The 117947-nt window shown below is 42.8% G+C and overlaps 4 protein-coding genes across 7 annotated transcripts; 2 read left to right on the plus strand and 2 right to left on the minus strand.

Annotated features, from left to right (window-relative positions):
• The first annotated feature begins 9943 nt into the window (after window positions 1-9943).
• LOC125426289 (olfactory receptor 10V1) lies at window positions 9944-10891 on the plus strand. Its single transcript, XM_048484548.1, has one exon. The coding sequence runs from the start codon at window positions 9944-9946 to the stop codon at window positions 10889-10891; it is 948 nt and encodes a 315-aa protein (XP_048340505.1).
• Window positions 10892-21611: 10720 nt separating this feature from the next.
• On the plus strand, window positions 21612-87396 carry STX3 (syntaxin 3). 4 transcript variants are annotated; one of them, XM_048485246.1, is made up of 12 exons: window positions 21616-21898; window positions 58891-58971; window positions 59914-60013; window positions 62362-62436; window positions 64753-64820; window positions 66734-66842; window positions 75051-75124; window positions 75439-75573; window positions 77555-77665; window positions 77775-77885; window positions 86578-86690; window positions 87142-87396. In XM_048485246.1, the coding sequence occupies exons 1-11, from the start codon at window positions 21869-21871 to the stop codon at window positions 86653-86655; spliced, it is 972 nt and encodes a 323-aa protein (XP_048341203.1). In that variant the 5' UTR covers window positions 21616-21868; the 3' UTR covers window positions 86656-86690; window positions 87142-87396. The 4 variants fall into 4 exon arrangements, 3 of the variants coding, with proteins under 3 accessions (XP_048341204.1, XP_048341203.1, XP_048341205.1); XR_007243556.1 differs by lacking the exons at window positions 77775-77885; window positions 87142-87396 and adding an exon at window positions 82490-83674 and having other exon boundaries at window positions 21612-21898; window positions 86578-86677; XM_048485247.1 differs by lacking the exons at window positions 77775-77885; window positions 86578-86690; window positions 87142-87396 and adding exons at window positions 79671-79785; window positions 82490-83674 and having other exon boundaries at window positions 21612-21898.
• Window positions 87397-88451: 1055 nt separating this feature from the next.
• On the minus strand, window positions 88452-93248 carry MRPL16 (mitochondrial ribosomal protein L16). Its single transcript, XM_048485249.1, has 4 exons — window positions 93038-93248; window positions 91628-91693; window positions 89705-89853; window positions 88452-89541 (listed from the first exon to the last, which is right to left on the minus strand). Exons 1-4 carry the CDS (start codon window positions 93090-93092, stop codon window positions 89056-89058), a joined length of 756 nt encoding a protein of 251 aa, XP_048341206.1. The 5' UTR covers window positions 93093-93248; the 3' UTR covers window positions 88452-89055.
• Window positions 93249-96106: 2858 nt separating this feature from the next.
• Window positions 96107-112239, minus strand: CBLIF (cobalamin binding intrinsic factor). Its single transcript, XM_048484549.1, has 9 exons — window positions 112131-112239; window positions 109568-109753; window positions 107564-107707; window positions 105801-105956; window positions 101944-102122; window positions 100190-100361; window positions 97870-98014; window positions 97327-97445; window positions 96107-96392 (listed from the first exon to the last, which is right to left on the minus strand). Exons 1-9 carry the CDS (start codon window positions 112237-112239, stop codon window positions 96331-96333), a joined length of 1272 nt encoding a protein of 423 aa, XP_048340506.1. The 3' UTR covers window positions 96107-96330.
• Window positions 112240-117947: the final 5708 nt, after the last annotated feature.

Here is a 117947-nt window from a genome sequence, read left to right on the forward strand (position 1 = left end):
TCTGGAATCCCATAAAGTACTTAATTCCAACACATCACCCACCAAACAGAGTTTGCAGTGGCATCAATTTGCATAGGTAAATCAGAACAATTAAGATTTATTTGTGGCAGTGAACAAAAAAATAGGTTATGATCCTGAGAGTTTCATTTTAAATACCAAACAACCACCCTGTAAAGAAGAAACGCACATTGTGCAAGATCTTGCAAATTACAATAGGCACAATGAACTCCTCTTTAAGACAAGTAATGGACATGAAATTTAGAAGTAGGAAGCAGAGATGGACTTCCTTTCCAATCCACCATTTACTCCTCATCCTTTTCACTAAATCCTTCAGTAAGACAGGCAGTAAAAGAACATGCACACAGCACATGAAGATCAAAAGGCTTCATTCCCCTCCCACTTCCTCATGTCAACCTGTGGGACCAGGTGACACTATCAGGGACAGAGCTAGGAGGAAAGTGTCCAGTGTACTAGTGTGTCCTCCGCCCCTACCACGACCCCGTAGCGCCCCGTACCGCCCACCCCGTGCCGCCCTCACCACACCCCTGCAGGGCGCGCATCCGGTGCATCACGCGCACCCCATCCCCTTGGAGCTACGCCTCTGGACACTAGACATGATATCTCTTTGGGCAACCTCTTTGACATCACACTAGCATGTCCCTTCAAAAACTGTGTAGCTCCCATGACATGGAATTATGTGCAATTACATGCTTGTATTCAAGCTGCAAAATTCTGGGTTTTGGGCACCATTCCAGGGATAACCATCTACGAATGTGCCAGGACATTTCATGGTCAGAAAACAATCAGAATTCCTATGAGATGATTGCAGCATTTTCTGGATTCTCACCTCCTCCGAAACTGAAAGGAAGATGAACGTTTCCTGCTCTCTCCATGCTACCCCCTCTTGAATGATTCATCTTTTGCACAGATGAATCCATATGAACAATGCTACCTTACTGCAATCAACACACAATACTGCACACTTGCCAGACTTCAACCCACAAAGAAATTTTTTGCCTCCCTGAGACATATATCTGAGATTCTCTTAGTAACAAGTCACTTACTGACCAACCCTGTTACCCGAAGTGGTGGGAGTGAGGAATTAGCGAGAGCAGTTTAACAATATTTATTAAGGGGTAGTTAAAGTACAGAAGCACACAATAACCAAAGCAGCAGAACACACACAGTTGATCTGGAATAGGTGAGGGAATTGGGGAGTAAGAGTTATAGTCACCTGATCTTGGAGCAGAATGGTCTGATGAACAGAACTGAGTGACGTGCTCTTACCTCTGGAAGAACAACATGTTGTGGAGCAATATCATAGACAGAGAGGTGTCCAGAGATATCAAACACTGACTACTGGGCAAGGAAGCTTCTTATAGGGAACAAGGGACCCTCAGGGTTATGGAGAGTGACCATTGATTTCCCAGGACGAAGAGAAGTCCTTCCTTTTTGAGGAAAGACAAGAGACAGACATCAACCTTAATTGTTGAATCGTTGATCTAATGGATTGAGGCATCGCTTGATGTTCCAACTTGGGAGTGCCTCCAAGGGGGAAGTTAGATGATGAAATTACAGTTGTAGAACAATGACAATGCAAATGAGGTGGTTGTTAAAGGTATTAGTTAGAAGAAGAAATACTAGATTGGGTTAACACTGGGCAGGCAAGAACATTAACACAACCATTGTCTTCACAGGGGTGTATAGTCCAGGACTGGAGATGAAATGTTTTCCAGATCAGGGGCATTGTGTTCACTTAATCCTGTCAGGAAGGGTGTGAAAGAGGCATTATGCAAGGCTGATTTTGAGGGGGACAAGTGCAGACATAGTTCTTTTTCCTTTTGGGTATACTTAGTCAATGCAAAGAATGGGCTCACCATTTTGGCACTGAATTGCTGGGCACCCCAAAGGTTGTCTGAGATGGGCAGAGACACCACTGTTCCCCAAATAGGGCTCCCTTAGCCCTTAGCCCACCATGGACTATGACCAAATAGGGCTCCCTTAGCCCACCATAGGTCAGTCTGGCAACAATCCCAGCTCATAATTCATGGACCACACGGATGGCTGAAAGTCAGGTTGTTTGCTACATGAATATTTGCTTAGCAACTACTATAAAACCAGTCACTGCAAGCACGGAGCATCCACCACCCAGTGAGCTACTTTTCACCTCTTGTTTTTGACAGCTGTAAGCATTTGAATGCTGCCATTATAGCTTTGAATTGCTATATTGATCAATTGCAACAATGCACAACTTAGAATGTTTTTTTTAAAGGGCAGGGGGAAAGTAGCATGGTTTGAAATGAACAGAGTGCCTCAGACATGGTTAATGATTTTGTGTGTGTGTGTATGTGTGTGAAGTTACAAAATGAACACAAACAGGTGTGCGGCGTGAAACTAATTAACTGTTTGTATAATAGAGACACATTGGTTAGAGCTGACATAAGAACTAAAATGATAACGCCACCAATAGTGTCTGATCACTTCAATTGTGGCAGATGCTCTGTCTGTCCTCTTTCCCTGAATACCAACTTGATAATAGACTCCTATTCAGGTTTTAAGTGGACATTAAAAGAATTCACTAATTGTAACACTACTAACTGTGTCTACCTTATTAGATGCCCATGTAATATGGTGTACATTGGTAAAACGACACGTGCTATCAAATTGAGGATCTCTGAGCATAAATCAAATATCAAACATAACAGAGAAGAAGCCCCCTTGGTAACACATTTCAGGGAACATGGACACACAGAAAATGATATGAGATTTCTGGTTCTTAAAAAATACAAACAAATCCCATTTGTTGATTTAAACAAATTTATTTTACAGGAAGAAAATAAATTCATTTTCAAATTCCAAAGCAACATATTTGGCTTAAATAAAGATCTTGATTTTTCCTGTCACCTTAACTGAATGTAAGCAGAGCACTTCACACCTGTGATTGATTAGAAAGAACATATAATTACTGTCACTAGGCAGTTGCACACAGACAACACATGGATAGCTAAAGGCTGAGGTCTAAGACATCTTGTCTAATGTAAGTTCATAGAGCAAAGCATATGTATATATATTGTTGATGCCATGTAATGTGTAATTATGAAAAGTGTCATTATTAAGAATAATGTTATATGATATGTTATTATTTTTAGATTACAGCCGGTTGGCTTAATTAATTTATAATAAACTAGCATGTTCCTGAAGAAGATGGATGATTGAAAACGCAAATACGCGATTGCGTTTGAATTGAACTATTGAACTATTCATATCATCATTAATTGAGGCTTGCATTGCCACAGCGGAGCAGCTTGTAAACAGTGAAGCTTGAATCTCGCAGCAGCTGAGCAGCACTCGAACTCTTTGGCAAGATTTTGCTGGCACCGCATTTTGTTATGGACTTTTGCGGTTTGCTTTCTTTTGCTTTTGTTTTTGATACAAAGCCCTGAATAAGGAATCTAACTTCTTATGAACTATACCTCTTTACATTTAGGATTTGTGATGCATTGTACATTACTATGTAAAATTATACCAAAAGTTTAAGAACTTATGTCAATAAGATACATTTGAGTTTTTGAAACAATAGTAGACTATTCAATTAATTATTACTGTTGATGTTTTCACTACCAGCCAGCCGGTGTGCTGCGCTTTTTCCTGGGTTAATTATGTGTGTGAAGTGCCATCAAGTTGCTTCCAACTTATGGCAACCCCAAAGGAAAAGCCTCAGGGAGCTCCATACACAGAACTCCCACTACTCATCTCATTTGGTTCAACTAGTACTAGAATACAGGGCCAAACTACACATTATGCAGATGATACCAAATTATGTAGGGTGGTGAGAACCGCAAAGGATTGCGAAATGCTCCAAGCGGACCTTGATAAATTAGGTGAGTGGGCTAAGAAATGGCAAATGCAGTTCAATGCAGCAAAATGTAAAGTGATGCACATAGGGGCAAAAAAATCCAAACTTCACATACACGCTACAAGGGTCAGTGCTATCAGTCGCAGACCAGGAAAGGGATTTGGGCATCTTGGTTGATAGTTCCATGGGAATGTCAACTCAATGCATGGCAGCTGTGAAAAAGGCAAACTCTATGCTGGGGATAATTAGGGAAGGAATTGAGAATAAAACTGCAAAGATTGTCATGCCCATATATAAAGCAGTGGTGCGACCGCACTTGGAGTACTGTGTTCAGTTCTGGTCACCACATCTCAAAAAGGATATCGAAGAGATAGAAAAAGTGCAGAGAAGGGCAATGAGGATGATTGAGGGACTGGAGCACCTTCCTTATGAGGAGAGGCTGCAGCATTTGGGACTCTTTAGTTTAGAGAGGAGACGGCTGAGGGGGGGATATGATTGAAGTCTGTAAAATTATGCATGGGATAGAAAATGTTGACAGAGAGAAATTTTTCTCTCTTTCTCACAATACTAGAACCAGGGGGCATACATTGAAAATGCTGGGGGGAAGAATTAGGACTAATAAAAGGAAACACTTCTTCACGCAACGTGTGATTGGTGTTTGGAATAAGCTGCCACAGGAGGTGGTGATGGCTACTAACCTGGATAGCATTAAAAGGGGTTTGGATAGATTTATGGAGGAGAAGTCGATTTATGGCTACTAATCTTGCAAATGCCTTAACAGTCCAGGTGCTCGGGAGCAACAGCCGCAGAAGGCCATTACTTTCACATCCTGCACATGAGCTCCCAAAGGCACCTGGTGGGCCACTGCAAGTAGCAGAGAGCTGGACTAGATGGACTCTGGTCTGATCCAGCTGGCTTGTTCTTATGTTCTTATGTTCTTATGACTGTAGAGATCTGCAACTGGAACTCTTCATGTATAATTTGTTCTCAAATAGCAGCCATAGGGAAGGGAGAGTGATGCAGGGTTTCCTGTTCTGGACTGGGAAATACCTGGAGATTTGGGGACTGAAACCTAAGGACGAGATTTGGGAGGGGAGGGACTTCAATCAGGTATAATGACATAGATTTCGACTTCCAAAGTGGCAATGTTTCTCTGGAATTGGTGTGGGTTCACCCTGACATCAGAGGCGTTCCTCCCATGGGGCAAAGTGGGCAGTTGCCCAGGGCACTCCCTTGTGGGGGGTGCGAAAAACTGCAAGTTCATTTGTGAGATTTTTTGTATTTTCAGTGTTTTTCTGTTTTTGACCTGCAGAGGGTGCAGTTTTTAGGCTAGCAGCACCACAATTTCACAGATGTTTTGGGAGATTCTCCAGATGCTATCACCCAGGTTTGGTGAGGTTTGGTTCAGGGAGTCCAAAGTTATGGACTCCCAAAGTGGGTGCCCCATCCCCCATTGTTTCCAATGGAAGCTAATAGGAGATGGGGCTACACCTTTGAGGGTCGATAACTTTGGACCCCCTGAACCTAACTTACCCAAGCCTGGGTGGTATCATCAGGAGAGTCTCTTACTGATATCACCCAGGTTTTGTGAAGTTTGGTCCAGGGGGTCCAAAACTACGGACTCCCAAAGGGGGTGCCTCATCACCCATTGTTTCCAATAGGAACTAACAGAAGATGGGGGCTACACCTTTGAGGGTCCATAATGTTGGACCCCCTGAACCAAACTTACCCAAGCATGGGTGGTATCATTAGTAGAGTCTCCTAAAGATACCCTGAAAGTTTGGTGCTGCTAGCATAACAATTGCACCCCTGACAGCAGGCACCCCCCCAAATTCCCCAGATTCTCCTTTTAAATCCTCCCCTTTGGCATGAATTTAAAGGGAGGCCCCCAGTTTAAACATTGAAAGTGATGCTAGAGGAGGAGGAGTTGGGATTTATATCCCCCCCTTTCTCTCCTGTAGAAGGCTCAAAGGGGCTTACAATCTCCTTTCCCTTCCCCCCTCACAACAAACACCCTGTGAGGTGGGTGGGGCTGAGAGAGCTCCGAAAAGCTGTGACTTGCCCAAGGTCACCCACCTGGCGTGTGTGGGAGTGCACAGGCTAATCTGAATTCCCCAGATAAGCCTTCACAGCTCAAGCAGTAGAGCGGGGAATCAAACCCGGTTCCTCCAAATTAGAATGCACCTGCTCTTAACTACTACACCACTGCTGCTCCTATATATAACACCATAAAATGTTTTCATAGCAGTTATAAAACATTTTGAAAGCATTTTGAAAATGTTTTTTTAAAAAAATATTTCTGCTGTGTGGCATGGCCTGTCGCTGTGTTCAGATTTGTCAGTTGGGGCATGTTCTATAATGTGATGGTGACTTTGAAATGACCTGGTGTAAAAAATCATTGCTTGGTCACAGTGGGGGAGGGCGGCTGCCCATGGGGGTGGCGCCAAACTCCAGTTTGCCTAGATACGCTACTGGATGTAGCTACAAGAGGGCGAGGGGGTGCACGTTGCACCGGGCACGTGCCTGGGGGGCATCAAACTCAGGTTTTGCTCAGGGGTCCAGTTTGCCTAGTTACGCCACTGCCTGACATGGGTGCCCACCTGCTGGCACAAGTGGCAAATGCACAGTTGGAGGGGTCAAATATCCAGGCAGCTGGGTGCCATGTGACTCTGTGGCACCTGACCATGGAAATGGCCACCATTACCAAGGCCCACTAGCACAGGAAAACACACTGAAGTGGCTGAGGGTGGTCTGGGGGCATTTAATTTCCCCAATTACTTCTTTAATGGGCCCTCTTCTTTTATTCTGCAACATGCTTGACATGCCTGTTTACATGGAAGTTTCCACTTCCATCCCTTCACATTTCTCCCAGAGATGAGGTCGCTGATTTTCTGGACTTTTCTGATTCTGTACCTGCTCAGCATCTCTGGAAATGCTGCTGTTGTGATCATTGTTTTCATTGCACACTCAATTCATTCCCCAAAAGTATTTTTTCTTTACAAGCCTGGCAGTTTTGGAGACTACCCATTCCTGTGTCATTGCCCCACTAACTCTGGCTAACCTTGCAAGAAAGGTCTCCATATCATTGGCTGGATGTGGTACTCACATGTTCTTCTTTATATTTCTGGGAGGTGCTGACTGCTTCCTGCTGGCCATCATGGCCTATGACTGATACGTGGCAATTTGCCACCCACTATGTTACACTAGCATAATGAACTGGAGTGTGTGTGTGAGTCTTGTTGCAGGAACATCTTAGACACTCTTTGTCACGTGTTACATGAGCAGACAACCAAAAAGAGACCACATTTCTGTCATTGCTCTCTTATAGGTGCATTCCATGAATGGATGTGGCATAGTCCATGAGTATGATTTGTACAACATTGCTAGCTCATATTCCCGCTGCAGGAGCTAGTGCAGTGTAGAGGTTAAGAATGGCAGACTAGTAACTAGGGGGCCTCGTTTTGAATCCCTACTCATGCCATGGAGGCTTGCTATGTGACCTTGGGCCAGTCATACTCAGCCTAACCTAACCAACAGGGATGTTGTGACGATAAAATGAAAGCGACGAGAACAATGTAAACTACTTTGGTTTCCCTTCAGAGGAGAAAGATGGAGTACATATAAAATGAATGAATGAATGATTTTTCTACTTTTGGAATGGAAAGGGGGAGTGTAGGATCTGACCTAATGATCACAAATATAGAAGAAACAACTATTTGACCAGCCTGGGTGGATCTGAAAATATATATGATAGAAGGTAATTTTAAAAATATAAACCTGAGGACAACTTAATAGCTACCAAGACTTAACTAATAAATTCCCCTTCATTTCTAAAATTATACCTTATTTTTCCTGTTGCTACATTTCTGTGCCAGAAGAAGACATACTTATTGAATATCTGTCCAGTTATGATGATGGCCTTGGGGAGTCTTTCTTCTATGCATGCTCAATGTGTATGAGCAACTAAATTTTTGATACCTTTCTAGCTGAGGCATTGAGATTAGCTCACCCCCTAAGGACCTTGCAAGATATGTAAATACTTCAGAGCCAGAGCTTTTAAGAGCTGAGGCAACAAGATTGCTGACATTATTTTTGACAACTGCTAAGAAGGATTTAGACAGTCAACATGGTGTAGTGGTTAAGGTGTCTGACTAGGGAAACCCAGGTTCAAATCCCCTCTGCCATGGAAACTTGCTGGGTGACCTTGGACCAGTCACACACTCTCAGCCTTGACACTGGCAAGTATTTAGATGGGAGACCTCCAAGGAATCCATGATGCAGAAGCAGGCAGTGGCAAACCACCTCTGAATGTCTCACCTTGAAAACCTTATACCATAAGTTGGCTGAGACTCGACAAGCAAAAGAAGGATTACCTCAGCTTTATTTAAGTAAAAATACTCTACAACTGGCCCTAACAAATAATGTTAGTTGTGTGGTAGATCTCTGAACATGAATCAGAATTTTGATGTTGGTATAAGAGCCTTGACAAGGTATTGGCCATTGTCAGTGAAAATGCTATAATTGAGAATGAAGTTGACAAACTTGAAAAATTTTCAGGATGAATGCGTGGGTTAATGATGGTTTGGTAGGAGGTGATATTAAATAGGGATGCTGAACAGGAAAAGCAATTTTATATTTCTATGTAAATTCTCAGGTGCCCATCTTAGGACTAAATCTTTGTATAATGAGAGGTATGAACATACATTTAATTAATTTTTGTTACCTGATTTGTAGAATATATATTATATATTCATAGACTATACTCGTAGAAGGCTGTCTTCAAGCAGCAGCTGGATGAACACTTGTCAGAGATGCTCTGGGCTGATCCTGCATTTAGCAGGCATTGGTTTAGATGTTCTGCAATAACATGTCTATGTTCATGCTGTTGTTGTATTACTTTCATTGCTTCCAGCTTCAGAGAGGAACAACAGTGAAATTATGGAAAATTATCTGTATGTCATTATAAGGAAAAGCAAACGGGCTCTGCTTCCCTTCAAACTATTAAGTATATAGTGAATGTATGGTAAGTTCTATCCATTTCCATTTTGCTATTCTAACAATGACTTAACAACAGTGTTAATTAATCCAATAAAATTAGTCTCAATGAAATCCCCTTGAAAACAATGCAATGGAATTGCTTGAAATTATCTATGGATAGGATGATGAAAGGTGACAAAACCTTCCTTTCATAAATATTGGCAACCCTTCTTTGATGGTATAAATAAAAATAATGGAGTAAGTATTAATGTTCATAACTGGTGAGCATTTTTATAAGCAAATGAGAATGTTTACATTAAAAGTATATCAGATTGGCGTGTGTGTGTGTGTGTGTGTGTGTGTGTGTGTGTGTGTGTGTGTGTGTGTGTGTGTGTGTGTATAGGATAGATGCAAGTTTTATAAACATAAGTCTACTGTAGGAATGCTGTGTCTTTAATGTTTGGATTTTAAAATTTAATAAAAATGAAAAAGAAAGAAAATACATTGTTTCCAATCCTTAGTTGACAAATAACTTCATTGTACTGTGCTTATGTAACAACTATTTAACATTTATTTCATATGAACAGGGAACTAGATACTGTTCAGAATACAGAAGTGACTCATTTTACAAACCGATGCAAACAATTTTTGTAGAAGTAAGATGCACTGATTTTAAGGGAGATTTTCTTCCAAGCAAATCTGGAGTCAAAAAGGTGAACTGGAGAAAGCTGTAGGAAGAAAATAGGGTTCAAAAAAGGAATTAGTACTGTTAAAAAACTTAAACTGGTACCAGAAAATGATGACAGAGTGGTCCAGGAAAGATTTAGCACAAGCAACCCATGTAGAAATGATTAACTGACATTTGTGCTTCATCTGAGAAGCCTGAACTGAAATGTCTATGTTATGGCTGTGCTGTGCAATTTCATATTCATTAGAAAGAGAAACACCATCTTAGGAGAGCAAGAAGATTCATCTGCAAGAAGATTCTGCAGCAGCAACTCACCCTGGCTGGCTGGTCCGGAAAGTGAACATCTTGAGAGTAGCATTGGCTGTATAATTGGTCTTTTCTCTCTCTTTTTATCCTGTGCCAGATCATATGTTCCAGTTTACATGGCATTGGAGCATGGAAACCAAACTGGAATGGCACAGTTTCACTTCCATCCTTTCTCAACTCTGCCAGAGATGCAGCTGCTGATTTTCTGGACTTTCCTGGTTTTGTTTCTGCTCAGCCTCCTTGGGAACTCTACGGTTGTGTTCATTGTCCATACTGAACGGTCCCTCCATACTCCCATGTATTTCTTCTTAGCTAATTTAGCAGTTCTGGAGATTGCTTACTCTTTTGTCATTGCACCACTCACGCTGGTCAACCTGGCATCTGTGAGAAAAGCCTCCATCTCTTTGGCTGGATGTGGCACACAGATGTTCTTCTTTATCTTTTTGGGAGGTGCTGACTGTATCCTGTTGTCTGTTATGGCATATGACCGATATGTGGCAATCTGTTACCCACTGCGCTACACTGTCATTATGAACTGGTCAGTTTGTGTGAGTCTTGTAGCTGGAACACTGACAATGAGCGTCTTATTTGGTATTCAGCTCTCTGTCTTGATATTGCAACTTCCATTCTGTGGCAACAATGAGATCAATCATTTTTTCTGTGATTTTCCTGCTGTCTTGAAGCTAGCATGTAGTGATACTCATGCTCATCAGGTTACCCTCTTCATTATTAGTGCTGTAATACTGACCATCCCTTTCCTCTTAATCTGCATATCCTATGCCTTCATCGCAATGGCCATCTTGCACATCCGCTCTACTGCAGGCCGGAAACGAGCCTTTTCTACTTGCTCTTCCCACTTAATGGTTGTCCTTTTACAATACAGCTGTGGCAGTTTAATATACTTACGCCCCAGCTCTAGCTATTCACCAGAGGAAGGTCGGGTGGTTTCTGTGGTCTACACTTTTATTACTCCTGTATTGAACCCCCTGATCTATAGCATGAGAAACAAGGAGTTAAAAAATGCACTGAAAAGAACCTTGAGAAAAAAATTGATGTCCCAGTGATAGCCTTGAACACACCGAACAACACCAGGGCCACCTTATCCATTAGGCACTTTAGCCAAGGGCCAATGAAAATAGAATTAATGAAAAAATTACAGGAATTGGGGAAAAAACCAAAAAATCAAAATAAAGATATTTTGTATTTCTATCCACAAAAAAATTCAACTTCTGCTTTTTAACAGTTATGCACATATGGGGGTCCATAGAGTTTGCCAGGACAGTTTTTGAAACGATACTAATTCATATTGTTTCTGCTGTCTCACAAACTCAGAACTATTTGAAAATATTACATCTTCATTTTTATTAGAGCACTATATATCACTGGAGAGATATGAATTAGTAAGCTTTACTCTGTGAAAAGTTTTCTACAGAGAAATTTTGGGTTCAGGGAAAGACAGCGATCCCCTACAATATCCTCGCTGTAAAGAGATAGCTGCTGCTGAGAGAAATGAAAGAGAGACATGGCAGCCAGAACTACACCTCAGTTCTCATTTCATCTCACACATTCTGCCTGCAAAACACTAGAGAAACAGAGCAAAGCCATCTGATATTGTTAGGACCGCTAAACTTTGAGTATCCTAGACTGGCTGGTGAGTGGCAACTGGATGTGAGCTGCATGGTGTACATTTTCCAATCTAATTCCCTCCTTCTGCAGCAGTAAAAACATGTGAGTAAATCAGTTTGTTCTCCCTCCTGTTTTTCTCCTCTTCCTTAACTGTTGCCCCCAAACATTCTGTAGCAGCTAGATGTCAGTGAGGATGCTCATTTGACCATTTTGTGACCCCCTCCACTTCTTCTAAATGTTTTATGCATACCCAAGCATGCAGAAAGCTGAGCCATGCAGGCGGATCACCTTGTTTTGCTGCAAGGGACCATTACATCTGCTATTTGAAAGACAGATTTTTATGCTATTTCTACATCCCTCCTGGAAGTAAGGGCAGCTTTAATGCTAAAGTGATCAGCAGTGAAACAGTTAGCCTCCCAAACAGTTAAAATGACATCTCTACCACAAAGTTACACAGTATTTGTCAGCCAGCAATGGAATGTTGAGCTTCAGGATTCCAAGTTCTGGGAAAGGAGTGCTATTTGGTATAAGGATTCTCTCTCTGAATACAATCTTCTAGTTCTTTCAGAGATTCTTTATGGATTTCTTAAAGGCAAAGTAGATGTTCCCAACATACATAAACTGGAAATAATCTTTTTCACAGAATTCTAATCACCACAGACTTATCTTCAAAGAGACAACTATCCAAAAGTACGATGATTTATGGAACATATAAGAGCATAATTTCAAGAACAGAAAACAAAGACATGATTACTATTTTAAATAACCAGTGCTTAAGTAATTGAACCTTTGGACTAGTAACTCTCAGTCTGATCTATTTATCTAGTTTTGTATGCTTCCCTTCCCTGTAAGGGCTTGGGGCAGCTCCCAATACTCACAAACAATTTCATTTCAACATATTGGACTGGATTGGAATTTTAATTTGTATAGGTTTAGGGCTCAGGGAGCATGAACAACATCAAGCAATAATACATAACAATAATACATAGCAATTACAATGCATCAAAACAGTATACACAGCAATAAACTTGTCATAGCAACAACAATAATATACAATCTCAGTAACTCTTAACAGTATCCAATATCATGTTATCAATTACACATCAATTTAACAACCATCATTACACAATATCAATTAATAGGTTCAGACATCATTACATAATAACACAACATAATAACATTCATAATATGGAATATCAAAAACCAGAACAGCATAGCATCTATAAGATAACATAATGATACATTCCCTAACAATCCATCTATAATATAATCACATAGTAGTTGCATTCCCATAATAGAGCATAATATTAAAATCTCAGTTATTTAAAATCAATTAAAAAACCCATTTCAATTTCAGTTTTAGTTTCCATATCTCCACAGATGGCAAAATATCTCCAACATCACTGAGGGAGTAGACTGAATGAAACAATGGGAAGAGGAAAAAGGGAAAAAAAGGAAAGGAATAACTGGGTGTGGGGAAGGAAAGGGAAGGAAAACAAGGGAAAGGAAGGGAGGTGAAAAGGAATAACCATAGCTGCCTCAACCATACGCCTGGTCGAACCGCTCTGCCTTGCAACTCCTGTGAAACTGTACTGTATCCCGCAGGGCCCTGGTTTCATTTGACAGAGTGTTCCACCAGGTTGGAGCCAAGGCCAAAAAGCCCCTGGCTGTGGTTGAGGCTAGCCAGATCTTTTTAGGGTCAGGGACCTCCAGCAAATTTCCAGTCCCTGAATGTAAAGATCTTTGGGGAACATACCAGCAGATACAGTCCCACAGGTATTCTGGTCCCAGAACATTTAGGGCTTTAAAGGCGAACAGCAAATCCTTTAACTCCACCCAGAGCCAGTGCAGTTGGCAGAGCTCTGGTTAAATATGCTCCCACCACAAGGTCCCCGTTAGGATCCTTGCTGCTGCTTTCTGGATCAATTTCTGGAGCAACCCCAAGGATAGCCCTGCATAGAGCAAATTGCAATAGTCTAATTTGCAGATGACTGTTGCATGGACCACTTGATCAGCTTGAGATAGGTCAGGGGACAGCTGCTTTGCCTGGTGCAGATGAAAAAAATGCCACACAGATTGCATGTGCTACTTGTCCCTCCATCATAAGAGAGGCATCAAGGAGTATGCCTAGGCTCTTTACAGCTGATGCCACATTTAGTTGCATGCTGTAAGGAGCTGCAGTTGGCATTCTCCACCTCTTCCTCCCTGACCCAGTCACATGACCTCCGTCTTCACTGGATTTACTTTCAGATGGCTCTCTTTCATCTGCTCCACCATTGCTCCCAAACAGTTGGCCAGAACATCAGGAGTAGTATCTGGAAGACCATCCATCAGCAGATACAACTGGGTGTCATCTGCAAATTGATGGCAACTCTGTCCAAACCTCTGGATCAACCCAGCAAGAGAGAACATATGGATGTTAAATAATATTTGTGAGAGAATCATCCCTTGTAGGACCCCCTTACAGCAACTCATGGAAGGCGGAAGTTCTTTCACCAATTGCTACCCTTTGCCCCTGAACATGGAGGAATGGGTGCAGCCACTGTGAGGATGATCTGCAAACGCCAATGAGGGCAAGGTAGTTGGTCAAGATGTTATAATTGACCAAGTTGAACATCACCATCAGATTTAATGATGACAACAGCATCAACACACCTCAATCTATCTAGATGTCTCTGGAGGTCACCCATGTGGGCAGTCCACCTTATGGCCAGTGCAGAAGCCAGATTGGAAAGGATCCAGGGCTGATGTATCATCCAGAAAGACCTGGAGCTGTTCAGTAACCGCTCTCTCAATTACCTTGCTCAGGAAAGGAAGATTTGACACTGGGTGGCAATTGGATGGCTCAAGAGGATTCAAAGATCACTTTTTAAAGAATGGTTTCACCATAGTCTTGTTGAACCCCTTGGGAAAATCCCTGAACATAAGGACAGATTGATAATATTCTCCAAGGAGACCCACATCACATCCCTGCTGGCTTTTACCAACCAAGATGAACATGGGTCCAAGAGGAGTGTGGTAAGCTTCACAATGCTAAGGATTCTGTCCACATCATCCCAGAAGAGCTGGCTGAAAGGGTCCAACATGGGACCAGAATAGAAATGGAAATGCCCTGGGGGAGTGATAAGATCTTATCCGCAAAAAAACCTCACAAAATAGTCACAGTTAAGAGCTGAATCATTATTGCTTTGGGACCTCACTGATAAGGTCATCAACTGTTGCATTATCCTAAATAATTGGGCTGGATGCATGCTTGTGGATGCAATATTGGCTGCAAAATATTCCCCTTTTGTCGCTTTTACTGCCATCTCATAGGCTTTCATAAATGTCCCATAATATGTTCTTACTGCTTCATCATGTGTTTCCCACCACATTAGCTTTAGTCATCTTAGTTCCCAATTTTCCCTCATTAGCCCCTTGGTCTACTATGGGGCCAATTTGGGAACGTAATGCAAATGGTGCCGTAATATGATTTCATCAATGGCTTTGGAAAGCTGGACATCCCGGTCCTCTATCAGTTCATCCAATAAGTCACTGGAAGGGATCAGGTCCCACAAAGCATTCTAGAATCCCATTGGATTCAGGAGTCTTCACAGGCTAGCATAAATTAGCTTGTCACCCATATGAGGTGGGAGCAACATACTTAGATGGGCCTTCAAGGCACAGTGGTTTGACCATAGCACTTGAATTTTAGCAGTTAAACACAGAGGTATATTGCGGGGGGATGGTGCCTGGGAGCAATATTTGGTCCAGGCGCCCCCTGCCCCCAAACCACCTGGCCCTGCACCCCCATGCCTGGCCCCTCATGTGCATTCCGTGCTTGATGGAGGTGGCCCCCAGCCTGGCAGCTTCTGCCGGACTACCCACCTATATTGGAGGTCGGCCTTTGATAGAGGTAGGAGGGGGATGGCAGCCTGCAGCAGGCCCACTGGGTGCCTCTCGAGGGGCTCTTTGGTGGGCCTGCAGCAAGCTGCTGCCCCTCCACCTCTATCGGAGGCCGGCAGCCTGCTGCGAGCCCGCCAAAATGCCCCTCAAGTTGAGGAGTGCCTGGCAGGCCCGCAGCAGGCTTCAGTGTATGGGGGGGGGGGATTTTGCACCCCTCCCCACATGACCTGCTGGGCAGTGCCCAGCGACAGGGGCACTCAACCCCACATCAAAAATTAAACCCAGTGTGTGGACTGCATTATGCATGGAACCTGAAACAAACCGGGAGAGTCCCAGTGCTGCCATGGATGACACAGGGGGTGATTTCTCACTGAAAATTAAAAGTAGATTAATCCAAATTTCAAAATGAGCCACAACTTTTCATTGTGGATTCAACATCCTCACTGCACCATTTTTCCAGGGAAGACTTGTAGGCCTGCACTGGATTCCAGAAATGCAGCAATCCTCACTGCCGTGCGATCGACTTGGCAGATCTTGGCGGGTCTCTCCTGATTGGCTGTTGTGCTGTGTTGGGGTGAGAACTTTTCTTCACTTCATCACGTAAGCCGGTGAAGATGTGAGACCATGAGCAAGGCACTCCCCTCTGAGTTTAAACGTTTATACGTTATACCGAGCATTCCCTTGCTCTTGTTCTCTTGTCAGAGAGGTTAAAAGTTAGACTGAAACAGAAGAAGCCAAGTAAAACAAAGCCAAATGAAACAAAACCAAAAAGAAATAACTGCACGCGAATCGTGCATGGGCCGCCACGCTCTGATTGGCTGGCAGCATTTGTGTCATTGTGAACGGCAGGAAATTGAACTACATCAGGCCCCCGAACCTCCTCACCGATGTGGATTGGTAATGTGTTTTGCCAAAAAGTTGCACAAGCAACCAGGTACTGGGGAAACATGGGATAAGGGAGAGGGGGAGCGACAGAGACAGGATTGATCTGTGTTCCGTGGTTCGGCACTGGGGAGATCGCAAGGAAACCTGGATATTTTGGGTGACTATCCCAGGATTAATTGCCAGTGGGAAATCGCCCTAGGTCTGGAGGTGGTGTCATCTGCATGAGCATTGAAGTCTCCCACACCACCAGTAGCTTAGGAAACTCCATGACTCAGCCTGCCACCATCTCCAGCAGCTTCGACAGAGTATTTTTATTTATTTAATTTATTTATTCGATTTAATAGACCGCTCTATCCCCGAAGGGCTCAGAGCAGTGCATTGGGTGGACTGCTGGTGCATTGGGTAAATTGCTTCGAGGGTACAATGCATGGAGTTGTTGAAGAACTGAGCTCTTTGGAGAATGGGTGAAATAAACAGGTAATGGAGATGGCCAGTTGCTGACCTGTGGATAGGGGTCTCAAAGCAAAATTACCTGATTCCTCATCATTTATGGTAAATAGATTAGCCACTTATGAGAAAAGGTTTTTATCTTGATATTACATTTTCCTCTGGGATCCCTAAAGACCTTTGTAATGCCGCAACTATACCATAGTCAGTGACTGTATAACTAAAACTCATGGGACTGCTAGATAGCACCAGCTTTATTATAGCCACTTGCAGATATCCTGAGAACCAAACTTGTGCATATAGTATCCCTGAGAATGCCCTAGGGATGCCACTACTTTACAAATGCTGGAAGGTGCGGGGTCCCCTGATCAGTACTGTGGCACAGGTGGAGGAAAGGTTCCGGTCTCCAGGTGGAGAGCAGAATCACAGTGGTATGCTCTTCCCACAACCTTTGTGTCATCTTTGGAATGTTTGAAAAATACAACTCAGGGCCCAGAACAGAGTGGCCCCTGATAACATGAAAACTGGCTGATTCATATCACTGCTGATACTATAGCTAGAAGATGTAAGGAACCTGACAAAATGCCTCACAACCTTAAATTTGCATCTGAAAAATTGGGGAACAACTTGCTCAGCTTGTACAAAATAATAATTAGCATGGAAATTGCTGCTTGAGGCAACATGCAAAATAGTCTGGAGGAGGATGGAATAGGAATTGCTAAACCTTGCTTTGAATGTACACATGAAAGTAAGCTTGTCTTTGACAAGATGTAGTCAGAAAATGTATGGACAATACAGTTGCAAGGAGATGATGGATGGGAACTTTTGACCTGCCACTGAAAACAAAGTAAATGTTTTTCTTTTACAATAGACCGTTTGGCCAATGGGAACTCAACCCAGGAATTGTAAAGTGCAGAGAGAGATATCATTCTAAGAAAACTAGACCTGTTTGTACACTTTCCAAGTGCAGCAGGAGTAAACCTAAGCATGACCAGGAATGCCACCTTTCTCCTTGCCATACCCAGGAATACCAAGAACGACCAGGGTCACTACTCAGATTAATCCAATCATATGAAAATGAACAACATGGAATGGAAAATGCCTGGATTAAGAAAAGGAAGAGGCACTTTGATATGCAGCCTGGACTCTGAACAAGAGGCTTCTGTTACAGCAGAATATGAAGAAATGGAATGGTTTCCAATTGGCAAAGGTGTTAGAAGAAGGATTTGGATTTATACCCTTGCCTTTCTCTCCTGTAAGGAGACTCAAGGCATCTTACAAACTCCTTTCCCTTCCTCTCCCAACAGATAACTTGTGAGGTAGGTTACGCTGAGAGAGTTCTGAAAGAACTGTGACTGTCTCAAAGTCAGGCATAATGTGTAGGAGCAAGGAAACAAATCCAGTTCAGCAGATAAGAGTCCGCCACTCATATGGAGGAGTGGGGAGGAGAAGAACATGTGTGCAAGTGAAGGTGTGAAAGGAGGAAGGAAGTTCTTGAGAATAGCAGTCTTCACACCAAAGAGATAGCATCTGAGCAGTAAGGAAAGGATGCCCAATGTTTTGACCCCTCTATCTCTCTGACTATCCAGTTAAGTCCCCCTTTGACATTTGAGGTTAAGAGAAAGAGCAAAGTCCTTCACTGCCAACAGGCACATTAAGGTGATCAAGACTCCCATTATTTGTCTCCTTAACCCTCCCCTCTTGATACCACTTGCAATTCTGGCATCCTCCTTGACATCCCCGAGAAGGCCAGACATTCTCTCTATTGATGAAGTGACCATTTAGACACCCCGAGCCTCAACTGGTTTCTTTAATTCCCATGGGCAAGGCAGTATGGTATGCTTGTATGCTTTTATAATAATTGCTGTTGCTAATGCTGTTGAAAGGGATAAACTGGCTAGATTAATAAGCCAGCCTGTTATGTCTTGTTCTCATTAGAATCCTGAAAAGAATCTGTGTCATTGTAAACTACTCTGCAGAACTGAGCACATTGTAAAACCTTTACTCAGTCCCAGCATTCAAATGACAGTTGCTAACACTGGGCAGCATGCAACTCAAAGAAAGAAAGTTAAAGGTGGCAGGGGCAGAGAACAAAAAACTGGGGGAGGTTATCAGGAGATTTGGAGTGAGGTGCCACCAGTAACCTGATGACACTCAGCTCTGTTTCTCCATTCCATCTGAATCAGGAGAGGTGGTCGACATTCTTGACAAGTGCTTAGAAGCAGTAATGGACTGGATTAATAAAATGGGGTACTGTGTGTTAGTGGGTCTTGGGTTCTGAAATGGGGAGGCATCCTGTTCTTGATGAGGCAATATTGCCCTGGAAGGGAAAGGTGCAATATCTGGGGGTACTCCTGGATTCCAATATGACCCTTGAAGCTCAGATAGAGGCAGTGGCCAGGAGTACCTATTCACAACCCCAGCTGGTTCAGCAGCTATGGCCCCTTCTGGACAGAAATGATGTGGCTACAGTAACCCATGTTCTGGTAACTTCCAGATTGGACTACTGTAATGCGCTTTATGTGGGACTGCCCTTGAAGATCGTTTGGAAGCTGCAGCTAGTACAGAATGCAGCAGCAAGACAACTAGTGGGTACTACTGGCCAGGTGCATATCACACCTCTCTTAGAAGAACTGAACTGGCTTCCAATCCACTACCGAACCCAATTCAATTGTTATCTCTGATTTATAAAGCCCTAAACAACTTGCCCCCCAAATATCTAAATAAATGTTTTCTCCCATATCAATCTGCCCAAGCCCTTCAGCATATGAAGCCCTTCTAGTGGTAAAAAAGGTGGAGACTTGAGTAGGACTTTTTCAGTGATGGTCCCAAGATTGTGGAACTATCTTCCCACTGAGGTGTATCAAGCATCTTCTCTATATGTATTTAGAAAATTGGTAAAGACACACCTATTTACCCTGGCCTTTGGCTGAAGATATGGTTACCCAGCTTGGTATAGTGGTTAAGAGCAAGTGACTCTAATCTGCTGTGGAGGCTTATCTGGTGAACCAGATTAGCTTGTGCACTCCAACACATGCCAGCTGGGTGACCTTGGACTAGTCACAGTTCTTTGGAGCTCTCTCAGCCCCACCCACCTCACAGGGTGTTTGTTGTGGGGGTAGGGAGGGAAAGGAGATTGTAAGCCCCTTTGAGCCTCCTTACAGGAGAGAAAGGGGGGATATAAATCCAAACTCTTCTTCTTCCCCCATTGGAAATTTCAGGATTTTCATAGGTTTTTAGGAATTTTGATAAGCTTGTAGGAATTTTAATAGACTTGTAAACAGGTTTTATTGTGCACAATTTTGAATTGTTTTAAGGTGATTTTTTATTTTGTATGATGCAATCCACCTTGAAACCGTCAGGTATAGGGCAAGATATAAATGTATATAAATAAAATCTACCCTCCTATTATTAGTTCTGGTAAGGAAAAAGAGAGGAAGACATTTTACTTAATAAAGCAAAAGCCAGCCAAGTGAGATATGAAGGAAGCATTCTTGCACAAGTTCATCGAATAATTGTTTCAAAAAGTGGGAGTAGATTGAATCTATTTTTAAACAAAAGTTCTTGAGAAGGAAGTCTTATGAAATCTTCTTGAATAAAATTGTGGCCCAACTTTCAACATATCAGAATGGGAACTGACAAAGTGGTTCCTTGCGCAGAGGTGCAAACTCCAGAGAAACGTTAGTAACTTCCTACAGTTAAGCTTCATATGTCCAGGATGACAGGTGAATTGATCTAAGGACAAAATTACATGTGATACTGGAGTCTGTAATTGGAGCAGATTATAAAGGGAATGAAATGTGAATCTGGGATGTTCTTCTTTGGAAACTGTGTGTGGGGCTTAACTCTTCACAACTTCTTCAATCAAAAATCCTGCTGTACCCACTACTTTAAGCTTAGCCAAGGAAAAAGACAGGCATAATATAAATACCTGTTTTTTTTTCTCTAAGGGAAAGCAAAGCAACAATGGGAGATATTTCTGATGAGGGGAAATATACACATAAGGAACAGCTAAGTCCCTTTCCAGTCTCTCAAGAGAACATTAATATTATTTGATTTATTACTTTTTCTTTTAGCAGGAATTTGTTGCTTTAGTGGTTACAAGATAGACAGAAATCCAACTGGTCCAGCTTTTCACAGCATGGACAAGCATAACCTATTGAGTGTATATTTTTCATATTAAACATACTGGAATGCATTATATTCTTCCAGAAGAAAGCAGCTCTCCTTGGACAAGATGACTCCAAGTTGTTAAGTCCACAAAAATAATAAATGTTATGATTTGTATTTAGAAAATATTTCGTATAATAAGAAAACAGCAAAGAAATATCCAAACTAACTAACATTTGATGCGGGTTAGTTCTCTTTCCCGTTCATTCATTGTCCCATGTGCCTGGAACTCTCTCCCACTGATGTCAGCAAGGGATAACGGGGGAACTTGCCCCCTCCCAACCCTACATCAACTGCTGTGGATCAAATGATGATCTCTCCCATCCCGAACGTTTCCTGCGAACTCCCCCTAGCTAATCTCTGAGCGGAAACAAAATTATTGTAGCTGCTTTCTAGCACGCCTAATTGTAGTTTGCCAGTTGCTCCTCCAACTGTTGTAAAAAAATGTTTGATCGTATGCTCTTCGGGGCATACTACTTTGTTCTGGAACAGATGTATTAAAATACGTGTTATTACCATAAATAACAATCACCTTCAGCTAAAGGTCCTTTTCTTCATGGTCTCCCGGTTCCCAAACATCCACTGTTCACATTTTCCCTTACAGCTCACGAGGGTTCTCTGTAGGCGCTCTGACCTACAACAACCTGGGTCTTGGCCAGGCGATACCTCTTTAAGAGAACTCTCCGCTCAGGTAAAGTAGGAGGTGCCTGCCATGTCCCCGCCCTCTCTCCCTCTATGTCACTGTGGATTAGCAGCTGGGGGCAGCTCAGCGCCAGAGGATCAGGCGCGGATAGATTTAGCTTTACGAGGGGAGGGGAGGGATATGTGTGTGCAGCTTTTTCCTCCTGTTCTGATGAAACTCAAACGCTCCTCCTAGCGAGCGCGAAGAGGAGGAGGAGGAGGAGGAATCTTCCTCTTTTGCTCCGCTTTAGGACTCCACTTCCTGGAGGAGCCCTCCCTTTGGGGAGTTTCTCCTGGGATCCCTGGTCCTCTGCAGACAGTGAGAGAAATAGCAACACCTGTCCAAAATGAAGGACCGGCTAGAGCAGCTGAAAGCGGTGAGTGCTGCTGACCCCATTCATCTGCCGTCTAGGGTGGGGTCCCCACAGCCTGCTCTCTGGGCGGTGAAGAAATAGGATGGAGTACTTTAAGGCTGTAATTTTCTGAACGTTTTTACTTGTAACTGTTTGGGACTTTCTTCTGCTTAAATGTGCTTGAAGACAGGGCTTCAGGAGTGCTTCCTTTGGGAATTATTAGTGGCATTGAGAGAAAGGAAAGGGAGGGGTCCCATCATTCAGTGATGGTCTGCTACTTCCTCATCCAGGCTTAATCTCTTTTCTCAATAAGGAAGGTGGGGTGGACATTTTGCACACGGTAGAGGTTGGAATTATTAAACTAGACATGAAGTAAAAAGAGTGAAAGATGGGGGCAGTGGGAGAACTGTATTCTAGCTGGTTTTGAAATGTCTCTGCATCAAGGGCTGGAGAAATGTAGACAGAACTGCATTCTCTAATGGCTGTAAAGAGGGTGAGTCTGAGAGTTCTTCCAAACCTCACATGGTAGCACATTTATGTTTGTGAAAATATGCACACCTGGGAGCCAATTTTAGCTGCATATCAAATGGAGTGGTAAGTGTACATTTAAATTGTGTTCACACTGAGGCATATATTGAAACAGCACAGATCTGGCTTGGAAGCAGAGGAAAAAGGAAGTGGGCTTGGGAGGAAGCTTGAAGAGGTTTAAAGTGAGGGGTGGCTTTTAGGGGATGTTCTTGGAAGAAGCGAGTTTGTCCCTTCCTGTTTTCACCTGCTTCCCACTAAATATTTTATGAAGATCAGTGGGTTGGTAACTTCCTCCTTCTGGTTTCTTTCCTACTACTAGTGACACTCCTCTCTTTCTCCACCCCTGTGCTCAGGTTCTCACTAAAACATATGCCCCAGGATAGAGTTGTGTAAAATGTCTTTGAACGAGTTTGGTTAATTTATGTCTTAAGCATTGCTGTATTTCATATAGACCTCTGGTTTAATACTTGTTATTTTACTTCTGTGTGTGCCTTGTAATTGTAGGTGGGTCATATGGTACCTGCAGATAACACTTGTTTCAAAGTTCTGTTTCTTATTTCAGGCTCTTGAGTCACTGGTAAGAATAATGTATATCCTTCCTCTCAGAACATGAAAGTTTCTGTGATCAAGCACTTCAATACTGCAAAATTTCTTACTTTTCAAATATAATCTGACAGACTAGTGTACCATACACAAGCCTTGCTTGTAAGTCATGTTTGCCCACAGTTCTTTCAACGAATATTATTTCTGTAGAGTTGTTTGTTTTTCTGGTGAGACATGGACTGTTTTTCTCAGGTTTTGTAGCCAGAAAGTGCTGTTAATTCAACATGTGTCAAACAAAGTAAAACGTCTAGCTACGTTTCTCTACTGCAACCTCCTGAAGTAATTTTGCACATCTCAGTCTTTTCATCTGACTATCTCTTCCACATAAATAGACATGTTGTCTTTATGCTCACTTAAATAGCGAAGTTAGTACTATTTAATCTACTTTATGTCACAATGAGTCCCACTCTGGATCAGTTGCTACTAGTCTATTGCTTAATGATAAGGAAGGAGACTGTGGAAACTGAGGGTGGCTTGTGCCACCATGATCATAGTTTTCACTGGTCTCCTTTTTTTCTTGCAAATCAGATATAACACATGGGTTAGCCAAAGTAAAAAATGGCAAAAAACAGGAAGTGTCCTAAAGCCACAGAAATGAATTAATTTACCAGGGACAAAGTGTTAAAAGTGTATCTGGAGACATTGCCTCAAATGTCTACAAGGCTAGCTGTGGCAACATGGTAGTGTTGGGAATACTCAAAACCCCCTCCAGATTCAGGGACTTTTAAAAATGCTAATGCTGAAATAGATTATTGGGTTATGTGTTGTCTGAGTGAAGGGGGTGGTATGCCCTCGAGTGGGAGAGAAAAACAGAGATAGGATGTATCTGTCTTAAATTACATATAATAATAATATGAAGAGTTGGATTTATATCCCACCTTTCTCTCCTAAAGGAGACTCAAAGGGGCTTACAAACTCCTTTCCCTTCCCCCCTCACAACAAACACCCTGTGAGGTAAGTGGTGCTGAGGGAGCTCAGAAGAACTGTGACTAGCCCAAGGTCACCCAGCTGGCATGTGTTGGAGTGTACAGGCTAAACTGAATTCTCCAGATAAGCCTCCATGCCTCAGGCGGCAGAGCAGAGAATCAAACCCGGTTCCTGCAGATTAGAGTACACCTGCTCTGAACCACTATGCCACTGCTGCTCCTAGTGTAGAGGCAAGGAAAATGTGGTGTTGGTAGAGGGCTTTTCAGCACCAACATTGGTACAGTTAACATTATATGGGATTCTTCTGGCCATTTTATGTTGTTTGCAGCAGAAAAAAATAGGGAAAGATGGCTGGCGAACCAGTGACTTAGGGTCAGAAAGCTGTCGAGCCTGCTCTCTTGTTGTAACTTTCTTGATAAGAGCTCAATATTATCTTATATCTGGCTTTATTTTCCCAATTCAACTGATATGAATTGAACACCAGTGTCAAACATATGAGGTCAGACTCCAGGTTTCCCAGGCATATCTTGCTCCCCAGCCCTTGACACCTCTGTGGTGGAACGCTTTCACATCCTGTTGATTTAAAGGAAATGGACCACATTAAAATTCAACCAGAGTTCTATTCTGTATGATTCTGAAACCTTATGCCAGACTGCAGCAGGGTGGATAGGAGAAGCTGTGCTCTAACAAACAGAACAGTGCTGTGTAAAGTTTCACGTACATGCTCCCTTTTTGAAACATTCTAGAGAGCTGGCTGCGTTAAAACAGTTGCAGCAAAAACCAGCTGTGCTCCACTGGCAATTTAAAGATTAACATATTTATTATGACTCAACATTGAAAGAACTATAGTTTCACTTTGTCAGATGTATGAGATGTTGACCCTGAATACAAATATACACACACATTGTAAAATGTGGAGGTCAGAAGACCATGAAAGGTAGGAGGTACAGAAAGCCTGTGACATTGCTGTGCAAAGTTCAGTATGAGCACAGTTACCTTTTGTAGGAGTAATCTGTGGTAGCTAAGACTGGAAGACTAGTATCCTATCTTGCTGCTTTTTGGAATGCTGACATTTTTATATCTAATTTTTGCCCATTTATTTTCTAGCAAAAGCTTGTTACAGTTTACACACCGGATAAATGTTTTTGGCAGGTGAATCCATATGAGTGCCTCTAGTGCCCTTCTGCTGTCTGTGTGGGGTAAAGAAAGTCAATTTTTATAGAAAGAATAAACAGAACATGTAGTCGTGCCGCGAGGTCAGCGTAAGAACGAGACGAGACGCGGTGATTTCATCTGGTGGAGAGCGCCAGCAACGGGAGCGCGGGTTTCCGTGTTCCTAGCGACTCTCCCGTATGCTGGCTCCTGGCACCTTTTATTATGATTCTAGCGGGGGCGTGTAGAAGGGCGGAACGGGGGGAATTCCGGGAGAGCGGGAGGCGGGGGATTGAGAGATCATCATGTGATGCATGATCTCACCTGGCTGCTACGTGCGGAGAGGAGCGTCGGCGTCTGGGCCTAATCCTCACCTGGGGGCAAGGCCATTGTCCCTTTGTCCGGGACACCCGGTGGTTGTGAGCCAGGTAGTTCATGACCTGTGACTCATCGGGGGATGAGGGGTGGGGGAGCGGTGCGACCAGAAGGCCGCAGGAGCGCCGGTGTGCCGGCGCTCTACTTACGGTGCTGCTGGGTCAGCAGTGCATCCCTACAAGAACACAAGTCAATTATCAGACATAAATATTCAGAAAATGGACTGTAGTCACAAAAGGCTTATATTGGTCTTTTAAGGTGCTGATATTCTGTTTTGTCTCCCTATGTGTAAAATATCTGTATCTCCGTCTATGTCTCGCGGTTTGTTTTCCCCCCACCCCCCAGATGTGCGGACAGGTCTCGGTTGGCCACTGGTCAGGCCACTCGGCTGCTCTGATGACGGTCACATCAGCGCCGGTGTCCACCAGGCCCTTGAACAGACATCCCTCCACAGTGAGCTCCAGATACGGGTGGGAGCTTCCGATGGGTGTTTCCACCGCCGCAATGGTAGTATTGGATGCGCCCTGATGGCTGCCGGGGCTCGTGGCCTTTATTGCGTCGGCAGCGGGCAGCGCATGGGGCAGGAGGATCAGCTGCGCGCAGCTGGTCCCGCTGGGCAACTCCTGCGGGATGTTTGTCCAGACTTGGAGATGGATGGGTCCCTGGTGCGTGGAGTCAATGACTCCGGGGATGATGAACAATCCCTGCTCAGCGGCGGAGGCCTTTGGCAGCACCAGCCCAATGGTCCCGATAGGGATGGGGTCGCCATATTGGGTTGGGGCGACGAGGACCTCGTGGGGGAATTTAAAGGAGATGGGCTGGAGTGCACATGGCCCGAGATGCCACGAGAGGGGGGTGGTTTGGGTGTGGGTCTTGGTGTTTGAGCCTGCTCTAGTACTCTTCCCCTTGGTCCTGGGCTGGGGAGATGCCCGGGCGTGAGTTTCCCGACGGGCAGTCGCTTCTCCAGTGGAAGCCTTTCTGGCACAGGGGGCATCGGGTTTTTGGCGGCCTCGGGGGCCTTCGCCTCTTGGGGGAGGACCCTCCTCCATCGGGGTTGTAGGCCCCCCTGCCGGGCTGCCTACACTCCCTTCGGAAGTGTCCTGACCTGCCGCAATTAAAGCAATCACCTTGGGGCTGTCCCTGGCGGGTGGAGAGTCCTGCGGCAAGGAGGCTAGCTTGGTGGGGCGGAGGATCCGATGTCCTGGCAAGCCTTAAGCATGTCGGCCAGTTCAGGATCTTTGCCTAGAGCCGTGATTGCCCTCTGACACTCAGTGGAAGCGTTCTCTTTGGCGAGGCGCATGAGGAGCTTCGTTTTGGCCTCCTAAGCTATCTACCTGCCTCTTAAAGCGCTTCCTGGAGCCTGTTCACAAAAGTGATATGGCTCTTGGGGTTTCTGTCGGATGGTGGAGAAACTTTGGGTTGGCTGGCCAGCATTAGGAACCTTGATGAGCCTTGTAGGCGCATTCAGAAGGCGACCGTAAGGGTGGCCTCTGGCAGGACTAATCTGATCGTTAGGGTTGGCGAAGGCATCGAAGCACGTAAAGCTGCTTGGCGGTGTAGGCGCCGCCCGAGGTAACTCCCCTAGCGATACACTGCTGGCGAACTTCGCTTTCCCAGATCACAAATTGTGCAGGGCTCAAAAGCATGCGAAGGTGGTCTTCCAGTCATCGGAACCATTAGGTGATTCCTTGCGACTGCTTCTAGCATGCCTCTCACATAGGGGCTGGTGACTCCTACGTCCCACGCATGCGCCTTGCGAATTTCGGTGAGGATATTATAGCTCAGCGGGTGGTACTTTCGACAACCAGCCGAACAATACCATCCTCCCCTCCGGTATCCATTGAAGTGAGCGGGGCATAAAGCGAGAATATCGGTATCGTCTTCCGTCCAGGGTTTCCTTTTCGCGCAGAGTCGTGGTTAATACGGCTCTCGCGAGGGTTTCGAAACCTGCGCCATTACGTGGCGCCGGCGGAGTGCTATGGCTTCAGAAAATGAAGGCGGAGCAAGGGGTGGGGCTGACGAGCCACGGGAGAATTTGAAGGAGGCAGGGGAGCATTGGGGGCAGAAGGAGGGACTGGCGTCCAATTTAGAGGATAGAGAAAATTCCGGGGGTGAAATTGAAGTTGGAAAGATCAAAGGAGGGCGGCCTACAGCAAGGGAGCCATAGGTCTGCAGGCTGATGGCGACATAACATTGTCTCCACGTCAGTAGCAAGCGACACCGGCGCGCGAGGCTCTGTCGCGAAGAGTGCGCCCGATGTTTTCCCAATCCTTAAGATTCAATGTCCCCCCCCTCCGGGTACCATGGACATTGAGCTTCAATCTCCTCGACCAATTTGCGCCCAGCTCCCCTCTCTTCACGGGGACCCTGCAGCGTTCGCTAGCAGCTTTTAGCTCATTAGCGTGCTTGTCATAAGCCCTGCTTTTGCAAGCTCCCATACTCACGGTGTTCCGTCCGGACGAGAGAGTGTCCCTAGGACTTCGAGTCCCTGGATGCGCCGATCCAGCGGACGGGCGATACGAAATGGTAGTCCCTGGATCGCCCGATCCAGCGGACCGGTACAGCGGCCCTTTCAAGCGACGGTGAGCAGGGTGGAGGTTCGAGATTCCCGGGTTTCGGCACCAGCTTGTAGAGTGCGTGCAGCGAGGTCAGCGTAAGAGCGAGGCGAGGCTAGCGTGATTTCATCTGGTGGAGGCGCCAGCAGCGGAGGCCTTGGGTTTCCGTGTTCCTAGCGACTCTCCCGTATGCTGGCTCCTGGCACCTTTATTATGATTCTAAGCGAAGCGTGTAGAAGGGCGGAGCGGGGGGAATTCGGAGAGGCGGAGAGGCGGGGGATTGAGAGATCATCATGTGATGCATGATCTCACCTGGCTGCCTACGTCGCGGAGGAGAGGAGCGTCGGCGTCTGGGCCTAATCCTCACCTGGGGGCAAGGCCATTGTCCCTTTGTCCGGGACACCCGGTGGTTGTGAGCCAGGTAGTTCATGACCTGTGACTCATCGGGGGATGAGGGGTGGGGGAGCGGTGCGACCAGAAGGCCGCAGGAGCGCCGGTGTGCCGGCGCTCTACTTACGGTGCTGCTGGGTCAGCAGTGCATCCCTACAAGAACACAAGTCAATTATCAGACATAAATATTCAGAAAATGGACTGTAGTCACAAAAGGCTTATATTGGTCTTTTAAGGTGCTGATATTCTGTTTTGTCTCCCTATGTGTAAAATATCTGTATTGGGAATAATTTGGACATGTATTCTCAGATAATAAAACCTTTTTTTAAAATCTTAGTGCAAGAAATTCTGTGCCCAGGAATGTTAAATGGTAAAAGCTTGCAAGTGCTATCTCACTAAGCATAACTTATTCTATTTCTGGTAGTTATGGGGAGGGTGAGTGAGCTATGTGGTGCCCTGAGCACTGGGAATCCAACTGAGACTCTCTCAGGGCATTGGAAAACCTTGCTAGGCATACCCTGTGCATACCTCAATGCCTGTCTGCTGCCACAGGAATAGGCCCTTTTAAGTATGGATTGATTATCTCCAGAGATTGTGCCCCCCACCCCACTCCCCAAGCTACAGATTGGGAAATCACAACATTGTGCATCAGGGAAGACAAGGATTATGGAGATAGCTATTTTCACCCATGGGTGCTCCTTGCTGCAGCTCTTAAAGAAATAATGATGGGCATTACAGTCTTTTGTTTCATTTTTTTTGGGGGGGGGACCCAAATGAGAGCCAGAATGGTATAGTGGTTAAGAGGAGCAGTCTCTAATCTGGAGGACTGGGTTTGATTCCTCACTCCTCCACACATGAAGTCTGCTTGGTGGCCTTGGGCTAATCACAGTACTGTCTTAAACCCACCAACCTCACAAGGTGTCTGTTGTGGGGAAGGGAAAGAAAGGCAGTTATAAGCTGCTTTCAGACTTTTAAAGGCAGTAGCACAGTACAAAAACTCTCTTCATCTACTACTACAAGTCAGGTGGAGAAAGGTACCTTCTCTAAGGTGAAGTTAATTTAAAGCCGCCCTCTTCTGTGCATCACAAAAGAGATTCTGCAGGGACCAAAAATACTTTTCAGAAAAACTATGTGCCCAGTAAGGAAAATTCTGAGGTAGAAAATCCAACTTGGCCATTGATAATGTTATGTCTTCTTGGAAACAACAACAAATTGCTCCAGGATGATATGTCTGACGTTGAGAATTGTAACAAGAATGGTATCAAGCCTGTGTTCTTTATCTCTTTCCCATTGTAGACGTATATATTGCATATCCAGAAGGCTTTCCACAATGAATACCATCTTTTTAAGTAGGTCTTCAATTCTATAGATGGAGACAAAAGTGGGGGGTTATTAGGCTGTTTAGACAAAATCAGATTTCATTTATATGGTCCAGTGGAAATTCCTTGGCTTGTGTAATCAAAGTAATACAATGCTTCACAGCCAGTATTGTATCTTGACATGTTTAACTTTTCTCAATGTCTGACTCCTGTTAATGGCAGGAAAATTTGGTATATGTTAATAATAGGAGACCAAGCGCAAGTGGAGATTGGCTCAGGTCATCCTAGTTTGGCTCCCTAGCTTCACCATGCTGGTCTTCTCTCTCCTTGAACGATGTTATGTGACTATGCTGTATTTTGCAGCAGTACTGTGATCTGAAATGCGAGTTACCTTTTTATTTATTTTTTTGCTTTGTTCAAAGAAAGGAGGCTTGCTTTGTATGAGTCTTGGCTTGGAAAAGGCCTGAACAGTTAATGTGGCCTGCCCTGATCTCTGGAAATGACCACTCTACTCATAAAAATGTGTGAGCAATTGGATTGGTTTCTTTGTCCATACTGAAAAATCTCTGGGGGCAGGGCAAAGGGAAGGAAGGAGCGACAGGGGTTTAGTCAGGATTATAAAGCCATCAGCTCTGGGAAGAGGAGATAAAACGCTTGGGAGAGAGAAGGGGATTAATTTTATTTTTATTCCTCTGTAGACTCAAGTCCCAAACAGACAGAAAAAGTGGGAGGGTATGCAAGCTGGCGAGTTCTTAAAGGGAAGTATGAAAGGGGGGAGCCATATGGAGAGCAGTTCCCGGACACACTTCCTGAAGGAAAATCTCTCACTAAGAGGTGATTGGCTTGTAGGGAGCGGGTAAGGACTCCAGCCATTTCCTGTTTTGGATATAGGTCCTTTTAAGTCTGAACGCCACTGCTGTGGAAACAGATGCCAGTTAACTGTATAGATGCCACATACAAACGCCAACAGCACTGCCTTCATTACTTTCAGCAGTAAAGCTCAGCAGCAGCTTTCCAACTTCTGTTTATATAGACCAGGCTTATTTTGAAGATCTTGCCTGAAAACTGTGATTGTCCCCATTTCCCTGGATTTCTAGTTTATGACTTTTCAGAGCTTTCAGGTAATCAACTCAATGGCCAAAATAACGACAAGGGAAATTTTTATAAGGTTACCATCTAAACATAGCAGGATTATCTTCCTCAGCTTCAAGCCTAGGTGATGGTCTCTAGTTGAAACAAAGATATTCTATTTGGGATTCCCTTCAAATGTTATCTGCTTCTGAAATCTTTTTCCAATTGAAAAAAACAACGGCTTTTACATCAAGAGTTTCAGATCCTACAGGACAAAGCTAGAAGCAACTGTTCTCCCCTCCATTATAACATTAATTTCAAAATTAATCAAATGGCAGACTACTTGATCCAGCTTTCCAATCCTAACCAGAGGTGGGTAATTACTAGACCACGTTGTAACTCTTTCCCCTCTACAATTTTACGACGGAAGTTCACCAAGATTGCTCAACAAGATCGAGAATGTCCTCTCTGTGTTTCTGAGGTTCAGTCTATGGAACACATTCTGCTTTATTGTCCTAAATACGAGGGGCCCAGGACCAATCTTTTTTCTTTGTTTTTTGTAAGGTTTAACGATTACACAGTAGTTGGGAAGATTTTATTTTTGTTAAATAATGCTTTCCCTTCAATTGCAACTTCTGTAGCTAAATTTCTTCTTGATATATTGGAATAATCTACTTTGTATTGGTTTTCTGGTACAGCAGAAATTGATTTGATTTTTAACGCTCTGGGATTGTTTTTGTTTCTTTTCTTCCTTTTTTCATGTTAATGTCTAATAAAGGTTTGATGATGATGACATAGCAGGATTATCCTCCCAATGAAGAATCTATGTCCTTTCTTTCTTTTCTTTTTAAAAACTCACTACCTTTAAAGATATCTATGTCAACACTGGGTTCTAAAACCCAGAGCCTCAAAATACTGAAATCCAACTGGGAGTTTGAGCAAAATATGATTTATTGTCATGCATGTGTTTTGCCTTCTGGCTTTTGAAGAAAGCACTTCGGCACTGTTTCATCTCCCCTCTCCCCCCCCAACCCCCCTGCCATCCAGGAGGGCTATGTTTTTGCAGAATTAAATCATCTGCAATTCAAACGTTTGATGCTGGAAACACAAGCAGCAATCATGTGTGTCATGCCAAGAGTTGAGTTATTCAGATGTGACTGGGCCCCATATGAGAGCTCTTCTCTCATAGCAAACAGAATGAATCCATATGGCTGGTTGTGCCTTGCTGTAGTCACAGTCAATTTATACATGTGGAGGCAGGGAATATCATTCTGCATCCCATATGGTCATGACTGTGCTTCTGTGCTGACCCTCTAGTTGTACGCCTCAGTTTTAATAATGGATGAACCCACTAGTTTTTAGTCAGTTCTGGAAAAGACTATGCAAAATTCTGAGTGAAATAATATAAAAGTGTACAGCACTGTTGACTTTGTTGGATCAACTGGAAAAATCATTAGGGAAAATAGACATGGCTATGTTTTGAGAAATATAGCAGCAGCAAGCCTACTAACCCTAAAACATTAGAAGCAAACTAATGTGCCACCTATTGAAAAGTAGTGTAGAAAGTGCTGGCTAGCTATTATTTTTGATAAAATAGCAGTCAGAGGGAAACCCCTTCCACAGGTTCTTTTTGTTCACAAGTAGTGCTTGTTAAGATGATATTGTAACAGATCCAAACTGAAAGAGACGGCTCAGAGCTACAGCTGAAAATTGTTAGGAATGTTTATTACTCTGTTATGAAGGTATAATAACTGTTATGGTTAAGGAGTGAACATTTACCAGGTTTCTTCTTAGAGTTAGATGTAGATACTTATGATATTTATAGAAACATTTGATCATTCATTGTGTGATATTTGTAAATGTTGATATTTGTAATAAAATTTATTTTAAAATGTTGTTCCATCTGGTCTCCCATTTGCTGTGGAACTCTTCCACTTACACACTCTTTAATGCACCAAAAATAATTTTTGTCATCCAAGGGAGGATTTTATAGCAGAATGAAGAACTAAAGATATCCCTTTACTTTGAAATACATTTTTTTACTTCGTTTGCACCCAACTTTCTCCCCAATGAAGACCTAAAGTGCCTTTCATTTTTTCTGTGCATTTTATCCACAGAACAACCCTGTGTGGTAGGTTAGGCTGAGAATATAAGGCTGGCCCAAGGTTACCCCACAAACTCCCATGGCCTAGTGGGGGTTCAAACCTATGCTCCCAAATCCTAGCCTAACACTCTAGTCATTATACCATACAGGCTGTAATATCCCAAATTATTTCTTTGCGCAAGCTTTATATTCCATTATCTGTCTTCTAAAGAAAATTGGATTACCTAATCAAGGTGCAGTGTTGTTGCTATGAATAGCCACACACTTTAAAAAAACCATACAGATCTGAAAGCTTGCAACATTTTAACACAGCTTAGTGAAATATTTTAGATTATTTATCTTCTGATTTCATGATTCCAGTGTAGGAGGCTGAGACAGATGCGTCTGGTGAAACAGACTAAAGATGGTATAGAAATAGAGGGGAAGGAAATGGAACAGAAGGTGATCTTGGTGGAGCACAAAATTCTTCATGAGATAAAAGCACATATCCCAAAGTAGTTGGAGGCAGGGATATCCAGCCAGACAGTGAAAGTAAAGATCAGAGGAACTGTATGAACCCATCAGGAGAAAAGCTACCAGGCTAGGTAGGGCAGGTTGGAACAGTTCACTGGCATTATATAACAGCAGAGAACATACCAAGGCCACCACATCTACTTAAAAATCTGTTATGGTATAGAGGTTAAGAGAAGTGGATTCTAATTTGGAGGCCTAGATTTGATTCCCAACTCCTTCATCTGTGTGATGGACTCATATCTGGTGAACTGGATTTGTTTTCCTGTTCCTACATATAAAGTCTGCTGGGTGATCCTTGGTTACTCACAGTTCTTTGGAACTCTCTCAGCCCCACCTACCTCACAAGGTGTCTGTTGTACAAAGAGGAAGGAAAAGGAGTTTGTAAGCTGCCTTGAATGTCCTTACAGGAAAGAAAGGTGGCATATACACTCAAACTCCTCCTCACCATCACATTAGAATCAAATAGGCAGAATTTCAAAAGGCTATCAACTCCATGGGTTTAAAAGTTATGCACTGTCACATAAACATTACAGTAAAAAACAGCAACCCCCTATCTCTGTTGTACTGGCGGTGGCTGGAGATTACAACTGATTTCCAGGCTTCAGAGATCAGCTTTCCTGGAGAAAATGGCTGATTTGGAAGGTGGACTCAATGGCATTATAACCAACTGAGGTCCTTCCCTCTCTCTCCCCCCCCCCCCCGCCATTCCTCTCTCCCTGGGCTCCACCCTCAAAATCCCCAGGAATTCCCCAACCAAGAGTTGACAACCTTATAATTTCTCAGAGGAAAAAGGCTGATTTTTTTCAGCATATTTAAATTTTTGTTGAGTTTTTGTTTTGCTAGATCAGTTGATTTAACTGCATAAAGCTTTCCTGTGATTAATGAACACATTTAAAGTTATGAAATTATTTTTACTATATGTATTTTTTATATGCGGATGTTAAGATTTCATAGAAGATGCATTTTCTCTTATGTAGGAAGGAATAATTAAAATGTTACATTCTAAGCTTTTTAAAATTGGAAACTACCTTAATTAATATCAATTTAAGTTTATCAGGAGTACACAATTAATTAACATTTTTTATTCTTCAAGCTGTTATAACAGCAAAGGGTGAAACTGCAGATTGGCCGTAGTTCCCAGATTGATTTCCCTGGCAGTGTTTCTTTTAACAGAATGCATCTGTCGGGGAAGTGATTTAAAGGTGGTGGTAGGCATGAAGGTGAGCTTTCATGCTGGTGCGAAGATAATACCCATATTTGGGTGTGGATTAGGTGGTATTTAGTAAATATGGTGGTAAAGGTACCTTGGTCAGCTGGGAGGCTGAGTCAACCTTGAGCTGGCTACCTGAAACGGACTTCCATCAGGATTGAATACTCAGGTTACGAGCAGAGCTTTGACTATAGTACTGCAGCTTATGACTCTGAACCACAGGACTTTTTTGAATAAGATATGAATGGCCATGGCCCAGGTGAGATTGTTGCCATGGGCCCTAGAAGGCAGTTCTACCTCCTCAGTTGTAATATGAGCAACTACATTTATATTTAGTCAGAACATGTTTTATCTTTCCCTTCCTCCAAGTCTCTCAGGCCCAATGAACACCATACTTCCCTCCTCCACTGTATCCTCACACCAAGAATGTGAGAGCTGTTAGATTAAGGGCAATATTGACCTGGGAAAAGAATAGGAATTTGAGCTTGTTTCTTCTAGGTCCTAACCCAGCATTCTAACCACTGTGCTGCACTACATTGGCAAAGACATTCTTTGCATTGAAGTATTCCTGATCATATAATATTGTTTTTTTAATAAAATGGGGAGTGAGGCTAAATTGATACACATAATTATTTTTATGTGCAAGGTTTTCTTTTGAGTTTTCGTTGGAAGCTAGAACAAACTAATTATTTCAGAAGAATTTAGAGTTTGAAAGGGAATAAGTGGTTGTGGTATGGGTTGGACCTCTGCTTTTTCTATGGTCAGTAATGTGTATGTGTTAATTGCGGTCAAGTAACTTCCAACTTATTACAACTCTAAGAATTAATGTTCTCCAAAACATCCTTCTGTAACAGCCTTGCTCAGATTTTGGAAACTGAGGCCATGGCTTCCTTGACTGAGTCACTACATCTCATGTTGGGTCTTCCTCTTTTTCTGGTGCCTTCAACTTTTCCTAGCATTATCATCTGTTCTTGCCTTTTAATAATGTGACCAATGTACTACAGTCTCAGCTTGGTCAGTTTAGCTTCTAGGGAGAGATCAGGTTTGATTTGATCTGGAACCCACTGGTTTGTTTTTTAAGCGCTGTTTTCCAGCACTATGTTTCAAATTAATCTACTTTCTTCCTTCTAGCTTTTTTCATTGTCTAGCTTTCACACCTATGTGTAGTAATCGGGAATACTATGGCATGAATTATCTTGATCTAAGTAACCAGTGATGCATCCTTACGCTTATGCAGTGGCGTACCTGCCAGAGGGACATGTGGGGTCACATGTGCCCAGGCGCCACCAATTTAATAATGTGGGGGATGCAGAATCACCCCCCACGCCTGCACTGACTTCCTGGCTGCGCTGACTTCCTGGCTGGGACTGTTGTCGGCCCTGTGCTGCGACCATCTGTACTGCCCCTGCGGCTCTCTGGCAACTCTTTGCCAGCCTCCTGGGACTTATCAGAGGCTTTGTGACTCAAAGTTCCTGCTGGCAGGGGTGAAAGGCTCCTTCATCTCCTGACTGCCACCCTTCTCCCCAAAAGTAGGACCACCCTGGGACACCCTGCCAGCCCCAAGTCCAGCACCACAGGGCATGTGGAGCCCGGTGGCAACATGGGGGCAGTGGCGCTGGGCTTGGGGCTGGCGGGCAATGGGGTTGTCCTGGGGTGGCAGTGGTGCCCACCTGTGGGAAAATGAAGCCCCACGCCACATCTCCCAGTGCTTCCCTTCACCGTGAAGAAAAGCATTGGGGTGGGGGGAGGCAGAAAACTCAGGTTTTGCCCCAGGCTCCATTTTTCCTTAGTATGCCTCTGCACTTATGTATCTTTTCTAGCACCTTCATGGCTGCCTTCCCCAGTCTCAATTTCCTTCTGATTTCTTGATTGCAGCTACCTTTGGGTTGATGATTGAGCCAAGGAACAGAAAATCTTGAACATTTTCAATTTATTCTTCATTAACCCTAAAGTTGTGTAATTTCTGAATAGTCATTACTTTTGTCTTGATGTTCAGCTATAGTTCTGGTTTGGCACTTTTGGATTTAATCTTCAGCAACAGCTGTTTCAAGTTTTCATTGTTTTCGGCCAGTAATGTGGTATTATCTGCATATATCAGACTGTTAATGTTCCTTCCACCAATTTTTACTCCATCTTCATCTATCGTAAATCTAATCTTGTTTTTTTTATGATATGCTCTGCATACAGATTGAACAGATTGGGAGAAAAAAGTATGTCCTTGTCTGACTTTTTTTGCAGATTGGAAACCATTCTGTTTCTCCATATTCTTTCTTAACAATAGCCTCTTGTCCGGAGTACAAATTGCACATCAAAACAATCAGATGTTGTAGTAGTACAACTGTTTCTTTTAAAATGAACCATAACTTTTAATGATTTACACAGTCAAAAGCTTTGCTGCAATTTATGAAGCTCATGCACATTCTCTCATATGCTCAAGTTGCCAATGTAAATTTGCAACGTGCTGTCTAGTGCCTCTTCCTTTTCTGAATCCTGCTTGGATAGCTGGCATTTTTCATTCAAGATATGTAATCGTCTTTGTTGTAAGATGTTGAGCATTGCTTTACTTGCAAGAGAAATTGATGTGATGGTCCAATAGTTGCTGCAGACGTTGACATCTCCTTTTCTTAAATTGGAATGTAGATTGATCATTTCCCATCTGTGGGCCATTATTTAGCTTTCTACATTTCTTGGCATATTCTTGTCAAGATTTTGATCAACTCCATTTCTGTAGCTTGGAAGTTTGATATCCCATCTACTCCTGGTAGTTTGTTCCTCTCAGTTGCTTTGATTGCAGCTTTTCTCTACTTTCTTCTTCAAAAGATTGTTCTGCAAGGGAATCGGCCTTCCTTCCATCTCTTCTGTATAGCTCTTCAGTGTACTGTTCCTGTCTTTCCTGTTCAGTTAATGTATTTTGATGTTGATCTTTCAGTATGTTCTCTTTCTTTAATAGTTCTTTAATAGTTCTCTTTCTCACAATACTAGAACCAGGGGGCATTCATTGAAAATGCTGGGGAGAAGAATTAGGACTAATAAAAGGAAACACTTGCATGCTGTGTGGTTTCCGGGCTGTATGGCCGTGTTCTAGCAGCATTCTCTCCTGATGTTTCGCCTGCATCTGTGGCTGGCATCTTCAGAGGAAGATGCCAGCCATTCCTCTGAAGATGCCAGCCACAGATGCAGGCGAAACGTCAGGAGAGAATGCTGCTAGAACACGGCCATACAGCCCGGAAACCACACAGCACCCAAGTGATTCCGGCCGTGAAAGCCTTCGACAAAAGGAAACACTTCTTCACGCAACGTGTGATTGGTGTTTGGAATATGCTGCCACAGGAGGTGGTGATGGCCACTAACCTGGATGGCTTTAAAAGGGGCTTGGAAAGAATTATGGAGGAGAAGTCCATCTATGGCTACCAATCTTGATCCTCCTTGATCTGAGATTGCAAATGCCTTAGCAGATCAGGTGCTCAGGAGCAGCAGAAGGCCATTGCTTTCACGTCCTGCATGTGAGCTCCCAAAGGCACCTGGTGGGCCACTGCGAGTAGCAGAGTGCTGGACTAGATGGACTCCGGTCTGATCCAGCAGGCTTGTTCTTATGTTCTTATGTATGACTAACTATTCTTTAAATTTCCCTTTTATTTCTTGGATCTTGTGAAACAGATCTCTTATCCTTCATTTTTTATTGTTCTATTTATTTTCACTTGCGATTTTAATAGTTCTCTTTGTATGTACAAGTCACGTGAACATTTAGACTTCTGATTTTTTCTGTTACATTTCACTTTCACTTCTTATCTCTCTAGCCATTTTAAGAGTTTTACCAGCCACCCATTGAGGTTCTTAATTTATCTTGGCTACACAAATAGTCTTCGTGTGCTCCTTTTTGAGAATATCTCTGATTAGAACCCCTAATTCTTCCAGTTCCTATTCACTTGAACTTAATAATTCAAATCTCTTTTTTGCATGGTCTTCAAACTCTTCAGAAATGTTTTTTAGATTGTATTTTGGCACTCTATTTTGGTGTGGTTCTTTAGCTTTATTCTAATTTTTAATATTAACAATTCATGGTCTGTACCGTAGTAAGCTCCTGGTCTTGTTTTAGTAGAGATGATAGATAGCCAGTGCTACTACATGTAATAAATGGTACAGCTGATGATACACTTGCCCTTTAGGAGGCATTGCATAGTGTTCCTGACTGCTGTTTTCAGCTATGAGTGTAGAGGTTGGATGATTAGTGGTTTCCATGTCCTGGAGCCAGGGAGAATAGTGAGACAGCACAACTTGTGGGATGAACTCAGGTGATATTTCAAATGGCTTTTTTTCTTCCTGAACAAAAACAGTAATTAAGAGCAGTGCAAATATGAGTAGGTTTGCCAACAAGCTTGAAGAAAAATGTCCTGTCTCTTTAATAATGAAATAGGCAGTTGGTACTAATTACAACATGTAGTTGAATAACTTTCTGGGGAGCTTTCTTACACACTGAATGATACACTTTCAATCCACCGCATTGAGTAATTGTTTGCAAGTGGATTTTGCCAATCCACAAAGTAGAACCCAGTTTCAAAGTATGCTATTCAGCATGTGTGAAAGGGCAAGCCTCTATTAAAGAGGCCAGGACATTTTTTTCCAGGCTGTTGGCAACCTAACCATGAAGAAGATGACTACAGGTGATTGTCTATGATCTACAAATTGCTTTCTATGTACCAAGTATGGTGTAATTATTTTCTGTCCAATTACTTGCCCTAGGCTTCACAGTGTGGTCCAGGGATTTAAAATTTTGTGCCAATTATGCATCCTCGTCTTATTCTGCCCTTTCTCAGCAGTAAATTCACCTCCTTTTGATGAGGGGCAAGTAGCACGTATTATGCACTGCTATTGTCCCCACCTTTTCAGCTTTATGTGGCTGGGTGCAGGAATGGTTGTATTCAAATCACATTCTCCTGCCCCAGGTTTGTGCTGTTGCCATGACATACTGCCTGTGGATATTTCCACACCTACAAAATTTCCATCGGAAATTAGCATGGGTAAGTTGTAGTGCACCTGTGCAGATCAGTGTCCTGTGGCACACTTTCTTTCCTCCCTCAAACAGCCTCTTGCACTCTTTACCTGAATCCTACTTGGTGTGGAAGGGGCAACCCAAAACTTATTAAACATATTTCAAAGGGATGTAACATTGATATGTTAATGTTACTGCAAGTGGGAAACAGTAGTATGGATGAAAAAGGCAGTAAAAACCAGATGCCACAATAATGGGCCTTTTTCTGCTAGGCAACTGCATTGATGACAAATAAGCATAGGGAAACCCAGCAAGGATTTGAGCCATTCCCCCTACAGGACTGGCAATGCCCTCCAATCCTGTGGGGATGGCAAAAAACTCCCAATCAAAGTAGATTTCACAAAAATAAGTATTCATATAGCATTTTTGTAGTGATCCAGTAATGGTCACTAGTTGAAGAGGGGTTTCAAGTTGTGATTGGTGGGATTTCCCCTTTCAAGTTGGTTCAGGCATGGCTGGCAACGAGCTCTCCAGGCTGGCAGAAGCCAGCATGGATCCCCGGATCCCCAGATCCCCAGACAATCTGAGGTCTTATAGTTGCAGTTCATAGATATTTGGGACATTTTTCATGTTATTTGGAATATTTTACACAAGGATGTATTACAAAATAACAAAAAAATAAAATCCACCAGAACTCACTCGGTCAGACAGCAGAACAAAAATGGAGGTTAGAGGGGATGAAGAGAGGGCTGGCAGGAAAAGGGGGGGGGGGAGCAAGTGTAGGATGACATGTTATGGGTGGAGAAAAGGAAGAGAGGGTAGGGAGGGAAACCCGAAGGAGGCATTGCGCATAGATTTATTTCACCTTCCCTGCAAAGTAAAAAAAGAATAGGTCAGATTTTCCCCACACCTGGAAACCACATTAAACAAGCATGGTCACTTCAGACTGGTTGTGTAAGGGAGAATCTAACCCAAATCATATAACAAAACTGCTGCACAATTAAAAATCTGATCTGAAGCAAAAGGATTCTTGAAGTGGTGAGCACACCGGTGTGTTATGGGCCTTGGTATTTCACTTGAAATGTTCTTAGCTCATTTCATACTTTGTGATGTGTATGTGTGTATGGTTTGAAAGTACCTTGTATACAACTGCTTGGCCTCTTCTGCCAAAGTATCAGCTCTCTATCAAAACTTTGTCTAAGAGGATAAGATCTATATTTATTTGTTTGGCTTATGAATCCTCATCAGATGACCAATGTTCATTTTGTTTGCAGTGTTTCCTTGAGTGATGACTAATTGACCTTTTACACACAAGTGGTAGAAATGGTTGCATGCTGTCAAATTCATCAACTTTAAAAAAAATTCCACATTTTTTTTCCTCTCGTTGGTTTTGGAAACATTTTCCCATGGTTTTTCCTCCAATGAGTTCTCAATAACTTTTACTGTGATTTTAAATCTATTTCCAAGCCAGGTTTCCTTCAGCATGCAAGCTTCTTCAAACTTTATCTCTCTCTGCCCTACCAAATACCCTCCCCTTGCTCATGCCCACAGTTTTGCTTGTCTCCTCTCCCCTCCCACCATCCATTTCTCCACCTAATTTTTAAAAAACTTTTGATGCTGAGATTAGCAATACAATGCTGAAATTAATGGATGCAAGAAAGCTAGAATAATCCTCCCTGTTGCTGTGGCAAAAGGACAGGGGTTTATGGAGAGTTACTGGTCTTTCCCGGGGATAGTAGCATGCATATCAGTGCATATCAATTTCATGTGTAAAACCAAAAAGCCTAAGACATTATAGGAATGTGAAGCGGAACCAGCGAAATACGTTGTAAATTCCTATATACTTCCCATTAACAGATCAGTTCACCTGAAAAAAAGGTCTGCTTTGGAAGATGGACTCTGTGGCATTATAATCCTCCCCAAACCCCGCCCTACTCAGGTTTCACCCCCAAATATCCAGGAATTTCCCAACTTGGAACTGGCAACCCTAATTATAACTGATCCCCAGACTAAAGATATCACCTCCCCTGAGGAAAATGACAGCTTCAAAAGGCAGGTTCTGTTGTTAATTCAGTCCCCTTAAGCAAGAGGCCTCTTGTTTTGTTTTTTATCAGATTCTTATCCCGTGGGTATACAACTGTTAGTAGGAAGATACAGACTCAAAAATTTACTGGTAAAAATTAAATGATTAATTGGAAGGCATTACTGAATAATATACTACCAAAGCAAATTGAATCAGATGCACCATACAGAAATACATGAAAAAGGCATGGATACAAACCCCATCAGATATGTGATAGAAGAATACATGAAGATAGCATGGATATAAAACCATCAGTAAGATGCAAATGGTTACAGGAAACAATATAAGTAGATAAACATGCCGTGCTGAAATATGACTGTATGGAATGGAATGGGATTTTTAATTTGTATACCGCCCTCCCCCGAAGGGCTCAGAACGGTGAACAACATCAAACAATAATACATAACAGTAATACATAGCAAATACAATGCATCAAAACAGTATACACAGCAATAAACTCGTCGTAACAACAGCAGTATGAAGTAAAATTGCAAGTCAGTTCAAAGCCAGTAAGAGGACACAGTGGATAGCTCTAGGTTGGGAAATATCTGGAGATTTGGGTGGTGGCTCCTGAGGAGGGTGGCACTTGGAAAGGGATGTCAGCAGGTTATAATGCCATTGAGTCATCTCTCCTAAGTGGCCATTTTTTCCAAGGGGACTGATCTTGGTCATCTGGAGATCAGTTGTAACAGCAAGAGATCTCCAGGTGGCACCTGAAGGTTGGCACCCTTTATATTGGAGAAACAGCCTTATAAATATATTTGAAACAAAAGGCTGCAAACCAGAGGTGTAGCTGGGCCAAACTGTACCCAGTGTGAAGTCCACATTTTCTGCCCCCCATGCCCCCCCGTCCCCCTTCCCCCTTCCCATACTTACTTTAGTTCCTTTTTCAGAACTTTTTCAGGCTTCAAAAGGCCTTGTTCTCAGTAAAAAAAAGAAAGGCCTGATGGGAACTATACTTCCCAGGAGACCTTGTGAGCCCCAAGGTCTCCTGGGAACTGTAGTTACTCAGGCCGTTTTTACTGAGAACAAAGGCGCTAACCTGAGAACTAATGTAAGTATCAAAAAAGGGTGAGGGGCATCTTGAGAGCCTTGGGGGAAGAGGGAGGGGCCTGGGGCAATTTTGCACCCCCAGGCGTGCGCCTGGTGCATTATGCACTCCCCTTTCCCCTTGTGGCTTCGCCACTGCTGCAAACATGAGAGCAAACAATGTATATGAGGCAATCTTAATCCCAATGTTGAGTTATTAATTGCTACATTACCACCCTCTTTCTTCTAGTTTTAGCTCAGTTTCTTAGCAAACAAGCTAATGCAGTTTCATAGCTACCTATCCAAGGATCCGGGAAGGGTGAAGAGGCAGGGCTATCACAGACATGTGAGCATCTCAAATCTTAAGCTTCTAGGAAGGAGGAGGAGGGGAGGGCAGGATCATGTTAGGCCTCTGGAGTCCCAAGACATCTTCAAAGCATGAAGACCTTAAACCAGGTGTGTCAAACATGTGGCCTGGAGACTGAATGTGACCCTTTTAGATGGCTTATCCAGCCTGTGAGCCAGCTCTTGATTGGGCTGGAGAGCTCACTGCAGTCTCTCTAGTCCAGGCAACCCCCACCCCCTGCTCCCAGTCTGGGCTGGAGATCCTGCTGGGGGATTGCCAGGCCAGGTGCTTATTCACTCCCAATCTGGCTTGGTGAGTGTGACAGATTACAGTCAATATGGTTAATTTAAAAAGGTTAAGTTCAGTCAGAACAGGAGCATAAAGAATTAACCGGAGCTCCACCTGATTGGCCAGCTGAGATGCAGTAGCCAGGAGCCACTGAGAGGGTGTGGTTGCCTGACAGAAGCAGATTGAGTCTGTCAGAGAACAGATTGAGCCTGTCGCACAAAAGAGTCAGACACAGATCGTGTCTGTCCACAGATCCAGTCAGTAAAGAGATCTTGTCTAGAGGCAGAGAGAGCCAGAGACACAGAGAGAATGGCAGTCAGCCAGAGTTCTCTAAGATATCTCAGAGACTGAGAGGGACAGATCCTTATTTTTCACCAGAGGCTAGGTGGCCAGGTGTTGGTGAAAGATAAGAGGGAAACTTATTTTACGGGGACACTTCTAAGACCACACAAAGGGCTTGACTACAGTCTCAGTAGGAGACTGCACCTAGATATTGGGACCGGAGAGTTCCTGAGCATGTGTTAGCTTAACTGGTAGAGTTAAGTTAGGGTTTAGAGAAACCCCAGAGTTTGCCCTGTCTCAGGCCAGTGTGAAACCCTGAGGAGTAAAGGGTGTGTGTTTTAGGAAAGTGTTCAGGACCATGTAGAAAAGGTTTACCCTGAAAGACTTAACAGCATGTATGAAGTTATAACTTAAAACTGAAACAGCCATTTATGTGAAACAGCATTCTCTTTGTAACATCTACTGGTAAGTAATATCTGCCTGAAGAACAAAAAATGCTAAAAACCTCTCTGTACCATCAAATTGAGAAGAAAAACCCTGTAAATAAATTCTAGTTGTTTTACTGTTGAAAAGCCTCTCAGAGTTTTCCCTCAAAAAAAAAGGTGGCAGCATATGTTTCCTGACAGGATTTTGCCTAAAGAGCTTGTGTGTGCATGAGTGGGCTATCAGCAGCTATCAGCTGGGCACTCAACACTCCCTCCTGCTAGGCCTCTGTCTCTGTGAGGGAGTGGAGTAAGTTGCAGTGAGCTACCCCCCTCCAGTGCCAATCTGGATTGGTGAGTCTGCAGTGGGCTCACCAACTGAGGCAGTCATCACTCCCCAGTCCTGATCTGGCTTGGTGAGCCTGATCACTCCCCACCCCAGGGCATGACCCAACCATGTCACATTTTTGTTGTATCTGGCCCTCATAACAAGTGAGTTTGACACACTTACCTTAAACAGAAAGGCTATTTCTGGCCTGAAAGAAAAGCTGCTGCACGAAACCTGCCTCCTGGACTTTTTAAAATGTCTCTTAGGTGTGGGTGGCCAGTATTGTGTAGTGGTTGCGTGGCAGACTCTAATCTTGAGAGCCAGGATTGATTTCCCACTCCTCCACATTTCCCACTCCCACTCCTCCACTCTGCTGGGTGATCTTGGGCCAGTTACAGTTCTCTCAGAACTCTCTCAGCTTCACCTACCTCACAAAGTGCCTGTTGTGGGGAAGGGAAGTGATTGACTGTAAGTCACTTTGAGACACCTTCAGTAGAGAAAAGCGGGGTATAAAAAGCAACTCTTTTCCTTCCCCCTGCCCTCCCCTTCCCCTTGCTTTTCTTTGTCTTGCCTCTGGGATGCTGGTTTCTGGGACCATGCCAAAATACTACTAGCTTAGCAGCAATCTGTGATGGTGATCTGTAGAGACATTTCCCTCTGTAGCATCTGCACTCTTGCTCTAACATGCAGTATGCTTAGGAAACTACAATGCAACACAAGCAATGTAGATTTTTAAAAATCTCACCCTAAAATCGGCTATGAGAAATGAAACAATAGATGCATAAAGAATCAATATGTTTTAATTGCCTTTTGTTTTTCAGTAACAAAATATAAGACTTTAATTAAATGTCCTTCTCCCATATGAGCCTTCCCACCCCCACTGGGAGCATCAGCTTGGAGTCACCCCCTGCCTTGGGGGCCATCATGGGTTAGTGAAGCCAGAAAGATGGTGAACAGAAGCAAGACATTTGTGTGCCAGCTACTACACTGTTGGATGGTAGTTTACATCTGCAGCCCCTTGTGTTTAGACAGTGGCCAAAACATTTTTTATTTCAAGAGGCACTGGTTGACTTGCAGTTTTAATCCCACTGCAATTTTTTTTCCTGTTTGTTGGATTGACTTCTAATGCATTGCAGTTTTTGACTCTGTGGCCCAGGCTAGTTTTATCTCCTCAGATCTCATAAGGTAAGCAGGGTTGGTCCTGTCAGTACTTGGATGGGAGACCACCGAGGAATACCAGGGTTGCTATGCAGAGGAAGGCAATGGCAAACTTTTGCTGTTAGATTTTTGTCTTGAAAAATCCACTGGGTTACCATAATTTGGCTGTGACTTGATGGCACTTTACGCACATGCATACACATATGCATGGATAATTAGCTGCCTTGCCTCCAAAAGTGCAAGTTTTTATTTTGAACTGCTGCGCAGCATTGTCGTGCAATCATCTCTCTTCCAGGTATCCCCCACACACTGCTTCCTCCCACAACCTACTTTTATGTGATATTTCCTGAAAAATCATGCTTGACACAAGTTTATTGTGTGAAAGTGCAGATTTTTGACTTTCTCTGTCTACATCAATGCCATTTTTCTTACCTATCACCAGAGGCATAGCTGGGCCAAACTGCCCCCGGTGCACATTCTATATTTTCTGCCCCCATGTCCCCCCCGCAGCGCCCCCATGGCGCTCCCCCTTCCCCCCTTCCCACAATTACCTTAGTTCCTTTCCTGATGGGAACTATACTTCCCAGGAGACCTTATGAGCCCCAAGGTCTCCTGGGAACTGTAGTTCCTCAGTCCGTTTTTACTGCGAACAGGCCGTTTGCAGCTTGAAAAAATTCAAGAAAAAGGAAAGGAACTAAGGTAAGTGTGGGAAGGGGGGTGGGGGTGCTGCGGAGGGTGGGGAAAAGGGGGAGGGGCCTGGGTGATTTTCTGTACCCCATGCATGCACCTGGTGCACAGTGCACCCCCCATTCCCTTGTAGCTCCGCCACTGCCTATCCTTTTATGGCAGAAATTCTGTCCCCTCCTGCTACTGGTAGGCTTTCAAAAAACTGGCATATGCGATGGCAATATAGCTACTACTGATATTTAAAAAGCAGTTCAGCAGTAGGGGAGAGAAATGGTGGAAGGGACAAAAGAAAACAACTTATACTGTGTGGTTGCTCAAATGCCTCTGCATTTGCAGTAGCAATGGGTGGACCACAGGTAATTTTCCCCATGTTCAAGCGTAGTTTTTTAATTGGTAAAGGGATGATGAGGTTGGTAGGAAGAGTATTAAGTGTCCAGAAGTCCCTCAGTTAGTTACACATGGTTTCCTCTCAAAACAGTAACTTTACTTTCTCTGCAAGTAGAGTTAAAGATTTAAACAAGGCGTTGCTTTTGAAAGGTTGCTCTGTGAGTTACTTTGCTGAGTGAACAAGGAGGAAAGTTCATCCCCCACCTTGATGTTTATTCAGTGACCCAAACCTACAACTGAATCTGAGTAGGAAGAATTTCTATTGAGCGTCTGTGACATTAGTAACCAGCTATTGATACAGTTGCTTAACAAACTGTTAAGGCAAAGATCTGGGGTACTGTATTAAATCCCTTCAAGATTGCTTAGTGACTGGTTAGCAGAGTCAAGTTGAATCTGACATGGGGAAAAAAACAATTAAACTTGGTTTTCAGTTGTTCTAGACATAGTGCTCAACCTTAACGAGGTTCATTGTCCTGTGGTGTTTTCATACTCCCTGTCTGACATTTTTAATGAACAGCAGCATATATTCTAATAGAATTGTAGTCATTTTTACAGCAGTAATGTTGAGCTGGAATCTAAAATGAAACTGACAAGGTTACTTTTTTTCCCCTGATGCCTTTGCTGATCTATTTCTGTACTGCCTAAAGGAAATACGTAGTGTATTTTCTTGCAGCTGGTGTGGTGCTAGGCAGTGCAGTTCCCAATACTTTTTTTTTAAATGACTGACCTTGACATCTATTTGACCTGTGCAAATTAATCAGCTAAATTGTTGAATCAAAATAATCATGTATTTATGTATCCCCGAAGCCAACAAAGGGCAGGAAATTTTCTATAATACTAGTCATTCACAACTTCCTCCTCCATTTTATCTTCAAAACTCTATGAAGTAGGCTAGTTTGAGAAAGAGAATGCCTTCCAATTTTTTATTATATCCTTCAGTTGGCCAACACAAACCCTTCTGTGAAGCCGGAAGACTTGAAGCTGCCTTGTACAGAGTCAAACCACTGTTCCACTGAGGTGCTAGATAGTGTCTTTTCAGCAGTAATCTTTCACAGTATTTGTTACCTGATCCTTTTATTAGGAGATTCCAAAGGTTAAACCTGGAACCTTCTTCATGCAAAGGGAATGTTCTACTGTTGAGTCCCAGTGCTTCTCTTAAAAATCAACTGAAGTTCCTTTAAGTTGATGTATTGTCGAAGGCTTTCACAATTGAGATCAACTGACTGTTGATTTCCACACAGCTTGGAAAACCCACAACAGCTAATTCCTTCAAGTTTTTGTTTTTCCCCATATGAGCTATGATCTTAAACATGCCCATGTGTTTGTAACTGTTCTATGATTCTCCATACCTCCCAAGCCAGTGGCCATTTGCTAACAAAATATACCAGGCATCTCCTCAAAAGATCATGAAAGCAACTACATTTTCTGGAACTTATTTATTTATTATACTTGTATGCCAGCCTTTCCCCTGCAAGCTCAGGGTAACTTCCATTATAGAAGATACAATAAATATAGTAAATACAGTAATTATACGCAACTGTTACCCAGGATGGAGACACAGTATCTCATATAGTGGGGAATATTAGCTTAGATAGACTGCTTATTAATTTTGTAAGAGGCTGGGTAAGGAATCTTTAATACTAGCGTATACGAAGACCATCTCTCAAAAGAAAATCCACAGAGAGGAATGTAATGCAAATTTGACAGTCTTTATTGTAGGGATAAAGGGTTTACAATCACTTGGTTCAATGCAGCAAACATGCACACACAGAGTTCCTAAGATATAGATAGGTTGGAATAGAGAGGGGTATAGGATATATGGGTAATATGACCTAATCGCGACATGAAGAAGATCCAGGGTTCAGAGCTGAATGGCCAGTGTTTGGTTCCAGGGGGCAACGCATTGGACACTCCGACAAAGACAGAAAGGTGTCGATAGCACTGAGCAATTGGTCTTTTGGAGGGTAGGATATTTAAAGGGTGAAGGACTATCTCTGTGGGTGGAAGGACTACCTTTGGGGGATGTTAAGACAACTTCTGGGAGGTGTCTGGATGGATTGTTTGAGAAACAACAGAGTGTATTATAAGTTAGTTACAGAAGGGAGTATCTGGGTTAAGATAATCAGGGGAGGCAATGACATCAGGAGTCTTCTTGTGACTGGAAATGAGTATCCATTCAGCAGGGCTACTGTATCATGTTGAGGACACATTCTTCCTTGGTTGTGCTGCTGAAAATGTGCTGATATTGCAAACAAGCTGAGAGCATGAGAACCGGAAAACAGTTCCTGGAAGTTTCTTGTAGGTAGACCTGGCTATTGCCAGAGAATGGGCCCCCCACCTCTGCAATGCCAGCATTACCCTTTAGGCTGGCAGGGGTACCTGAGAATAAGCACTCCCCCCTCCTGCTATGCCAGGGCGGTATGGTAACAAAACTATAATCATAGTGAATTTAAAAGCAATAGTTTCAAAACTAAAATGGTGATGGGGAGGGGAACAAAGAAGGAGGAGGCCAACGTTGATAGAAATAATTGATTTTACTGTTGCTGCCTCAACCATAAGCATTACATCCTGCAGAGCCCAGGTCTCATCAGACAGAGCACTCCACCAGACTGGGGTCAGGGCAAGAAACACCCTAGCCCTAATTGAGGTCAGGCAGATCTCTTTTGGCCATGGATCACCAGTAGGTCTCTCTCTTTGGGGAGGTAGGCCCATAAATATGATGGTCCTAGACCATTTAAAACTTTAAAGGGTTAGGGTTAGGGTACCAATTGCCTTGCCTGGTGAAGCTGATAAAAGGCTAGGCAAGCAACCCATGTGACCAGAGCCTGTAGAGTTAGAGAGCCATTAAGTATAATCCCCAGACTCTTGACAGTCAGCACAGGTGTCAGTTGCACAGTGTCAAGAGTTGGTAATTGGCCATCCCCGTTCACCCTTTGCCAGCCCAGCCACAAAACAGCTGTCTTTGATTGATTTAATTCTTGCCCACTCTCTTTTAGCCATCCCATCATGGCCTCTAGTCAGCTGGTCAAAACATCTGGGGTGCAGTCCAGTCAGCCATCCACCAGCAGATAGAGCTGTCATCAGTATATTGATATCATCCCAGTCCAGATCTCCATATCAACCTGCAAGAGGATGCATAAAGATGTCAGACGGTATCAGAGAGAGAATCACCCCTTGTGGGATAGCACACATTAACTAATGGCACATCGAGATTCTCTCTTCAATAGCTACCCTCTGTCTCCAACCCTGGAAAAATGAGCACAGCTACGGCAAGACTGTCTCACAAATCCCTGCATCCATGAAACAGTGGGTCAAGATGTCATGATTGAAGAAGTCAAACACTGCTGACAGGACAAGTAACCCCAGCAATACTAACCCGTCCTGGACTAAGTGTCTACAGAGGTCATCCATGAGGGAGACCAAAGCTGTCTCTGTCCCGTGACCAGTGTGGAAACTAGACTGGAGAACTGATGCATCCTCCAAGAAAGCTTAGAGTTGCTCCACTGCCACTCTCGCAGCTACCTTACCCAGGAAAGAACAGTGAGACAATAACTGTTGGAGGGATGGTTTCTTTAAGAGCAGTCAGGGACAAATTGATAATATTACCTAACAGGGGTCTACACCTTCGCTAACCAGGATGAAGAAGAAGAAGAAGAGTTTGGATTTATATCCCCCCTTTCTCTCCTGTAGGAGACTCAAAGGGGCTTACAATCTCCTTGCCCTTGTTCCCTCACAACAAACACCCTGTGAGGTGGGTGGGGCTGAGAGAGCTCTGAAAAGCTGTGACTAGCCCAAGGTCACCCAGCTGGCATGTGTGGGAGTGCACAGGCTAATCTGAATTCCCCAGATAAGCCTCCACAGCTCAAGCGGCAGAGCTGGGAATCAAACCTGGTTTCTCCAGATCAGAGTGCACCTGCTCTTAGCCACTGCTGCTGATCAAGGATGAGCATTGATCCAAGAAACGTGTGGTAGGTTTTACAGCTTTCAGGATTCTGTCAGCATTGTCTCGGGAGAGTTGGTTGAATTAGTCCAATATAGGACCCAAAGACAACCAAGGGGCATCTTGTTCACTCACTTCGTTCAAACTGGCAAGGAGGTCCTGGTGGAATGATGGGATTTTAATTGCAAAAGAACTCACAAATGCCTCACAGCTAAAGGCCAACTTTCTAACAGAGATTTCTAGCAGCTAATGGCCAAACTTCCTCTCCTAGTACAGGACTGGGTACATTGGGTCATTTAATATTTCCAGTCTTGGTATTTCCATAGAAAAACTGATGTCTATTTTTTTAAAAATAGACATAATAGATCTGTGTGTACTTGTTTTTCTGCATTTATTCTTTTGCAATTGAGGCTTTGAAATCACTAAGATTTTTTGTTGGAATTTGGGAGTGGAATAGAAAAAGGGGGTCTGGGTTAGATGGGTTTACATGAGGACTGAATAAGTCTGTTTAAGATGCCTACTTCTGGCACTGCAAGTATATTTCATTCTTAACATGTACTGGCACAATCTTCCACTAGAGTCAAATTTGCAGAAAGTTGCTCAGTCCTGATATATTATCCTTGTGGTTTTAAGAGAATTAGCCCAAACTGCAAAGAAAAAGGTATCCTGCCCAGGACTTTGCATCAGAATGTGGCCCAGTAGTCTGTTTTCAGTGCAAGAGATGCCCTGTGATATTTGAAGAAAAGTACTTCTACTTATTCAAACACCCTTCTTTCCTCCTGAAGCAACTGCAAGCTTGTCCCCAATCCAAATATAATTGCTAAACTTATGCTGGTACTTTAGTAGCCAATAGTTTCACTTCTAGGAAGGAATATAGAATTGTTAGAATTAATGAACAGGGGCTGGGAAATCATTGTTCTTGGTTAAAAGTAGTGGACGTAGAGAAATACAATTTGGCTCAAAGTTCATTTTTGGGCTACCTTGTATACTAGCCAGTTGACAGGAATGAAGATAATCGGGCTGATAGACTGTTTATTGAGCTGGAACAAAAACAAACAACCTTATTGGGCTAACTGTTCTCTTTTTTTTAAAGCAGGGCCACTGTGTTTCAGAAAGCCTTCTTTTTGTTGAACCCACCTTCTCTTGCTTTCCCTGCAGTCCTCTGTCTGCTTGTCATCTTTCCTGAGCCTCTCAAGATGTGCTGGACTAAAGGACAGAGGGTTCTGCAGAGTACACTGTGCGGGTGTAATGCAATTAAACAAGGATGTCAGCCATCTGGCCTGGTTTTTGTTAGGCCAAGGAATAAATCGTGTGTGAAGAGGGAGGCAGAGACGGTGTGCTCTTCCTCCTTTGAACCTGTATACAATGTTGGTCTCTGCAAGTGTGGAGAAATACTTTTACCCTTTTTAATTTATAGGGAGTTGAATTAAGGGGAAATCATGGCAGGGAGGTGTGTGTAAGAATACAGAGAATTCTTCTGGATATGCAGATGGGAATATAGCTTTGTATTGATATCAAGGGGGAGGAATGTGCAGTAATAGTGTACACAAAGATATATTGTTGCAATGGATAGAAAGTTTGCCAGGGGAGTAATTGCAGGAATAATTTAAATGAAAAATGATGAAAGGGGGCATGGATTTATGTGTGTGCAGGTTGGACCGTACATGGATGTGGGAGAGCAGGCAGACCTTCTCCCTTCTGTAGCCCGCTGTCTGTTAATACCTCTTGCTATGTGTGTTCTGGACTAGATGTGAGATCATCTCTGCTCTTATGAACACAGAAAGCTCAGTGACCTTTCAGCTGATGTGACCTCTCACCTCCATATTGTGAGAGTGAGGAATACCTCGGTGGCTGAGTCAAGAAATTGTGCCAGAAACTTAGAATTTAAGATGGTTTTGCTGACTGCACCATCTCACTTAAAAACAACAACCACTTTTACACAATTACAGAAGAAGTGGGGCCAGAGCCAGCAGAGCCTGAGGTAGGGCACCAATTGATAGATTTGCCAGCCTCCAGGTGGATCCTGGAGATCTCCCAGAATTACAACTAATCTCCAGATGACAGAAATCTGTTCCCCTGGAAAAAAAATTGGCTGCCCTGGAGGGTGGACTGTATGGCATTATGTCCCGCTGAGGTGCCTCCCCTCTTTAAACCCTGCTCTCTTTAGGCTTCATCCCTAAATCTCCAAGAATTTCCCAACCCATAATTTGCAACCCTAGCCACTGAGGTTGCTTCTAATGAATCCCATTGCTTTTGCCCCCTGTCTGCATGCCTGCCCTGTGCACCTTTCTTCCCTCAACCCACCTGTTTATGAGTCCTCCTGCTGTCCACTGGGGGGGGGAGGTCATGTGGCTGGGTAGCAGACATTGTGGGAGGGCTCATGAATGAGCAGGTCGTGGACATATGCACAGGTAGGTGTTGGGCAGGAAGAAGTTGTAAGTGGGGAGACCCCTCAAGTATACTCTGTCCAGGGCCTCAAACACCTGGAACCAACCCTAAGAAAGGGAAACCCAAATTTTGTTTGTTCCTTCCCTGTTTGAGCGATTATATATACAGTGAGATCCTGGCACTTCAGTCCCCATGCTTTGTTTTCCTCTTCTAATTTCCTGCTGAGCATTATCTCAATGATTCTTTTGAGCCAATGACAGTTGCAAATAACCCCCTGAGAAACATCACCACCATCAACATTCTTCTAACTTCCCTCAAAAGTCTCACTGACTTGTTGCTTGAGCCATACTCCTGAATTTTATTTCAGAATTGTTCCTTACCTAGGAGGGAAATTTGATGGTAACTTCAATTGGAGAGCCAGTGTGGTGTAGTGATTAAAGCAGCAGACACTAATCTGGAGAACTAGGTTTGTTTTCCCACTCCTACAAATGCAGCCTGCTGGGTGACCTTGGGCTAGTCATAGCTCTCTTCAAACACTTTCAGCCTCACCTGCCTCACAAGGTGTCTGTTGTGGGGAGGAGAAGAAAAGGTGATTGTAAGCCACTTTGAGATTCCTTAAAAGTAGAAAAAAGTATGGTATAAAAACTAACTCTCCTTCTTTAAATCTTGAATTAACAAGTGGTTGCAGAAGAGAGGTTGGGTGAAAAAAATATTTTAATTCTAGGTCACAAAAATGTTTTCTGCAGCTGGATTAAACTTTCTTCACTAACAGTTATGCCAGAGTGTGAAGTCTAGACTCTTAAACTGAGTCAGCAGAATCCCATCAAATGTGGATGGCACATGTCTGTCAAGATCTCCGCCTTCCCAACCATTATTACCTCTATCTTGTTTGGATTCAGTTTCAACTTGTACACTTCTATAACTGTTTATCCACAGCAGTCAGAAAATGACCTGGAACCTTCACCATATCATCAGGTGATTTGGGTAGAGAAATATAGAGCTAGATATCATCAGCATATTGATAACGCATGTCATAACTGTTCGCTTCTAATCAGTTACTTTTGGCATATTCCCCACTTGCACCCTAATTGTTATTATATTGAGTTGGATTTAGCAATCTGGCAGTGGATGGTGCTGGGGAATGGGGATCTTTTGCCCCATTCTCTTTCCCTTGTACCCCCACCAATCCCATACAACCCTAGACAAGTTGTTCTTGAGGTTGGAGGATCTGCATGGGCATGTGTGAGGGGTAGGGTTGTCTGCTCTGAGTGGAGAAATATCTGGAGAGTTTGGAGTAGATCCTAGAGAGAGGAGGGAGGGACCTCACTAAGGTATAATGCCATGAAGTCCATCCCCCCAAACAGCCATTTTCTCCAGGGAAACTGATCTCTGTTTTCTGGAGATCAGTTGTAAAAGCAGGAGATCTTTAACCACTACCTGGAGGTTGGCAGCCTTACTGAAGGGGCTGCTCTGAGGAAGGGGAAGGGGGCAAAAATGTCTGTCCTCATGTCAGTCAAACTGTTCTTGCGAAAGAGGAAGGAGTGGTGATTTCCTCCATGCAGTCTCCCAGCTCTGGGAATCAACTTTCCTTGGGCTGGTTGGTGTAGGGAAAAGAGGCAAAGATCAGATTGCCTGATTGAGTCAAATATTTCATTCAGTATTGTATCATGTTGGGCACTTAACCTTGAAGAACTTTGCTTCCAGTTCCTTTATATGTACTTGGCAAGAGCTATATTGTTGAGATCCATCTGTTATGAACACTGTAACTATGTTTAAAATAAAGGGACATGCAATCTTTCTTAAGCAAAATAATTGTTTTCAGCAGTATAACAAAAGGAGGTATCTCCTTTGTATGTCTCTGTTCTTCCCACACTTGAAAAGTCTTAACTTGAAATATTATTTCCCAGTCACCTGTGCCTAATAGTATTAGTAAGTTGTTTGTTGACTCCAGGTCAGCCTCTCCTTTGTAAACCTTTCTACCTAAGGCAGGATGAGTTTTCTTAGGGTGCAGTTTGTTTAATTTATATTGTTCAGCTAGCAGTGATTAATGAAGTGCTACTTTAAGACCAGGCACTGAGTTCTGGAGTCAGCATTGTAAAGATGTGGAATTATCTGGACTACAAGAAGACCAAAGCAAGCAGAAAACAAGAGAAAAATTCACTTTGGATGGGAGTAAGAGGCTACAGACAACCCTCCTCTCATTTACCTGCAAGGATATATTGACTAAAGGACTGCCAGTTCTGTTTGTCGGAGTAGGAGAGTGACGATATGTGGATGGATGGACCTGCTTTCCTACTGCTGTATCATTGCATGAACTACCACTTAACTTTATTCTTGTTTATTTTGTTGGAAAAATAATTTCATGTGAAGTGCTGTAAACTTTCCACATCTCTCCTTTCTGATTATTGCAGTTGCGTACTTTTCTCTTATGTTTGTTTACAGAAGTAATTTATCTTTGTTTTGAGTTGTTTAGGGTAAGTCTAGGGTTGCCACCACTGACTTAGGAAATTCCTGAAGATTTTGGGTGAAGTGCCTTGGAAGGATAGAGTTTGAGCAAGCAAGGGAACTTATGAGGGTCTAAAGCTCTGAAGCTGCCATTTCCTCCAGGGGAACTTACTGTATAAGCCAGTGTTGGCGAACCTTTTTGAGACCGAGTGCCCAAATTGCAACCCCAAACCCACTTATTTATCGCAAAGTGCCAACACAGCAATTTAACCTGAATACTGAGGTTTTAGTTTAGAAAAAACAGTTGGCTCCAAGGCGTGCGTTACTCGGGTGTAAGCTTGGTGGTAGTCGATGGCTTTGCTTTGAAGCAACTGTGCAACTCTTCCAACGGGTGAATCACAACCCTAGGAGGGTTTACTCAGCAGCGAGCCCCATTGCCAGCAACCGAGCTTACTCCCAGGTAAAGGATTGTGCTTTTGTTCTTCACATGAAAATCAGTGGGGTTTAACAGCGCTTAACAGGGTTATCTACACTGCCTCCCCAAAACTAGGTCTTAGGTTTAATGCAAATAATCAAGCCCAGTGGCCCAGGCCAGCCTAGATGTGTGTGTGTGGGGGGGAGGGGGTGACTCTGTTTACCCGTGCCCACAGAGAGCGCTCTGAGTGCCACCTCTGGCACCCGTGCCATAGGTTCGCCACCACTGGTATAAGCTGTAGAGAGGTCAGATATAGTTCCAGGAGACACCTAGGCCCCTCTTAGAGGTTGATAATTTATGGGTAGCCAATGAATAACCAGGCCTGTAATATATTGGTGGCTAGAAGATGGGATTATTGTGTCCCTGTTAATGAAATGGTTGTCAGGCACCCTGATTTCTTTTCTTCCCTACCTCTTCATTTATTTGCAATGTGTATAAGCTACAGAGATCAAAGTGTGTGTGTGGAGGGGACTAAATGAGTCTATGGGTCTGATTTAGCCCACTGGAAGATTCTGTATTTCTACTGACTGCTGCTAGGAAGAAAAGTTTAAATCTGCGTCTGTCTCATTAAAGTGTATAATCTTTGAACCTTGCTCCACCAAAGCAACGTTTCTTTAGCCTGTCAAAAGGCTGTTCCACTGGTTCGTTTTATTTGCTTCCTGCTCAGCGATGATAGTTCCTTGCAGAGATTGCTGTGACCTTAGTTCTCCATTGACTACTGGGTTTGGTTCTGCAAACAGGTGTTTAGGTGATGATGGGAGGAAAACTCAGCAAGCCACTACTTCAACATTTATTAGTACAAAGCCAAAATATTCTGTTGCAAAGCAGACAGAGACTTAAAGTAACATGTGGAAAGGAGAGCTTTTTCCATGCACGTTTACCACAGTTTTTCCCTGGGGTCAAAGCTTGTGTCTTGGAAACCTTTTCTGTGAAATCATTCCACACACCTTCTTCTTCACCCCACATCATTTTGAAGTTTTTCTCCCCTTATTTTTCAGTTGCATTTATTCCACACACTATTCCACACAATATGCTGAAAACATATTATTCCTGATGATGGTGGTTATGCAGAAGAACAACCCTCCCCCTTTTTTCTTTTGTGCAGGCATTCTAGTGTTACTGCACAGTTACATTTTGACCCAACAATAAAAAGGTCTCAACTTTCATTTCTACTACTGAGAACTCCCAACCCAAAATGGAAGCCAAAACATCTCCTGCAGCAGGCACCATTACCTGAAGGAACAGTAACACACATTCACACACAACCACATTTACTGACCAAATTTGATCTGCAGTAATTCACAATTGTTAGTGCAGCAGTCCCCAATTACATGCAGCAATTACTCCTAGTACTCTTTTCCGTTGCCCCAATGTCTCAGCATTCTGTCACTGATCCAATTGATTCCCGTTTCTTTGTATCGCTGCCTGAATGTTAACATCACAATTTCTGTGTGAAATTAACAAAGCTGATCCAATGACCCTGTTTCTTTGTATCTCTCTCTCAATGTTACCTAGTTCAATGCGATACAGAGATAAGAAATCCTTTTGAAAATACATGAGACGGGGGAGTGAAAATGGCTGAAAGGGAGGTTGGGCAACTACATAGGGCAATGGATAAGGGCCAGCAGTTTGGTGGGATGGAGAAATAAAGACTTTCAACCTGATTGCATGCTTAAGGAAAGTTGGCTCTGAAACGGATTTTTTTTAAAATCGCAGTTGAAGTCCTCAGGAAAACAATGGAGGGAAAATGTTTCCAGAACCAAACTGAAGGGAAAACAGTGTGGCATTCAAAATTTTTAAAAAGTAGCATCTGGAAGCAATACTTGTTTTGGAAAAGGCTGAGGACTCCCTGGAGGATTTAATGGAAAGACAGGGATAGAATAGAAATGAGCATCACGGAGGCGCCTTCCCCCCTTCTCCTTAGTCTCCAACATCTGCTCAGCTTGTTGGCTGTGGGCTTTGCTAGTGTGAGCTTCAGGGTCATCTTCAAGAACTTTCTTCAGCCTTCCAGCTCGTGCTGAGGCTGGGACCAGCTTCATTTATTCTATCAAATAGTAATTTGGCTGGCCACTCACAAACAAGGTTGGGATCTCCTCATATAAATTAACTGGCTGTTTTGTGGTTTCAGGGCAGCGTGGCTGTGGTCTGGTAGTTTTAGCTACTAACTTTTCACCCACATCTACGGCTATCAGAAGCATGTCACAGTAAGATGTGTTTGCCTCCATGGCACAGTGTGCAGGCAGAACATTAGAAGCTAAAACTACCAGACCACAGCCACACAGTCTAGAAAAACCACAACAGACAGTTGATGCCTGTAATGAAAAACCACAACAGACAGTTGATGCCCGTCATTAAATTAGCTAACATTTCCATGAATGCAAGCCTTCCATCTATAGACTGTGACTTCCCCTCTGTCCCCTTCTACTGCAGCCTAAAATACCCTCAAGGTTGCTGCAGAAGGGCAGAAGCAGAAGTCTTTGTGTCTGCTGAAATGTTAACAAATGTGTGGTCAAAGTTACAGATCTACTGGCACAGAAAGCTGGCTAAGTATCATGCATTAAACTTCCACCAAATTGGTGGCTGGCTGGATCTAGCATGCCTGCACAGCGTTCAGTGGTATAAAGAGAGTCCCCTGAGCAAACACCAAGTCATTGCTGACCTGTAGGATGACTGCACATCACAGTGTTTACTGGGCAGACTATGCTTTATGGGCTGGTTTACCACTGCCTTCCCCAGTCATCTACAGTTCACCCCCAGCAAGCTGGGTACTCATTTTACCAACTTCAAAAGGATCGATGCAGTGCTGCAGCTTACCACTCTGTGCCACAGGGTTCCTTTCAGTGGCTTACCAGGTATTATATTCTTAGTGAAGGTAAGGTACCTCAAGACTTCTGAATCCGTTCCTCAGGAATTTAATGTTTCCTTCACTGAATAGGTAGGACAAAGGAGAATGAATCCTAAGGCAAGATAACATACACATGATTCTTTTCCTTCAACTAATGTCACATTGTTCCTTTACAGAAACAGAACCAGGATGATACTGATGATGATTTGGAAATTGCCATCGATAACACAGCTTTTATGGATGAGTTCTTTGCAGAGGTGAGGCAAAACGGGGTGGGAGGAGGGGTGAAAGAATAGCCTTCAAGTAAAAGTGAACTGCAAGAGATGCAGAAGCCTGGATTCAGCTGCTGTCTCACTGTGGGCAACTCCGGCTGTCAAATGAGAAACCAATGCATTCATCTTTCACTATATTAATTATGGTTATTTGGATATTATGGTGAGGTTAGCATGTGCTGAGAGCTGTTATGTTTCAGTAGGCAGGGCTAGGAGCTCATGTTCTGCTTTAAAGACTGAACAGTCAACTGTGAGTATCCATCCAAAACCCTGGGAATCTTTTGTTTAGTGCCTTTTGTTTCCCTGTGGTTGAAAGATCTATATTCCATTTATTTACACTGGTGTGCCGCTAATGCTTGATCTCTAAACAAAGCCAGGGATTTGGTTCTGCTGCACAGAGGTCACCTCAGTGCGTATATCAAGAGATAATGTATAAGAAGTGATCAGCTAGTGACATTTTTGGCAACATTTTACAGAATACTAGTCAGAGAATTCATTAAATGACTTCAGCTTCATTTATGTAGAAAAGCATTCTTAGCAGTGGCACGGCTGGAGTTGGGAATAAATGAAAGAGATGGACATTTGAACACCTTTGTCTGGGGGTGGGGCATCTACTGTTGGAGTTGAAGAATCTTTCCCGGCTGTAATACATGCCACGGATACCATGCATTGTGCTATCCAGTCTGTCTTTCTGTCAGTTGTTTTTCTGTTTGGGGGAAAATGGTGACATGGTGTCTTCTCTAGAACATATGCTATTTATGTGAGATGCCTTTCATCCAGAGTAATGCCATTATTGTTTTCTAACCTGAGGGCATGTGTTGGCTTAATTTTTTTAATGAGACAACAGCTTCAATCTGACTTAGGGTGGAGGGGGGGGCAGCTCTTGCCCCAATGTGTTCATCCTGTCACCTTTCCATCTTTTTATAGATTGAAGAAACACGGCAAAATATTGATAAAATTTCTGAGAATGTAGAAGAAGCAAAAAGACTGTACAGCATTATCCTGTCTGCCCCAATCCCTGAACAAAGTGAGTAAGACACAGGATCCTTTGTTTATTGGCAGTCTCCACTTTAATTGGGGGTATTAGCTGCAAAGTCAGAGCAAGAAGGGGAAACTAGGTTTGATAACTTATGTATACCAAGGTAATCCTGGGTGAAAACTCTCAAATGAACAGACAAATGGTGTTTTATTAATAATTATCAATGCAACTTTATCTTTATTGTGATTTAAGGTCAGCTTGAGCCAGAAATATGTGGCTTGAAGCCAGATATGAATAATAATGATTGAAAACAAGGAATATTTTTAGGCAATGAACACGCACACACAAAGCATACAAGGGTTGACAAAGAAGTAAAAAGGTGGAAATTGGATAGAGTTTCAACGATGGGTGATAATGATCAGTCTTGAAGGGATGTGTAGTGAAAGCAGCACTGAAGAGGAAAATGACAGTGTTTCCAAGAGCTAAAAGCATGCACACAAATGGGGGTGCACACATGGATCCAACACGCACACACTATGAATGGCAAATGGGGTGGGCATTCAATAAATCTGATAAGGAAAAGACCCCGGAAAATACCTGATCAATACATTCTAGGTTTTTATTCCTGAAAAAAAAAAACAGCAATAAAAGGGAGCCAAATAAGCATTTTTCAAGCTGCTTTGACTTGCCACCTTATTTTTTTTTAAAAAAAAAAACCCTCCACCCTCCCGCACCTGCCGCTGGCAGTTGAATAGTGGATCTGATCCCAGCATGCTGTTCGACTCTGGGCTTGACCTGGCAAGGTCCAGCTTTATACTGCTGGCTCCATGTGGCCTTTGGGACTGAGCCTGCAGTTAAATGCTGGGCACCACCTAGTGCCTCCAAGACCCATGTGGAGTTTGGAGGCAGATTTATTTTCCAAGTTTGGGTTTAATAACCCAAATATTTTTAGAAAAAAAAAATCAATATCAGCGGGGGGGGGGGGGGGGCCAAAAATTCTGGGTATATCAAATTCTAACCTGAAAAATACCAATATTTTCCCCTTGTCCCTAATGGCAAAGAATCAAATATTTATTACCCAAAATGGACTTGAGGCAGCATGAGTTAAGCTGGCAGGAAAGCCAGAGGACAACACATTTATTAATTTTCTGGGGTTCCAACAATGAGACAAGAAAGGCTTGATGAGTCTTCAGGGCTCAAGAGGGTGCCTGGACTAATTTCGTGATTATTGGGTTGGATGCGGATAGGATAATCAGTGGTCTGTCTGGAGGGCTGATTAAATAACCATAGGTTGGCCCAGTGAAGATTGGCTATTCCCATTGTCTAGCCAAGCACATCTTTAGGCCAGGGGAAAAGTTCAGCTGCCAACTGCCTTCCTACCTAGGCTTGACACACAACAGGGGTCTGCAACCTGCGGCTCTCCAGATGTTCATGGACTACCAATCCCAATTGGCCATGCTTTCAGGGGCTGACGGGATTTGTAGTCCATGAACATCTGGAGAGCCGCAGGTTGCAGACCCCTGACACACAAGATGGATCCCAAAATTCTCCGACAGGCATCCATTTTGTATGGAGCAGTGTCTTGCTCTTATGCCAGTATTTGATCTATGTTGCCGGACCCTTCTCCCATTAAGGAGTGCCATAAAGGCACATAGTGGGAGAAGGGTCTGGCAACATAAACCTTAGCAGCCATGTTTATGGTCTTTCCACTTTTCTTTGGACCTGGACCTAGCTGTATCAAGCCTCTCTCTAAAGCAGTGGTGGTGAACCTATGGCATGGAGTTCTGGCAGGGGCTGATGGGAATTGTAGTTAATGAACATCTGGAGTGCCATAGGTTCACTATCACGGCTCTAAAGCAACAGATTAATCATCTCTCCCTCCTTGTTCCCTTGCCCCCGGGCTCCAGAGTTAGGGGGGTGGAGACATGAGAGGCTGATACTGGGACAAGAGAGTAGTAGGATTTGTGAAGAGGCTGGGACCCTGAGGTCTGCCCCCTGCCAGAGATATAGTGGTTTCAGTATCAGACTAGGACTGGGGAGATCCAAGTTCAAACTTGTTCATGGAGCTCACCAGATAACCTTGGGCCAGCCACATGCTGCCAGTTTAAACTACTACACAGGGTTATGAAGGAGGGGAGGGCCTTATATGCTTCCTGGGGGAATGAGTGGGGTAACATGGAATGAATGAATAGACTTCTCCTGCCCTCTCATATCTTCCGGACCACCTGGAAGATGCCAGCTTAAGGATGATTACAGCTGTTCTCATAATAAGTGTGTGTGTGTGTGTGTGTGTGTGTGTGTGTGTGTGTGTGTGTGTGTGTGTGTGTGTGTGTGTGTGTGTGTGTGTGTGTGTGTGTGTGTGTGTGTGTGTGTGTGTGTGTGTGTGTTTTCTGCAGAGACAAAGGATGACCTGGACCAGCTCACAGCAGAAATCAAGAAAATGGCTAACAGTGTCCGAAACAAACTTAAAAGTAAGTAACTTGTCTTACTTTGTTGTGTTCCTCAGCTCTTTGTTGTATGCCTCAGCTCTTATTTAGGGTAGCCCCTTTCTTTGCACCTGAGATATGATTGCTGCATGCACACCAATGTATCCTGTAGCAAACACACAAAGCTGGATAACATCATTAGTTTTTTAAACACCTGCAGATGCAACTTGGGGAGCTTTGTCAGTTTTCAGTGTACAGGAAAAGATGTTCAAAGATGTAGATAGTATCAACTGTATTTTGCATTTGCTGCAAAATCAATCAGAATAACCCTGGAATACTCCTGGGGATGTGTGTTGGTCGTATAAAGGGTGGAGCTGTCCTTACTGCCAGCTCCTCTTCCTTAGAAATTGTATTCCAGCACTTTTGTGTGAGTTCAGCTTTCCTACTTACCTGCTTGCTGCTGCTTAAAGGTTGACACATCTCCAGTCATGAAAGAAGTTGGCCTGATGTCCAGTGTCTATACTCCTCAGTGGCAACAATGAGATTGTGGCAAGTCTCCTTGGCAAAGCATTTTTGTTTCATTTCTCTCGAAGTGATCTCGTTCTGGAGCGTGTACTGCTGATATTCTTGTGGAACCCCCTCTTCTTATCTAGTATGCTTGGTTTATCCTTTATTTTGCACTTTGGATTATGTTGATTTATTGTAAAGGTAAAGATGAAGTACCGAGTCATTACTGACTCATGGGGTGACATCATGTTTACTAGACAGACTATATTTATGGGGTGGTTTATTGCGTTATGTTTACTGGACAGACTATGTTTATTAGCCAGACATCATGTTTACTAGACAATGTTTACAGGGTGGTTTATTGCATTAGATTTTAATTAGTCCTGTTTTGCAAACTGTTTTATGGATTCTTTCTAATTGAAAAGCCAGGCAATGATATTTAAAATACCAGCTTTGTATTTTTCTTTAGGAATTTTCCAAAGATTTGTTCCCTCAGTTAGCCTGTGCCTTGTACCCTATTGTTCATTTCCAGCAGTGGGAGGGTTATTTATTTACTTTATTTATACTCTGCCTTTCTCATTGAGAGTTGAGGTGGATTACACAGTGTAAAACAGTGCAATTAAGTAGCGTGAGACATTTTATAAGAAATGCAATAGGACTAAGATTACAAAATCAGATGAGAATAGTATCCCACATGAAGACTAAGCACAGGGGACTCTCCCCTCCAATGAAAGAAATGCTTTTTCTGGTCCAAAGACCCCTGCTTTATAGGGATTAGTAACTTCATAACTTGCTGTAGGAAAAATAGTGGAATACAGGTCTCGGGACTACATGGACTCTGCAGGACACCAGGCAAATACTAGTAATTCTAAATTTTCAATTGATTTAGCTCCCCCTATTACACTTTTCTGGAAAACTCCTGGGTAGAGCCTTTTCAGAGACTTCTCTTTCCCCACCTCTTAAAAGCTAATAATCACCTGGAATTTTCTTTTCTCTGCTAGTTTGTAGGTTAGGTTCGGATGGGCTTTTAACAGCACTTGACAAGTGGTATATCATGCTTTGGCAAGTGTATTTAATCCTGCAATCTCTTAACTTGCAATCCTGTTAAAAGTTCCTACACACTATTGGGCTCTTAGCAATTCTGGAGTATTCATATTTAGAAGATGAATGTGAGTGGTCTTTTGAGTGCCATGGATGGTGTCTTTACATGCAGATCAGTAAAATTCTAAATGTATTCATTATTCAAACAGAATTGTAGCATCCACTGATATACCTGCAGTCTGTAACATTAAATCCAGCTCCCTGCATTTATCTATGGGACCATCTTTCTTGGTACCTGCCCCAAAGGTCACTGCATTTAGCAAGTGGAAATCTTCTGGAGATCCCTGGCCCTAAAGAGATCCTGCTAGTCTAAACCAGAGCCAAGGACTTTTCAGTCCTGGCTCTAGCCTGGTGGAACATTCTGTTGAGTGTGAATCAGGCCCTGTGGGATATAGTACAGTTCTGTAGGGTCTGAAAGGCCCTGTAGGGTCTGTTCCACTAGGCATACAGTTGAGGCATCTAGGCCTTCCCCTCTTCCCTTCCCTTCCCTTATCTTCCCTCCATTTCTCTCATTTCCTTTTCCCTTCCACCTCCCATTGATGGGGTTAAGGAACTGAGTGCCTTCTATGGAGAGGTAATTATCATAGTAAGTTTTAAATGCTATTGTTTTTAATTATTATGAGTTTTTAATTGTGAAGTTGGATTGTAAGTTCATGCAGCTTAAGTTTGGATATTTTGGAAATGTTGGAAACTGCTCTGAGCCTGTGTGGGGAAGAGTGGTATACAAACCTAATAAACCATAAACTATTGTAGGCATGGAGCGAAACATTGAGCAAGATGAAATCCGGTCATCGGCTGACCTGCGAATACGGAAATCCCAGGTAAGCAGAATAACAGCTACATACAGGAACTGGAACAAGTTCATGCACCCCAAAATAATTATTCAGGGGATTGTGCCCTCCATTAGGACATATGCTGGTTCCTGGTCCAAAGGGCAATTCTTGAGGCTCTAAAGTGGTGACAAATGTACATGCAGACGCTGGGCTAAAGGGAGAAGTAGATATTCCAGATGTTAGCATGTGACCATACTCTTTTCCATGGAAAGATTAAAGTGCAGTCAATTGTGGTGCAGTAGTAGAGATAGTAGTGTGCTTTCACAGTAGAAAATAGTCCCAAATGACTATGAGCATTATAATTCATTTTTAAGAGCAGTCTTTATAAAAACCATTATTCTGTGCAGTCTTAAACATGGCACTTTGCTAAAAGAGCATTTAGTAGTCTTAAACATGGCACTTTGCTAAAAGAGCATCAAGGGGGTGAGAAGGAACTAGGCTGAGTGTGAAATAAGCGGCTTACATTTTGCCACTGCAGAGAGTGAGAGATAAGAGATGAACTTCCACAGGTGTGGTCTTGTACCTTGACTGATGGGAGGGGTGGTTGGAAACCGGGACAGGTGGGGAAAGTCTTGTCAGGGGGGAAATTAAAGCTGCTAAATTGGTGAAGAGTCTCAAAACATTGTTGGCTTTGTGATGATAAATCACCTTGGGGAGACTGGCTTGGAGTGCAGGCAGGGGGAGGTAGGACGGGTGAACGTGCAGGTCAGGGGAACTTTTTTCAAGGCACCTTTTCTGCCTGGGCAAGGAAGGGCTACAGCAGCTGTTTAAAGTAAGGTGACCAGATTTTTACTATTGAAAAGTGGGGCGCGCGCATGTGTGCGCACGCACCCGCAGGAGCACGCTGCCTTTTGCGGCGGCGCTCCCTGGTCAGGAAACAGGGAAGCCCCCCAGAAGGCACTGCGGCAGTGCGGGAGGCACTCCCTCCTGCGCTGCCGCACTGCCTTCTGGGGCGCTTCCCTGTTTCCTGACGGGGAGTGCCGCCGCAAAAGGCAGTGTGCTCCTGCGGCCGCGTGCACGCTGCCGCAGGAGCACATTGCCTAATCGGGACAATTTCAAAGCCTGGCTGGACGCGGGACACATCGTGCAAAAGCGTGAGTGTCCCGCGAAAATCGGGACGGCTGGTCACCTTAGTTTAAAGGTCTGGTCTGGTGGCTGGCTGGCTGAAGAATTGGGGGAAAAGAATGTGTATAAATTTGGGTGTGTCTATGTGAGAAGGGATTTTTTCCCCGTTTTGAAGGAGGCAAGTAAAAATACATTGTTTTCACCCCCTTCCTTTACCATTGCTTGTAATGGTTGAGTCTGTGTGTCAGAGTACCCACAAGGGGAAGGAAGGGAGGAGCCATATTCTCTACAAGCAGCAGCCATTCTGAGAAGCAATCTCGCTGCCTACTGAGCCCAATGTAAAGGGGAGTGCTATTGCCACAGCTGTACCAGCCACCATGCTGGGATTGCAGTGCTGCTCACCTGCTGAAAGTGTTCAAATGGAGTGGGGCGGGGGGGCAGTGGCGAACTAGGGAGGCACTAGGATCCAAGTGGAGCATTCTGCAACAAAGATGGTCCAGCATGTGGCAGATGAATATATAATTCTACCTTAATCTTTTCATGGAAAAGAATATAGTGTAGCTTTTAGCTTTTAGCGGTTGCTGCGCGATCTTTCCTCCCTACAATGGCGTTTTTACTGGCCCCACACGGGTTTAAATGGGCCATACAGAAGCGGCCTACATGTAGTAACAGGTCCACCCTAAAACGTCTGCATTTTCCAAAGAATCAGCTACCTTTTAAAAGTACAGTTATTGCAAGATGAAGTCACTGAATATTATTATATTTTCTATGGTACAAATCAAACTGTTAGAATGAAATTTTACGGGCTCTTACGACATTGTTTCTTCTGTTACCAGCATTCAGTTCTTTCTCGAAAATTTGTTGATGTGATGACGAAGTACAATGAAGCTCAGGTCGATTTCCGAGAACGGAGCAAAGGCAGGATCCAGAGGCAACTTGAGATTAGTACGTATATTGCATTTGCTGGTTAGCCTTTGGCCTCACTTATGCTAAAGCTGCAGAAGTTCATTACTTCCCCTTCTTTTCTCCTGGTAGATACATTACATGTTCTCTGGAGCTCCTTATATGCCATTTGGTATGTCATTCCACTTCTTTTTTGTATAATACTTTTTACTTTTCTCACATACAAAAACACACAAACACATACATAGACATCAACAACAATAACAAAAATCAAGTTAACTCATAACAAAATACAACCCATTGTACGCCCTTCAGTGACTTCCAGCTGTCTCATCTTTGATTGAAAGTTAACTCTAAATTCATGCATATAATTTAAAAAATTAAATCAAATATTTTTTGTTTTGCTAATATTCTAATACACTCTGCTGTTTTCTTTTAGATTTCCAATCCTGCTATTGTTTCTCTGTTTGAATAGGTTCTCAGAAGGTATTCCGTAAAAGGTTTCCAATTTTCTAAAAAAGATGTCCATATTATTGTCCCTTAATAACAATGTCAGTTTTGCCATTCTAAATGTTCTGTGATTTTCAAAAGCCAGTCCTCCTTTGTTGGTATTTTATTGTCCCTCCATTTTTGTGTATATAGAGTCCTAGCTGCAGTAGCCATATACATAAAGAGCTGTCTGTATTGATTTGGAATATTGTCTGCCTTGAGTCCCAACAAAAAAGCCTCAGGTTTTTTTCACAATTGTTGTCTTCAGAATCTTTTGTATTCCTTTTAATATCATGTCCCAAAACCATTTAACTTCTTTACACATCCACCACACATGAAAGAAAGTGCTCTTGATGTTGGCATTTCTAGCATCTGTTAAGCCTAAGGTGACCAGATTTTTCTCCTGTAACTCGGGGCGCGCACTCGCGTGGCCACAGAAGCACACTGCCTTTTGCGGCGCTCCCCGGTCAGGAAACAGGGAAGCGCCCCAGAAGGCAGCGCGGCAGCGCAGGAGGCGCACGCGACCACAGGAGCGCACTGCCTTTTGCGGCGCTCCCAGGGAGCGCCACAAAAGACAGTGCGCTCCTGCGGCCGCGTGCGCCTCCTGCACTGCCGCACTGCCTTCTGGGGCGCTTCCCTGTTTCCCACCCTGTGACAGGGCGGGAAACCGGGGAGCGCCGCAAAAGGCAATGCGCTCCTGCGGCCGCGTGCGCGCTGCCGCACTGCCTTCTGGGGCGCTTCCCTGTTTCCCGCCGAAACAGGGAAGCGTGAAGGCATCGCCGGCAGCGCAGGAGGCTTATCTGTGACGCAGGAGCGCATTGCCTAATTGGGACAATTAAAAAACCCCACGGGACGCGGGACACATTGCGGAAAAGTGTGAGTGTCCCGCCAAAAGCGGGACAGCTGGTCACCTTAGTTAAGCCATATATTTATATATCTTTCAAATACCATCTATACATCATTTTATAATAATTTTTCTTCAAATTATAATGAACTTTAAATCTTCCACAGTTTCTTCCACTGTTCTGCCAACATTTCTAGCCCATTTAATCATTACTGACTTAACCACCTCATTTTCAGTATTCCATTTCAGTAACATCTTATATATTTTATTAATCAATTTATCATCATTTGCACATAAATTATTCTCAAAGTCTGTCATTTGTGTGGTAAAACACATTTTTAAAATCAGTTTTAAATGTTTCTAGAAGCTCATAGCAAAGGAACCAGCTTTTAATTTAAAAGTAATTCAAAGCTTTAAGTTCACACTTGTCATCTTGGAAATTTAGCAATTCTTACATATTTACTTCTTTTCTAGTCAAAGCTTCAACAGGGGACAGCCATAAAGTAGTTACACTTGCTATTAACCTTTTATATTTCAACCACATCCAAAGAAAACTCCTTCTAACAGTGATTAGAAAAATCTCATGCATTTTCACCTGATCATACCACAAATATCCATGCCATCCAAATAACCTACCGTTCTTCAATGTGACCCATTCCCTTATCCATACTGACTTCAAAATACAATTTAAATTTGGCAACAAGAAACCATTTGCATCCTGAATATTTTTATATTTTTTTTTAATTTCTTGCCTTGCCAAATAAAGTTACTTACAAATATTTGCCATTGTTTAAACATAATGTGGAGTTAAGCATTGGTACAGCTTGAAACAAAAATACAGTTCTTAGCAATACATTCATTTTTATCACTGATATTCTCCTCAGAAAATATAAGTTCATTCTATTCCATCTCAACAAATACTTTTTCACATCATTCTATATAACATATTTATTTTGATATTACATACAATTCTTGTTGATCAGCCACACTCCCAAATATTTTTTCCTGTCATAAAAACAGATACCTGAGTTAATCTCATTTGTGACATTTGATCCATATTTTTAGTTAGTATTTTGGCTTTAGTTTTGTTCAGTTTAAACCCCGCCAGAACTCCAAACTCTTATTTTACTTAACAGTCTTTCTACATTTTGAATTGGCTCTTCCATTATAATCACCACATCATTCGCAAAAGCCCTCAATCTGTATGATTGTTTACCTAATTTCAGGCCCTTTATCTGGTCATCACTTTTTATATTTCTATTGCGTATTTCTAAAGTCAGTATGAAAAGCAGTGGTGAGAGAGGGTATCCTTGTCTAGTTCTCTTTTGTATCTCAGAAATTTCAGACAGTTCACCATTTACAATTATTTTGGCATACTGTTTAGTATAGATTGCCTTCACACCTTTAAAAAAGTTACTCCCAGAACCCCTTTTTTCCCAATGCGTTTATCATAAATGCCCACGAAATGTTGCCAAATGCCTTCTCCGCATCCAAAAAGATCAAGGCTGCTGGTTTGTCACTTTGTTTCTCATAATACTCCATCACATCTGAAATTGTTTTGACATTGTCCCTTAGTTGCCTTTTTTTTGGCAAGAAGCCACTCTTATCTTCATGTATAAGAGTTCTTAAGACATCTTTTAACCTTCTTGCCAAAATAGCTGCAAACAACTTGTAGTCATTATTCAGAAGTGAAATTGATCCATGGTTCTTAACTTCTGTTAAGTCTTGTTCTTGTTTCTGATCAAAGTTACATTAGCCTCTCTCCATGTATCTGGTAACTTCCCTTTTTGTAAAATCCCATTCATTGTTGCCAGGGGTGGTTCTGCAAACACTTCATAGTAGGATGCTGGTAATTCATCTGGCCCCAGAGTTTTATTCAACTTTACTTGCTTTATAGCATCTACTAATTCCATTGTTGAAATTAGGCTATTCATTATATGTTTTTGTGTTTGAGACAGTTGTGGCAAATTTTGTTTATTTAAATATTCTTCAATGTCATTCTCTCCTGACATATTGCTTTCAAACAATTTTGAGTAGTATTTTAAAAAAGCATTCCTAATAATTTTCTCACCTCACACAACGTTACCTTTCCATTGTATTTTTGTAATACACCTGATTTCTTTGGACTTTCTTAATTTTGCTGCTAATATTTTCCCTGGTTTGTTAGCTCATTCAAAAGTCTTTTGTTTAGCCACATTCAAGTTGGATTCCATGACTTTTAATATCAACATTGATACTTGAAAATGTTAATACTGTGCACAGTTTCTTTTTTATTAGGATATTTCTAAAGTTCCTGTTCATTTTCACTATCAAGTCCAATCCATTTGGTATTTTTGGCTGTGCCAGTTTTTTATTTAGTGCATTCTTTGTATTAAAACCCCCCTCATAAAAGCTTTCCGGGCATCCCACACTACATTTAAATCTGTTCCTTTATTCAAATTTAGTTCAAAAAATTCCTGTAGTTTCCGTTTTCCCCTTTTAACAATCTCTACTTTTTTTCTGTAACACTTCATTTCGCCTCCATCTAAATACAGACCTTTTTCTTTTCCATGTGAATATTACTGCATTGTGTTCTGAAATGGTATATTTAGCCCTACCAGATTTGTAGTGCAAATCATATCAATTCTTGAATGAGATTTGTATATTTCAGAATAAAAAGTATATTCCTTGGCATTACCATTTTTAATCCTCCATAAATCTTGCAAGTTTAAGTTCTCCACCAAATCAAAAAAGCTTTTAGAGAGTTTATCTTCCGTAGTTCAGGTAACACTTTCAGATTTCCTGTCTAACTGCACCAATCCATTAAAATCTCCCATTAATATAGTGTTTTCACAGGTAAGTTCTAATAGTCTTTGTTGTACCCTTTTGTAAAATTGTAGGGATCCCTCCCCCTTCCCATATGGCACATACAGGCCTCGTAGAATTGTTTGAAGTCCTGCAATTGCACATCCACCAACAGCAACTTGCCTATATCTTCTTTAAGTATCAATTTTGTTTCAAACTGGGTTTTTATATAAAAAACAACTTATCTCTTTTTCTTAATATCAGCAGAAATAACTTCTTGGCCCCAAAATTTATTGATCAGATATTTCCTGTATTTTTAAAATATATATATATATATGTCTCTTGTAGGCATATTATATCCATTTGTGGGGGGGAGGGTGTTTCAAGACATTCGTCTTTTAGATGTTTATTGTCTGATATAGACTAGAGACCGCAGTGGGTGCTCACAAGCTGGCTGCTCTCAGAGCAGCTATAGAGATGGTTTAATTACTTAATGAGCAAGTCTCCACCTTAAAGACTTCACTGCAGAACCTAACTCCTGAGCCATCACCATCCCATTGCTCTGGCATCAAGACAACATTTCTTGTATTTCCAAAGGCTATTTTTTCAGCCTTAGGAACTGAAGAGTGATATATTATCATGATGGGCTTTCAAAAGAGGGTTTTTCTTTTTTAATAAAAGAAATAAAAAAGGATATTGCAGTGCTTGAGAAGGTGCAGAAAACACCAACACAAATGATCAGGGTTTGAGAGCAACTTCCCTATGAGGAGCAGTTAAAACTTTTAGGGCTATTTAATTTAGCAAAAAGGTAGGTATGGGGAGAAATGATGGAAGTCGATAAAATTATGCATGGTGTAGAGAAAGTGGACAGGGAGAAGCTTTTCTCCCTCTTAATACTAGAAGATGGATCATCTGCTGAAGCTGAAGGGTGAGAGATTCAAAAAAGACAAATAATAGAACTGTAGAACTCCCTGCCCCAGAATATGGTGATGGCTGCTAACTTGTTCATCTATCCATGGTTACTAGTCAAAATGAATACAGTCATGGTGTATACCTATTCTCCCCAGTGATCAGAGAGCATGCCTATTATATTAATCTCATGAAAGCAAGCCTGGGAGAGCCACGCTTGTTTCATTAAAACCTGGGTTCTTTTCTCCAATAACTCCAACCAGCTGAGGTCTCAACGATTTTTATTGAAAAACAGAAAACAAAGAAATAAAACTTAGATGCAGTTAAGGGATTGCTTAGGTGGTCATATCCCTTTTGGTTCTTTGTCCCCATTCCGGGAACCCATGGCCCAGAGATCCTTCTCTGACCACGTCTCAAGATGGAATTCCAAAAACCTTTGTTTTCCCTTTCCCAGGAAAACTCTGTTCAGGCCACGAGGTAACTTAGGGCTTTGAAGTTTCATCCTAGCACCTCTGCATAGTTTCCTGTCCTCCTCCAGGAGATCAAAAGGCAAAGATGCTTTTCACAGTCATATTATTGATTTTGCTAGATTTTACAGTACTATTCCATCACACGCCCCCCCTTTTGGAGAGGAAATCTGTAGTCCTAATGGCTACATATTTCATCTATCCATTAGAAAAAAGATTACATGTGTTACTTTCACATCAGTCATCTCTAACTAATACCAGAGATCTGCTAGCTTCACAATTCCCTTTCATACGCATAACATAGTCCCTTATGATAGCATAACAATACAGAATGAAGAAAATCATGTTAATACAAAACACAATTTCAGACTAATACTATACTTTCAGACTAATAAGCAATGCAATATCCTTGAGCATTGAACTACAAGACTCATGCTCACTTTCAACTACATAGTCCTGATACCTTCTTCTCTGGAGAAAACACAATGAGTATCTCTCCCTTTGGAATTTCTCTTCCTGGTTACTGCATGATGCAACATCATTGTGTAGGACATCACTTCAATCGGCAAATTCCTTCCCATATCAATGTAATGTGAAATCAGAGTCCCAGTGTAACCTGGCTTGCTGCAGAACTCTGCCTTTTCCTTCAGCCAGCATTTCTGCATTACTAGAGCCTGCTGCTCTGGTTGTGATACCCTTAGCACTTTGGAGATCAAACCAAACATTATCATCCTGACAGTTTGCATTCCAAAGGATTTCCGCTCCATCCCCCTTAGCTTGAAGGAGGAATGCCCTAGCTATGCTATAGCAGTTACAGGATCTGCCTGCGTCAATATAGACTGCTTTGACTGATCGAGTGTAATTACAGTTGTATCACCTTGTGGAAAATCCACCTTCTCACACAACTTTTTCATCATCCACCCCCCTTCACAAATCAACATTTTTTCTTGGGGCCTAGTGGAAACACTCATTTTGTGCATTTCTACCTTTCTCATGGAGTCCAAAACATGGAATTTTTTCCCATTAAACTGATTAAAACTTACATGTAATTCCAACAGCATCAATTAATCTTACACCAGCTTCAAAGATGAAGTATGTTCATCTATCCACTTCTCATGCATCATCCGAAAGGTTTCCTGTTCCTGGGGGATTGATCTCCTTCCCCACCAACCTTCTGGTGCTGGATGACCGCTATGGAGCCTCATTCAGGATGACTTCCAAGCCGTTTCCAAAGGCGTCTTCTGTTCCCCTCCCGACGAATTGCTCCTCTCCCCAACTTTCTGAAAGGATGCTGGTATTAGTTTCGAAGAGGATTTCGCTATGCCAGGCTATCTCCGGCTTGCATCCCTGAATGGAACAGTCTCCCACCTGGATGCTTTTGTTCCCTCTCTTGAGACTTTGTTTCCCCCTCCAGCTTCAGAATTTTTGGGAAGTTGTTTTTCTCTGCTGTAATGCTGTCAAAAGATTCCAAATAGCCTGTAAGATGCAGCATAAAGCTTCTTAAGAGCTCCTGCCATCCCGGCAGAAAGCCCTCTGGTAAGCCCGGCTCAAAGACCTGAGCCCTGGCCCCTTGACTTCTCCCTGCGGATCCTGGCACATCTTCTCCCAAAGCACTCATGCCATCAGCATCAAGACTCTCCTGGATTTACCATCCGACCTGCCGCGCAGCCTTCTCTTCCCAAAATTCTCACACTGGAATCCGCTGAAAGCAAGCCTGCATAAAATCCCGCGAAGGTGTTTACCCTGGGTATTGTGGAGACCACAAAAGCTGCCACCATATCGTTGAAAGCAAGCCTGCTGCAAAATCCCGCGAAGGTGTTTACTTACTCTAGTGTCCCGGAAGAGTCCCAAAATGCTGCCACCATATCGCCGAAAGCAAGCCTGGGAGAGCCGCAGCTTGTTTCATTAAAACCTGGGTTCTTTTTTCTCCAATAACTCCAACCAGCTGAGGTCTCGATTTTATTGAAAAACAGAAAACAAAGAAATAAAACTTAGATGCAGTTAAGGGATTGCTTAGGTGGTCATATCCCTTTTGGTTCTTTGTCCCCATTCCGGGAACCCATGGCCCAGAGATCCTTCTCTGACCACGTCTCAAGATGGAATTCCAAAAACCTTTGTTTTCCCTTTCCCAGGAAAACTCTGTTCAGGCCACGAGGTAACTTAGGGCTTTGAAGTTTCATCCTAGCACCTCTGCATAGTTTCCTGTCCTCCCTCCAGGAGATCAAAAGGCAAAGATGCTTTTCACAGTCATGTGTGATTTTGCTAGTTTTACAGTACTATTCCATCACAATTAAGTATTGTGGAACACAGGCAGGATACTGCTGCTGCCATCATCTTGCTTGTGGGCTTCCTGGAGGCACCTGGTTGGCTACTGTGTGAACAAACTGCTAGATTTGATGAGCCTTGGTCTTTTCCAGTATGGCTTTTCTTATGTTCTTATGTCCTTATACACTACTTTTGCTGTCCATACAGCAATCAATGTTAGTTAGGCCACTATAATTTTCAGGTGCACCCATTTCTGTGCAGAAATGGTACATTTGTGAAGTGTATAGAACCCTGGTTTATAGACTGGAACCTTGCTGGTCTCATGGCCTAAGTAAACCATGCCAAGGTATATACTGTTAACTAATGAACACCATTGCCCCATCCTAGCCTGGCATATTTCACAGCTCATCTTGAGTGTTTTCCCCCCCTGATCATTATATCTGATGCTCCTATTCTTTTCTTATTCCACCCCCACCCCCACCCTGGATACAGCTGGAAAGAATACGACAGATGAGGAGCTGGAGGAAATGTTGGAGAGTGGAAATCCTGCAATATTCACATCTGGGGTGAGTGCCAGTGAACAGTGCTGTTTGGTAATTTGGGGGGAGAAGAGGCTAGATGATTCCAACTTCAAAGCACTTTTCTATGGCTTACAAGAGGCTTCCTTCTAAGGACGCCAAGTTTCATTGGTTGGAGATACATAAATAACCAAAAAATGAGCACAATTTGGATAGGAGGCAAGAATAGAATGGTGCATATAGGTAAAGGAGCTGGAATGGAGCATGTGACAATTACAGTGCTGAAGGTTTCCCAGTGTCCACTTGGAAAAGGATGGTTTTGATCACTTGTTTACAAATAACAATCTTTTGCTTTCTTCTAGATCATGGATTCCCAGATTTCAAAGCAGGCACTGAGTGAGATTGAAGGGCGGCATAAGGACATTGTGCGGCTTGAAAGTAGTATCAAAGAGCTTCATGACATGTTTGTGGACATTGCCATGCTTGTGGAAAACCAGGTAATGGAGTTATTCAGAGAAGACAGATGGGCAGGAATGTGTAAGCAGCGGGGGGAAGTTGAACAAAAAGCAAAAGTGACAATCCAAAGAATCCAGTGGGCTATTAAGTTTAAATGATGGAAGGCAGTGCTGATTACTTGAAAGGGTGATGCACAAGTGGAGACTGTTTGAACCTGCAACATCCATTCATAGGTTGGAGGACAATACGTATACTTAAGTATTTTCTACTCTGTCAACAAGGTTTAAGACCATAGATTCTCATTCTCTGCACTATGTATTTGACTTCTAGTCTGAGTTCCCATGACTTGCCTAGGCAGGTATTTGAACATAATCGTATTCATCATCCTTTCTGTCCTACTACAGTAGCTGTCTAAACTATGCACTGAGGAGCAGGGGACTAGTGTAGATAGGCCAGGATCAATGATTCTATAACTAGAATCTAGATTTGTGACTCCTGTATATTCTGCTTCTGCTAGCCATAGAAGGGAATGCACTTTTTTGGCTCTTAAGCTATTAGATACTTTGACTTCTGAGATTTTGCACAGGCCTACTTTCAAGATTATTTTCACAGCCATAAGGGCTATAAACTTGATTACTTGCTAAGAAAAATGGGAGTTGGGATTCCTGGAATTTGAAATTCTGCATTTGACATGAAATAGAACCTCTGAATGATGCAGTAGTAGAACAGGCACACTCCTGGGTACAAATGTTGTATCTAAGAATAAATAATGTAAGGATGGCATGTGGTCCTGCAGAGTTCTTACTGAATATTTGCAGTTCCCCCAGGGAAATCCCTTTTCTAGTTGTTTTCTGCTGATGTCCCACCATTTTGTGAGAACATCTTTAGCTAAGGAAGAGATAGGAAAATGCCTGTAGGTCTCCTTTTCTTGAATTCAGACCGCTCTGTGGCGGAGTTGAGATCTGTTTCTCTATCCAGGATGCAGTCAGTTAATCATGCTGCACAGTTCACCTGTATCTGAGACTCCCTACAATTATGAATTCAGCTGGCCTTTTCCTGCGTTCTTACAATCCGATGAAATCCAGGGAGACCTTTGAGGTTGGAAAGGAGAGAACCATGTGCATGCATATGTGCATATAGTTGAAATACAGAGGTGCAGAGGAATAAGAGCATGCAATGGAGTGTAGAAAGAAAAAATTGCAGACTAATGGAGAATGAGTGAAAGATGAAACAAAACTGCTCTTCTACAGTCAACGCTGGGATATGGCTCTTCTAAAATAAAGAATACAAGAATGTTTCTTAGTAGTTTGAACACTGTTTCCATGGTCCAAGGGATGCTTTAGTAACTGACTGAACCTGGATAACTGCAGGCTAGATGATCTGCTTTGATTTGCCAAACAAAATTTTGTTGTTGACTAGTTTGAGGGTAAGTCAGTAACCTGTGAGGTTTTTGATTGAACCTGATCTCTTGGGCTGCAGAACCCATGCTGCTTGCCCTGTTCTTAACTGATCACCCTTTCCTTATGTTACAACCAGTTGTGGGTCAGAAACACTCTGCTTAGTTGTACTTAGGCTTCAGTTCCATACTCTAAGGCCTGGTTTCTTGTTTTCTGCTTACAATGCAATGCCGAGGAGATGGCGTTCAAGTCACATCATGGTGAGTGTTTGTTTCTAGAACTTGAAAAGGGTGTGTGTGGGAAGGAAGCATGGGTGAATTAGTTCTGGAGCAACTCTGGAGACAAAATACCTGAGGAAAAGGAGCCTTTAAAAGGGGGGTGGCAGTTGTGAATTAACTCCAAAGAGATGGCATAGAATTCTCCTAAATAAATAGTGTGGCTTGCTTGAAGATAAGGCAGATTTCCAAGATGGAAAGGAGGGGAAGAACCTCTGGATATCAGTAAAATTATGAGAAGGGAACTACAGAGATTCCCCCGCCAAGGAAGAGTCAAAAGTCCAAGTCAAAAAGTATTTTCTAAAATGTTCATTTTCTTTCTTCTTGTTTTTTCCCTCCTACTTTCACAGGGAGAAATTGTAGATAATATAGAACTTAACATGATGCACACCATAGATCATGTAGAAAAAGCTCGTGAAGAGACCAAAAAGGCCTTGAAATATCAGAGTAAGGCACGCAAGGTGAGCCTCTCCCATGGACTACCATCTTTGCACTATCAGCCACCTTGCTGCCTTAAACTTTCTGCTTCTGCCTCTTGTTTTGCTTCCGCCATTTCTCTTCTTTTGCAAGGGAGCTATGATTGACCGCATAGAAAGCAACATGGACCAATCTGTAGGCTTTGTGGAACGGGCTGTGGCTGACACCAAAAAGGCTGTCAAATTTCAAAGTGAAGCACGAAGGGTGAGATTAGCCATTTGAAGCCCACCCACCTCTTCCCCCTCTTAGACACCCCCCCTCCCAAGTTATTTTAGAATTCTATTAACCCATATTCAACCAACTGCCCAGGTCCTTACATTCCTGTCGATGTACCAATTTAACCTTGGTTAAATTGTAAGATGCAAACTTTTGTCATCCCACCCACTTATTGTGCTGTGACTCATTCTGTGATCCATTTAGCCCCCCCACCCCTTTTTATTTCTGTGAAGAACTATGTGACTAGCTAGCACTGTTAAGTACTGCTTCCTGGTTGTGCTTAGACACCACCCTTGCTCCCACTCTCTTCCACCAGTGTGAGGAAAGCCTGTTCTTTCACAGTTCTCAAATCCTTTAAGAAGTCCCCTAATAACTTCAGCATGGAACTCCTTTAGTGGGCTACTCTGGGTTATGACTCTTTCTGCTTTGAGTTATACTTTCATTCATGTGTCAATTGTTTGTGTGACGTTTAAAATTTGATCACTTACATGGAAGTTCTGATATAACAGGTTCTGTCCTAGCAACCTGTCTGAAGTAACTGGTTGCTTGGTTTCTTGTACCCTTAAGAGCTGGGTAACAGGTTTAAATTAAATCAGCAAAACTTTGTTTGGGGCGGTGATATGACAACAGGAAAATTCTGCCTGTTTTGTAGCTGCTAAAGGTGTAGGTGCTCCACTAGAAGACAAAGACAACGGGGAATCGGTTGTGCTCTCAGCACTTCCACTTCTCCTCTTCTTCTGAGCTGAGGAATTTAAATTGCTTAGAGCGTTCTTCACCCTCTATCCATTACCCTTTGCCTTGCCCTTCCTCTGAGCAGCTAAAGGTAGCAAACATAGTTCCTCTATTCTGCTATTTTGTCCTCACAACAACCCTGTAAGGGAGATATACTTGCTCTCTCTAAAATTTTTAACTCTTAAAAGTGACTGGTTACTTAGGGAAAGGAAACCTAATTGTTGTGATTTTGTGGCTCAATCATGAAATGATTTTAGTTATCTCTTTGATTTTAGTTGTATTTTTTTTAAAGTATACCAGTAGTTGCTATTTAATGGCAGGTAAAGTATACCAGTAGTTGCTATTAAAGTAAAGTATACCAGTAGTTGCTATTTAATGCTATTTAATCTTGTTTTTCAATATCCAAGACAAACTTAGAACACTAGACTTAAATTATGTTGTACAACCACAGTCTGTTTGTATTCAGACTCTTTTAGCCAATGACAGACAGACAGACAGACAGACAGACAGACAGACAGACAGACAGACAGACAGACAGACAGACAGACAGACAGACAGTCATTCATTCATTCATTCATTCATTCATTCATTCATTCATTCATTCATTCATTCATTCATTCATCTTATATACCGCCCAACCCCCGAAGGGCTCTGGGCAGTGAACAACATGACATTCAAATACAGATAAACATAAAATCAAATATAAGTTAATCTCTAAATAATATAAAGATTCAATGACGCATGTCCATTTATTGCTTCATATTCATCACATAATGACTTTCAATTAAATGTGTGACCTGCTTCCATTGAATGTGATGTTTGACTTAGCCTGGCATAGTGTGTTTGGTCTTGGATGGCTATTCTGTCTCACCTGGATCACTCCTTGACATTTAAATTCATCAAGTGACAAACATTCAAATGTGAATTGGTCTTAACTGGACTGTAAATCAAGCTACATGCTGAATGTTCAGACTCCATTTTCCTCATTTGTTATGTTAATTACTTATTGCAGAATTTTCTTTTTTCTTTTACCTTCTCTAGAGAACAATAATTATCATTGTGGTAGTCATTGTCTTGCTGGGAATTGTAGCTCTGATTATTGGACTTTCCGTAGGGCTGAATACAAAGTAGCCCATCGGGCTACTGGCTCTGAACCGTAAGTAGCTTGGGGGGAGCAGATGCTGGGTACTCTATCTCAGTTTCCTCTGCCTCTTCTGCCACTTCTGGAGTGGTCACTGGTGGGTAGGCAATGGGGCTGCCAGCTCCAGGTTGGCAAACGCCTGGGTATCTGAGAATGGAGCCTGAGGGGGACCAAGACTTCAGTGGAGTGCAATACTATAGAGCCCACCCTTCAAATCATCCATTTTCTCCAGGACAACTGATCTCTGTAACCTGGAGATGAGCTGTAATTCCAGGGGTCCCACCTGGAGGTTGGCATCCTTAGCCCCATCAGATTGTAGAGCAGGTTCTTAATATCTCCAGCCACCAGTAAATGGTGTGATACAGTTGAGACTGTAGTTGTCTTGCCTGGCCTCAAACTTAAAGTTCATTTTAAGCTGATTTTTTAAAAAAAACGAGTGGGCAATTGAGTTGTATTTGCCTACAGATGCTCTCCCTACAACCTGTGAGTTAAAGTAGGAAGCAACTAGTGTTCTGTTCTGAGCCTCTGACATACTGTGATAGAGAACAATGATCTTCAACCTGCAATAAGGATCTTCAAGTACCTCACAAAGCCCAGTACTTTCTGCTGCTTTTTGGAAATGCCTGCTGCAAGTATGCATAGAGAGAGTTCCATGTGTCATGCCTTTCTCTGCATGCAAGCTGAGCACAGCAAGATGGTGAGGTGAGGAAACTCAATAGTGGAAAGGATTTCTTTTTAGCACAGGCAGTTTCAAAGGCGCTGGGATCCTTCTTTTCTTGTCACGTGTTTTTTCCAGCTAACTGGGGCTCGTGCTTCTGCTTATGGTTAAAAGTAGATCTTATATCTGGAGTGTCTGAAGACCACTGGCCACAGGAAAGAGCAATAATGCCTTGATCAACTGTTTTACATCATTGTTCATTTATTAATTTACTTTACATTTTTGGCGGCTCTGCAAAAATTGCTTTTTTTTAACAAGCTGTCTTCTTGCAAACAGAGTACTGACATTCTCAGAGCCATGAAATTCTGAACTATGAGGGCTAACAACGTTGTAAGACACCTGCCTTCTTCACATTGACAAAAAGGGCATGATGGGAACAGCGTTGGTGTAGAACAGACCTGGGCATTATACGGCCCGCGGGCCACATCTGGCCCGTCGGATGACCCTGACTGGCCCGTATGACAGACCTGGCCCTGGCCTAAGAGGACCTGTTTAGAACCGCGCTGCTCATTCTTCTGCTAACCCTCTCCCTTCCCCCCTCACCTTGCCACTGCACCAGAAAGGGCCTCTGAGAAAGGCCACTCCCCTCGTGCAGTGGCTTCTGGGGCGTTCCCCTCCTTTGAAAGCCCCACAGAAGCCGGTTGCCTTGGCTGCCTGCTTCTGCGGGGCTTTCAAAAGCGCCTCCCCCCCGCCTTACTGGGGAGCGAGGTGCCTTTGAAAGCCACGCAGAAGCCGGTTGCCTTGGCCGCCGACTTCTGCGGGGCTTTCAAAAGCACCTCGCCCCCCCCGCCCCTTGCTGGGGAGCGAGGCGCCTTTGAAAGCCACGCTGAAGCCGGTTGCCTTGGTTGCCGGCTTCTGCGGGGCTTTCAAAAGCGCCTCTCAAAAGCGCCTCGCCCCCCCTGCTTTGCTGGGGAGCGAGGCGCTTTTGAAAGCCCCACAGAAGCCGGCAACCAAGGCAGCCGGCTTCTGCGGGGCTTTCAGAGGCATCAGTCGATGAAAAAAGTAGGTCAAGGGACTTAAGTCTCCCCACTTGCTTGATTGTCACAGTGGACAACTATGCAGGTAGGTTAAGCCAGTGATTCTTTGTGCCAAATAGTGTTGTATGCAGAACTGTTGCTACTGATTCCATGTTGATCTGTGCACCTGTCTGTCACTTATCAGCCCCTATTATGCAGAATTGAGTTCAGCCTTTTGGCCCAGCCCTCCACAATATTTTCTGTTTCTTATGCGGCCCCATGGAAAAAATAATTGCCCACCCCTGGTGTAGAATGTGTGCTTTGGGACTTTTGTTCTGTATTCCAAAATGTATTAATACACTTGAACTTTGGATGTTGCTCTTGAGCTTTTGATTCTGGGCCTGTTTCTTACAATTTGGGGTGCGATGTGTGTGTGTGTGAGTGTCGGATCAGCCAGATAGAAGCTTGCTAGAGAGTTATATGATTTCTGCAACCTTGAATAGAAGTCACTGAAGAGATGAGATGACTCTGTTGGCTTTTGTGCCACTGTTTGAGTCATCTGTACAGCACGCTTATGCTTTTAATACTTGTTGCTTACTGGTACATGCACTCTCTGCTCTATTGATATGCCACTTAACACTGCATTTGCAGAAGTGTGTGAAGAACACTGTCTTGTGCTCCTTCATAGTCTGTCTGAGGCTTTTTGTAGGGTCATCTGAGGATTTGACAGCTCACCTGTGTGAAGATGTCTATGTTAGTCCCACATTCCTTGTATTAGCATCCTGAATTAATTATCTTACTAAAATTAAGCATCTCTTCAATTCAGTGACCACTTCCTTAATTCCCTTCCATTGCTTGTGAGCTGGCCCTAGTGTTTGAGCTGAAAGGCCAATGGGAAGCATGGTGCAGTGAGAGAAGTGGTTGTCTTACCCCCTTGCCATTCTGTTCTATAGAAATTTAAGGTATTCTCATGATGAAGAAAAATTGGGTGTTCATTCCTAGATGAGAATTAATTTTTCCAACTTGGTTCTTTTCCTTCCTGCAGACACTCCTGAAATGTTCCTGGATTGGTAGAAAGACTTGCCCTCCTGATCCTCATCACCATGCTGTGACCTTCCCCTGCCTACCCTCCAGCCTTGTTTCCTTGGACTGAGTATGAATTGTTCCTTGCAGGAGGGATTAGTGTGCACCAACACTACATGTAAGAGCTACACAATTCTCTAGCTCACTTCAGGTAGCTCACAAGCTACCTGAACCACAGGATTCTATTGTAATTTGTACAACCAGAAATTCACGAGATCTTGTGACATCCTGGAGGGAACCTGTCATTCTCCTTGCCCATCCTTCCCTCCCTCCCTGCTAGATCTGCTGCCTCCAGTTCAAGCTCTTCCTGATGTCATCTCCTGTTTTAAAGTTCCATCCTTCCAGAATTTTCTCCAATTACAATGGAGCGAACTTTTAAAATGTTTGGAGATACTATTGCCTACCTCACCACTTTTGATTCTAATGTCAGATGTAATGTTTTTAATGTGTTCAGATCTTTACAGGATACCAGAGATTGCTATTTGTTGAAATGGCCAATACTAAGGGCTAATTTATCAGTCCAGTGCCTGCCAGTAGTTGCTAAGAATCAATCCCTTGTACACTGAAGCTGGCTTTCTACTGTCCTTGAAAAATGGCCCAGTTCAGGCAACACTTGCAAAGCTCAAAAGCTGCTGGAGGCACAGCACCCATTATCCTACTAATGCCAAAGAATGGCCAAGTGCAGCAATAGTGTTGTGTACCTAGCAGTGTAAACTTAGCAGTGTATGACACTTCCAGAGCTTTGCACCAAGCCAGTTTAGGGGAGATGTAGCAGGTTAGGGTGAGAGGCAGATGCACAACAGCTCCGGCTTGAGAACAGCAGGTTCTTCAAGCCAGTGTTTCTGAATCAGGCTAGGAATTGTCTACAGCATATGGAATGTAGCTATGAGAATGGGTAGCTAATTAGTACATGCTAATTTTCTGTATCTGAGCTATACTCTTTGTCACCTAAAGATGGCAGTAGAATTGTACATTAATCCACCATTTCCTGGACATCTGGAATGCTCCATTTGGGTCCTAGTGTCTTGGGCACAGAACCCAAGCGAAGCATTCTAGAACAAAGAAGATCCAGGAAATGGTGGATTAATATACAATTCTACTGCTATCTTTTGTTGAAAAAGACTATAGAAGTATTTTGTCTCCAAAGGTAAGAATGGTATTGAGGTTGAATGTCTGTGCTTTAGGGTACCTGTAACTGTTATATGTCTGAAAGGAACGTTGTCCTTGGAGGTATACTAGTTCATTATTATTTGGAATATAATCATGTTCCTGAATGAGTGCAAATCATTCCCAGTTGTGAGTGCCTGTGTGGTGAAAAAGGTGTGATTTATCTCTGGTTTCCTATGATCTGTATTTTTTTAGTTTGAGGATGTGAGGAAACAAATGGTCAGGTTGGCTTTGTAGTGTTACATTTTATAACAAGGGTTTCCAGCTACAGCCACATTTCATCTGTCACTCAAATCACTAATTTGTAAATAGCCTATTAGCTCATAGGCTAGGAATAGAGAGAACTATCAGATTGACTATTTAGTTGTTTTATCTTTTCCCTAAGACTAAAGTTTTAAAATTTTATCATGCATGATAAAATTCCTCACCAAGGTTTGTTGTGTTACCATATATGGCTTTTATGTTTCTTTGTGTTAAAAGCACATGCTACTATATTTCTATTCACCAGGTCTATGGTCTGTTTGGCCCTCAATTACATTTGTGTTAGACTTCTGCAGGTGTCAGTCACAGAAATGGGAGTGCATGGTAGTTAAATGAATTCAGTTACAAAACCAGTGTTCTGTAGCTGACAGCTGACAGTACCTCCTTGATTTACACTAGTTATGCAGAGAAGGGGTTAACCTTTCAAACTCCATTCAGTGTTACTATTTGAATCTGGGTTCCTGCTTGGTTAGTACTTTAAAGGAGGGAATTATGTTTGTAAAGAATGTATATTTTTTCCTCTAATGCATTAACATAGTGGGGAAACTGTTTTCAGATAGCAAGACCTAGTGGTGGTTGAAAAGTTAAAACCCCTGTTCCTTCCCTGCATGGCCCCAGTGCAAATTGAGGCAGTACAGGATCGAGATGCTGATCTTCTTCATATCTGCTTTTACTTGAAGAGGAATAGTCTATGTTACAGTAACCCTTTCCTTCAGGATCAGTAGTTTCACTATTTGGAGTGATTCCTCTTTAAATTGAGAAGATGAAGGCTTGGGTGCATATGAGAGTGATTCCCAGGGTGAACTGATCTGTAGGCTGTGAGTGTCAGATTACAGTGTCTTGCTTGGTTTTTTGAGGCAGTGAAAGCAAGAGCTGTTCCAGGAGACAAAGTCTTTCAGGTAGAAGTCAGGTTTCCAGAGGATAAACAAGCAGTGTTGTCCCATCCAAGGCTGGGATTCTGGATCTCAGTTCAGCTTTGGTTGTACTCATTGTGACCACTGTGTCTCCCAGGAGCCTTTTATAGCTCTGCTCTTAACGTTTTAGAGACAGCTCTTACTATGTCACTCCAAAGGTGCAGGTAGACTTGGAGGGCTGGAGCATCCGCCCTTCAGGGCAGGGGTGTGTGTGTTATGCGATATTGTGCCCAGCTCTGACTGTACTTTGTTCCTTGCTGGTTGCCTTCTGCTGGCTCTAGACTAGCTACATGGGACCCTATTCCTCTGATGAATTTCAATTGTCAGCAAGCCCTGACTGACCATGACACAGGATAGAGGCTTTGGTTTCTGTTTAAGTCTTTGTGGTAGAAGGACCAAAACTAGAAAGCATATTTAAGTTGTTAGTCCTGTTGTATTCAATAAAATGTGTTCCCTGGGGATGATAACCTGCTACTTCTTGCTTGCAAAATCTGGCTGGTCCAGTTTGCTTCTGCAGTAGTAGCACCATTCACATGTATCCAGCACTAAATTGTCTAGTTGTGATACTGATGATGGTGGATATTGTGATTCCCCTGTCCCTCCCCATAGAATGTAATAGCACTCCTCACAGATGTATTTGTGTGATCCTTCTAGTCATGAACTTGGACGGAGCTAAGAGAAGGGAGTTTCTCATACTTTCCTTTTCTCTAGGCCTTGATGTCTATAACTGGGAGCTGGCAGCACTATTGTATGGCTAAAGGGGTGGTGGAATGACCATGTATGAAACATCACAGTATTGGTGGTACATGTATATGTGTAGTTTTTATTAAAAAATACCAAGAAGGAACGTGCAATTTCAAAATACTGAGCTGCCTATGGACAGCGGGATCCTATGAATTTGATTTTATCTAAGCTTTTTTTTTTAAAAAAAAATGAGAACTGAATTTTTAAATTTAAAAATAAATGAATTTATTTCAACATCACTAGCTGTAATTGAGTTGATTTCAGGATATACAGGGTTGGATCCAGACTATATTTTCCATCAGTGAAACTGAACTTTCCTGCCTCTCTGCTTCTGCTGATCTCCACAAAATGGAATGGGGGATCCTGAGGAAAGACATGAAGCAGGGGTCTGCAGTGGGTACAGGGAATTGCCTTTGCACTAATTGTGAGGGCTAGTATGCCACTTCCATTAGCCTATATATGACTTTGCAATGTAAGAGCGGGGTGGGGTGTGATGTTATGCACATACACAAAGCTTGAGAAGCTGCTTCTAGGCCCAGCTGCAATACAGAGCCGTGCTGTATTTTATTCTCCTTGCCTTGGAGTCTCTGTGCCAAGCCCTTTAGGGAAGATCATCGTGATGGTGGAGTTCTTCTCTTAGTTTTAGAACCTGCACACTTGTCCACCCTGGACCAGTTTAGCTGTGAAACTAAAAGGGAAGAGTTGCTTCTGCACTATTCAAAAGAGAACTGTGGCAACAATGACATTAGCATTAAAAGGTAACTGACCACTTAAAGCACCATCTAAATCTGTGAAAGAACAGTCCTCGTGAACTTCTAACTCTTCCCCCACTTTTCCTGAAGTTTCCTATTGTCTAGTCCAAACCTTTCACCCCTACAGTTTACAAAAGAAAAGGTTTTCCCAGTCCTGCTCTGATTACATATGTCTGAGTATACTGCTATTCATTTTTCCCTTTGCTGAGCAGAAGAAGATTATGATCATGATATGCTGTATCATTCTCGTCATCATCCTGGCCTCCACTATCGCAGGTTTCTTTGCCTGAACATCCTGCTCCCATTCCCTTGCCACTTTCCTCAGGTGAGTTACATGTAGCTCTATAAGCACTATCCATTGTATGTATTAATTTTTGTGCCATCTCTTGGCACTCATGCACACTGTGACTGACATTGTAAGCTGTGCTGTGAATCACTTTGCGCTCTTATTTTTACCTGTAGTGTAGTAACTTCTGCTGTGGTGTTCTAGAATGCCTTATCAGGCAATACAAAAAAATATGCCTGATTTGAAAGTGAATGAAAAGCAGTGTCACCTCACCAGGTTAACCAGTCAGCTTTCTGAAGTAAAAGAATGCCAGACATCTGCATGTAGAAGCTGAGTATTAAAATGAGGATTGAAGGCCTCTGGTTTAACTCTTGGAAAACTCAAAGACTGACCTCTGTTGTTCAATGTTCCCACACTCCTAGTTGTGCTACAGTACCACTAGTTCTGCATCTTTCTGCCTAATAAGATACATGCCTCTTCTTTTTCCCAGGGTGGCTGTGCAAGATGGCTTCTCTTCTTTCACTTTCTGTGGGCCCTACAGTCTCCACCACTTCCTCTTCATGAAGAGGTTGCAGCTAATCATTTATTCTTCAAAATGCTTTAACTGGACATGAAAAAGGGGTAGAAAGAAACACAACCAGGGTCCCAAGTCAGAATATAAGTATGGAAGGCAGCATGATGATAATGTGTGGAAATGATTGTTCTTCATTTCTTGCTCCAATAAAACTCAATTTTTATTGGTTCATTTTCTTCCCGATGTCTTAAAATTCTATTGAACATCCAGCCTGTTTATGATGGCTCCTTCTGCCCAATGGATCACTTCTGTAGTAATGCCTAATTTTTGGAAAAGCTCCTTAAGCGGCTCATGTATTTAATGGACAAAACTAACCACTTATTTCCTGTACCAACTACTCTTAATGATAGGGCTGGAAAACTTCAGGTACTTGGTTGCCTGTGGATTGGAGACATTTTCCCAGCTGTGCATTTTCTGTGCTTATACTGTATTGAAAGAAAACTGATGCCCTGAAAGTATAACCTTGAACTTCCAGCTCCAAACTTGCTAAGCAGTGTTGCTAGGCAGGATTCTGTCATGCTTGCGGCTCTGCTTCCATAGCTATATAGCTATAGGTCATTCCTTCTGCTGTATGAGAGTCAGCATTCATGAAGCTCAAACTGCAGGCATCTATAGTGGAGTCATAATACAGACACCCTTAGTTAAAAACACTGGTAGGTAACTGGACACCAGTTGCATTTACATGTGTAACTTATAAGTATGTATTACACTTCCTGAATATATTTCTCATGTACTGGAAGAAATCTTGTCACTTCGTATACCTTTAAAATGTATTTATGCATGATGCTGTGGCTTTCTTCATTAAGTCACTTCCTGTTAAGGGGTGACTGGAACAATAGTTCCTTGAGCCTGGCCAGTAATTTTCATGGGAGCCTTTGCCAGCTCAGAAAGACCCTCTGGTTTCTCCCTTTCATTTTGTGAACTGGCTACTAAGTAAAGAAAATGGGATCTTCATAAATTTATAATATTCCATTCTTCCCTGAGAATATTCAAAGAAGCACTTATTCAAAGTTTTCTCTCAACTGTTAGCTTACATACCATCACTGCTGCTGTACAAAATAACATGGGTTGTAAACAAAGGAGTCTCCTGAATAAAGAGTTTGTTCACTGACCTGGTGTGATAAGTGTGACAGACTAGATGAAAGCAATAATCAAAATGCTATCCTAGATTTTTCTCCTCAGTCCCTCTTCCTGCTTTATCGTTTAAAAAAGAAAAAAATAGCTTATTTTCAGAAAAAAACAAGTTTTAATTCTGCTGATCTTGTATCTGGATTCCAGAAAGATAAAACAATCCAATGTAGGTTACCCTTTTTAGTCTCTTGTAATTTGCAACTTACTGCAGTTCAGACAGCGGACTATCAGCTGGGCTGTCAGCAGATTTAAAATCTGTGCCAGCACAAATAAATTTGTTATAATATATTGACGAATGCTACACTCCACCACTCCAATGTTGCATTAAAAAGGGTAACAATACACTAAGAACAAGTAAAGCCTGTTTTTACAGCGGTATGGCACATAACGCCATGTCTGAGTATTCCATTTCAATTGTAATTCTTCTAGGTTGTCCAGAATTCTGTATGCACTGCAAATCACCACTTCTGGTATGCATTCACATGGTCTTGGATTAAACACTAAAACTGGCATCCATGCTAGGAAAGATTTATTCACCCAAAGTCTATTAGAATAACCCAACATAATTTCCTGATTTGTACAGCATTTGTTTTCCAAGGGAGCCTTTTGCTTAACACATAAAAACCTTCAGCTTTCTTTGATTAACTAGCCCACCAGATGTTATCACGGTAAAAGACCCCCTCATTCAATTCTACTTTTTTACACTCTATCTGGTAGAAAGAACTTTCCCCAGTAGCGGCCCTTTAGTTGCAAATCATAGGGGCTCAGATATTTCCTTATCCCTAGCATGTTGGATGTGATAATGCGTTCAAAAGTCCATGGATTCTGGTTGTTCTGCCTCCTCTCTTCTTCCTTATCTCGCATCTCCTGCAAGGACTGCCGGCTAACTGCTATGGCTGGGAAAGGTAGCTTTTTGGCCGCTTGAGTTAGAAAGTGCTCTACCTCACCAAATTCAACATATCCACCCACTTCTACTATGAGACGGCCCGCCTGCACCGCTGTCACATAATGGTCTATTGCACCTTTACCCCCGCCCATCCGCTGTCCCAGCCCTTTGCGGGTGATGGGCTTGTAAGGGGCAGGCAGCCTCCAAACAGCAAACGTGGTCTTGGGATTGATGTTGCGGTTGATAGTCAAGCGTATCATTTCAAAGTGACCCCAGCGAAGGTAACCACCACCCATAGCCTGCAGGCAAGGAAGAAAAAAAGATGAGGCTTACAGCTCAAGGACAGGCAAATTCATTATGCTCGAGAGTTCTGAAATCCCAAGGCAAAGGATCACTTTCCTTTTCCAGAGTATTTCTTCTGTGCAAAGAAGTAACCACAGGAAGACTAAATGCCACACTCACCAGAATACCATACTGTCCCTCAGTGAATTCTACGGGTTCTCTAGGTGGACCACGGATATCACGTAAATTCTTGAACTCACGCCTAACTTTGGGTACACTTGGCATTCTCTCTACGAACTTTAGTTTGGCTTTTTCAGGAATAGTAATGCCTAGAAGAAAGCAAACAATTACACGTTTACTAAACACTCTGCAGTAGTCTCCTGCCAGCTTTGTTTGGCTTCTGGAATTTTAGCTCCAGTATCAGAACTGTTCTGCCTGCTCATTATCTCATCAATTTTACATGGAAGCATTTGGGGCAACAATATCTGAAACACTCTCAAAACAAATCAGCCAATTCTCATACTTTGGTCAATACTGGAGGATACACAGGAGAGAGCACAGATGGCCTCTTCTACTAAGCAAAACTGTTCAGATAATTCAAAAATAAAAACACTTTCACTTTCCGCACTTAACAAAGCAACTTACAAATAAAATAAGAACAAATCAAACATCACTTCAACAACAGAGAGAAAACAATTAAAAGGCCAAATTACGTAGCAAGCTAGAATGAAATGCAATTTTTAGGCCTTTTCTGCCTGCACATCTTACCACGGATTTTCCCAGTGATCAAACCTTACATCTTGGAAATGTTTTTTGTGAAATCATTCTGCACACCTCCATTCCCCCATCATTTTCCCCCTTGCCTCTTCAGTTGCATTTATTCTGCAAGCTACTGCTAAAAATGCATTATTTCTAATGGTGGGAAGATGTCATCGGTGATGCAGAAGAATAACTTTCCCCTTCAGCCATTTTTTCCTCCCCATCGTTCCCCATTTTCCAAAGAAATTTATTTTAATTTTTTTCTCTATCACATTAGTGATGTAACATAAAGGCACAGACATAAAGCCAGGGTGATGACATCAGCGTTGTCAATTAGCAGTGTAACCCTAAGGCAAAGATATGCTGTGTCTGCAGTTATGGGCGAGTGACATTGACAATGGAAGTTGCTTTTGCATGAGGAAATTGACAAGGGACTGCAGCAGTAAGGATGGAGCTTTACTGCAGCAGTCGCTTGCCTTACCCTGACATCATTCGTTCAGGATGAATTGCCAAAGCTGATGCAATTAAACTGGGTTGTATCTGTGCCCTTACATTACATCACTAATGAAATAGATTTTTTTAAAAAAAATCCTTTCAAAAATGGAGGATAGTGGGAGGAGAAAATGACTGAGCAACTACACGGGCGCTTGGATAAGGGTCAGATGTTTGGTGGGATGGAGAAATAAAGACCATTTCAACATGATCGCATGCTCAAGGGAAGCTGGCTCAGAAACAGACTGAAAAAAAACATTGTGGTAAAAGTGCTCAGGAAAACAACAGGTAGAAATAAAGGGAAATGTTTTCAGAACCAAACAGAGGAAAAATGTGTGGAATTAAAATGGGAAAGGGGGGGTGGGGGAAAGGCCTTGGTGAGCATTTGAAATGGTTTTTGTTTAGCACCAAAATAATAGTTTAAGTACTAGATACCATTACAGGAAGGCCCTATTTCCAGTCACCAATAGTGGGAGGAGGGGGGAATTACAGAGATTGGCTTGCAATCATAAACTATGAGTATGTACAAGTTAATTTAGGAGAAAGGTTTTTTCCCTGGTATCTAGGGCCAAGCAATGTAAAACTTTAGGCAAGAACTGGCATAAAAATGAACTAGAAGCCAGTACAGCTTTTGTACCACTGGAGTGAGATGTTCATGGTAACAAGCTCCAGTCAAAAACCTCATCTGTCGCTTTTTTAACATTTCAAGATGATGGTTAGTTCCTGGTTTACTTTTGCATTGTTCAACTATTTTGACTGAATGCTGTCCATGCTTACTTACTATCCTGATGCTAATTGCATCAGGAACCTATTTCATCCTTTATAAGTAACCTCCCTCATTCCCCAACATACCAGTATAATCTGGGGGTAGTGCATACTTCTTGAAGCCAGCAGTGAAAATTTTGATGCTACTGGAGCCTGGAAGAAACCAAGAAAACGCATAGCATCTAAAGTTATTTTGAAGCAAAAAGTGGTACAAGAATAGTGATCACACATGCTACCTCTAAAATGCTATTACTGTATTCTGATCCAACCTTAGAAGAGGTGCTGCCAGGGAACTAAAACAAAAGGATGAGATTCTGTCATTTGCTTTAATGGGATGTATTGATCTATCTTTGAAAATGTCATACTTTGAAAACAAATTAAGAACTCACAAGAGTAGAAGATGCACCTCAGCAAATTGGAATATAATGCTTTGACGGGACTGAAAGCAGCATCATATGCAAATATGCCTAACAAACTAATCCTTTATAACCTAATTTTTATGATTATCCAAAGTTTAAGAAAGAGCCAGAAGGAACAAGGTGTACCCATTTGGAGGATGAATAATCATCTGTCAAACAAATTTTTATAAGTGAAAAATTCCAACCAGAGAGAGAGAGGAGTAAGGCAGAAGGGACGTTTCTGTTTCGCAGACAAATAAAAACAGGGTATCTATTCCTTTAACAGCTATGTAAGAACTGGAATTTTAGTACATGCAGTTTCTGATCCTGCAGGACAAGCTGCACCCATAGAAATAGTCTAGGTAATTATTAAAGGTACAAGAGGCCTGCCTATTATTACATCTATGCATCCCAGGAAACATCAGCAGCAGCACATCAATTCTCCCACAGATCAACCCACTTTATTCAGGTGGTGGTGGTGTGTGCGCGCAGGTGTGTGGGTTGTACCATCAAGTCACTTCTGACTCCTAGCAATCATATGAATCAATGACGTCCAAAATGCTCTATCAACAGCCTTGTTTAGGTGCTGCAAAGTGAGACCTTTATAGAATCAACCCATCTCCTACTGAGCCTTCCTTTTTTTCCCCTTCTGCATTCACCTTTTCTTAGCATTATTGCCTTTTCCAGCAATTCTTGCCTTCTAATGTGACTAAAATAGTTAGTCTCAGTTTAGTCATTTAGATGATAAGACTACCGAAATGACAGGGCAACATCTATTAGTGAAAACTGCTTCTGCGATCCCGTTTATTCGTCCTGAAAAATGGCAGAAAAATCGCAGTGTCAAGCGTTAGCGGTTGTACAATGGGGGCACAGGGGAGGGGAACGTTTTCTATCCCCGCCCCCCCCCCCCCTCCGCACAAACATCAGAGACAGACAGGTCCTATTTTTGAGAGATTTACAACGGGGAAATGACTGGAAAGGAGCCCTTTCGCCACCCTGGTCCCGAACCAATTCGCCCCCTCGCCGGTGGCTGTTTTGAGATGTTTAAAGAGTCTGCTCGTGAACTGCAGAGCAGATCCTGACCAGAACAGATCCTGACCTGCTGATGTCCTACAAGTCGCTAGTATGGGGCAGCTGATCTGCTTCCACATCATATACGATCAACGCCCAGCCGCCGACCCGGCGCGCCACTTATTTCCAGAAAGAGGCTCCTCGAAAAGAAACAAGACACACACGGGCTCGGCGACGGAAATCAAGGCAGGGTGGCGCTCTCTCTAATCCGACTCTGACTGCAACGCTTCCGTAGAGGAGAGCGCGGGAAAACAGGGGAAGAAAACGATGGGTTCCGGCAAAAGAAACCAAAGCGGGACGAGATATTCCGCCTGAGCAGATCAGAGAGCCAGAGGCGACATCTCCCGTTCCTGGTTGTTCCCCGCCCGCACCCAATAATGAACTCTCAACCTGGATGTTCAAGTTCGCTAACGTGCCTAATACTTCTACAGACCTCTTCTCCGAGATAGACTGGCTTCTTCCTGTGTGTGGACTTTATAGCAGCTCCCACGATGGTTATCGGGAATAAGAAGATTATGCGAATAATTCTAAACGGGTCTACTCAGAAGTCAGTCTCATTTTATTAAATGAACGTTAGTCCCAGGAAAGTCTCTCTCTCTCTCTCTCTCTCTCTCTCTTTCTTTCTTTCTGTCTGTCTGTCTGTCTGTCTAACTTACCATTCAACAACTAATAAACAAATTAAAAAGCAGAAACACAAATGTAATAGTGATGACAGATCTACATATAAGTTCCTACAAAAGATTTCAAAGTATCTAAAAACAAGTCCATATCCAATTGTTGTCTATATGCTGTGGATTCAAACGTTGAAAAAATTGTAAAGCTCTGAATGCATTGATTTTCAGGAGGTGGGGGATTTATCTGTCCAATAATGTAATATGAGTCTTTTAGCTGTAGTAAAAGCACGGAGGGGGCATTTCCATTGGGCATTGGTTAACCTCCAAGAGACCAGTTAATAGTTAAAAATGGCACAAGAAGCCTCAAAAATCAATGAACACTATAATACAAAATGGAAATGAGCCATAACTTGCTCCCACAAAAACTAAATTACTTGACATGCCCAGAGTAAGGGATGTGATCTTGTTACAGTGCCAACAGTACACACACACACACACACACACACACATATTGTGATTCACAGAAACAAAAATATATGTCTAAAGAGAGAAATATTCCTGTCTCTTCCATTTCTGTTTTTCTAAACCTTCAAGTTGCAGGATGCTAAAATCACCTGAACTTTCAGAACAGTCCCCCCCCCCCCCCCCCCCGCCCCAACACACACATGGCTAAAGGCAGAAATGTGTCTCTCAATTCTTCAGGTCCCAGGCTACCAAAATCAACTAAACTTCCAGTACATTATCTGTTTTGATAATCCACTGGCTGACAGCAAGGGCTTTATGCAGAATTTCCAGTGATTTCAAGTGAAAATAAAATAAGACAGTGGAGGGGTGCTCCTGTGTGGCAAGTAAATGTCCCATATTTCAAGAGAAAGAAAGCAGAGTTGGCAACCTCAGTGCAAGCAGAGAGGATGAGATTGCATGGTTTCAGTTGGCAGAGCAGAGATGTAGGAACCAGCACAAAAGAATTACAAAGAAATAAGGTCTAGGGATTTAGGCTGATTTTTCACGTCGAAATGCCCCGTGGCAGATCCAGTGAGTGTGCCTACTGCGGCTCTTTTTGCCTTGCTGTTGGCTCTTCACTGCTCCCTGGTTCTACGTGGGATTCAAGGCAGGGCTGGTGCATTATGCTCCAAGTGTTTCTTCATGAGCCCGGTACTTCACCATTTGCACCGCAAACTCTTCTGCAATGTCTTCCACGCATGCACGGACAACCTCCGTTTCCTACGTTATGATTGGCTGAATCTCACCCTCCCCTTCCCTCCCACACACTTTCACTATTTTAGTTTTAAATGAACACAAAACAGGCACTGAGAATTGGTGCCCTCGGCTCCCCCCATCTAAAATCCTTGCATGTGGATTTACCCCTGTTAGGATGCCTCCTTATCAGAGATTGATGGGGATTCAGCACTGGGTCTTCTCAGGAGGTGACCAACTGTGAAGAACTCCCTGCCCAAGAAAGCCTGTCTTGACCTTTTGTATGCCTTCCCTGTATAAAACTAGGCTGCTTGAGAGAGCTTTTTTTAAGCTGGTTTGTTCTTATATTACCGCTGCTATTGAATTATGACATATTTATTTTGCACTGGTATTTAACCTCAAGTTTAAGTCAGTTAAATATTTTTTGTATTTTCTGATTGGAAGCCATGTAATACATTTTAACTAATTTTTTCTGACCTCTTCTGTAACTTCATGTTTGCACTACTGTGACACACACTGTAGGCTTTTTAAGACAACATGGAACATTCAACTAGTACAAAAAATTAACTTGTGAAAACGTTGCTGTCAGATTATTGTCTGGGGGTTGCCTTTGAGTGCATATTACACCTGGTTTGAAGGAAGCTTACTGGCTGTCCAAGTCAAGTTCAAGTTAAAGGGCTAGTTCTTATCTTTAAGGGCTTTCATAGACTATCTCCCCCTATATGAACCTGGTCCAAGAGTCAGTTGGTGTTGGCAATTCCCCACTCCTCGCCGATCTGTGCCTACCTGTGCCTTCTTGGTCACAGCACCATTGCTATGGAATATTCTGACTCGAAGTGAAGAGGTTTCCACCATTGCTGATGCATCAAAAGAAGTGTATGGCAGTGGTGTTTGTAGAATTTTGAAGTATGGCTTTGGATAGGTGGCTGGAGAACTGAAGTGTATGGTATATGTAGTATTCTACTGTTATCAATATTTTTATTTATGTTTTATTCTTGTTATGGATATTGTCAGGTATTCTTTTGCAAGCTGCTTTGAACATTCAGGGAATACAAACATTTATGAAAAAAGAAATAAAAATAACAAAATTCCCAATCTGACATATTTTTGGCATATCCCTGACAACAGCTGGTGAAACTTCACAGTCCTCTTCAGGGGTTACTAACGCCTCTGTATTACCTGTTGGAACATGAGCCAACTGAAGGAAGACATAGTAGTGACTCCAGTTTTGAATGTCAAGAGACTGTTATAAATTTGCAAAACTCAAGGATATTAGTGTCTGAAGTTGTTACTGAATTGCAGAACAATCTGAAAAATGCTTTAGGTGATACATTGCAATCCAACTACACTTTATTTTCAGCTTGACAGCACTGCAGTTATGACAAAGCATGCAAGGTTGAATATTGTACATCTAAGCTGCAACATCTGTTAATGCTTAGCTTGGAGGAAGGGTATTCTGTGGCACATGTATTTCTGAACCTTAGTTGTCCTTCGTCAGAAAGCTGCCCATTCAGTATCGGCTGAAGATAGCCCTAATATGTTCACCGTCTACTGGCTTGTAGGAGCCAACCCCTGAAACACAAGGATGTGAGAATGAGAAAATGAGTAGCATTCCACACATTGAATACCTTTCTTAGATACATTTGTACCAAATACAGATTTTACATCAGATGTATGCCAATGTTCAGCTGATGCATCCTCTGCCCTGTACCACATGCTGGAAGGAACTGTGCCAATGTGATACTGAAGAACAAATAAGAAGTGGCCTATCAGTACAATGAATAAACTTATGCAGCTCCCCCTAAAAATGCCTGTATTAATTCTTAAAAAACTGGCATTCAGAAATTATATACAAGTTCACCAGAATTGTGATACAGTTTTCAATATGAATTTTTAAATTTTTTTAAACTGGAAATTCTCCTTCATTCTCTCTCTTATCTTCTTTGTATCTGTGTTATATTGTTCTCTCAGCCCCCTTCAGCATCTTATCTGAACTTGATATTTGGCATGAGTCCTTTCTCTCTGATGATATTCCAACTCTGCTTAAGCCCTGACAACACTGACCCAGCTGCCTCCCACCATGGTTCTTCTGGCTCTTTGACACAGTAGAGGTGAGTGACTGGATGGTGAAGGTATTCCCTATTATTTTGTTCCTCATTTTTGTACCTCACTAGCCAATGAAGATACTGAGATGGTTTCTACCATTAGCTGGAGGACAGGCTTCCTTTTATCTATCCTTTAAAAATCTCCCTTTCTCCAAGGAACTCAAGGGAAAACATGCAGTTCTCTCTTCCTCCATTTTAACTTCACCAATATCCCTGTAAGACAAACTGAGAGAGGCCTAAGATCACCTGGTTAGTTTCACCATGGCTGGGACTGGCTTTGAACTCTTATTTCTCTGGGCATATTAGTTTGATACTCTCCCACTACTCTATACTGACTCTATTGAGTTTATTATATTTCCTTCAGCTCAGAAATATTGTTCTCTCCAAGATCCTGGCTTTACCTTGATCGAGGGGTTTTTTACCACTTAAAAATTGCCAGTAAGTCTTCTCGTTGGTGCTGGCTTGCACGTTATGGATGGAAACAACCATTGGCCCCCATGAGGTCTCCTCTGTTTGAAAGCTGCAAGGGAAAAAAAAACAGGCAAGCTTTATAGAAATAGCAATGATGATACAAATGCCAAAGGAAGTAATGGAAAGAGACGGGATCAAGAAAAAGCAGGAGGAGAAATAAAGGGAGATATATCAAGAAAAAAACTAGGAAAAATAAGATGGAAAAGAAAAAAAGGAAGTGTCAGAAGTAGGGAAATAATTCCTCAGATGTGTCCAGAAGTTATATCCAAAGTCATGGTAAAGGTTTAAATATTTAAAAGCAAAATATTAAATAGGTAATACAACTGGAGTTTATTGATTTTCCACCTTGAGTATAATGGTTGCACAGAGATTAACTAAATGAATGAATAAATAATGTTCTGAAAGATGACATCCTCACAATTTTATATCCTGAGTTTCATAATCATGCCGAAATGATAGCAACCTTCACTTACCTGAATTCATTTGGTTTAGCAGATTGAGCTGCATTCAAGACAGTGAGCAGCACTGAGCCCTTTGGCACATTGACAGTGATGGAATAGCTGAAACTGGGTCCTACGATGCTATTAGATATGGTGTATTGTACTGTGATGGTGGAACCTAAACAAAAGAAGAAGGTAGGTGACTTTTCATGCCCCTAACTCCCACAGTCCATCTTGAACTTACATATCTTTTGAGAATCCTAAGGCATCTGTCCTGACTTGATGACTAAATGAACAATGGCTTTTGATCTTCTGTAGTGGATTAATTTTGTGTAGAACCTGGAATTCTCTGAACCAGTCAGAAATTTTACAAGATTATTTAAAACATTTTATGCCACTTTTCCAGTCAATCTGACTTTCCAGTCATCTACACATTATCCCCCTAGGTACTCATTTTACCAACCTTGGAAGGCTAGAAGGCTGAGTCATCCTTGAGACAGCTACCTGAAACTGACTAACATTGGGATAGAACTCAGGTTGTAAGCAGAGCTTTGATAGCTTACCACTCTATGGCTCATTCCGCACATGCAGAATAATGCACTTTCAAACTGCTTTCAGTGCTCTTTGAAGCTGTATGGAATAGCAAAATCCACTTGCAAACAGTTGTGAAAGTGGTTTGAAAACACATTATTTTGCATGTGCGGAAAGGGCCTTTGCCACAGACTCCTCTAAGAAATCTGACACAGCCCTATTTAATCTGAAATTGCCTCAACTTAGGGTTGTCACTTAAAAGCTCTAAAATAAGGAGCACATTATATCTGAGATGTTAAGAAAATTACATATTACATATGTTAGAATATTAGCAATACTTTAATAGAATATATTATCCTTATAAGGTATTAAAGTAGCTTTTTGCAGTTGGGCAATTCATATTTTCCATGAGTATTTCTATTAAAGCTACATAATGAACATTTCTTTGAAATGGGGAAAAAGGGGCCTGCATACCCCAGCTAGCTATCAGTTAGGTAGAATGATCTTGTAAGTAGAGGTCAATTGACATCTAGTCACCTAATAGTGTATCCAGCCAAAAAAATCCTTAGGATTGACTTATCCCACTGGGATGTCCATGGAAATAATTCCCAAAACATTCCTGTTATTTGGGAGTATTTCTACTTTCTCCCAGGCCAATTTTATTTATTTACTTTATTAAATTTATATCCCGCCCTATCTCTGTAGGGCTCAGGGCGGGTTACAACATAAAAATATACAATCCATAAAATAATTAAAAATAGCAATATAAATATTAATACACTAAACTCCAATGTCTAATACAGTGGAACCTCGGTTTTCGTCGGTTTCGGTTTTCATCAATTTTTTCAGTGAAAAGTTTGTCTCAGTTTTCATCGATTTGCCTCGGTTTTCATCAATTTGCAGTAAGGTGCAGGGGTTTGTGGAGAAAAATCACCCGGTTTTGGTTTTTTCAGTGAAAAAATTGTCTCGGTTTTCTTCAATCTGCCTCAGTTTTCATCAATTTGCAGTAAGGTGCAGGGGTTTGTGGAGAAAAATCACCCAGTTTTGTTTTTTTCAGTGAAAAAATTGTCTCGGTTTTCCTCAGTCTGCCTCGGTTTTCATCGATTTGCAGTAAGGTGCAGGGGTTTGTGGAGAAAAATCACCTGGACAAAGCTGTTGCAGGCTGTGTCTGCAACTTGTTTAATGACAATGTCTTGCCCCATTTCAGACAAATCTTAAAGAGGCGTCAGAAACAGACCTCTTTGCACAGCTTTCTGGTGCGACATTGGTCCACTGGCTCTGAAGCTGGTCCTAGTGTTATTGTTTGTTACTGTTTTCAGCATTAAACACTATATTCACCAAAAAATCTGTTTTTGGTATGTTTTTGGGAGTGCCTAGAACGGATTAATTGGATTTACATTGATTGCCTCGGTTTTCATCGGTTTTGGTTTTCATTGACTCTTTTTGGACGGATTACCAACGAAAACAGAGGTTCCACTGTAAATAAATTCAGATGCCTGTAGGCAATACAATCCCAATCACCACCTCAACCCACCCACCCCTCACCACCACCCCCTGGAGGCCCAAAAGGAGATGATCTTACATTATTCAAACCGGCTGGTTAGTTGGAAAAGCCTGGTGGATCAGCCAAGTCTTGCAGGCCCTGCGGAATTGTGTTAGCTCCCGCAGGACTCACACATCACTTGTAATCTTGTTCCAACAGGCTGAAGCCAGGGCTGAAAAAGCCCTGGTTCTTGTTGACGCCAGCCGGATGACTCTCGGGCTGGGGATCGTTCATTTAATAGGTGCTTGGGTGAAGTGTCATCACTTCGTGAAATCTTACCACATCCGTCCCTCACATCCAGATATGTTTTGCCCACTAGAGAAGGCAGGATTTGAGCAGCAGCAGCAGGGATATTAAAGGCTCCCAGTGAAATCTCCTTTAGTACTTCCTTAGTAGTCTTCACACGGTCCCATGCCCCAGGATTGTAAAATTTAGAAGTAACACTGAGTGCCTGGAAAAGAAAAGTAAAAGATGCTTACAACAGAGAAAATGATGATGGGACAGAAAGGAATGAGGAATGGTGTCCTACTGTCCTTGAATCTCACCCTTTCTTTGCTTATGATCCAAATGGGCCAACAATCTTATGGTGAAATGGGGCTGCAGTTTCCCACTCTGCCACTGCCTGTATGCATAGATAGTGGATCCAGGTAGACTGCTTCACTGACCACCCTACTGAGGATGCCAGACTCCAGGTGCGACCTGGAGGTCCCCTGGAATTACAGCTCATCTCTAGACTACAGAGATCAATTTCTGTGAAAAAAAATAGATGCTTTGGAGAGAGGACTCTGGCATTGCACCCTGCTGAGATCCTTGTCCTCCCTAGCCTTCATCTCCAAAATCTCTAAGAGTTTCCCAATCTGAAACTAGTGACCCCCACCCCCATCCTCCGCCGGTGGTTGGGGAGGGGCCTGGCAACCTGTCAGTTCCCAGATCAGACAACAAAACACTTGTAAGTTTTCAAGGATTTTATTGCAGATGTGTGAGGAACAGAAGGTATGCAAGGAACAAAAAGGCGCCAAGCAGTTGTTAATATGGATAGCATCATCCCCACCCCCACAGGTGAACTACAGGACTGGAAGCCCTTCCCAGCCGCAGGACTCCAAAGCCAGAGCAAGTAGATAGCGGTGCACCTGCAAAAGCAAAAGCACTCCCAAACTATTTCCCCTCCCAACAGAACCATCCCGACACAACCCTACTGTTTTCCTGACTATGGGGTGGTGGTCTGGTAGCTTTTGCTCTTAATGTTAAGCTACCAGACCACAGCCACACATCCCAGAAAACCCACAACAGCTCGTTGAGTACGGACATTAAAACCTTCAACAATGTACAGTCAAACCTCGGTCTTTGTTGCCCTCGGAGATTGACGGTTTCAGTCTTCGCTGGTTGCCCCCGGTCGTTTGGTCACCTCGGAGATCGGCGGTCGCCTCAGCTTCCATCGGCTTCTGAGGTGACTTTTGAATATATCCAGTGTGCCGTTTGTGTTGCACATGCTCAAACAGCATTGCGCATGCACAAATGGTGTACCTCGGAGTACACCGTTTTCGGTTTTTGCCGCCTGTTGCCGGACGAATTAGTGGCGAAAACCAAGGTTCCACTGTATTCATTGAAGATTTATGGGGGGAGGGACATATCTGTCATATCTCAGCTGTCATTCTTTTTTCCTTTCATAGGAGTCTAAAAGGGGTCTCCCTACCTGATTACAGGGCTACCCATTCAGCCAAAAAACGGCTGTGAATCACCATGGGCTGCAGTTGCCGCTAGGGGTGGGTAGGCAGAGCTGAACTGGCTGTTTTCTGGCAAAGTAAGGGCGGAAGCAGAAATCTGGCCATGTTAGGCCAGAGCAGACATCACTGGAAGTGGGAGGACTGGCCCGAGCCTTTGAAGGACCAAGCCCTCCTTTGTGCCAGCTACCCATTCAGCCAATCATATCGCAAAAATTTTTACACCAATAAATATGCACATTAAAACATGCATTTAAAAAAATCTGAAACATAAAACTTAGACAACAAAGGCATTTTGTCACTGGTACACACCTGCATTGCTAGGCCAGTGGAGTAGATATTTCCAATGATGCCATTGCTGTGTTGTTCACCCAGGATTTGCTTTGTGATTTTAGTCAGTGCTTCTTCAATAACTGTCACAAACTCGCTCTGCTGTATCTTGCTCATTTCACTCACACATGTCAGTGCCAAGCTTGCTACTGCCCCCGTGTCTGCAAATCATATCTTGCTATTATCATACAGCTGTTGCAAATTTGTATACTTATCACTGCTAGGACAATGGGGATTGTAAAAGCAATATGTCTTTATGATGTTCCCATGTGACAAGAGACAACATGGTGAAGGGAGGATTAACAGGAACCAGGAGGAGTAATGCAATGGTTCTTAATCATTTTGGAGTCAGAGACCTCTTTGAGAATCTAATAAAAGCTACGGACCCCCTCCCAGAAAAAAATGTACATAAACTTATGCACACGAAGTTTTGCATACCATTTATTCTAATTAATGGCCACTTCCTGAAAAATGTTGAAATAAATCCAAATTGTGCAAGAAAAACAAAAAGTAAACCTTATTATTGCTCAAAGGTAAATTCAATGAGAAGGCTGCTGTTGTTTGGCTTGAAGAAATTGAAACGGTGGAGGGGTCCTTGACATGGCAATGCGCATGCCACCTTTGCCCTCATTTTAAAAATTATTTTTAAGCCAGCAAGTGCTGAAAACCCTGACTCACAAAGGTAAGTAGCAGCTTGTGGAATAAGAGTTTCCATAGCTCGCTTTGTCAGTCGAGGGTAGCACTTATGACAAGGAACTCCAGAACTCACTGGAACCTGATGTAATCCATAATCTTAAAGTCAGAGCATGTTTTCTTTAATTCCTATCAACAGGAAACTATTCTAGACATCACACCGTGTTTCCCCAAAAATAAGACAGTGTTTTATATAAATTTTTGCTCCCAAATATGCGCTATGTCTTATTTTCAGGGGATGTCTTATTTTTCCGCTCCACAGCTGCATGCTCTGGTGTTCTGTTTGACGGGCATGCTTCCAAACAAAAACTTTGCTACGTCTTACTTTCGGGGGATGCTTTATATTTAGCACTTCAGCAAAACCACCATTACATCTTATTTTCAGGGGATGTCTTATTTTTGGGGAAACAGGGTAACATGATGGCAATGATAACTGTATGTTACCTTACCATGCCACCTTATGCATACTTATTTCCATATTTGACATAAAAATATTTTTTTTCACAAAGACAATTTGAAAAGTAACAGGAAGGATATAGAAGGGAAAAAATATTTTTGAACCCTGTTCACAGACACCCTGAAGACAGTCCATCCAGGAACCACAGGTTAAGAACTCTTGGAGCAATGGCTAGTGTAGCCTTTAGTTCATCCTCTGGCAGTTAATTCTGCATTTTAAGCCCTCATTGAGTATAGTAGTATGTGGGAACGGATCAGAATGTGTATAAAATTGTTTAATCAAGGAAGATTAATCCAAATGAACCAGAGATTGCAATGAATCAAAATGGTTTCTCTGTGTAGGAGACCAGCAAGCCTGCATGTTTTAGCAACAGGTCAAAGGAATGTTACCAGCAGGTTTCTCAGTGAATATGCAGGCCAGCAAGATAACATCTTTAGTATCTTGGCACTGAGGGCCTACGTGACAGCAGACAAGATGCATTTTATTACCTTGTTTTCTTGGTTAGGTTTTTGGGTTAGAAATGAATGTGATTAGTTAAATTACAAAGTGTTTTTCTATATAGTTAAATGAACACAAATGATAAATGAGTGATTCATATTTACATGTATTTGTATTTTACTATAATTCTATTGTCTTAGAATCATTGTATAATTGTTAGAATCATGTTTTAACATTTCATGCTGGGGAATTAGAAGAGAGTTTTATGATCCAGAGAAGAATGTCAGAATGCTGCGCCATAGCTTAAGCCTGCACATTACCTAAGGCATCTATCTCTGAGAGCCAAACTCAGAGAGCAGGTTTTCCTTGAGAATGGCAAAACTAGATTTTGTGGCAGTCAGCCTTGTATATGCATGGAGGCTACAAGCCCAACAGCATCTAGTGTTTGAGTAACAGAATATCTGATGAGAAATATAGGCTGTCTTTATGTGGACAAGGAGACAGATCTGACCAATGGAGTTTGAATACATATGAATCATAATACGTTAGAAATTAAGGGGATGGACTGTGTGGCCGTGTTGGCATCTACAAAAAAACTAAGGTCTTCCTCTACTGGCCGTGTCTCTCGCTTGAGAGCACCAAGGCCGCTCCTTCGGGAGAGGTCATCTCCTGTAACATTCTAAACATTGTATTGGGGTGTGCCTCTCCTTTGGGAGAGGTCACCTTCTGTAACTTATCTGTATTCTGTAACGTTCTGAATTCTGGGTCTACTACTATCCTTAGGGCACTGGGGAGTGTTCACATTCTGTAACTTTGCTACTCATTCTGCTAAATCAGCTGTTTGTTTGTTTTTCTAATATCGAATGCCTTGCCTTTTATTTCTGCTTAGTTTTCATTGCGGACTTCATAAATAACGCTCATGCTGGGTAGGGCCAAGAGAAAAAGTGCAGCCCCCACAAGTATTTCCTTTGGTCTGTCCTGAATCTACTGCCCATCAACCCGAGTTGCAGTATTTTGGGAGAGGATGAAAAAGTTATCTGTTCACACTATCTACCCCTTGCATTATTATATCAATCTCACACATGTAAAAGTCCCAGACGCTTCAGCCTTTCCTTAAATGTGCTCCAACACCTTAATCATCTAGGTTGCCCTATTCTGTAATTTTTCCAGGGCTTACAGCCGCCAGAACTACAGAGAGTATTCAACATGTGAGATCTAAGCAGGGGGCATTAGAATGCCCAAGCTGTTTCCTGGTATAAATCCTAGTAATCCCATAGCAAGAGTGTCTTTTTTCACTGCTGTAGCACACTTGGCTGATGTTTTGATTGAGCTATCCAATATGATCCTCTCCTTCTCTGCAAGTTCAGACTTAGCTGTAAATGATAAATATATCCCAAAGTTTTTAAAACAAATATAATGTTTTCCTTAAAGAGGTAAAGTTCCTCACATCCTGAAACAGGCCCAGATTCTTTGATATAGTGGTAGGAAAGATTGAGAATCTGTTTTCCAACTATCCATGTCAAAAGTCTGCTATCCATGTCAAAATGAAATAGGGATTGATCTTCTGTGGGGGACACCCATTTTTACACCTTTTCCAGACTTCAACTTTTTGTAAGGCTACATCCAGGGTAGGAAAACTGTCCAAACAGAAATCTGGATACATCTAAGTGACAGTAATTTCATTTATTTTGATTCTGCTAGAGAGTTGGACTATCACTAGAGAGAGAAGCCCAGGACTACAGTGACCCATTATGATTTTCCCTTTTACTTGCAATTCAGGAATAAATTTTCAAACTAGGTTTGTACTCCTTGGTTCACACTTGAGACATGAGTAATAAAAAACAACATCCATTTATTAGTAAGGACATAGAGAGATGGGGAAAATAGCTATCAGGACAAGGGAGCTCATGCAGTCGACAATCTATATATCTAACAGCAACATGTAACCACAATCTGTGGATATCTAATCTGTAGATTGGAAACAAATATTTCCTGGGTGCATAGGACTCACTTTGTGAGGCCAGCACACCCTTTGGTAGGAAATATCTAATGATATGAGTTCAAAACATTAACCATACAGTTCACTGACCTTGGCCCAGTCACCTTGCAGCCCAAACAACCTCACAAGGATTTTATAAAGATTAAAGGATGCTTGGAGAGACTGTGTATACTACCACCATTTATTTGGAGGAAGGCTGAAATAAAAATGTAATTTAAAGTAGCAAATGTAAGCAAGTTGCTGTTTTCTTACCTACAGAGAAATAACCTCCAAATTCCAACTCATTAGCCAGTGCTGCCTTAGCAAGGATGACGCTGGCATCTTCAACATCTAGGCTGTTCTCCACACACAGGGCCAGGATGTCCAGGGCCAGCTGGTAATAGGTTGTCTTGAGAGTCCCATAGTCATCTGCAATGCAGCAGGGTGTTATCCATTGTTCTTTCTTTCTAACTACAGATTGCTGCTACCCTCAGCCCAGCACTTCTTAGAAAATGATTTCCAAGCATAAAAGAGAAAAAAGACAGTAATATGATTAACTAAATATAATGCATGCTGATAATCCATAAAGCCACTTTGAGGAGCTGTCCTTGAGACCAAGATCATGCCAAGGTATTCCAGTAGCTATTTCTCACAAGGATATACAATGCTTGCTTGCTTGTTTATTTTTTAAGTTGCCAGTACTTGTGTTGATTTCCACCAATGGCTCCTTCAGGACTTGGGAGAGCACCTAAAAATGGTGCAAGTACTCAGTCCCAGTAGGAATCATCACAAAAAAAGCTCTGGAGATATGAATCAAGAAACAGAGTTGCTAGACTAGATTTTTCACATTATATATAGCCTTTTCCTCGTCTATGATGGATGAATTATTTGGGGACTGTTTATAGATCCACTAGTTCTCAAAATATCCAGGATCAGTAGGTGTGAGCTAGCCTTTTGGCTTTCACCACATATCCACTCTCTTTTCTCTTGAGTTTCATTTTCCCTGTAGGTTTTTTTCTTATTATGTTTTGTTTTTTATTTCCTTTTATTATCATTATTGTTTGTATTTATTCTTTTTTTCTTAAATTCTTTTTATGTTTTCATAAATTTTTGCAGGAAATAAAAAAGTATTATTATTTTTTTAAAAACCCTGGACCTGGATTGTTCTCTCCCCCCTGCTTAGCAACTCATTCATCCCCCTTTAACCGAGCAGTTTGGAGTTCTTGGTTTAGCAGTTAGCACATCAAAGAGGAAAAAAGGAACCTTAATAGCTAAGCATATTACTGCAAGACAAGGTCTCTGTTTCTGTTGCCAGGTCCTCCCAGCCACCAGCAGGGGCAGGGGTTGCCAGCTCCAGGTTGAGAAATTCCTGGATATTTGAGGTTGGATCCTGGGGAGGGCAGGGGCCTCAGTGGGGGCACAATGCCATAGAGTTCACCCTCTGAAGCATTTACTTTCTCCAGGGGAATTGATTGCTATAGTCTGGAGATGAGTTGAAAATATGGGAGATCTCCAGGCCCCACCTGGAGGCTGGCTTCCCTAAATCTCCCCAGCAAAAAGCCCTGCTACAGTGGCATATCAAGATGTTTGCAGGGTTTTTGAAATAAAAATGGTGGGCACTGCCAGGGCAAGTGGTGGAATCTCGGGGGAAACAAACAAACAGAGGCAGCTAGGAAGCTGGGCTTGCAAGTAGATGAATGTGGGTAGGATATTTAAAAGTGCAGTAAACTGTACTGACTACACAAAAATGCTCCAGATATATTCCTTAGAAAAACATAGGCACAAAGGACTGGAAAAAATATGGAAAAGTTGGGAGGAAATGGCAGTTTCAGGGGATCAGGTCTGTATGAAATTACTTCCCCACTGATGATACCTCAAACTCCTCCCTCCCCAGGCCCCACCCCTAAACCTCCAGAATTTCTGAGGCCAGAACTGGCAACCTTGCCTAGTGGATATGGGTTTCTGGATCTCACTTGTGTGGGAACCATTCAGGGAGGGTGATGAGTAGAAAAAAATCAATGCTTATTTTATCTTACCAAAATGGGTAATCTCTTCTTTAGTTTTTTCTTCTAGGACACTGACCAAGTTCACAGTATTTTCTGGTGTAGTGACATCATCAGGATTCTCACAGGATGACTGGAGGGCTAGAACATAAAGGGCCACTTTGCCAGATGTCATCTCTGAGAGGAAGAGATGGAAAAGAGATTTCAAAAATGGTTGAGAGCAAGACATCACAAATGAACACAACTGTGACCACTAGAGACAGTAGACCCATTGGATTACTAGCTGAGATAGAATCACTGCAAGATTCCTGACATCCTTTGAAGTAGGAAAGCTTGCTTTTTGTCTGTATTGTGGTGACACATTTGTGCAACATATTGAATCTACTCTCCCATAACTTTCACACCAAGTTAACTGGGGTGTATGTATGAATGCAATATTGTTTGCAGAAATTTCTTCCCAATAGGAAGTTATTTATTAGAAAGATATCCCATGTTTTCTAGGAAATATGATGCAAGATTCCAGACATGGTATTTTTTTGAATTAATTGAACTCTTCTATGAGAGTATCGTGGCTTATTTGCACAGAAGTGTTTCACTAACTTGTTTAGAATAGGTGTATTATGTTCATGTCCCACTTTTCCAAAGAAGAGACTTGGAGAACTACCTTTTGAGTTATACATCTTTGTTGTAGTTCGTGTTCCAAATTTTACAAAATGCTGCCTAAGAATTCAGTAAGGTTGCCAACTCTGGGTTGAGAAGTTCCTGAAGATTTGGAAGGAGGAGCCTGGAGAAGGGATTGTTGGGAAGAGGAGGGGGAGGGACCTCAGTGGGACATCATGACACTGTAGAATCAGCCCTCCACAGCAGCCATTTTCTTCGAATTTATCTCTGTAGTCGGGAAATCAATGGATATTCTATGAGATCTACAGGCTGGCTCCACCTGGAGGTTGGCAACCCTACAAAATGTTACCTTCAACAGGGTCACAGTTTGCAGGAGTTTATATGATTTGAAGCACAACCACACCTCATTAGGGCTATTTACACGTATTGTGGGAGAAAACAGGACTGGCACTATTTATTTATTTATTTATTTATTTCGATTTATTATACCGCCCCATCCCCGTAGGGCTCTGGGGATATAAACAGTTGTGTGTCAGGCAGAAATTCAGCAGATGAGAATGAAGTGCCATGAAGGTTTCTGAGTTTCTGCCTGTGACACATATGTGGAAGATACTGGATTCCCAGCAGGAAAAGAAAATGGTTATAACTGAAGGAAAGCCTGAATTATTCTGAATTATTAAATAGAAAAAGAACAGACCAGCTTCTACCCCATCCCTTGTGGCTATACATTTTGTTAAGAGTACCTCCTTGTGCACCAGAATTTTATTGCTGCTTAGGAATTAAGCTCACTCATAACTTCAGAAAAAACATAGTAGTCCTTCATTATAGGGATCTACATATTAGGTAGGAAAAAGCAGAGATAGCATTCCACATTATCTACCTGTGCTAAGATGGATAGAGATAGTAAAGAACACACCTTGTTCCTATGGGAGTTAGAAGAAAAATGGTCATCTGGACAGAAGGAAGTTGCTTTGAGAATAGCTGTCCAAGGTTAAAGAGCAGAAGCAGAGGATTGCCAGCTCCAGATTGAGAAATTCCTGGAGATTTGAGCCTGTGGAGGACTGGGACCTCACTGGGAGCACAAGTATAGTGAGTCCTGTCTTTCTAGCTCTCATGCCACCTCTAAAGTGTGTTGTGCATGAAGAGGCATTGCACTGTCCACTTCTTCCAATGCATTTACAGTGTGATGTAACAAGAGACAAAAAAGAACAGAAGTACTTCTAAATCAGCCCTTCTTCAAAAAATTTGAAGGAACTAAGAAGTCTAAGAATGCAGTCCTAAAATCACCATCATGGGAGTACGTTCTACTGAATACACCTGAGTAGGATTGCTTAGGATCGTATTGCCTGTCTTTTATTCCTATTCAGTTCAGTATGCACATACACAGAAAGACTCCTCTCATTGCAGATATCCTACCTTTTGTGTTCTTCTCAACAACTGTTTCCTTTATCTTCTCAATCAGTTGCATTTTCACGTGGGGATCCAGTGCCTCAGCCAGATTCAAAGCAATCAGGACACTGGGATCTGGTGAGCTTTGCAGGATGACTGAATTTACCAGCTGTGTCTGCAGTTCTGTAACCAATTTCTGATCATCAGGAACAGCTGGAACCAGGAAGACCCAGATGTTAATCTAGAAATAGCATCTGCCCCTAGAGCTCTTACCGAGTCTGGTAAGGGACTGTCATATAAAGCAGGCTATCTAGGGCTCCTATTCAGCTACAACCTATCTTGGGTCTCCTTGTAAACAAGTAGAGAGCAAGAGCTAAAGATTGAAGCAGCTGCAAGATTCTCCGATTTTTCTATTCTAAAGAACACCAATTTGTCCCCGCTGCACTGAAAATCTTCAATGCAAAGATAATCCCTCAGCTATTATACGGAGCCCCAATATGGATTACCCAAATTAAATCACCTTTCGAGTCAGTACAGGCATACTTTTTGCGAAGAATTTTAGGGTCACCAAGGTGTGTCCCTTATGACACCCTACGTAGAGAAACTGGACAAAATAGCATGGAATTGATGGCATGGACAAGAACGTTTAAGTATTGGACCCAAATTCATTTTGAGCCCAAACCAAACAGCTTTATATATTAACTCTTATCAGAATCTGCTTCTGTGAAATGGTTGGCTGACATAGATAAGAAACTTAACAACATGGGCTTAACAGCCGACCAGTTCCAAACTATGTCTGCCATCAGAATTCATAATGAAATTAAATCTGTTTTAGTTGAAAGAGAGAAACTGGAAATGGTGCAGGAGGGGGAGAAAAGCTGCTCTCCACAGGCCTTGGGAATTGTCCGATCAGACCATTGTGCCAACTATTTGTCCATTTTGTGCAATCCCAAACAACGCAGAGCGTACACTTTGGCTCGTTTTAACGCTCTGCCTAACGCTATGACTCTTGGCAGGTATAATAACACTCCAATCTTAAGGAACAGGTTATGCCAATGTCAATATAGCCGTTGTTGAGACTGTTCAACATGTACTATTGGAATGTCCAATATGCGAGTGGATTAAGCTCTATGTACATCTGTCCATTGATAGAGAGCTCAAACGATGTCAGGCTACCATCTACTATGAATTTTCTACTCAACGGTTCCTGTGATCTCGTATGTGAGAATGTTGCGAGTTTTTTGAGGAACTATTTGGTCAGGCGCAATCATTGCCTACATAGTAGTAACAGTTAAATTATTTTATGGGTGCGTGAATGTTGTGAATGTTCAACGTTGTTTTAATGTATTTTAATATTTTAATGTCTCAGTGGATAAATGCCCCTTTTTACTAACTCTGTAATTTATAATGCCAATAAAGGCTTTGGAATTGGAATATAAAGCAGGCTAATGCAGACCATGCTTTTTGTACATGATAACCCAGTCATATTTCATAGTGCCTTTGCTCAAGTTGCTTGGCTCCTGCTTCAGTTAGAGACAAGAAATTGGTGGTCTGTGACTGGGACTAGTTATATGTAATTTGGCTCTGAAGCAGCAGCCATGGTGGAGAAGATCAGAGCTGTATCAGTGGAGAGGAGGGGGTTAACTGTTCTCCCTCCACACTATGCCCTAATCATAAATACCCCCCCCCAAAAAAAACCCACCTGTCTTCCATTGTCCTTGTGTCTGCCCCCTAGACTTAGTCATGCAGAAAGAGGGAGCAGGCAACATTTTCTCATGCATCTACCTGTCTGAATGGGCCTCTCCTCCATGGAGCAGCCCACCAAATGCACTCTAAGGAAGCTGTTACATATGTTCAATGATGTGGACTACAATCTTTTTCACAAATTAGCAGTTTTCCTACACAAAGGTTCCTCCAATTTAGAAAGTCCACCAAACATCTGATAACCATTCATGTGTGCATTTTGTTCCATGTAGGAAGTTTCAGTTGAGTGTGGCCCCACACTGAGAGTCAAGAACCTACCCCTGCCTTACTATCTACAACATCTGCCATATTTGCTTCCTCTACCTGGATTGGCTGAAAGAATTTGTTGCATTCTTCTAGCTTGACTGATTAGCTCAGTGGTGGGATTCAAATAATTTAACAACCGGTTCCGGTGGTGGGATTCAAATAATTTAACAACTGGTTGTATACAAGCACCATTTTAACAACCGGTTCTGCCGAAGTGGTGCGAACCTGCTGAATCCCACCACTGGATTAGCTGTAACAACAAGACTCTGGAAGAGGTGTGCGGATATATTTTAAACGTATCCACATTCAATGGGACTGGGGGAGGTGGAGGTTGCAACAGCTAGAGGGAAAATTTTAATACTCACAGCAAGTCCCAAGAGGGAGTGAAGCAGAATGGACCACTGTGAAGAGCACACATAGCTGAGTAACAGCAGCAAGGAACATTCTGGACTGCAATGAGCGAAACTTTCTTTGGGCGAATCTTTCTGCAGTGGAGGACAAATTTTCTGCCCCCTTATACAGTACAGCTCTGGTGCCCCTTTGACCTTCCCAATCCTTTGTTTCACAAGTGCCACCTCACTTCTGGCACTATTGACTTTAAGGCGCTTATCGCAGTTTCCACAACACAGATTCTCAAAGACAACTCCTGCTAGTTCCAACAACATCACCAAAGGTAAAGAGTTAGTCATTGCATAAAAAGACCGTATCCTGCTTACTGTATTGAGCCACAAAGTCACCCATACAAAATTACAATTTCCTGGCATGGCTCCAACCCCCAGCAATGTATAGCTTCATTATATCCACCAAACTCATAGGACCATCAAAGCAATGTAAGCATTTTGAGTGGGTTTTTTTTACTGTTTACTCCTAAAAAATGTTTGAGCAGAGTGAATAGCCAGGATCCCCAATCAATCTTTTTTCTGTCATAAACATATATGTTTTCTTAACATATGCTTTCATATGTTATGAAAATGATCATGAAATTAAATCCAAAAAATCATGAAAGTAAATCCAAAAAGTAAAACCAAAAATATGTAAGGATCGCTCTGAGTGACTATTGACTAGATTAACATCTGATTACTTCAATGGGATCATTTGACCATGTTCAGAAATGCAGGAAAAAGAACAACAGAGCAATTTATTCTGTTTCCTCTCAGAGTTGACCCTCATCCCCAACAGTCTGTCACAGTGCAATTCAATTTGGGATGGAGGGGAGTGCTGTGGTGCTCAAAGACAGTGCAGCTAAAGCAGCACTACACCATGACGAAAGGGGCTTTGGGTGGCACAGAAGTGAGGGAAACTCAAAATCCCTCCCACCATTTGAATTGCTTCAATGGCACTAATGGCTTACACTGCACTTTTGTGTGGTGTATGTCCAAAGGGCTGGGGACTGGCCAAGGACGTAAGCAAGGGGGGTTCTTGGGTTCAACCCCCCCCCCATTACATGTCTGAAATTCCGCCCCCCCCCCCTTTGTATTTTTTAGTGTTTTCCAGTTTTTGGCCTGCAGGGGATACACTTTTTAGGCTAGCAGCACCACAATTTCAGGGAATATGTTGTGATCTTTCAGGATACTCTCCTGATGATACCACCAGGTTGGGTGAAGTTTGGCTCAGGGGGTCCAAAGTTATGGACACCCAAAGGGGGTGCCCCATCCCCCATTGTTTCCAATGGGAGTTAATAGAAGATGGGGGCTACACATTTGAGGATCCATAACTTTGGACCCCCTGAACCAAACTTCACCAAACCTGGGTGGTATCATCAGAAGAGTCTTTTAAAGATACCCTGAAAGTTTGGTGTTGCTAGCTTAACAATTGCACCCCTGACAGCAGGCACCCCCCAAATATCCCCAAATTTTCCTTTTAAATCCACCCCCCCCCCCTTTGGCATGGATTTAAAGAAAGAATCTGAGGTCCCCAGTTCAAACATTGCAAGTGATGCTGTTTCAGGGTGGGGGATAATCCACCCCAAAACAGCATCACTTTCAATGTTGTTTAATCTGAGAACCCCAGATTCTCCCTTTAAGGGGGATTTAAAAGGAGAATCTGGGCTCCCTAGTTTAAACACCATTGAAAATAATGCTGTTTGAGGGTAGGTGGGGGCATGGTCCCGCCCGCAACCCCCCATAAAAAATCTATACCTACATCACTGGGGCTGGCATTCCCAAGCTGGGGTACTGGTGGGAGCCAACTAAAATCAGCTCCACCACCAGTAATACTCTGCCCTCCCCTCCACACTGACATCCAAGTGGATGTCAGCGTTGCTCCATCACAGTCTGGACTTCCAAGTTTTGTTGTTACAGAGTTGTTGTTACAGTGTCTGAAGCCTCTGCCCCCTCTGATGGCAGGGGTGCCCCTTGCACTGGAGGAGTGGGCAAATGCATCTGTGCAGTCCTCTATCACACCCTCTGAGCATTCCCCGCCCCCCAATCTGGATTGGGCTGTCCATCCCAAGTCACTGGTGTGTTGTAAAAAAAAAAATACTATGCACTGCAGCCAGCATCTCATCTGCTAGCTTTCACCCAGCTTCATTATTTAGGGTGATTCAGTAATTGACAGTCTTGACAGAAAGGCTGCAAATTATTAGGAATTTGGAACTTAGCTGTGAGGCACTTGTGAGCTTTTTTTGCAGATAAAATCTTACCACTCTTCCAGGACTTCTCATAGAATCATAGAGTTGGAAGAGACCACCAAGGCCATCAAGTCCAACCCCCTGCCATGCAGGAATACAAAATCAAAGCATTCCTGACAATTTACCATCCAGCCTTTGTTTAAAAACCTCCAAAGAAGGAGACTCCACCACACTCCGAGGCCATGAATGCCACTGTCAAACAGCCCTTACTGTCCAGAAGTTCTTCTTAAAGTTCCTTTGATTAAGTGGAGCCCCCTTGACTGTCTTCAGATCCCATACTGGACCAATTCATCTGTCTCTCCCAAGGAGATTTCAAGAGGTCCTGGTAGTAGTGAAACCTATCACTTTCCCCAGAACCTATGCCTGAATTGACTGGTGAAATCCAGTGGAGACACAGGGCAAGATTCCCTGGGAGATATTATCACTTTGTTCCTGAATTCAGGGACTTCCCCAAGGGAGTTAAAAGAAGCAGTGGGAAGACCGCTCTTACAGAAGCCACTGTTAGACCTGCTGGACATTTCCAGCTACCTCCCAGTATCCCATCTTCTGTCCCTGGGTAAGGTGGTAGGCAGAGCGGCTGCAGAACAAATTCAGAATTTCCTGGAGAATGCATTGGTTTTGGACCCATTTCAATCAGGGCTTCTGATCAGGTCATGGGATGGAGACAGCATTGGTCACCCTCACAGATGATCTCCAGAGACAACTGGACTGAAATGGTTGCTCTCATTCCTTTAGGGATGGGGGGGGGGCAGAGGGCAGCCCTCGGGGAAAGGACCTTTGCATGCCATTCATTGGTATGTGGGGTTCCACAAGAGGCAGTCCTCTGATGATATTTAACATCTATATGCACTCTCTTTTGCCAACTTGGTCCAGAGCTTTGGGATGGATTGCCATCACTATGCTGATAACACCCAGCTGTATCTGCTGACCAGAATCTACCCCAAATATTTTGGAAGTCACTGTGAAATGGTTAAAGTAGAGCCAGCTGAAATTAAATCCATCAAAGATGAAGATCCTATGAGTGGGTCAGAGAGGTACAGATGAGGTAGCCAGTTCCCAATTCTTGATGTTAACACCTATGCCTAACTGTCAGGAGCTGGGAGCAGTCCTGGGTACCTCCTGATCCATGGAAGCACAGGTCACTAATGTAACCCTCCTGGCATTTTACCACCTTCAGCAGGTAAGGCTGCTTGCATCTTCTGTCCAAACCAAGCTAGCCTTGATGATCCACATAAAAGTCACCTCCAGGTTAGATTCCTGTAGCTCACTGAGCACTGAGCTGCCCTTGAGACTGAAACTCCAGCTGGTATAAAATATAGCTGCTCGGGTCCTTACTGGAACCCATGGTGAGCATACATTCAGACACTACTCCACCAATTGCACTGGTTTCAGGTGGAATACTGAATCAGGTTCAAGGTTTTGGTGTTAACCTTCAAAGCCCACCTGTGGTATGGGGATGGTGGCTGCACTATGTGTATGAGGAAATGAAAATGCTGAGGAAAGCATTTCTTGACATCTAGCACTGTCAATTTGTTATTGAATTTCTCCAGCTAATACAGTTGGTTGCCGCATGCATTTATTTTGTTCATGAAGGTTGGGAGTGGGGAGGAATGGAAAGAGCCACACCGGTTAATTAGAAAACCTGCATATAGGAATATCAAGTGTTTCCAGAGGACCTTTTTAATCACATTGAATTAACATGACAATCTATTTTAATAATAACGTTGAATTAATATGACGATCTATTTTAATGGATATCCAGACAATTGTCTGTTACATTACAGAAGATCTCTCACTTTTCTGCCTCTTTCAGACATGTGGCAATTTTCATAACTTAAAATCCACTTACACTGTCAGGCTATGTATTGTGCAAAGTGCTATTTAGGTTTTTCAGGACTTCTGCTCCTTTAGATTTTTCTTTCTTCTGCTCCTACATTGTTACTTCCTCTTTTTCTCTCATCATCTCTCCCATTTGGCAGAGGGAAGCTTAAGTACTTTGTAGTTTCCTAAAGCCACCTCTCCTTTTAAATGTTACTTTTCAATTATTGGAATAGTGCAATTTCAAAATACCGAACTTTTAAAAAAGACGAACAATTATTTTGTTTTTCTTTCAAAATGAAAAATGGCACATCTTTCTTCCTCCCCATGTGTAGTAATGCACTGCTGACCCAGCAGCACCGTGGTAGAACGTTGGGACGCCAACGGACCTACGGCCTTGCTGGTCGCACCGCACCCCCACTCCTCATCCCCCCATGAGTCACGGGTCATGAACTGCCTGGATCAATCACCGGGCGCAGGGACAATGGTCTTGCCCCCAGGTGAGGATTAGGCTCAGACGCTTACGCTCCTCTCCGCACGTAGCCAGATGAGATCATGCATCACATGATGATCTCCCGACCTCGAACTCGTCCTCTCTCCCACACTTCAATAGGATAACAATAAAAGGTGCCAGGAACCGGCAGACGGGAGACTCGCTTTTGTAGTCTTTGACCTCCGGTCTCCCGCTGCTGGCGATCTCCACCAGAGCGTTATCTCCGCTCGCCTCGCTCTTGTACGCTGACCATCAATGCGGGTCGACTACAGGCTGGTGCCGAAAACTGGGAATCTCTCGAACCTCAATCCTGCTCACCGCCGCCTGGGGAAGGGACGCGGGTATCGAAGTCCGCTGGATCGGGCGCATCCAGGGATCATCGGGTTCGGCATCGCTTCGTCCTCTGGATCGGCGCATCTGTGAGACACGCCGCCCTAGGACACTTTCCTCGGCCCGACGGAACACCGGTGAGTATGGGAGCTTAAAGTAGGGCTTTATGACAAGCACGCTGGACTTAACTGGAAAGTTTAACGAAATGCGGCAGGGTCCCTCAGAAAGAGAAGGGAGCTGCGCGAAATTGGTTGAGTGAGATTGAAGCTCAGTGTCCATGGTACCCAGAGGGGACATTGAATCTTAAGGACTGGGAAAACATCGGGCGCATTCTTCGCACAGAGCCTCGCTACGCCGATGTCGCTGCTACTGACGTGGAGAGGCCAATAAAACGCCATCAGCCTGCAGACCTATGGCTCCTTTGCTGTAGGTCAGCCTCCTTTCGACATCTTTTCACCTTCACTTTCAACCCCGGAATTTCTATCCACTAAATTGGACGCTTCGTCCTCCTTCTGCCCCCCCTCGCTCCTTCAATCTACCTAAATCCTCTTCAAGCGGCTCAGCCGCCTCCCCCTGCTCTTCATTTTCCTGCCACTGCAGACTGCGTCAGCGCCATCGCACGCTGGTTTCAAAACTCTCGCGAGAACGATATTAATGATCTGCAGGCAGTTGAAACCCTGGACGGAAGACGATGTCGGTGATTCTTGCATTGTGCCCCATTCACTTCACAGATACTGAGGGGGAAGTAGGCGCTATTCGGCGGGTTGTCGAAAATCGCCCTTTAAGCCATAAATATCCTTTCACTGAAATTCGCGAAAGTACGCGGGACGTCGGAGTCACTAGCCCCTACGCAGAGGCATGCTGGAGGCCACAGGTAAAGGAACCACCTAATGGTTCCAGACGACTGGAAGACCACTTTCAGATAAGCTCCTGAGCCCTGCACAATTTGTGGTCTGGGAAAGTGAGTTCCGCCAGCAGTGCTTCAACAGAGTAGCCACCTTCCGCGGCGCGCTACACCGCCGCCAAGCAGCTTTACGGCTTCGATGGCTAACCCTAACGATCAGATTGTCCTTGCCTTGAGGCCACCCTTACGGTCGCTTCTGAATGCTCCTATAAGGCATTTGTTA

This window comes from Sphaerodactylus townsendi, linkage group LG02 (assembly GCF_021028975.2).
Source record: "Sphaerodactylus townsendi isolate TG3544 linkage group LG02, MPM_Stown_v2.3, whole genome shotgun sequence".
Taxonomy (NCBI): Eukaryota; Metazoa; Chordata; class Lepidosauria; order Squamata; family Sphaerodactylidae; genus Sphaerodactylus; species Sphaerodactylus townsendi.

Bases quoted from the DNA above. Each gene is read 5' to 3' on its own strand.
- LOC125426289 (XM_048484548.1), top strand. From the start codon at position 9,944: ATGGCATTGGAGCATGGAAACCAAACTGGAATGGCACAGTTTCACTTC.
- STX3 (XM_048485246.1), top strand. From the start codon at position 21,869: ATGAAGGACCGGCTAGAGCAGCTGAAAGCG. The intron at 60,014-62,361 runs GTGAGTAAGACA...TGTTTTCTGCAG, and splicing joins TGCCCCAATCCCTGAACAAA to AGACAAAGGATGACCTGGAC. The intron at 75,574-77,554 runs GTAATGGAGTTA...CTACTTTCACAG, and splicing joins CCATGCTTGTGGAAAACCAG to GGAGAAATTGTAGATAATAT.
- MRPL16 (XM_048485249.1), bottom strand. From the start codon at position 93,092: ATGATGTGGAAGCAGATCAGCTGCCCCATACTAGCGACTTGTAGGACA. The intron at 91,694-93,037 runs GTCAGGATCTGT...GGTTTCTTCCAG, and splicing joins GACTTGTAGGACATCAGCAG to GCTCCAGTAGCATCAAAATT. The intron at 89,542-89,704 runs GTGAGTGTGGCA...CCTTGCCTGCAG, and splicing joins AGGGACAGTATGGTATTCTG to GCTATGGGTGGTGGTTACCT.
- CBLIF (XM_048484549.1), bottom strand. From the start codon at position 112,239: ATGACTAACTCTTTACCTTTGGTGATGTTGTTGGAACTAGCAGGAGTT. The intron at 105,957-107,563 runs GTAAGATAAAAT...GCTGCATTGCAG, and splicing joins AGAAGAGATTACCCATTTTG to ATGACTATGGGACTCTCAAG. The intron at 96,393-97,326 runs GTAAAGCCAGGA...CTTGTGTTTCAG, and splicing joins TAAAAAACCCCTCGATCAAG to GGGTTGGCTCCTACAAGCCA.